Source organism: Xyrauchen texanus, chromosome 35, assembly GCF_025860055.1.
Source record: "Xyrauchen texanus isolate HMW12.3.18 chromosome 35, RBS_HiC_50CHRs, whole genome shotgun sequence".
NCBI classification, from domain to species: domain Eukaryota; kingdom Metazoa; phylum Chordata; class Actinopteri; order Cypriniformes; family Catostomidae; genus Xyrauchen; species Xyrauchen texanus.
The window spans coordinates 11,531,956-11,637,796 of NC_068310.1; the positions used below are offsets into that span (position 1 = coordinate 11,531,956).

The window sequence follows — 105,841 nt, forward strand, 5'->3', positions numbered from 1 at the left end:
GGACAGTGCTAGTATAATTTAATGACAGTGAACCAATGCCCCCCTTGTACATCCACCAGTTTTCCGAGACAGGCTGTCAGTAGGCACAGTTCCTGACAATGCCCAGCCTCAGACAGGAAAACAGGATCGGTTAGGGTTCTGGTGGTCAGACAGATGCACCACAGAGCTCCTTGTCTATTTAACGGAAAAACAGAGTGTGGTCAGAATAACTGCCAGTCTTGGCTCCAATAACAGGCTGTGAACTGCATCCCATATCAGTTGACTAATTAATGATGTATTCTATAACGTTTCCTCACATAGCATTGGCTAGTGTCGGGGCCAGGCTTTGCCTGGGCAACAGGGATTCACAAAAGAGTAAAGTTTGTTGGGGCAGTGGATTTAATACCCTGCTGTACTGGTGTCATGTCGTTGGCATTTTGAATGGCTGGCATGAAACTCTCCAGGGATTCTTCAAATCCGGAAACTGTAGACGTGCTCCAAAAGTGCTCCTGGAGTGGTGGTGGTGTAGTGGCTAAAGCACAGGCCTGTTAATCAGAAGATTGTTGGTTCGAACCCCACGGCCACCACCATTGTGCCCTTGAGCAAGGCACTTAACTCCAGGTTGTTCTGAGGGGATTGTCCCTGTAATAATTGCACTGTAAGTCGCTTTGGATAAAAGCGTCTGCAAAATGCATAAATGTAAATGTAAAGTGTAGAACCTAAAAGCAGAGCGTCTTTGAGAACAATAATTCAAACACATACTGTCATTAGACTCCTACATTATATGTTAAATACGTACTATACAATGGGGCAACGCACTTGTGATGCATTGGCAAAGAATTTGTGTTTGAGTTTGTGTGGATGTGTTTTAGGGGGCACAAATGTGGAAGTCATGTTTATCACTGTGTGATTGGGCTTCAAAGGTCTTTGCCATTCCACTCACACCAAGAACCTGGACTGTCTCATGCAAATCAGACACTACATAAGCAGACAGCAGACTTGTGCATTTAGACAAGAATCTTCTCTGTGTTTATCTGGCACAACCATTTTAGAGAACACAGCATGGGTTCTCTCCACCCTCCCCTTTTCCTACTCATCCCCAGTATTGAGGAGTAACTAAATGCAATGATGGTATAAACTTAAAGGGATAGTTCACCCAAAAAATGTTATTCTGAAATGCCACCCTAAATTATTTTCATCCCAAAAATGAAAGTGCCAACCCAGATGTGTATGACATTCATTCTTCTGTAGAACATAAATGTTTTTTGAAGAATATCTCTGCTCTATTGGTCCTTACAATGCAAGTGAATGTTGAACAGAACTCAGAAGGTACATAAAGGCAGCACAAAAGTAGTCCATACAAGTCCAGTGTTTTAATCCATGTAATGAGAAGCAATATGATACTGTATTTCTGGGTGAGAAACAAATCAATATTTATGTCCCTTTTTACTGTAAATCTACACTTTCCCTTTCACTCCTACATTCATTCTGATGAGGAACTAATGTTTGCATTCTCATACAGCCACCTACTGGTTGAGGCTGGTCAAACATTTACGGTATATTCAAAATTAACTCAAAAATGCATCTGTTTCTCACCCACACTTTTCATATCGCTTCCGAAGATATGGATTAAACCACTGGAATCATATATTTAACTTTTATGCTGCCTTTATGTCAATTTTTTTGATGACACAATATCTGCATGGAAACTACTTATTGTTATTCTGTTTATAATACCTTGTGAAAATTAACCATGGTGTTACTATAGTGAAACTCTAGTAACAATTTTGGGAAGAATGTCTATTGTCTTTATTACCATTGTTTAGTGATGCTTGTATTATTACAATGGTTTGACAACAAATATCATAATATGGCTACTGTAATAAAGCCATGATACATTTTCTTACTATGGTTTTTACTACAAATACCATAGTGGAACCATGTTTACTGTAGTAACTGACAGACAGTTTTGAAGTTACTATGGTTTTACTACAAATACCATAGTTGAACTATGTTTACTATAATAAATGGCACTAAAAATATTATAGTTGAACAATGTTTACGGTAGTAAAATTTAAAAGTTTCTATGGTTTTTCTACAAATACCATCATGTAGTTTATTCAGTAACTATTGAACTTCTCAGAAAAATTAGCATTTAGTATATTTCCTACAAATACCATAGTTGAACAATGCTTACTATAATAAATGACAGTACATTTTGTAGTTACTATGGTTTAACTATAAATACCATAGTTGAACATTGGGTACTGTAGTAAAAATAAAAAAAAATGTAGTTACTATGGTTAGACTACAAATTCCATAGTTGAACAGTGATTACTATAGTAAATGACAGTACATTTTGTAGACAAATTGTCACGTCTAGATGTGTTTTTGTTCATGTTTTGTGTTTATATCTTTTATTTTGTAAACTTTAGTTCCTGTTCCATGTCATGTGGTAGCCATGCTCAGACTCTGCTCATGTTCACGTCTACTGAGGTCTTTTCCCAATCATCTAGAACACTTAGTTTCAAGCCTCCCACAGCTCCGCCTTCCACGACTTGGCCCCACGTCATGGCCCGAGCCAGAGTTCCACATCATGGCTGCCAAGCCCGAGTTCCACGCCTCTGCTCCACGGTCCAGGCCCGCCTCTGCTCCAGCTCCAGGCCATGTCACAGCCACGCCAGAGTCAGCTCCAGGCCGTGTCACAGCCACGCCAGAGTCAGCTCCAGGCCGTGTCACAGCCACACCTCAGCCTGCTCCATGCCCTGTCACAGCCACGCCTCAGCCTGCTCCATGTCACAGCCATGCCTCAGCCTGCTCCATGCCATGTCAAAGCCATGCCCCAGACTGCTCCATGCTATGTCATAAGCCTGCCTCTGCTCCAAGGTCCAGGCCCGCCTCTGCCCAACGGCCCAGGCCCACCTCTGCTCCACGGTCCAGGCCCGCCTCTGCCCAACGGTTCATGGTCCAGCACTCACGTCTGCTACATCAAGTCACCACAGCCCACATTTTGTAGTTACTATGGTTTGACTACAAATACCATAGTTGAACTATGCTTACTGTAGTAAATGACAGTACATTTTGTAGTTACTATGGTTTGACTACAAATGCCATAGTTGAACAATTGTTTCTTTAATAAATTACATTACATTTAGTAGTTACTATGGTTTACAAATACATAGTTGAACTATGTTACGTAGTAATGACGTACATTTGTAGTTACTATGGTTTGACTACAAATGCCATAGTTGAACAATTGTTTCTTTAATAAATTACATTACATTTAGTAGTTACTATGGTCTGACTACAAATACCATAGTTGAACAATTGTTTCTTTAATAAATTACATTACATTTTGTAGTTACTATGGTTTGACTACAAATATCAGTGTTGAACAATGTTTACTGTAGTAAATGAGAGTCAGTTTTGAAGTTTATATGGTTTTAAACAACTACCATATTTGAACAGTGGTTACTGTAGTAAATGACAGTACATTTTGTAGTTACTGTTTTTTTCTTTCTACAAATACCATAGTTGGACAATGGTTACAGTAGTAAAATGACAGAAAATGTTGGAGTTACTATGGTTTTACTACAAATACCTTATTTGAAAAAGAGTTACTGTAGTAAGTGACAGTAAATTTGTAGTTACTATGGTTTGAATACAAATATCAGTGTTGAACAGTGATTATTATAATAAATGACAGTACATTTTGTAGACAAATACCATAGTTAGCAATGTTACTGTAGTAAAATTACAGTATATTTTGTAGTTTCTATGGTTTTACTACAAATACCACAATTGAACAATGGTTATTGTAGTAAATGACTACATTTTGTGACAAATACCATAGTTGGACAATGGTTACTGTAGTTAATGACAATGAAGTATGGGGTTACTATAGTTTTACTACAAATACTAAAGTTGAACAATGGTTACTATCATAAATCACAGTACATTTTGTAGTTACTATGGTTTATTATATATGCCACAGCTGAACAATGGTTACTGTTGTAAATGACTAAATTTTGTGACAAATACCATAGTTGGACAATGGTTACTGTAGTTAATGACAATGAAGTATGGCATTACTATGGTTTTACTACAAATACCAAAGTTGAACAATGGTTACTATAGTAAATGACCATATATTTTGGAGTTACTATGGTTTTATTACAAATACCATAGTTGAAAAATGGTTATTATAGTAAATGACACTACATTTTGTAGACAAATACAATAGTTGAGGTTGTCAACTACAATATCTAGTTGACTGGGAGGGCTATGGCCCAGATGAGCTTTCTTGGGTACCAGCTGCTGAAATACTTGACCCATCACTGATTATAGAGTTTCACAGAAATCACCCCACTCGTCTTGCCCCACAAACTCCTGGCAGACCACGCCGAAGAGGATTCATTCGCATCAGGAGCTGCTCACAGGAGGGGGATTCTGTTACATTCTCTGTCGCAGTACCTGAGGTTAACCACCAGAGATCACATCACCCAAATTTTGACACAGACTCTGACTCTCACCACCTGTTGATCATTCTACTAATTAGTTAACTGTGTGTATAAAAGTTCTCTGTTCATGGCAAAGTCTTGTTATTCTTAGGAGTGCATTACTGAGTGTTGGTACTTCTGTGTGATTTACTTTCCACTGTGTCTTGGTCAGGTATTGTCTTTGTAACTTTGTTGTTTTGTGCCAAGCCAAGCCAAGCCAAGTCATGTCAAGCCAAGTCAAGTCAAGTCAAGTCATGTTTACATTTATGTTTTGTTTCATAATCTTACCTTGGATTTATTGCAAGGTAAGTTGTTGGATTCATTGCCTTTTTTTGGAATACTGTCTCTGCCTGCTGTTTTGGATTAGTCTGCCTGTTCTGTTGGATATCTGAGATTTATCAACCTTTCTCCTGTCCTTTTTGTTTATAGCTTCAGTCTGACCTCTTTGTGTGTTTACTAATAAACTCTGCACATGGATCCTAACTCTTCTTGTTCAGCCCAAATATTACAGGAAATTTATTGTATGAGCTATTTTATTTTCAGTTCATTTATGAGGTTTCCATATAATTGCAACCAAAATTTTCATCATTTCTAAATGCAGTTTGGATGCAGTAGGTTTTGTGATTTTTGTTATTTGTGAGCAATACACATTAAATAATTTTTCAAAACTAAATAGACAAATATTAAAAATGTAAAAAAAAAAAAAAAATTTCTTGTGGCCCTGGGGTGTCCTGAGGGGAGGGATGCGTGGCCTCAATGCAACATGTCCGACCACACAAGGTTCAAAGATGCACCCCAGAGGGGCTTTACCTGGTCTGGTTGCTAACTCGATTCCCCACTGGACTGAGGCCACCCCTTTAGTGGTGGATCGGATTGACTAATGTCTGCATTTCTCTTCTGGTAGAAAAAATAGGAGTCCATAGGGTGTCAGGCTTTGAATCTTTGGAAACTGGACGGTATGAGAGGGTAAAATTAAAACGGTTCAAGAAGAGGGCCCATTGGGCCTGGTGTGAATTTACCCTCTTGGCATCCCAGATTTAAGTGAGGTTCCTGTGGTCCGTCCAGACGAGGAATGGAGGTCTGGCTCCCTCCAGCCAGTCCCCACTCCTCAATTGCTTACTTTACCACCAACAGCTCCAGGTTTACCAGTGTCATAGTTCTTATCTGCTGGGGTGAGTCAACATGAGAAGTAAGCACAAGGGTGAAGTTTGTTGTCGCTCCTTGCCCTCTGAGACAAGACTGCCCCTACTCAGACATCTGATGCATGGTGATGTGTTCAAGATGGCACAGAGTATGGATGCTGCGTTGCAAGCTCCGACCTTGTTTTACAATTTTTTTTTTTTTGTTTTGTCTACAATTCGCATGTTTTTTTTGTCTTTGATGTTGTAAATGGTCTGCACTTATATAGCTCGTTTTTAACCTTAGTGGTTTTCAAAGTTCTTTACACTGTGACTCATTCACCCATTCACACATTCACACATACACTCACACACTCACACACCAATGACGACAGAGCTGCCAAGCAAGGTGCTAGCCTGACGTTGGGAGCAATTTGGGGTTGAGTGTCTTGCCCAAGGACACTTCAGCATGTGGAGTCATGTGGGCCAGGAATCGAACCACCAACCCTTAGTGGCCAACCCGCTCTACCACCTGAGCCACAGCCGACCTGTGTTGTTGTCTGCCTTATTGTATATGATAGACAAACCCTTTAGGACATTGGTTCTGCAATAGCACACCGAAAACCAGACTTTAAATATCTCAATGCCGAGCTACTGTTTTCAAACACCCCACCGGAGCCTTTTGTTTGGGCAGCCGGAAAAGGGGAAGGAGAGCTGGCATTCTCATCAGACTAAGACATCGCGCAAATTGATTCCCGCAACCCAGTATTCTACTGGCAATTTTCAGTCTCTGGACAACAACCTCTGAGAGTGCAGATCTCTTTCCAATGAGAGATGAGGGACTGCTGCACTATCTGCCTTACAGAAACTTGGATGTCTGCGGAGATTCCAGACTCAGCCATTGAACCTGTGGGGTCCTCCATGCACCAAACAGATGGAGCAAAAGACCTCTCATGTAAAAGCAGAGGTTGTGGTGTATGTTTTATGTTCGACAAATCCTGGTGTGATCCAAGGAACGTACATTCTATCAAGTCTTTCTGCCCTCCTGATCTGGAATTTCTCATGCTTCTGTGTCGTCCATTCTAGCTACCAAGGGAATTCACAGTGGTCACTATCACAGCTGTGTACATCACCCCACAATCTGACACAGACCAGGTACTCCAGGAACTGTATTGGAGTATAGCTAGAGCAGGAAACCGCGCACCTGAGGCCACTTTCATTGTGACCAGGGACTTTAACAAAGCTAACCTCAAATCAATAATACAGAAATACTACCAACACATCAGTTTCAACACACGAGGGGACCAGGTTTTGGACCATTGCTACTCTCCCTTCTGGGATGCTACAAATCCCTCCCCCGCCCACCATTTGGCAAATCGGACCACTCTTCCGTTCTCCTTCTGCCCGCTTACAGGCAGAAACTGAAACAGGAAGCACCCGCCCTCAAAACAATCCAGTGCTGGTCGGACCAATCAAATTCTATACTACAAGACTGTTTTGATCACGTGGACAGGGAGATGTTCCTGATAGCATAACGTGTTTCATCAGGAGGTGCATAGATGGTGTGTTACCGAACAAAACTATACGGGTCTACCCTAACCAAAAACTAAATTCCAGGAAAGCGGAGGAGCATAAACAAGCCAGTTATGCCCTCTGCAAAACTATAAGAGCAGCCAAACGTCAGTACAGGGACAAAATTGAAGGACAGTTCAACACCACAGACTCTAGAAGCATGTGGCAGGGAATTAATATCATAGACTTCAAAGGAAATAAAACCGCTGCAGTGAATACTGCTGCCTCTCTCCCGGATGAGCTTGATCATTTTTATGCTCATTTCGAGGGAAATGGCACTGCCCTCGTGGAGAGAGCTCTCACAGCCGAAGCTATAGAGGTTAGTTCACTCTCCGTCTTTGTAGCGGATGTAACCCGATCCTTCCGACAGGTGAATATCCAGACTGCATTCCAGGCCGCATCATCAGAGCGTGCGCAAACCAACTGTGGTGTTTTTATGGACATTTTCAACCTTTCCCTCTCCTTGTCTGTGGCCCCCACATGCTTTAAAACGTCCACCAGCAATCCCAAATTACTTGCTTAAATGACTGGCATCATGTTGCTCTGAACCCCATCATCAGCAAATGCTTTGAGAGACAATCAGAGATTATATCTGCTCTGTGCTACCTGCCTCACTGGACTCACTGCAGTTTGCATACCACAACAACCGCTCTACTGATGATGCCATTGCATCTACACTACACTCTGCTCTCTCCCACCTTCAGGAGAAAAGACAGAGAACACAGCCCGATCACCATCAGTGGAGCACTGGTGGAGAGTGTCAGCAGCTTCAAGTTCCACGGTGTCCACATCTCAGAGGAACTCACATGGTCCGTCCACACTAAGGCCATTATGAAGAAGGCTCATCAGCACCTCTTCTTCCTGTGACAGCTGAGGAATTTGGAATGAACCACCACATCCTCACAGGGTTCTTCACCAGCACTTTAGAGCGCATCCTGACTGGCTGCATCACTGCCTGATACGGCAACAGCACCACCCTCGACCGCAAAGCCCTGCAGGGGTTGGTGCGACCTGCCAGACACATCATCGTAGGTGATCTTCCCTCCCTCCAGGCGGGTTTGTGAAAAAAGCTTGGAGTATCATAAGAGACTCCAACCACCCGAGCCATGGGCTGCTCTCACTGCTACCATCAGGCAGGGAGTATTGCAGCATCAGGACACGCACCAGCCGACTTCATGACAGCTTCTTCCCCCAAGTATTCAGACTTTTGAACTCTTGATCTCTAACGATCCATATACATCAACACTGCACTTTATTAATCTTACACTGGACTGTCATAAATTATATTCTCTCTTAACGAAACACTGGCAACTGACTATAAACCGACAGCCTGAATGTCAATACAGCACAATACAACCTATTGTATAATTTATATACACTATTTTTATTTCATACGGTGTATACTATATTGTATGTGTATTCTATATTTTTGGCATTGTATACTGTACATTGTACATTATTATTTGCATATTGTTTTGTGTGTAATTATGTGTATATTAGATATGTAAATTGATGTTTTTATAAATTGGTATGTCTCATCACTGTCATGACTACTATGTTGCTCGAAACTGCACCCAGTAGCAAATTCTGCCACACTCCATGTGCCTTGAGAGAGCTGCAGCAGGTGATCAATGTCTCCTCTACTGGCCAGGTGGTGGAAGACCCTCTTGATGATGTAGGCCACTCTACTGCCCTCCGTGGGGAAGCTACTGGGCTGCAGTTGGAATGCCAGGGTACACTGAGTGACAGAACCTTGACACCTCTCAGGTCTACCATCATGCCTCTCTGGTGCAGGCAGTCTCAGCTCCAGCAGAGGACCTGCTGATGGACTCAACCATGGGCTGATCAGCTGGCCTGGGTTTAGAACTTTGCGCTGGGGGGGGCTTGAGACATGAGTTGGGTACTTAATCACTGGAGGATCTCAGAAAGGATCTGCTCATGCAGATTCCTGCCTCAGACAACCCATTATAGGACCCAGCAGAAGAGTCTGCGCCTTCCTCTAACGTGGACCGTATCCTTGCTGCCCTCTCTGGTCAAGCTACCACTATTCACATGCATGATTCTCACATGTTTCAAATGCCAATGCAATTATGTCACACTCACGTATCACTAACCACTGGAGTCATATTGATGATGTTTATATTGACTGTCTGTGATTTTTGGAGCCTCAAAAATAAATCTCTGTTCACTTGCATTTTAAGGACCTGCTGAGCTAAGATATTTTTCAAATTTTCTTCATATGTGTTCTGGTGAAGAAAGAAAGTCATACACACTTGGGATATCATGAGAGTGAGTAAATAATGAGACATTTATTTATTTATTTTTGGGTGAACTTTTCCTTTAATCTCACCCCTATCCCTGCACCTAACCCAACGATTTCTTAACAAAATATAGGTATATACACAACAGTAGGTTCCGGTCCTCGAATCTGATTGGATGAGAGACATTCCATGAGCACTGATGGTCTGACACCATCAGCACTCCGGCGCTTCACTGTGTGTGTATCACTCCACTTGTGTTTGTGCCATTCTAAACTAAAGTGTAAGAGCAGTGCATACGTGTTCAGAGCTGTTGTTTGTCTTTTTTTGTGACAGTACATATGTTAGCCAGCAGGTAGTGGCAAAAGATTTTTGTGTGTAATATGAGCCAGTTATGTGAAGAGAATTCGTCAGCCACTGTTTACATACAACAGCACTTCGTGATCGCTTGTATTACTACTACATTACTAAAGCTAGGAAATAGCTTTAAATGAACAACTTCAGCATTATGGCTCATCACAGCTGAGAGACACAACAGACTAATTAATTACACAATGGGTGCTGTTTAAAATGGCGGAGGACATTACGGTTTCTATAGAGATCAACACTTGCGCACCGGCTACCTTGAAATAGGGTGAAATACCACAGCTTGGATGCTATTTTTCCACTGATCTGCTTGGGAGTGGCAACATGTGATTGCACACGCTCCAACTCTCTCTCGAGAGAAAGTCAAAACGTCTGGAAAAAGTTCAGTGGAAAGTGCCTCATACTGTTCTGACATACATTTTTTCTCTGTACACAAAAGCTGTTTCAGGATCAGTGCTTTCTATTAGCCTCTTAAATGTCTTCTGAATATTTCATTTTCCCAGGAGTTTGTGCCAGTTATAAAGACCGCTTGTCATTCGGCTGGCACGGTTGTTGACTGCCCAAGGCCTTGTCATTATTAGAACAATGTCACCAGTATTTACAGTTGTCTTTGGAGCTCTTAGCTTGGTCAGACTGACCTCAAAGCTGTCTTTATGAAATAGCAATTGCAAGGGGACGTACATGTGCACATGCTCTGAGTTTCACTGCTCTCCTTACAACCCTTGAAAAGCTAATTTATTTTGCTAGCTTAATTAAGCATGATTGTATGGTTAGTTGCATTTTATTATTTGCATGCATATATACTGTATAATAATGTAAATTAGCATTTTTTTTTTTTTTAATTATACACAACCTTATCAGAACAGACCTGCGACCCATTTTCAGGTCACGATGACCCATCTGTAGAAAGCTGCTATTATAGACCTCTTGATAACCTTAACAAAAAATAGGTTTCGCAAGCACTTTGTGTAAGGATCAGTATCAGATCAGTATCAGTACATCAGAAAAACATACTGTAAGTAGTTGTTAATTTATTGTGTATTGTTTAACTTAAAACATTTATAGCAAATAACTTTTTTTAAACTTTTTTTTATTTTAAAAGACTTTGAATTGATTTTGGATGCCAAAGAGCAATTTGGGTTGCATAACCCAAAAGACATACCTCAACAGATTGTGCCCTAATAACAGTGATGGATAGATTACATCTGAAATGCAATCTGGTACTGATTACAAATTACACATTAATATGACAATACATAATCAGTAATGCAACCTTTCAGATTACACTTTTAGATCATCTAATCTGATTACTTTGGAGTTACTTTTGGATTACTTGTTGCGTATTTTGATGGTGATCGGTGCAAAAGAACAAAGTTGCATGTTTCTGACACCTCTGAGATGTTTACAAAACATTGACATATGTTTTTACATAAGAGTTTTGTAAAACATTTTTTTCAACGAAGGTTACATATGCAAACAGCTCAGCATTCAAGCTCATGTTCAATCTAGCCATGTGTGCGTGTACCAAAAACAATATACAATATGCTTAAAATACAATCCATACATACACATGGGACATATGATTCAATGCTGTTTGTATTTTGCACGTATTTCAGGTTCTGACTCAGACCTCTATTTTAAAATTTAGAAGCATAAACAGTAAATTAATATCTGTTGCCTTTGGCTTTTTTATTTGTGACATAATCAGGACTCTAATACATAAAAAGTAAATGCAATCTGATTACATATATTTTAAAATGTAATGTAGTGAAAATACAGGTCCTTGATTTTTGCAATCTGATTACATAATCCATTTTAAATGTAATCAGTTACTAACCAACATGAAATTTGGAAACATCAAGAGAACAAGTGAATGTGAAGTACATTTAGGTCAAGCCATTTCATTCCTCCCCTACTGTTAGAGGCGCAACACAAACTCATTTTAAAAGCACGTTTATGCCACAATAAGACTATTGTTGTGCCGGGGGTGAACCATGTTGTGGAGCATTGACCGGGCCAATGGGGCCAGTGCCCAGTGGCCCTTGACTACCAGGGCCCTTGACTGCCTGGGGGGGCCCTGGGCTTTAAGGTTGCATGATCCAGTTTGGCAACAGGCTCTGCCGCTTGCATCTTCGCTCATGGGGGGTTTGAATAAGAAGTCGTTTCTGGGCATGCCCGCATTGCTGTCAATTGCTTGATTTCCATCCTGATTTTTTTTATATTTTATTTTGACAGGCGTGTTCTAATGTGTTGAGTTGTTGTGGGTTGTACGTTTAGTTGTGTGCTGTGTTATGTTTTTTCTTTTCAGGGTCCGACATGGATCGAAAATAGAAAACAGAAATTTTAAAATGATTTTTATGTTTTCCAAGCCTGAATCCTTTTTTTTATTATTATTTTAGTTTCTTGTTAATTAACTATTTGGCAATCTAAATTGTTTATACATCAGTCTGAATGATTAATTAGGAAAAACTAATCCCATTAACAAAATTGAAAATCATGGGTCAAAAGGGGTGGTAAATCTGTCTAATGAGTCCTGTGCTATCATGTGTTTTGTGTTGTCTTATCAAGTGTTATGTTGCTTAAGTTGTAATATACTGTCTCCTGCAGTGTCACTGGTTTCACCACGCAATCTGATATCAAATACGCCTGTGATGCCAACGATCCGGTGGATGACCGTCATGCACCCCCCCGGCTAGAGGACAGTGGGTAATCAGATGAAGTAAAACCAGAAAGAGGATGAGGAGGATCTGAATGACACTTGACTACGATGAGGTACACCTGCAGTTTATATTGATCTGTCCTGTAGGGGGTGCCTGAATGCACAATTTCATTTATATTTCATAAACTACTATAGATTAGTGAAACTTCATGCATAGCAAGGAAACATAAGCTCTTCAGCTGGGCATTCCTGTTTGATCTAGTTGACCACTTGATGTAGAAGATAAAAAGCAAAGTTATTATGGTCTAAATCTGTTTCCTGCTGTTCAACGGCTATGCTGGCAGTTTGTTCTCCAGTGGGCCTAATGGGTGTGACTCTTTCTTCTCTGACCTAACCATGTCTGTCATTATGTAACATCTTTTGAATAATTTAATTGTGTATTTGCAGGGAGCTGAGAGAAAAAGAGGAGAAATACTGTATGGAACAGACCAAAATTCAGTAACAGTTCTTGAATCTCAAGGTTTGTTAATTTGTCAGTTGACTTGCATAAGTCAATAACTAATTTGATAATAACTAATAAGTTGTTTATTAAAACTGTCCAATACCTGCATGAATAATACATTTTAGCCAATCGATTATCTTTCAAGGAATGGTTCACCCAAAAAATGAAATTTCTCTCATTTACTCATCCTCATGCCATACCAGATGTGTATGACTTCCTTTCTTCTGCTGAACATAAATTAAGATTTTTAGAAGAAAATTTCAGCTCTGTTGGTCCTCACAATGCAAGTGAATGGTGACCAGAACTTTAAATCTCCAAATAGTACATAAAGGCATCATAAAAGTAACTCCAGCATTTAAACCCATGATGAATGCACAACTTATTATATTTGAGCTTCAAAGTTCTGCTCACCATTCACTTGCACTGTTTGGACTTTCAGAGCTGAAATATGACACATTTAAAAACATTTGTGAACTATTCCTTTAAAGGGACACTCAAAGATTTTATTTGTTTGCAGAGGAAGCTAGTTGAGGTCAAAGAGGGTGATGCCAGGAATAAGTGGAATCCCTGTCACGAGAAGCTCACACCTGTGCCGAACAACTTCTTTGCCAAGCACCTCCAGACCGGAGAGAACCACACCAGCGTGGACATGCTGCAAGGGCTGAGTCACTGTCTGTCACCTCTCACAGACACATCATTGACTTTAATGGCTGAATCTGAAAAATGCATTTCCTAATTGATGTTTCTGTTTTTGTTCACAGCAATTTGGCGGTCTGACCACACCCTACTCAGGGGATTTGAACACACCCTATCCAGGGGGCATGATGATGGGAGCTGGTGATCTGGACATCAGTCAGGCAAGGAACACTCTGATGGACATGAGTGAATGGTCAAAGTGAATGGTCACCAGAATTTCGAAGCGCCAATGAGCACATAAAGGCAGCGTAAGTCTCCTGTGGTTTAATCCATGTCTTCTGAAGCAATCCAATTGGTTTTGGGTGAGAATAAAACCTAAATGTAACTCCTTTTTCACTGTACATCTTGCCATTGCAGCCTCTAGGCATGGTCATGATTTCAAGCTCGATTACACTTCCAAGTTGCAAGATGACGCTAGGAAGTGTAATCATGCATGAAATAAAGATTGCCAAGGAGACTGCTGATGTCAAGCTTAATAGTAAAAAATGAGTGAGATTTTTGGACTGTTGTCACCCCAAATCGATTATTTTGCTTCTGAAGATATGGATTTAAACTGTCGTATGGATTACTTTTATGCTGCCTTTGTGTGCTTTTTGGAACTTCAAAATTTTGATTACCATTCACTTGTATTGTGAGGGACCTACAGAGCTAAAATATTTTTCTAAAAGTCATATGCATCTGGGATGGCATGAGGGTGAGTAAATAATGAGAGAATTTAAAAAAAATGTTTGGTGAACTATTCCTTTAAAGCTGAAGTATGTAATGTCTGCACCACTTGGCTTCACCAATCGGAATTGCAGGAATAATCACTGCTATCAAACAAATACCAGAAAACACACCCCATCTTCCATTGGTTGTAACAAAAAATAGTCCAGTCCCAAACTCATACTAGAGGTCTGCATGGGACTGGTTTTCCATTCTGCACCCGAACGCTCCCACTGAATTTTACTCCATGTTCACCCACTCTCTGCCCACAGTGATTTCTTCCCAACTGCTCCCATTCCCACAAATCCGCAGTTGATTTCCACATAGAGCAAAAGCCAAATAATGTTTTATTTTTCTGTTATTGCTATTATCAGATGACGTGTGAAAATGAGGCCAATTTGTCTTGCCTGAATTGGGTTTCTTAACACTAAATTGACCTAATTTACTATTCCAAGTTTTCCTGATTTTAACTAATCCTACAGTGTGTGCTTTGCTCTGCAATTCTTCAAAATTGCTATTGATACCTGTCTGCTGTGGGATCATTTAAAGCACAAGCTGTGTTAGGCTGCACAGGCCATTCAAACAAACAGAGGAAGGTTTTGATGGCGCCACACTCAGTCACAGTGTTACACTTGTTGGTGAAATTGGACCTACAAATTGCTTACCGACTCTGCATGTTAAGGTAGAATACAAGAAGGAAATGTAACATCAAATAAATTACACACGTCAGCTTTAATTTTAATGGTTTTAGTGTGTGGGAAATGGTCTTTAAAAATTACAGCACATTTTAATACATGAAACCTCGATTACCATTGTACTGTAGATTAATTATAGAAGTTCAGATAATGTCCCATTTTTAAGTGAAATCTGTGTGTCCACTAGGTGTCAGTGTGTGTATGACTTAAAAGGCATTTAATCACAATAAGAATGAGCTTTATTGCCATGTATATGGAATCAATTCCATGCCACATATATTTGCAAAAATATAAAGTATTGCAAAATAAAACAAAGTTTTGCAAAAGAAAGAAGTATTGAGCAAACAAAAAAAAAATGTTTTAAACAAAAATTAAGTATCACAAACGTAAAATAAAGTATGGAGAGAAAAAAAGAAAGTTTTTTGCAAACAAAAATAAAGAATTGAAAAATATAAATAAAATATAGCAAAAACCAAGATATAATTAATTGCAAAAATCAATGACTGTTGTAAAAGAAACTAAAGAACTTTTAGCAGGGTTAAGAATATAGGGGATGTGAACATTTTATATTTCAAAACGTTATTTTTAAAGACAGAACACATGCACGTTTGTTACGATCGTTTTAAACTTTTTATTTGGCATCTATTTATTGTCTCCTTTAACAGTGATAATGTTACATCTAAATATGGAGTTTACATTTTTTTTTTTTTTTAGAAGACAGCATACTATGGTATAGACAATTATAATCTATAAAGTAAACATAAGAATCAATCAATAGTCCAATCAATTGAGAGAGAATAAACTGCGGATGCTGGCTATGTTAGCGAGTATGGCTAATAAATCCACCGCATTAACTGATCTCTAACTTCTTTATCTGAAGCAAACGCTGTTAAAGCACATTTAATGCTAATTAAATAAAAGGAAACAATCAACTTTATATACCTGAGATCCACCTGCATGCCTCTGCTCAGCCATGATGTTTGATCCGTGTCTCAAGCTAATGACGTAACTTCCAGGGAGGCATCACTGAGCCCGTCGTACACGCCCCAATCCCCTGACTCCACCCCCATGTCAAAACAGTGCCATAAAGTGAAACGCACAGAAAAGTGAAGCGCAAAGGCAAAACGGTATCACGAGCTCACACGTGATGGAAATGCAGATTAAAAGGAGCATTGCAAAATAATTTGTAGGCATTGCAAAGAAAATGATGTGTGGCAAAATCATTGCTGCCTAAAAATCTGTTGCAGAGATAAAAAAGGATAAAAGTTATTTGGTTTCTTTTACAACAGTCATTGATTTTTGCAATTAATTATATCTTGGTTTTTGCTATATTTTATTTATATTTTGCAATTCTTTATTTTTGTTTGCAAAACTTTCTTTTTTTCTCTCGATACTTTATTTTACGTTTGTGATACTTAATTTTTGTTTTAAAAAAAAATTTTTTTTGCTCAATACTTTTTTTCTTTTGCAAAACTTTATATTTTTGCAAATATATGTGGCATGGAATTGATCCCATACATGTACGCTTATACATACAAGGAATTTGTCTTGGTGACAGAAGCTTCCTGTTCACAAAAAGTACAACAAGACAGATATAATAATAAAAATAAAAAGTGAATAGAAAATCTAAGTACATATAGAAATGCACAACATGACTATATATATATATATATATATATATATATATATATATATATATATATATATATATATCAAGTCAAGTCAAGTGGTTTTTATTGTCGTTTCAACCATATACAGTTAGTACAGTACACAGCAATACGAGACAACGTTCCTCCAGGACCATGGTGCTACATAAAAACAACAAAGGACCAACACAAGACCACATGAGACAACACAGCGAAATAAAATGCCTATATAAAAAAACCTATATATACCTATATAAAGTGCACGTACAAACATGTGCAAAAAGTACGGGACAGTACAACAAATTTCTGACAATGAACAGGACAATAGACAGTGCAGCGCCGACCAGTACTCAGTAGTGCAAAAAGATGACAGTTTCTAAAAATGTAAACATAACATACTATGAGATAATGTTCTATGCACATAGCAGTTATTGAGGTAGCAGACAGTTATAAAGTGACAGTAATTAAAGTGCAACTCAGGACACGTGTGTGTCAAACCAGTCTCTGAGTATTGAGAAGTCTGATGGCTTGGGGAAGAAGCTGTTACACAGTCTGGCCGTGAGGGCCCGAATGCTTCGGTACCTCTTGCCAGACGGGAGGAGGGTAAAGAGTTTGTGTGAGGGGTGTGTGGGGTCGTCCACAATGCTGGTTGCTTTGCGGATACAGTGTTTTTTGTAAATGTCTTTGATGGAGGGAAGAGAGACCCCAATGATCTTCTCAGCCGTCCTCACTATCCTCTGCAGGGCTTTGCGGTCCGAAACGGTGCAAGTCCCAAACCAGGCAGTGATGCAGCTGCTCAGGATGCTCTCAATAGTCCCTCTATAGAATGTAGTGAGGATGGGGGTTGGGAGATGTGCTTTCCTCAGCCTTCGAAGAAAGTAGAGACGCTGCTGGGCTTTCTTGGCTGGTGTTGAGGGACCAGGTGAGGTTCTCCGCCAAGTGAACACCAAGGAATTTGGTGCTCTTGACGATCTCCACAGAGGAGCCGTCGATGTTCAGCGGAGTGTGTTCCCCTTATGCTCTCCTAAAGTCAACAACCATCTCTTTTGTTTTGTCGACATTCAGGGACAGGTTGTTGGCTCTACACCAGTTCGTCAGCCGCTGCACCTCCTCTCTGTATGCTGACTCGTTGTTCTTGCTGATGAGACCCACCACGGTCGTGTCATCGGCGAACTTGATGATGTGATTCGAGCTGTGCATTGCTGCACAGTCGTGAGTCAGCAGAGTGAACAGCAGTGGACTGAGCACACAGCCCTGGGGGGCCCCAGTGCTCAGTGTGGTGGTGGTGGAGATGCTGTTCCCGATCCGGACTGACTGAAGTCTCCCAGTCAGGAAGTCCAGGATCCAGTTGCAGAGGGAGGTGTCCAGGCCCAGCAGGTTCAGCTTTCCAATCAGGTGCTGGGGAATGATTGTGTTGAATGCTGAGCTGAAATCTATGAACAGCATTCGAACGTATGAGTCCTTATTGTCTAGGTGGGTGAGGGCCAGATGGAGGGTTGTGGTGATGGCATCGTCCGTTGAACGGTTTGAACGATACGCAAACTGCAGTGGGTCTAGTGAGGGGGCAGCTGGGTCTTAATCTGCCTCATGACGAGCCTCTCGAAGCACTTCATGATGATGGGTGTAAGTGCGACGGGACGGTAGTCGTTGAGGCAGGACACTGAAGACTTCTTTGGCATGGGGATGATGGTGGTGGCCTTGAAGCACGTTGGAACGACGGCGCTGCTCAGAGAGATGTTGAAGATGTCGGTAAGAACATCTGCTAGCTGGTCTGCACATCCTCTGAGCACTCTGCCAGGAATGTTGTCTGGTCCAGCAGCCTTCCGTGGGTTGACTCTACGTAGAGTTTTCCTCACATCTACCGTGGTAAGACAGAGCACCTGGTCGTTGGGAGGAGGGGTGGACTTCCTCGCCATCACATCGTTCTGCACTTCAAACCGAGCGTAGAAGTCGTTCAGCGCATCTGGAAGGGAGGCATCTTTGTCACAGGCAACTGATGTTGTCCTGTAGTTGGTGATGGCCTGGATGCCCTGCCACATGCGCCGCGTGTCACCGCTGTCCTGGAAGTGACTGTGGATTCTCTGTGCGTGAGCGCGCTTTGCCTCTCTGATTGCCCGTGACAGTTTGGCCCTAGTTGTTCTTAGGGCTGCCTTATCGCCTGCTCTGAAGGCGGAGTCTCGGGACCTCAGCAGCATGCGCACCTCCGCAGTCATCCACGGCTTCTGGTTGGCGCGTGTGGTGATGGTCTTGGAGAAAGTGACATCATCAATGCACTTGCTGATGTAGCTGGTCACTGATGCTGTGTATTCCTCCAAGTTGGTAGAATCGCCATATGTTGCAGCCTCCCTGAACATGTGCCAGTCAGTACACTCAAAACAGTCCTGAAGAGCAGAGATGGCTCCTGCTGGCCAGGTTTTCACCTGCTTCTGAAGCGGTTTTGTGCGTCTGACGAGTGGTCTGTATGCTGGAATTAACATAACAGATGTGGTCTGAGTAGCCGAGGTGGGGGCGGGGCTCCGTCCGGTACGCGCCTGGGATGTTTGTGTAAACAAGATCAAGCGCGTTCGCCCCTCTCGTTGCAAAGTCCACATACGGATGGAATTTAGGGAGCACTGTCTTGAGATTTGCATGGTTGAAATCTCCGGCGACAATAAACAGTCCGTCGGGGTGAGCGTTCTGCAGTTCGCTCATAGCCCCATACAGTTCACAGAGCGCTTCCTTAGCGTTAGCGCTGGGGGGAATGTAAACTCTGGTTATGCAAACAGTGGTGAATTCCGTATATATATATATATATATATATATATATATATATATATATATATATATATATATATATACGTACGTAAAAATACATATCTGTTATATACAGATGCAAGGGAATGTAATGGCAGAAGAGGTAGGATATGTTGGATGAATTTAAATAGACTAAGCTATGTATTACACATTCATTATTGGTCAATGGGCAGTTTTAACTGATCATGAGATGGATAGCCTGAGGGAAAAAACTGTTCCTGTGCCTGACGGTTCTGGTGCTCAGAGCTCTGAAGCGTCGGCCAGATGGCAACAGTTCAAAAAGGTAGTGGGCTGGGTGAGTGGGGTCCAGAGTCATTTGTTCAGCACTTTTTCTTATTCTGGAAGTGTACAGTTCTTGAAGGCAGGGCAAGGGGCAGCCAATAATCCTTTCAGCAGTCTGAACTGTCCTTTGTAGTCTTCTGATAGTTACTGAAGTGCAGAGGACAGACTCAATGACTGCTGAGTAGAACTGCATTAACAGAACTGTAAATTGATTCTCTAGGTGCTTTGCCAGTGACATGTTGCCATAGTGACAGCTTATGGCCAGCAAAATCCTTCTTCTTTCCAAAATACTAAATCTGGTGTAGCAACAACAACAACTGCATCAAAATGTCAGGATGAGTGAATTAAGCCAGGTTTATGTAAGCTGTAGAATTAAATGTGTCTTCTAGTACTGACTTTGGACATGGAGACAGAATGGGAAATGAAAACACGCTCTCACAGAGCGGAAACAGAGTCATGCCCTTTGCTCTCAGTGTGAGCGCACAAGTTCATTAAGTATTGGAAAATTCCTGTCGGCTCATTATTCACAGTTAATCGTTAGCAGAGCTTCACATCAGCAGCTGATGAGTGGAACAACATTAGGTTGATTACATAATGACCCTTTAAGCTTGATGTCTTATTGCCAATGGTGACTAGGTTTTTAATTGCTGTAAATTTGTATTTATTCTTGAGTTTGTAACCAGTTCAATCACAGTTTGAGGTGGCTGTGGCTCAGGTGGTAGAGCAGGTCGGCCACTAATCGCAGGGTTGGCAGTTCAATTCCCAGCCCACATGATTCCACATGCCGAAGTGTCCTTGGGCAAGATCCTGAAACCCAAGTTGCTCCCAATGGCAGGCAAGCACCTTGCATGGCAGCTCTGCCGTCATTGGTGTATGAGTGTGAGTGTGTGTTTGAATGGGTGAATGGTAACCACTAAGTTAAAAATGGCACTATATAAGTGCAGACCATTTACTATTTATGTGTCTGTTTATTTATATAGAGTGATTATACTGTGTGTGTTATATTTATAAATTGAGGTTATGAATGTATAATCTCTGATGTGTGTTATCTGTTCCGAGTAAGGATGTCTGGCTAGAAGCTGCCCATCTGCAGCCCAGAGACTCAGCAAAGGCAGTGGTTGCACAGGCAGTACAACACCTCCCTCGCTCTGTGCACATCTACATCAGAGCGACATCTGGGCCAAGAAATGAGTGCTCAGGAAAGGTGAGCTTTCTTTTCCTCCATTTTTCTTCAGCTCTCTGTTTCCACTGCCACTTCTTTTTTCTGCCTGCATACCTGAATGACAGAGACAGATGGAGTGTTAGTTATGTTGGAAAGCTCAGCTTAGTCTCAGCTTGTTTAAACTTCCTGAATCTGCCCCTTAAACAAAGCACATCTGAAAACAGGCTGGCGGTTCCACTTGATTAATGTCTCTGCCGTGATTAAATTGTTAATTCTATTATGTTATGTAAGTTAAATTAAGTAATTTGTTGGTCATTAAAAATCCAGTGTGAGCTTGGGTACTATTATGTTGGCAGTTATGTTTTGCATATATACCAGTATTAGAGATTTTGTTTTATTAGTAAAGGGCAATATTTGGGACCTGGACTTGATTTTTTGGGGGCACTTATTAACATTCAAGAGGCATGTGTATCTAACTGTATAAAAACACACAGCATGTCAGCCATTTACATAGAATACTGCAACTGAATCAGTTCATTGAAAACAATTCAGAATATGAACAAAATTACTTATAAAATAAACATTAAATACAACCCCAATTCCTAAAAAGTTGGAAGAGTATGTAAAATGCTATAAAAACAAAATGGAGTGATTTTGTAAATTCTATTTAACCTGTCCTATAAACAGGTTAAATAGAAGCACTAAAACACGTTATTTAATGTTTTACCTTGTGAATCGAATTGTTTTTGGTTTTGTTTTTTGGAAATATACACTCGTTTCAAATCAGAAAACCGAAAACGAACTATATTTTATCAGAACTTAACTGGAACAAAAGTGATTTTCAATTGTTCTGGAGTGCAAACATTAATTTTAAATGCTGGAAACTGGTTATAACCGGTTAATTTTGTTGCAATAATTTTTTCATGAAACTTAAGACCAAAAGGATTTATCATAGTATATTTTTGCAAGTACACCACATAATGTTGCCCAAAAAAGTGAAACATGTGCTTTGATCCTGAAGGAAACTGCTGCATCACACATTTCTTTTCGTTTTTAGTCCCTGCTCTATAATATCGGGCTCCAGAATAAAAAGAATACTTAACTTACCTAAACTGAAACATTAAGGAGCTAAATGGCTGTTTTTAGTAGCCAAATCACAGATTTTCTCAATTTAGATTGCTGTTCAGAAACAAGATATATAGTGTATATATAGTTGAGAAGATATGTTGCATTCACTTTTGTCTCATAAATGTTCACACCCCTTTCATAATTTATACAGATATATATTTATTTAGTACTGCTCTTTAGAATCTACATTGCAGATATTTACAGAAAGTATAGTATATGTATATGCATACTATATGCATATAGCCAGGGGCGAAAATTTCATCAAAATGTTGGGGGGACAATAAACATAACAATTCTCAAGAGCAATTTTTGAAGGGGACACCAAGGGGTTTTTGTTGTTGCCCCGTTTGCATTTGTATTATTTTATTTCTTAAACAATTATTTTAAGAATATATCATTAAATTATTTACAATACACATATTTTAATTATATTTTAGGGGGGGCCCCGCCAGCCATCTACATTGCGAGTAAATTTCGCATTATGCGACCAAAAAATGTCTGTTATTAGCCACTGGCAACAAGTAAATATTAACATTTCCCTCGACGGTGATAGAGTTGTGTAGTTTCAAAGCACCGAGTCCCTTTTACTAAATAAAAGCAGTTGATTAAGAAGCTGGATTCAGCCTTGTCTTTCCCTGCATGATGTCTCATGCGCGCAGGAATAAACACTTGTGTCTCATTCAGTTGAACACCGAGCATCTCAGGGAATCGCACCACAGACATCAATTCCATAACTCTCTGAAACAAAGTTTATGTAAATCATGTCATTACTGTATACCATACTGTACTGTAACCTATTACTGTGTAGGTTACCTACTTGCAAAGTGCAAAGTTCATAGAACTGGACATTGAATTGAATATACACTATACCTGGACATATTGTCGTCGTAGCTCCTTGACTCTCTCACTGTTCCTCTCAAAGGGAACAGTGTAGAGCTGCTTCATCCGCACTCTGTGTTTGGACAATGTCCGCATAATGGTTGTGAGGCTGATGCTATCCATATTGTCAAATATCTCATGGTCCTCCACAATTCTAGTTTGAATTTCATGCAGTTTTATTGCATTTTTTGCAACAACCACTTCTACAATGGCAAGCTCTTGATCATTATTGAGGAGCTTTCCTCTTCCCCCAGAGGGTGGAAGACGTTGCATTCTTTAGAGGGACAAAAAATTCAACATATGCATTACTGTATGACCTTATTGACATGTCAAGTGAGAATAGAAACAATCCATGTAAAATGCAATATTAACCTGTTGGTTTGTTGAAAGATGCATATAATGGAGGCAACCGTTGACCGCCTCAAATTGGGCTGCACTCTTTCACCAGCCTCTCTTAGTGAAAGACCGTGGTTGATTACATGGTCAGTGATAGTGGCATGAATTTCATCACTGACTACTGTTCTTGCAGCCCTTGGAATGCCACCACCACTCATTCTTACACCTCTAACTTGCCCTCTCCTTGGGCCTGCTCTTCTCCCTGGGCCCCTTGCTCTTACTCTTCCTCGTCCAGACATTACAGTGTTTGTCTTTTTCTGTTTCTGTTTCCAAAAACATCACTCCTCAAAGTTCTCCTTTTACTGTATAAGTGTCAATGTAATAGACTGGAATCAGCTGTGGTTGGCCCATTTTACCCAACATAAATCAGCTGTGTGTCCATTATTCAATTGTTTGTTTATTATCAAATATATATTGATATATTTGATTAATATTTGATATATATTGTTTTTGAACTGATATCATTCCAGAAAGAGAGGTTTTTATACACTGTATCTAAGGTTTGGAATATTATTTTTGCTATTGTGGGATGGTGTGTGTTAACATTTGTAAATACTACAAAAACAATCCAGAATTTTGTTGGGAGGTATAGCTTGTCTGTTAAGAAAATGTAAGCATTGTGGAAATGTGTTCACTGACTGCATATTGTGTGAAAACGACATGAAATGTGTGAATGGTATGGCCACAAAAGACCAATGCTGTGCTAATTGTGTTTAGAGTTTTTAAAATGTGACAACTGGTTGGACAAACGCTTGTTAGCGACTGAAAAAAACTGTAATAGTCATTTATTAGATGGATAGTTAGTATATTTCTATCAGTTCTGCAGCAGGGTTTTTCCTGGGTCATACAGGTCTTTGGTGGAGGCAGCTGTATTCAGTCATCCAAATGCTATCCACTTTTTTTTATCCAAAAGTTAGTTTATTACATAATTGCAATTAATTAGAGCTCAGTCGATAGTGGATTTTGCAGATACCAATAACTAAGAAGGTGGAAAAGGCCAATAACTAATCGGCCAATAATTTAAAAAAATGATTTTATAATGTAATAAAAATTCTTAGTCTTTTCATACTTTGATGGGCACAAACAAAGAGTCCAAAATAAATAAAATCCCAGATTCTGTTTATTGTTCAACCAGAATCTCAACAATAACTTTGGTGCATAACGCGGGACTTTTAACTATATGTAGGCCCAAACACGCTCTTATTTTGAAATGACTGAGACTTTGCTCTGTTACAGTGCACTATATTTAGTATTAACCAAATTAATTTTGTCACCTGATGAGGTTCAATGAGGTATATTGTTTATTATTATTCAGAAGAAATTAAGTTTATTGACTTTAATTCAGAACTCTTTTGTAATCTAATTAAATAATTGAATTGGGGGAAAAAATATAGATGAATATTGTCAATGAGAAAGATTTAAATACAACAAATCCCCACGTCATTTTTTTTATTTCACCTGTAGAGACTGCTTTTATTCTGTAGAAGCAAGCTGTTTTAAATGTGAATCCTCCAGTGTTGGACACAGAGGAATACGGAAGAATAAACAAACATTTTTGCAGATAACCGATAGTACCAAAAAGTAACTATTGGCACGATTAATCTGTAAAACCAGTATATCAGTCTACTTCTGTTGAATATGTAACATAGTTACTTAATTGCATTTCATGAATACATTAGATATGAATAATTGTTTTTGGGGTGATGTGTAATTTAAAAAAACATTATTTTGGGTCATGGCATTGTTGTCTGTTTTCCTCGTCAGTGCTGTTTATTATGTCGGGTCTGTCTTGCAGTTTGAGAGGTTTGACTTCCTTCATAGCACTTTAAACTTGAAAATGAAAATGGGTCACATCAGTTTTGTGGTCTGCACTGCGATATGTAGGGAAGCCAGTTGATGCCCTGTGCTCCATAGATACAGTATGATAGAGCAGAGGCAATCACTTCCACAACTAGATCTGTGATGGCTCACACTCACGTGAAAACCAGGCTTCAGTCGCACCATGCAAATGTGCATACAGATGAGAAGCATACTTGACACAAATACAATGAAGAACGGGAGATGAATATTACTAAATTTGCTTCATATTTAATGCAGGAAAAACCCTTGATATTCCCCCACAGTCATAATCGCAATCACAAGCGTGGTAAATGTGAAAAAAGTGTGTAGATTTTATCTGAGCATAGTCGTGCTGCTCTACATCCATTCCAGCCTGGCCTTACGTAAAGAAATCGGTATACGTTGATCGAATTTTAAAACACTGCCTCCAGAGGCTAAAGAGGTAAGTGTTTTAGAGAATATAAACTAAAACTAAAAAATATAAAAGTGTGACATCTATTTATACCCAGGAGAGTTCACCAGAAGGCAGTTGTAAAACGTATCGGTTACCTAACGTAACCTCGGTTCTCTCTAGATGAGGGAACGAGTATTGCGTAAGCTAGCTTACGCTACGGGAAAGATTCATCTTTTCTGAGATATTGAAGCCAAAAAATTATCCTTAATTTTTGTATCCATTGTCAACGCAGTGCGGCAGCTGCAGACCTTGAGCGGGCTAGCTAGCGAGCTCATAGGTTGCTCTGCGGCAACTGCTGCAACCTATAGACGAGCTTGGGCTGAACTCGCGATCCAATGAGAGGCGCCCGCGGCTCACTGCATCAAAGCCCGCCAAAAAGGACGTGACTAGAGTGCATATAAGCGTAGTTCGTAGGCTGGAACCCTGGTTTTCATTGACTGAAGCGAAAAGTCGCCGTGGCGCGAAAGCATCGGCCGGCTACGCAATACTCGTTCTCTCATCTAGAGAGAACCGAGGTTACGTTAGGTAACCGATACGTTCTCTTACGAGAGGTTCTCTCGTGATATGCAAGCTAGCTTACGCCTACGGAACCCATTGTCAACGCCGTGCGCGCCAAGCATCCACTGTATAAGCCCCAGGGAATTAAGGGGGACCCGGGGAGCCCTTATGAGTGGGGAAATAATATTTGGCCGGCAAGAATGCGGGTCATTGATTGTGTAATACATAAGCACATAGTAGGACGGAACGACAGAGCGGCGGTGCCGGTCTGTGTGGAATGTGTCCCATCAGTGCAGCTCACCAGGGGAGCTGTAGCGTATTAAACCGCTAGTAGTTTTGCCTGCAGAGCGGGCACTTCCATATTGTAAAATCTGACAAAGGTGGAGGGGAAGTCCATCCCGCTGCCACACATATGTCGTGAATGGAAATTCCGCTGGACCATGCCCACGAGGATGCCATGCCTCTAGTGGAGTGAGCCCTAATGCCCAACGGGCATGGCAGGTCTTTTGACGCATATGCAGCAGCAATAGCATCCACTATCCATCTAGATAGTGTCTGTTTCGAGGCGCGAGACCTTTGTGCGCCCCGAACTAAACGAAAAGCTGCTCGGAGCGCCTGAAAGCAGCGGAGCGTGCAGTATACAATCTCAGTGCTCTGACCGGGCAAAGGAGATTGGCGCCGCGTCGCTATCCGGTGCTGGCAGCCGATAGGGAAATGACCTGTGCTCTGAAAGGAGTACCGATCACCTTGGGAACATAGCCGTGTCTAGGCTTTAAAATGACCTTGGAGTCACTTGGTCCAAACTCAAGACACGCAGCGCTGACAGACAGCGCGTGAAGGTCTCCCACACGCTTGACTGATGACAGGGCAGTCAGAAAACGGTTTTGAGTGAAAGGTATTTCAAATCCACGGATTGAAGTGGTTCGAAGGGGGGCTTTCATAGTTTCGAGAACTATAGAAAGATCCCAGATAGGAACCGATGGGGGCGCTGGGGTTCATCCTTCTAGCTCCCCTGAGGAAGCCGGATGACCAGCTCGCTTTTACCCCATGACTGGCCGCAGGGGTTCAGCTAACGCCGCAACGGCCGCCACATACACTTTGAGCGTGGATGGGGATCTGCCCTCATCCAGCAGCTCTTGTAGAAATACGAGCAGCTGACTTACACCCCACATGTCCGTGGGTCCAGGTCTCTGTCGGTGCACCATTTTGAGAACACAGACCATTTTGACGCATAGAGTCTTCTCGTGGAAGGGGCTCTAGCGCGTATGATGGTGTTTATTACTCCTTCTGGCAGAGCGACGGTAGTCGCTGATCACCCACGCATGCAGCTCCAGCTCTGGGTGGGGATGCCAGATTGTGCCGCGAGCTTGAGAGAGGAGATCTGCTCTCACTGGGATGGGCCACGGCGCTGTCAGTGACAGCTGCGTAAGCTCTGGGAACCATGTCTGATTCTCCCAACGCTGGGCTATGAGGAGCACCGAGTGACGCTGCTTCCTGATCCTCTGCATTACCTGTGGCAATAGCGCAGACGGGAGGGAAGGCGTAAGCGGGCGCCTGGGCCAGTCCTGGGCCAGCTGGCCCTCGCTGAGAAAAATACTGGGCAGTGAGAGTTCTCTTTGGACGCAAAGAGGTCTATCTCTGCTCTGCCGAATAGGTGCCATAACGCCTGGACTGTTTGAGCGTGCAGGGACCATTCCCCTGGGGGAATATTGTCTCTGGACAGTCTGTCCGGGCCGCCGCTCAGGTGGCCTGGCACGCGCGCCGCCCTCAGCGAGCGCAGGTGGCACTGGGACCAACTCAGTATGCGCTTTGTCAGATGGAAGAGGTTCCTGGATCTGACACCGCCCTGACGGTTTAGGTAGGATACCACAGATCTGTTGTCCGAACGGACCAGGACGCGGTGACCCTGAATGACCGGGAGAAAGCACGCAGCGCGCACTCGACCGCTATCATTTCCAGACAATTTATGTGAAGGAGCTTTTCCTGAACTGACCATAGGCCTAAAACCGAGAGCTCTCGCGAGACCGCGCCCCAACCCGTGTTGGACGCTGCCTGTCGAGATGACTTTTCGGCGAGATACAGCTCCCATTGTCACTCCCCGCTGATACCATTCGGCCACTGTCCAGGGCTGCAGAGCTGATATGCAGGTCTGAGTCACCTTGATGGGCTGGCGCCTGTGGCCCAAGCCCGGCGAGACGCTGGTGTTTAGCCAATGCTGAAGCGGGCGATGTGCAGTAAACCCAGCTGAAGTACTGCTGCGGCTGAGGCCATGTAACCTAGCACTCTCTGGAATTTCTTCAGAGGCGTGAGGCTGTTCATCTGAAAAGATGCGCTAGTCGCTGAACACGGCGCGCGCGCTGTGTAGATAAGCTGAGCCGCCATTGCCACGGAGTCTAGTTCTATTCCCAGGAAGGAAATGGTCTGACTGGGCTGTAGTGAGCTCTTGGTCCAATTGACTGCAAGACCCAAACTGTTCAGATGGCTGAGGAGAACTGCTCTGTGAGACAGAAGCTCCATATGTGACTGAGCCATAATCAGCCAGTCGTCCAAATAGTTCAGAATTCGCAAACCCTGACTCCGCAGGGGTGCGAAGCGCCGCATCCATGCACTTCGTGAAAGTACGGGTGCTAAGGACAGGCCGAACGGAAGGACGGTGTATTGATAAACCTGGCCGTCGAGGCTAATCTCAAGAATGGCCTGTGACGGGATTTATCTGAATCTGAAAGTATGCATCTTTCAGATCGAGAGAAATAAACCAGTCCCCTGGCGCATTACGCGCAGGAGTTTCCTGATTGTAAGCATTTTGAACGGTCTTTTGCAAGCACCTTGTTCAAAACCCTGAGATCTAATATGGGTCTGAGGCCGCCGTCTTTCTTGGGAACAAGAAAATAACGGCTGTAAAGCCCCGACTCGCTCAGAGAGGGTGGCACTTTTTCTATGGCCCTTTGCACAGAAGGCTTGTTATTTCTGAACGAAGCATGCACGCTAGCTTCCGTGTTCACAGTGGTTTCGAGCCAGCTCTGAAGCGTGGGGGCGGCGATCGAACTGTAGCAAATAGCCCTGTTGTATTGTGCTTAACACCCACTTGGATATCCCTGGAATAGCTTCCCACGCTTTGAAGCTGTAACGCTAGAGGGTGAATGGCCAATTCGCTCTGATTGTCGCACACAGAGCGCTGAACAAAATGTGTGAGCTGCTTAGTGTGTTCATGCATGATTGCTCGCAGACAGCATGAACAGGCTGTTTTGTGAGTGACTTCCGATTGGAATGAATGGGGAAAGAGTCACATCTGTTACGTGGATGCGCAAGCATAGTCATGGGCACGGGACTTACACACAGAGGAATGGTTGCTGGTCGCGGTAACAGAGCTGGCAGAGAATGGGCGCCAAGACGCATTTGTGGGCGATTTATTGACTCTAGCGCCGAGCTGTTCGTGAACGCTTTATGTGAGCGTGCTCTGGTGGGGACACGAGACATGCAGTGCTTGTGTGCAGAAGTGAACACTGGATTGTGGGCACATTTTCTACACATAGGGCTGGTCGTGTGACAGAGCCGGCAGAGAATGGGCGCACAGACGCATTTGTGGGCTTTCATTGACTCTGACGCCGAGCTGTTCGTAGAATCGCTTATGAGAGCGCGCTCTGATAGGGGCACGGGATGTGTTATGCTTGTGTGTAGGGGCTAACACTGGGTTGTGGGCACTTTTTCTACACATAAGACATGTTTGCTCTTTACAAGATTTATTTGGGTCGCCGTGAAAACGGCGCTTGAGTGCAGGCAAGCGGGCAGTGTCACCGGCTTGTTGGCTGCTAAATTCACCACTGTAGTAGCCTGAGAGAAGGGGACTGACAGGGGGTAAAGCTTTGACAGTGGTCCGCCGCGGCGGACTGAGCCGCCGCTTGTTCAACACAGTTAGGAAGACTTCGGCTGCTCGGGTTTCAGCGCTACCTTAGATCGAGGCCCGCTGGGGAGGCGGTCTGCGGCGGCTGTCTGAGCTGATCGAGGGCGGCCGCTCTGTCGACGCTGAGAAGTCTGAGATTGTTGAACTGGGCGCTGTGAAGAGGCTCGTGCAGGAGGCTGATCACGTGAGCGGCCTGCAGAGGAGCTAGCGCGACGCCGCAGGAAGAGGTTCATGGCTTGGGTGGCTTTCTGGACTTCTGAGAAGCGGTCAACAATGCCACTCACCGCGGAGCCGAAGAGACCGGTTGAAGAGAGCGGTGCGTTGAGGAACGTGGAGCTCTGCTTCTCCCATGTCGGCTAGTGTTAGCCATAAGTGTCTCTCGGTCACAGTCAGCGAGGCCATGCACTTCCCTAGAGCTTGGGCTGCAGCTTTGGTAGCGCGAAGGGCGCAGGTCTGTCGCGCCAGAGATCAGTAACAGCCTCTGGGTGCCTGCCTTTCTCATCCCACTCCGAAGAAGGTCTGCTTGTAGGATCTGTAAAACGGCCATTGAGTGCAGAGCAGATGCGCTTGGCCGGGCGGCGGAATAGGCGCGCCAACATAGGCGAAGTCGCTCTGCAGGCCTTAGACGGGAGCACAGGCTTGGAACGCCATCTCGCGGAGGGCGGACAAAGGTGTGCTGCTACCGAAGTCCTCGACCGGGGATGGAGGAGTAGCCTCTTCAGTGGCGCCGCCCACCGACGCCAGAGAGGTGGAGACGTGTGAACGGGTCCTGGCTGAAAACGGAGCTGCTCCACGACTTTGCAAGCTCCGTATGTAATTCCGGCAGGAAGGGAGCGCCCGGCCGCTGGTGTAGAGCGGCGATGGCTTTGAAGAAAGCAGCCGCCGAAGTCTGTTGGGTGCCTGCTCAGGGGCGGTGACCACTCGAGCCCGAGGCGGTCGACGGCCTGTGTGAGGAGGCGTGTTAACTCCCCTTCGACTCGGCGCTGGTCCTGCTGGATTCCTGGGCTGAGGAGGAGGCTTGGGAGCCTGTCCACTCCTCGCTGTCCGAGCCATGATGGAACAGCAGCCCTTATCCTCCGCTCGTCATCCGAGATGGCAGCAGTGCGGCCGCCGGGCGGCAACTGCGCTGGCCCCGGGGCGGGAGGGTGAAAACGATGCTCGAGGGAGAGGCTCCGGCGAGGCAGTCGCTTCAACCACAGTTTCCGGCAGCCTTTGTGAGCGGGCGCTTCTTCCTGCGCTGGCTGAGGGTAGGCGGCGCGGCGGTTTCTGCTTTGATCGCTTCGAGTCGAGCCCGCAGGGTCGACATCGGTAGCTCCTCGCAGAATCGCGATCCGCCCTCAGTGAGGGCGGAGCTCTGCGTGCCCCAGTCCCAGGCAGAGAGCGCAGATGATGTGGCGGTCTCCTGTGCTGAGAAGGGCGCGACATGAGGCGCAAGTGGAGCGAGGCATCTTGAAAAGACGCCAGTACTCTTTTGTGAATAGTTCGTGAGAACTAGCTTGCTTAATAAAAGGATACGCCGTCGGATGGCGTAGCTCGCAGGATGGCTGAAGGTGGCTGAGACGGCCGGCTTCTTCTAGCGCTGTCCACGCTTGCTAGATGCCCCTCAAACGGCGACGCGGCTTCCAGGTTAGCGATGCGGAGAGCTTCGCTGAAGAGATGAAAATCAGGGTTCCAGCCTACTGAACCACGCTTATATGCACTCTAGTCACGCCCTTTTGGCGGGCTTTGATGCAGTGAGCGCGCGGACGCTTCTCATTGGATGCGAGTTCGCCCAAGCTCGTCTATAGGCTGCAGCAGTTGCCGCAGAGCAACCTATGAGCTCGCTAGCTAGCCCGCCAAGGTCTGCAGCTGCCGCACTGCGTTGATAATGGATACAAAAATTAAGGATAATTTTTTGGCTTCAATATCTCAGAAAAGATGAATCTTTCCCGTAGCGTAAGCTAGCTTACGCAATACGAGAGAACCTCTCGTAAGAGAAAGAAATGTTTTCAACTGTACAGGTTATAAAACTGTGAAGAGAAATGCTTATTTTATTTAATCTACCCCCCAACCATAACCCAAATCTAACCCTAAACATTAGTAGAGACAAAATAAAATTTTAGGGATAAAAATACAACCTCCTTATCATGCTTGTGATTGTTCATACAAACATGATTACCTCCTCATTTGAATGGGGATTGAACTGTGGTCTCCTGTGCAACTGACAACGCACTACCTGTCACGACATGAGGGAAAGTTGAGGAGCTGTTGCAAATATGTCCAGTGGGAGATAGGGCATGTCAGTGAGTCGGCATACTGTTGCCGATCCTAGGGTTCCGGAACTTTCAGAAACAGCATGCCGACTTGCCGTTTGATCATGTTGTCCATTCACAGAACTAACAAGAATTAAATATCAACTCAAAATGGCAAAAAAGATCCTGAAGCTTGACTGCGTATCATGTAGTGAAAACTGCATACGCAAGCATTATCCGAAAACAAGTAGTTTCACTTTTAAAGTGTATAAACATTAGCTTGGATGATGGCCAGAAAAAAATCACACAACCTTAATCAAACTCTGTCCCCTTTTGTCTTTCTCTCTCTCTATTTAGGCTAATCCCAACAGTGAGGAAATCTGTCTGGCTGCCGTGTAGCTGGAATCGGAGAATGAGAATGAGAATAAGAGGGCACCCAGACTGCTTTCCAAGCAGCGCCCCGACTACCAGGGTGAGTGGCTGAGGGTTCAGACCACCCCCTACTTCCATGCCAGGGTTCCCATGGATCCTTAAAGTCTTAATAAACTACTTGAAATGTTTTCTAAAATTGAAGGTCATAAAAAGTCTTAAATGTCTTATACGGTGTAGCAAAATCTTTATTTAATATGCAGTGGTCTTAAAGTTGGGTGACGTATAGACTGGAATCGCGATTTATACTAATATAATTATTATTCTTAAAAAGACTGTGATTTATAAATTTTTTCTCATGGAAATATAGGCCTTTGCAAAAAAAATTAATCCTACTCCCTTAACGATATTAACGATAAGTGTCCTGAGATATATCACCAGTCTCTAGTGACAGCTGTAGACTTTGTAAACAGCAAACAACATTTTTCTGCGGACCGCGGACGTTGAGGCTTTTCACCTGTCAATCATTTTGCTTGTTCTCTAGTGTTGTATTCCAAGGGGATCATTGAGGCTATGATTCATAATGTTTGTCAGTTGAGGGCAATATTGAGCCACTGTTGAATTTGACAGACACAGGAGCAAACAATGCTGCTCTTTTGCTCGCTTTTAGTCTCAAAATTTTCTTTGGAGGGTGGGATTTGGAATTAGGCAGGGGCGGATTAGTGAGGGCCCTGCATAGGGCCAATTTTCTTTTAGGGCCCTACCAGACCAATTATCTTGAAGATTGAATTATCTTTTAAAGTTGTATCTTTTAAAGATCCACACAATACATTTTCAATGATTTAAGTCTCTTTTTATACTCGCTGTTATTTACAGTCTGATTAATTGTAATTACACATAGAGTAGGTGTGAAAAAAAAAACATAACTGAAACACATTTGTTGAGCAGGCCCTGTTCCTAAAGAGACAGTATACCATTTTAGCGCTTTTTATACATATCGCTGTAAATACTGCAAATTATGAATACAAACACAACTATGTAACAAAATGTGTGATAAATGTGTAAACGTACATCTATTTAAAGGGACAATAATACATTATGAAATATTTTTACTTCATCAAACACTTTAAATATTGAAGAATTAAACAAATAGGTTTGTACAGCATCTATGGATGGTTTGGTGAAACCCATGTAAAGCTCTGCTCCATAAGCCTAACCTAGTATTAGTATTCCCACTGTGGGAAAAATCAAGCAGGTCACAATCGTACAAGTTAAATGTTAGATGTGTAATTCTATTTTCATATTTAGGTTCCAGTCTTGTGAATATTTTTTGTTGAAAATCTGTAGCTGACATGATATTTTATACAGTGGTATCAATATGATACTAAATAAAATTTCCTGACATCATATTATTGCTAGAATGAAGAATGTTAAAATTAAAATGATCTCCGATCATGTATATGTAGAGGGTTGCAATGCAGTGTACACATTGAAGCATTTTGATTGTACATCTATCAGCGCCAACTAATTTAAAAATAACTGTCATAACCACTATAATCTGATTCTACCATTTTAAGCTTTATTGCTTATGCTTATGGAACTATATATTACCAACGTTCACTTTAAGCTACATCCAACAAACTCTGCAAAGAATTCAGGCAGTTCTGGCTTGCGCTGCTATATCTCTTCTTACTCATCTGAATTATGGGGTGCTTTCTATTTCTGAGTGATCATCACTATAACCTATTCCCTTCAAAGACTTCACCCTCCACCGTAACAGCTTTGGAGGGCTGAAAGGTATGGGGCTCAAAATAAAGTGGTCATTTATTAGATTGGAAATTCTGTTTGGAACGACCCTACAGCTTGGCTACCATTATTATTACTCCCAACCAAGTGTCCTGCGAAGGCATCATTTTTGCTTTCAAAGTGGCCCCAAATCCCCAAGACTACATTATATTGACAGAATGTTCAAATGAGCTGAGTTTCTTTTGGAATGCTCTTGTTATTTTTCTGACTATTAGTGAGTTTGGCCATGAATCTTCCTCTCCTTGCTGTATAGAATTACAATTCAGCAAGTCAAGTAATTTTTATTTGTATAGCGCTTTTCACAACAAACATCGTTTCAAAGCAGCTTTACATGAAATCATGCATTAACAAAAAATAAATTTACTGTAATATCTATTTGAGATTATTGTGTAGTTTGGTTAAATAAATGATTGTAAATTATTTATAAAAATTTTATAATTAAATAATAACTTTATTTAGAACCCCTGTGAGCAAGCTTAAGGCGACTGTGGCGAGGAACACAAAACTACAAAAGAGGTTGGGTTAATGGAGAAAAATTGTTGAAACCTTGGCAGAAACCAGACTCACAGTGGGGGCCAGTTCCCCTTTTGCTGAACAGCATAAATATAATGCCAATATTAGTTATTTATGTGCAGTGCAAGTAATGGTTTACAATTTTAAACTAATTAAGTGTTAAGGTTCAGTGTTTAAAAAAAGATTTGGTATGAACCGTAAGATTAATGACTAATGTCTTTGAAGTCCATCCTGGATTACCTGCAGAAGTTCAAATAGATGTATTGTCCTTTGTTAGTTGGCTGATGAAGGCTTTTGTTGGTAATTAAATGATAATCTATGTATTCAATTTCAAGCATGTAGTCCATCAATAGACAAAGGTGATGCAGGTATAGATCAATGAGGTGCATCGCAGTTCAACCTGCAGGTCATTTCGGTGAGGTTCGGTGGGGTCCATGGTTCAGGCAGCAGCATATGAAGTATCCAATGTCTTACAATTGGAGTTTGCATCAGTTTATCCTTTGAAGTCAAAAGACTGAAGTGATATCTGGCTAGCACCGGCTGTTGTTTGTCGTAATCACCCAGCAACACATAGCAGTGGAGGCCGACACCAAGCAGGAACGGAGCTGGATCTGGCCAGCTCTGGTATCCTCGGGATATGAATTAATAGGAAGCCAATGTAACAACAATACAATGGGGGTAATATGATCATATTTCTTGGTTCTAGTCAGCCCTCTGGCAGCTGCATTTTTAAACAATTGGTTTATTTATTTAACCTGCTGGACATCCTCCCAGTAATGCATTACAATAATCTAGTCTTGATGTCTTGAACGCATGAATTCATTTTTCGGCACCAGCAACAGAGAGCATGTGATGTAATTTAGCAATATTTCTTAGGTGGAAGAATTCTGTTCTACAAACATTGGAATTTTGATTTTCAAAGGACAGCTTGGTATCAAATATAACACCTAATTCATTTGCTGTAGAAGACGATGTAACAGTACATCCATCGAGAGTCAAATTATATTTTAGCGGCTTATTTTTAGAGGTTTTTGGTCCATAATTAGTACCTTTGTTTTGTCAGAATTGAGTTGAAGGACATTTTTGGACATCCAATCTTTGATTTCAATGGTACACTCTGCTAATTTGGACAATTGAGAATTTTCACTGGGTTTAGAAGAAATATAAAGCTAGGTATCATGGACATAGCAGTGGAAACTTGTTTCATGATTCCTGATAATATCTCGCATGGGAAGCATGTATAAGAAGAAAAGCAGAGGCCCTAAAACTGTTTGCTGTGGCACTCCATACTTAAATTTGGTTTAATTTGAATATTCTTCGTTTACACATCCAAAGTGGTAGCAGTCGATAAATAAGACCTAAACCATGCTAATGCAAGTCCACTAATGCTAACATAATTCTCCAGCCTATTCGAAAGAATGTTGTGATCTATCATGTCGAAGGCAGCACTAAGATCTAAAATCACTAGAAGAGAAATGCTGCCACGATCAGATGATAAGAGGAAATCATTAGTAACTCTGATAAGTGCCATTTTAAAGTTTCTTGGGACATGTCCTAAGGATAGAAAGAATTAATAATATTAAGAAAAGGTTCTGAGATTACAGGGGATACTTCTTTTAAGAGCTTAGTTGGTATTGGATCTAACATGATGTGGCTTTTAATTTTTTTGATAAGATTTGTTAGCTCTTCATGAACTATGGCAGCAAAGGATTGAAGTTGCTCGTGACGAAAATTACGAGACTGTTTTTGAGGTGCTGTGACAATTGATTGCATAGTTAAAATTTTATTTGTGATTATTTCAATTTTATCAGTAAAGAAATTCATGAATTCTGTTGTGGTGCTACGGAATAACTGGCTCAGTCGATGCTTTAATCTTAACCAATTTAGCCACAGTAATAAACACCTAGGATTTTTGTGGTTATTTTGTATGAGTTTGCTAAAGTACAATATTATGTGTTTTAATCAAATCAATTATTATCATGTTTTTTTATACATCAAACCCTATATTGATGTTTTCTGTATATTAGGATATTCAGGATATTATAGTAAAATGGCATCAAAATAGCTTGTAATATAAAACCATGAGATCTTTGTAATGACAGCACAAGCTGCATATGTAAAATTACTAGCTGTTCACACTTTTAATACAGGCAGATATTATAAAATTATTATTATTTTTATTATGGTGGGCATGGATGTAAATAATGATGATTAAAATATATACCCCAAAACCCTGTTGTATCACATTTTAAACACACATTTTCAATATGATTTTTCTTTTAAATAATGTACAAAAACGTTAGCACACATTGATTGTTTCAGTAAATACTCAATTTTAAATATTAGTAGTAATATAAGCATTATTGTTACTTTTACTCTATCAAAATCAGAAAAGATTTCACATAAAATGATAAGTGCATCACAACACGAAGGCAGAAATTTTGTAAATGAAATTGCAAGGTCTTCTACTTCCAGAAGAGCACTGGAACTTTCACCAGTAGGCAGTAGACATCTAGTGCATTGCATACAACAGGTTTTTCAGTCAAGTTTTGATTATGTTGATGATATAGAGGCTTTAGAAATATATGTATCAAATATGATATGAGTGCTGTTAAGTGGTTAAAAATATTTTAATTAGAAACGGGGTGGTAAAGCGGCCCTATAAGACATCTGGGCGCCCTCACAGTCACATGGTTCTATTGAAGGGGCCTTGTCTAAGCTTTGGGGCCTACATATTTAAGCTTATATAAACTTTTTTTTATGTGAATGGTGGCTGAGGCTAACATTCTGCATTACATGTTTAATGGAAGAAATAAAGTAATACAGGTTTAGAATGACATGAGGGTGTGTAAATTATATCAGAATTTTCATCAGTTAAATAAACTCTCTCATTAAGTTTTTTCAAATGAAACACCACAAAAGTGGAAAATCTCTCTTCTTTTTTTTTTTTTTCAAACAAGCAAAATCCGGTTTAAATTGTGAACGTTTCATTGATTTGAGGATCTTGATCTTGCACAATGTTGTTTGTACAAGATGTTTTATTTGACTAAGTGCATGCTATTTGAAAGGGTGGCCAGGGATCATGTTTTGAGGTGGACGGTAGCCATCTGATAACAGCCGTTCATTTTCTTTACCCTCTAAAGGAGCATTACATTTTTGTGTAAATGGAGCAGGAGATGGAAGATGTTAGAATGGCTCCCTGTCTGGGCTTGTTTAAATCTTGGCTCCAGTAAAAGGTGTCAGCATCTTGACAAATACTGAAGGATCAGATGTATCTCAAGCTCTTGGCAGGATTCCTCATAAGCGATAATGTTATAGAAAAAATAACACAATTTATTATGTTTTCTGGCATCTGTGAAAACTGGATATGTGAGGTTCTAACTGGAAAATAATCACGGAAATCTCCCTGGCCGTTGCTGTGCACTATGTGGACACCTCACTTTTAAGGATTTTACATACCATTTTCTTTTTTCCATTAATAGTCAACTTCAGTGCATCACCTGCATAGCTAGTCAAAATTTGGATGTACTTGACCGAAATGTTTCACATAAACTTGAAAACCTTTATAAAAAAAATCTAAAGGCTTATACTTAAATACTGGAAATTAGGATTGTAGACAAATATACACTTAGTGATCAGTTTATTAGGTACACCTGTACAGTGTACACCTACTTATTCATGCAATTATCTAATCAGCCAATATTGAGGCAGCAGTGAAATGCATAAAATCAGGCAGATACATGTCAGGAGATTCAGTTCATGTTCACATCAGAATGGGGGGGGGGATATGATCTTGCTGAGGCTGCAGTGGGCCTACCATCTGTGTACCTCAGCAGAAATTGAGATTCATCAAACCAGGCTATTTTTTCCCAGTCTTTAACTGTCCAGTTTTAGTGAGCCAGTGCCCACTGCAGCCTCAGGTTTCTGTTCTTGGCTAACAGAAGTGGAACCCGATGTGGTCTTCTGCTTTTGTAGCCCATCTGCCTCCAGGTTCGGTGGGTTGTGCATTATGAGATGTTATTCTGCTCATTACAATTGTACTGAGCGGTTATCTGAGTTACCATAGCCTTTCTGTCAGCTCGAACCAGTCTGGCCATTCTCCATTGATCTCTCTCATTAACAATGAGTTTGTTGGGAGAATGATCAGTGTCCAGAGCGGTAATCTAAACAAAGGGTGACTACTTTGAAAAACCTACATTTAAGATAGTTTTGATCTGTCCAATTTTGACAAGTTGGACAAAGACCTGCTTAATGCAATTGTAGCTCAGTTTTGTCTAGCATGAATACACGTTACTCCGACCACAGTTGGCATTGTGCGCATGCTCCGAAGACATGATGTGGTATGTGATGTGTATTTCACACTTCCTGTGCTGGCTTCCTTCAAATATTTTATTAGGCCTACTCATTTTTTTGTGTGGACTGTAGCTCAACTACGCAAAGACCCGCAGTAGCTCTGTTACAAATGCACTGACTGATGCATTAGAGGCTGTTATATGTAACTGTTCATTAACCTGTTTTTCTGTGTGGTATGTGTAGGTGTTTATGAACTCAGTGAAGCTGGAGTGGGTGCTGGGGAATATTGAAGCTGCACATGAGCTGTGTACGGAAGCCCTGAAGCACTATGAGAATTTCCCTAAACTCTGGATAAGGAGAGGACAGATCGAGGAACAGTCGGAGAGCATCGAGAAAGCCTACAACCAGGGTGTAGGTTTTGGAGCTCCTGTAGACATGCCTTATCTTTAATTTATGTGAACATTTGGTTGGTTTGTTTTATTTTTGGGGGGGTTTGGGACATGATTAAATAGTTGAAAGAGCCTTGCCCAGACACAGAAAATCGTATATATCCACGTTGCTTCAGTGCTAGGCTCAAAAAATCCAATCAAATGAAAGAAAAATCTTTTGAATTTAGCCAAAGTCATGTTACAGATAAATGCGTTGACAAAAGCTGCAATGAAATGGAGAAAGTGTCAAAAATGACCATCATACATGTGTTTTTCTAATGGCTTCCCACTACTCTAGCTGAAGAAGAGCCATTATGGCTCCTGTCCCGACTGGAAGAGAAAGTTGGTCAGCTCGCACATGCACGGGCCATTCTGGAGAAAGCTTGTCTCAAGAATCCACAAACCCCTGAACTGTGGTGAGAAACCTCTACAAAGGTCAAACATAAATAAAAGTTGATATTGATGCTAGACACTACTCAACTTTAAAAATCTGTGTAGATTATACTGGTATCACACCCTTACAGTCTGTTAATGACTACAGAAAAAATGGGCATCGCACACCAAATGACTGAGGATCACACACTACCCGACGGTCAAGTTGATATGAACAAAACTAACTCGTGTGGAAACTAAGGATGTGCACGGATATTCATCATTCGGTTAACTGTTAGACACTCTTCTTTTCGAATACCAAAATCACTATTCGGTTATTCTACACATGCAATAGAGGTCTGCATTCTGACCCGAGCCCAGCAGGACCTGACAAACCGACAGGTTTTGTGCCGGGTTTTGTGTCAGTTTTTCAAGCATAGGGCAAGTTAGGAAAAAAGTTAGGGGCTGTTCACATGTGTTTTTGTGTGCATCTGTGCTGTTTTTCTTTTAGTTTTTACTGGATGGACATTTTTTACCATTGCACTGCATCTTAAACATTCTTATATTCCTGAGTCCTGATGGCAGAAAAATCATTTGTGAACCCTTGTGGATATCCAAAATATTACACACGGTTACCAGGCGCATCCCTAGCAAACACATGCACCCTCCCGTTAATAGCAGAAGCATGACACAAATATGTAAACAGACATGATGTTGCTGCTACTCTGTGTTCTTAGTTGCAAACAAAACAGACAAAGCTTTTCCACTGGCTGGTCAACAGTAGGTGGCTTCAGATTTGAGAAATGGACCATCACACACTACAAGATTTCCTCTATAGTCCACTGTAAAATATTTTGATATACTGTTGGCTATATGGATTCATTATCCGACAGTTAGAAATTGGATTCTGTACCCATCATGTGCTTTAATGTTCTGTGAAATCTGACAACCTGAGATTAGGTTTGAAGTCGAGAAATGTGATCCAGCCTTATTGCCTAAATTCAGTTTGCTACCTGAAATTATGAATTCTACTCTTTGTTTTTTGAATATTAATTGGGTAGGGCTGGGACGACGCGTCGACGTAATCGATGACGTCGATGCAAAAAATACGTCGACGCAAAATATGCGCGTCGATTCGTCAGACCAAAACAAAGATGGCGGCGCCGGAGAGTAGAAGCAAAACGAGTGGCTCCTCAGACTACCAGAAGTGCAAGGCGGCACGCACTCGTTCATCTAAAGTATGGGAATTCTTTAATTTAAAAGGAAAAAATTATGTGATATGTCGTCTTTGCAAAATGGAGATGGCTTTCCATTCTAGCACCACGGCAATGCACCAGCACTAGGGCTGGGATGACATCGACGCAAAAAATACGTCGACGCAAAATATGCGCGTCGAATTGTCAGACCCAAAACAAAGATGCCGGCGCCAACACGAGTGGCTCCTCAGACTATCAGAAGTGCAAGGCGGCATGCACTCGTTCCTCTAAAGTATGGGAATTATTTAATTTAAAAGGAAAAAATTCCGTGATATGTCATCTTTGCAAAATGGAGATGGCCTTCCATTCTAGCGCCACCCGGGAGCAGCCGCAGATGACAGAGCACCGTAAGTTTTTTTTCAACTCCCCACTTTGCACTCGCTGTTGGAGTAGGCTATAATACGTTGTCGACACCTAAAGTTTTCGCTTATAGCTATTAATAATGCGCTTATAGCTATGAATGTCGTGAAAAATACATAGAGGACACTGACAACGCGCTGACAGACAGGACCAAGCAGGTAACATTTAATAAAGTCTCAACTTTCAAATTTGGTCATTCAAAGAAAATTAAACCATAAATAGGCCTACTATTTTGTGGCTCTTTAATGTGTCGTGACAGATTGCCTCAGTTAAAGCTGCTCGTGAACCGATCATCTTTTCCTTGGTTAATTTATAGCATCAAATAGGCTAAACATGAATGTTGCCTACATCAGAAGGACTGTTGTTTTAAACGCGGAAAGATGCCAGTACAGTAGTCTACAATCCATTATTCAAATTCAAATCCACCGACGTTAATCTTCTCTCTCCTGACTACTTTGTCGGACAAAAATGGCGTATTATGATTGATTGATCAGATCGCCAGTCAATCAAACTCCCGCAAATGTTTTTTTTTTTACATTTTATACACCCCCACCCCCGATGAAACAGGTATTACCGGTGTTGTCACAAGTCGATTAATCGAATCGAAATCGAATCGGACTGAAAAAATTAATCCTTAGATTAATCAATGCATCGAAAAAGTAATCGCTAGATTAATCGTTTAAAAAATAGTCGTTTATCCCAGCCCTATAATTGGGTCATGGTGACGATTCTTTATAATATTTTGAGAGCATTCAGTCACATAACCTAATTATTATTGAAGACCCAGACTTCCCCATTGTAGGATTCATTAATTTGCCAGCTGTCTAACAATTGCCTGCGTGTGCCATTCTGCAAAGGCTTACAGGCTGAACGTGACATCATTTAATTAATATTATGAGCTAAGCCTTCACCATAGTAGGATTCGTAAATTTGCGCCCTCGTGCTATATAACTGACAACTGGACAATGAGAAATTAACAAAGTTTTTATTACATGCTACCGTTTTAATTTAATATATATTCAGAGTTGGTGGTTAATGTCAATTTTTGTATAAAAATTTGTATCAAGAATTGTCAAATTTCCCTGCTGTTGGTATCGACTATATTCTCCAGGCTAGATTCTGTTTGACTTCAATACACAGCAGCCTTGAAAAATATAGCCATCACACTGATGGCTAAAGCCCTTCAGGAGTGTCCTTATTCTGTAAGCCAAAGCTTTCATCAACACCTCCAACAGATACATCTAGAGCCTCTACACATTTTTACAATTCAACACACTTGCAATCACCTTTTCTGTTATCAGGTATCCTTTGGGCTGAAGCGGTGTTCTTGAAGGCCAGACCCCAGGGCAAGACCAAGAGCGTTAACCCTTTGTGAACATTATCCTCATGTACTTCTGGCAGTGGTCAACTAAGACTCCTTACCAGACTCTTGCCTAAACTCCCCAAAGCTTAATTCCGGCTGACAGTGCAACCCTCCCACTTCCCACATTTTTTTGGCAAGAACAGTCTGATCTTGCCTGCTGCCATATTTTTTATTTTTTTAAGTTGCTCTTATACCATGTCCATGTTCATCTACTCTCTAGATTGTTCTTTAGCGAGAAAAAGTTAACAAAGGTGAAAGAGTGATTCCTATGAATTGTAAAGATTGAGACAGACTTCTTCTACATGTTTGAGGTACAGAATGGGACACAGGTAAACATGTAGCCTGTGGGTGGAGCAATTTATCTTAATTTATTTTAAAATCGGGCAGTTCTGATGTGGAGAAAACAAGCTATGTTGTTTAATTAGTTTGTGCACAAGTTTTAGAACAAGACCTTAGGAAATGTCTTGACAACTGCAGGTTGCACTCCTGTATGTACAGATTTCTTATTGAAACAAAGTTGGGACAGGACATATCAAAGGGCTAGTCCCTTATTTTAAAATAGCCAGTAGCATTTAGTTTATGTAAAAGACATGAACTCTAATTTGCTACTTGCTGTTGCCAGTTAGAAGCAGGTGGTTTTAGGGGGAGGGACATATGTTATTCTAGAGCATTTTATTGTTTGAGTCATAAATATTTTGCTCCGTTTTCATAATTTATTAAAAAAAACCTAAAAGTTTGTTTCGTCGACTTTTAAGAGTATATTAGCATATAGATGGCCTCAAAACTTAACAAATGGCCATATAGATGGTCTCAGCTTAAATATGGCCATATAGGTGGCCTCCAAACTTAAAAGATGACTACATATATCATATTGATGGCCTCAAAACTCAAAAGATGGCCATACTGATCATGTAGATGGCCTCCAAACTTAAAAGATGGCCATATAGATCATATTGATGGCCTCAACTCAAAAGATGGCCAAATCTTAAGCCTTAAGGATGGCCATATAAATCATGGAGATGGCCATATAGATCATGTAGATGGCCTCAAAAGATGGCCATATAGATCATGTACATTGCCTCAAAAGATGGCCATATAGATCATGTACATTGCCTCAAAAGATGGCCATGTAGATGGCCTCAAAAGATGGCCATATAGATCATGTACATTGCCTCAAAAGATGGCCATATAGATGGCCTCAAAACTCAAAAGATGGCCAAATAGATCATAAGTGGGGCCATATAGAACATGTAGATTGACTCCAATCTCAAAAGATGACCACAGAGATCATATAGATGGCATCAAAAGATGGCCATATAGATCATGTAGATAAAATGGTTGCAAATGCAACCAAAAATAATTGATTGGGAAAATAATAATAATCTAGTCGCCATTGGCGACAGTCGGGTTGTATGCGTTCATATGCGGTTGTCAAATATCATCTTGTGAGTTACTGAATACATCTTTAGAACGTGTGCCAGTATGTCTCAAGGCCCTTTTCACCCATTCTGTTGTGATGACGAGCTCGAGCACTGCACGCAACAACAAACCCAGCACGATAGGGTCATGAACAAATTACTCTTTTGAACTGGGTCTTTTTCATGAATCACCCAAACTCAGGAGCTCTAGTTAGCAGTTTGAATCAGAGTCACTTTCTTAGCGACTCATCGGTCAGAGTATTCACAACTGGGAGTGCAGATATTTCAAAATAGCAGTCCCATGTGTATTTCGGGCTTCTTTATAAAAAATATCCCACACCACTTTATTCATTTAGTTTCTGATAGGCTAATTGGAGTCAATTGGATGTGTACCTGTGGATGTATTTTAAGACCTACCTTCAAACCCAGTGCCTCTTTGCTTGACATCATTGGAAAATCTGAACAAATCAGCCAAGACCTCATAAAAAAAACCAACACCTGAAGGTACCACGTTCATTTGTACAAACAATAGTATACAACTGTAAATGCCATGGGACCACGCAGTCATCATACCACTCAGGAAGGAGACTCTTTTGGTCTCCTAGATATGATTCAGTCACAGAACGACAGCAAAGGACCTTGTAAAGGTGCTTAAGGAAACCGGTATATATATTGATATATTGAAGCAACATCTCAAGACATCAGCCAGGAAGTTAAACAGAATGCAAATTGGTCTTCCAAATGGACAATTGTTACAGAAATACTCAAACCAGTCCTTCTGGCACCAACAGTCATGCTACAGTCTAAATCACTGAGATTCCCCAATCTGATGGTTGATGTGAACATTAACTGAAGCTCCTGGCCCATACCTGCATCATTTTATACATTGCACTGCTACCATATGATTGGCTGATAAGATAATTGCATGAATAAGTAGATATACAGGTGTACCTAATAAATGGCCAGTGAGTGTAGATAGCCTGAAACCTCAAAAGATGGCCATAAAGATATAAATGTCTTCAAAACTTGGCCACAAAAAAAATATATATATATTTTGGTTTCATGGGGTTCCAAATTTCCATTTGTGCTTCCAAGTTTGTCTTCAAAAGATGGCCATAAAGATCACATAGATGGCCTGAACTCTCAAAAATGACCATGTATATCATACAGATGGCCTCAAAACTCAAAAGTGGACATGTACAGGTGAAACTCGAAAAATTAGAATATCGTGCAAAAGTTCATTAATTTCAGTAATTCAACTTAAAAGGTGAAACTAATATATTATATAGACTCATTACAAGCAAAGTAAGATATTTCAAGCCTTTATTTGATATAATTTTTATGATTATGGCTTACAGCTTATGAAAACCCCAAATTCAGAATCTCAGAAAATTAGAATATTACATGAAATCAATAAAAAAAAAGGATTTTAAATACAGAAATGTCAGCCCTCTGAAAAGTATAATCATGCATATGTACTCAGTACTTGGTTTGGGCCCCTTTTGCATTAATTACTGCCTCAATGCGGCGTGGCATGGATGCTATCAGCCTGTGGCACTGCTGAGGTGTTATGGAAGACCAAGATGCTTCAATAGCGGCCTTCAGCTCTTCTGCATTGTTTGGTCTCATGTCTCTCATCTTTCTCTTATAATGCCCCATAGATTCTCTATGGGGTTCAGGTCAGGCGAGTTTGCTGGCCAATCAAGCACAGTAATACCATGGTCATTGAACCAGGTTTTGGTACTTTTGGCAGTGTGGGCAGGTGCCAAGTCCTGCTGGAAAATGAAGTCAGCATCTCCATAAAGCTTGTCTGCTGAAGGAAGCATGAAGTGCTCTAAAATGTCCCGGTAGACGGCTGCGTTGACTCTGGACTTAATAAAGCACAGTGGACCAACACCAGCCGATGACATGGCTCCCCAAACCAACACAGACTGTGGAAACTTCACACTGGACTTCAAGCATCTTGGATTGTGTGCCTCTCCATTCTTCCTCCAGACTCTGGGACCTTGGTTTCCAAATGAGATGCAAAATTTGCTCTCATCAGAAAAGAGGACTTTGGACCACTGAGCAACAGACCAGTTCTTTTTTTCTTTAGCCCAGGTAAGACGTTTGACATTTGAAGCCCATGTCCAGGACCCGCCTGTGTGTGGTGGCTCTTGATGCAGTAACTCCAGCCTCAGTCCACTCCTTGTGAAGCTCCCCACACATTTGAATGGCCTTTTCCTGACAATCCTCTCCAGGCTACGGTCATCCCTGCTGCTTGTGCACCTTTTTCTTCCACACTTTTCCCTTCCACTTAACTTTCTATTAATTTGCTTTGATACAGCACTTTGAGAACATCCAACTTCTTTTGCAATTACCTTTTGAGGCTTTCCCTCCTTGTGGAGGGTGTCAATGATGGTTTTCTGCACAACTGTCAGGTCAGCAGTCTTCCCCATGATTGTGAATTCAACTGAACCAGACTGAGAGACCATTTAAAGGCTCAGGAACCCTTTGCAGGTGTTTAGCTGATTAGAGTGTGACACTTTGAGCCTACAATACTGAACCTTTTCACAATATTCTAATTTTCTGAGATTCTGAATTTGGGGTTTTCATAAGCTGTAAGCCATAATCATAAAAATTATATCAAATAAAGGCTTGAAATATCTTACTTTGCTTGTAATGAGTCTATATAATATATTAGTTTCACCTTTTAAGTTGAATTACTGAAATTAATGAACTTTTGCACGATATTCTAATTTTTCGAGTTTCACCTGTATATTAGGGGTGTAAATATCTATGTTAATCGATACAACGCGTAATTATCGATATAGAAATGTTTTTAAGATGTACCTTTATTTTAATACTCTGATGTAAATGAAATGGAAAAAATGACGCACTCTTGTGGCTTGCAAAGAGAATCAAAATTTATTCAGCAACGTTTCAGTCACTCGACCTTCCTCAGGCATTTACAAACAGAATGCAGCAGCACCAAATTTAAAATATGTCATGACCAATCAACACATCTGATAACCATGACAACACAACTAATGACAATCAATAAAATAGAGAACATCTAGAAAACACCTATAAATACAGAAAAGTGAAACAAATACATATAAAGAAGCCCATATACATATAATAAATTACACCTGTAAGATAACACACAACATTACATACAGATCCTTTTCTTTAATTTCTATATCAAATATAAATATATATATATATATATATATATATATATATATATATATATATATATATATATATATATATATATACACACATACACACACACACACACATGTATTAGGGCTGTCAATCAATTACCATTTTTAATCGAATTGAATTACATGGTGTCCCAATTAATGAATCACATATAAAAATATTTGCTGAGAAAGCCCCTCATATAACAATAATTAAAAATATAATGATGAAAAAATTATACATGTTTATCTTTAAATATTAAAAATATTATATACACTCACCTAAAGGATTATTAGGAACACATACTAATACTGTGTTTGAATGACTTGAGTTAAATATAGTTTAATACTTTGAACACAGCTTGAGGTCCCCTAGTTCGGATTGGCACTCCATCAAGTGTTTTGAATGCAAGAACGTAACACATGTTTGTATTGTGTTGTCTGCTGAATGGTTGTTTTCTTCACTGTATAAACTGTGCATTGCCATACAGCTGAAGTTTCACTTAATGCCCTCTGGTGTAAACAGGTGGTACTACAAGATTGCATTTCTCAGGAATCTTTCTTATTACATTCGGGGAATTGCTTTATTTTGTAAAAAAAAATTTTGCATTGTTATGTTTAACAGCAATGTTAATCCTTTCCTTTCATACATCTTAAAATGGTATAGAAACATTGATGTATTTTGTATTTTTGTGGGGATCTTAACAAAGTTCATGAAAAGTCTCATTACTACCTTATATACAAAATACACTGACCAAAAATACTCTTTTCGCTTGCCTCTTTTCACCATACTCCTCTAAAAAATTAAGTTTTATAGATTGAGGAGGATATTTTATTGATAAGACCCAGATAATGAAAAATACATTTCTTCTATGGGGTTACCCACCTCATTGGATTGAAGAAGCATTTAAGACAGCTCTTCATAAAACACGCTCAGATTTACTGAAAACAAATCAAAAGAAAGCAAAAGAATTTTAATTTACTTTTACTACAACATATTCATCTACGTCTTATCTTAGAAGATTTATTATTACTTAGAAGTATTCCAGCACCCTCCTCTAATCATGTTTAAACGGGCTAAAAATGTAAAAGATCGTTTAGTCCATGCCAATTCCACAGTAAGGTTTCCACACCATCTCAGAGACTGTTAGTCTGGTCCCAAATGGGAACTATCGATGTGGTAATTCTGCACAGTGCAATTATACTTCTAAATCATCCTTTTTTTTTTTGTTATCCACAAACTGGTAAAAGGTATTAAATAAACTCTGTTATCACCTGTTCCTCTACCCATGTTGTGTATTTGATTCATTGTCCTTGTGGTCTTGGAATTGGGAAAAACATCACATTAGTTAAAACAAAGAATTAGTGAACATAACTGTTTGATCAGGCGAAAATATCTCATTTATCCTGTCGCAACATTGAATTGATTTTACAGAGATGTGAGATATATTGGATCTACACACTTCAAACCTGAACACCGATGGGACTGGATGAAGCCTTGTTTAATGTGATGCTGTAGGTACACTCTAATGTATAGTTAAAGTTTTTAACATGTGTGTGTATGTATGTGTGTGTATATGCTTATGTATATAAACTCAGCAAAAAGAACATTCTCTCACTTTCAGTTGCTTTTATTTTCAGCAAATATAACATGTGTAAATATTTGTATGAACATAAACATTTTCAACAACCAAGACATAAACTGAACAAATTTCACAGACATGTGACTAACAAAAATAGAATAATGTGTCCCTGAACAAAGGGGGTCAAAATCAAAAGTAACAGTCAGTATCTGGTGTGGCCACCAGCTGCTTTATGTACTGCAGTGCATCTCCTCCTCATCGACTGCACCAGATTTGTCAGTTCTTGTTGTGAGATGTTACCCCATTCTTCCACCAAGGCACTTGCAAGTTCCCCGACATTTCTGGGGGAATGGCCCTAGCCCTCACCCTCCGATCCAACAGGTCTCAGAGATGCTCAATGGGAATGAGATCCGGGCTCTTCGGTGGCCATGGCTGAACACTGACATCAATGTCTTGCAGGAAATAATACACAGAACGAGCAGTATGGCTGGTGGCATTGTCATGCTGGAGGGTCATGTCAGGATGAGCCTGCAGGAAGGGTACCACATGAGGGAGGAGGATGTCTTCCCTGTAACACACAGCATTGAGATTGCCTGCAATGACAACAAGCTCAGTCCGATGATGCTGTGACACACCAGCCAAGACCATGATGGACCCTCCACCTCCGAATCGATCCCACTCCACAGTACAGGCCTCGGTGTAATGCTTATTCCTTCGACGATAAAAGGGAGTCTGACCATCACCCCTGGTAAGACAAAACCACGACTCGTCAGTGAAGAGAACTTTATCCCAGTCCTGTCTGGTCCAGCGAAGGTGGGTTTGTGCCCATAGGCAACGTTGTTGCCGGTGATGTCTGGCAAGGACCTGCCTTACAACAGGCCAACAAGCCCTCAGTCCAGCCTCTCTCAGCCTATTGCGGACAGTCTGAGCACTGATGGAGGGATTGTGTGTACCTGATGTAACTCAGGCAGTTGTTGTTGCCATCCAGTACCTGTGCCGCAGGTGTGATATTCGGATGTACCGATCGTGTGTAGGTGTTGTTACACATGGTCTGCTACTGTGAGGATGATCAGCTGTTCTTCCTGTCTCCCTGTAGTGCCTCACGGTACAGATATTGCAATTTATTGGCCTGGCCACATCTGCAGTCCTCATGCCTCAATGCAGCATGCCTAAGGCACGTTCTCGCAGATGAGCAGAGACCCTGGGCATCTTTCTTTTGGTGTTTTTCAGAGTCAGTAGAAAGGTCTCTTCTTCTTTGGTTTTATGGCACGTGACACCAACATTAAGGTGCATTATCGCCACCTACTGTGTTGGAGTGTGGACCAGAGTTTACCCATTTTGTGAGGAAAAAAAAGACATTATCTTTATTAACTCTGTTTTCTTGAGATAATGAAATACACTCTAATCCATGAATAAGTATATTTTTAAGCTTTATTTCTTCCACTCCCACCTTTCTAAGTTCCCTTTTCATTGTTTCTCGTTCATTAGAATACTTTTGGCAAACACAAATAACATATTCTACTGACTCCTATATTCCACAGTGCTCACACAATCCTGTTGGATGTTTATTTATTAATTTTAAAGTTTTATTCAGCATGGTATGCCCAACTCTTAATCTTGTTAAAATATTTTCCTCTTTGGTGCTTCTTTTAGCTATCCTCAATACTCCTACTTCTCTTTGTATTTCATAAAGGTGACGTCTTGTGTTTCCTGTATCCCATTTTTGTTGCCAATCCTTAGAAGTATATGCTTTAAATATTGCTTTTGCTTCATATTTACTAAGTGAGATATGGATGATCTCCTCATTTTCCAAAGCCTGTTTTGCTAACCCATCAACCACTTAATTGCCCTTAATCCCCCTATGAGCTGGTCTCCACATAAATATTGTCATGATGTTCATATTCTTTAACCTATACAGATTTTCATATATCTTGTTGACTCGATCTATCCTGTCAACTGTGAGATGTGAATGATTGCAGTGACTTTAATGCCGAACAAGAATCTGTACAAAGAACAACCTTTTTGATTTGTGTTTCCTCTATCCACTGTAATGCTGTTGCAATTGCCATCATCTCTACTGTGTATACTGACAAATGATCTGATGTTCTCCTATTAACAGAATTTAAGGATGGAAAACTAAAAGCAAAACCTGTTCTCCCAGTATTAGGATCTTTCGATCCATCCGTACACTTGGACAAATGCTTGATATACAGTTTGTAGCCTATCTTCAACAACATCTACAATATAGAGTCTTTATACACTTTCATTAACTCTAAAATAATATAAATATAAAAATCCATGAATACTGCAGGAAACATCCAAGGTGAATTTATTGACAGTGATACTGTAGGAATGTATCTTTTCTGACTTAAAGTAATTTCTCTAGCTTCTTCATCACTATTCCATGCAAAGCACTTCTGTTTACACCTTTCCTTTTCCCAGCACGGAAGGAGTACCTTTACTGTTGGATGATGGTCTTCTGAATGACCTTGTAGATTTACCCAATAGTTCATTATTAACTGCTTGCGTCTGATTTGTAGTGGCATTTCACCCACTTCAACCTGAAGAGCAGATACAGGAGTCCTTTTAAAAGCACCACAACAAAGTCTCAAAGCTTGTACTTGTATCACATCCAGCTTCTTTAATAACATTTTCGCTGCTGATTCATAAGCAATACTTCCATAGTCTAACACTGATCTAATTAGTGCAATATAAATATTTTTAATTGCAGATCTACTGATCCTCTTGGACATCTCATCACATTTAATATCGTTTTGCATTTAGTGACTATCTTATGAATATGTTCAATTGTTAATTTTGCTTCAAACCACACACCCAGAAACTTAAAAACTTTAACTTGTTCAATATTTTGTCCATACATCTTTATCTGTGTATCAATGCCTTTTTTCCTAGTGAACATTAATGTTTTGGTTTTCTCTACTGAAAACCTGAATCCCCATGCAAATGACAATTTTTCAACCACCTCAGTTGCCTCTTGTATTTTTCCTGTAATATGATTTATATTCCTTCCCCTTTTCCACAATGCTCCATCATCAGCAAACAATGATCGCCCAATGTCTCCTTGGACTTGAGAAAATACATCATTTATCATAATGGAAAAGAGAATTGGACTAATGATGCTGCCCTGAGGGGTACCATTGTGACGTAATGAAGCTAGGAAGCAAGTTGCAAGTTGACAATTAGTTTATTGACAGTCAAATTGAGAAGATAGGGAAAAGTCCGGGTGATGGTCTAGTGGCGTAGAGTCTCCAATGGTCAGATGATCGTGGTGAGAAGAGTGAAGAGAAGTGTTGAACAGACACGGCGTAATCCGGTAACAGCAAACAGGACACCTAAACAGGGACAACGAGAGAACTGGACTGGAACTCTGAAGAGCTTAACAACACCGACATCACAAACAACGATCTGACAAGGAGATGAGAGAGTGGTGAGAATTTAAAGGAATGGGAATGAGTAACAGCTGGTGAGAGGAGTGATTGCGCAGAGCGCTAATCATGGTACAAACAACACGCCCACACATTCACGCACCCACACAACACACACTAAGAACAAGGCACGAGACAAGGAAGAGACATAGGATTAAATACCGTGACAGTACTCCTCCCCTAGGAACGCCTCCTGAGCGCTCCCAGGCTCCCTTACCTGCCGATTGTAGTCATCGATAAGGGAGTGATCCAGAATGTCTCTGGCCGGTACCCAACCTCTCTCCTCCGGACCGTAACCTTCCCAGTCCACCAGGTACTGAAATCCGCGCCCCTCCGCCTTGAGTCCAGAATACGGTTGACCGAATAGTAGGTTCCCGCCTACGAAGTCGCGGCGGGGGAACCGAACCGGCGGGTTAATGCGGAATAAAAGACGGGTTTTATTTTGGATACATGAAATACGGGTGAATTCTCCTGTACGCTGGAGGAAGGTTGAGGCGACTGCCACCGGACTAACGATCTTGGTGACAGCTTAACGGGCCAATAAATTTAGGTGCAAGTTTATTAGATACTGAACGTAGAGGAATGTTCTTAGTAGAAAGCCACACTTTTGACCAACGACGATAACGGGAGGCCTAGACCGGTGGCGATCAGCTTTGGCCTTGGTGCGTGACCCCACTTGGAGTAGAGTCTCCCGGCCCTAGTCCAAGTGCGGTGACACCTCTGGATCTAAGGCGTGAGCGAGGGGACCGCGACTCGGATTCCAGACTAGGAAAAATAGGTGGCTGGTAACCTACACTACACTCAAACGGAGATAGGCCCGTGGATGATACTGGTAACGTGTTGTGGGCGTACTCAACAAAAGACAGTTGCTGACTCCATGAGGAAGGATTCTTGGATACCAAACATCGTAACGCTCTCTCCAGATCCTGGTTGGCTCGCTCAGATTGACCATTGCTCTGGGGATGAAACCCTGAGGACAGACTAACAGTCGCCCCAGTAATTTACAAAATTCTCGCCAAAATTTGGACACAAATTGGGGTCCTCTGTCAGAGACCACATCTGTCGGGAGGCCATGTAGCCGAAAGACGGGTCAATGACAATCACCGCTGTCTCCTTGGCAGAGGGTAATTTGGGCAAGGGAATGAAGTGGGCCGCTCGAGAACCGGGTCCACCACGGTTAAAACTACCGTGTGTCCCTGTGAGGGTGGGAGGGCGGTGATAAAATCTAGAGCGATATGGGACCAGGGTCTCGATGGCACCGCAGCGGTTGAAGTAACCCGCCTGGGGGTCGATTGGAACTCTTACCAGTGGCGCAGACTGAGCAAGCCAAAACAAAACTGTGAACGCCACTTAACCATCAAAGGCCACCAGAATCGTTGCTTGACTAAAAACTTAGTTCGATTAACTCCTGGATGACAAGCCACATTAGAACAATGTCCCCACTGAATAACGCTGGACCGTAACCCTCCGCACAAACAAACGGTTCGGTGGGCACCGAGCCGGGCGCACTCTTCTAAGGCCGTCTTGACCTTCGATTCGATCTCCCATGTGAGTGTAGAGATGAATAGAGTCTCTGGTAAAATGCACTCGGAGTAGACGGGCGCTCGGAGTGATCAAAAATACGTGATAAAGAATCGGGTTTGATGTTCTTGGAACCCGGCGGTACGAGAGAGTAAAATCAAAACGACCAAAAAAAGAGCCCACCGAGCCTGCCTGGAGTTTAATCTTTTAGCTGTGCTGAATATATTCCAAATTCTTGTGATCGGTCCAGACGATAAAAGGTACCCCGAACCCTCCAACCAGTGGCTCTATTCCTCCAAAGCTAACTTGACTGCCAACAACTCTCTGTTACCAATGTCATAATTACGCTCGCCGAGGACAAGCGATGAGAAAAAACGCGCAAGGGTGTATCTTGTCGCCTGAAGGAGAACGCTGGGATAGCACTGCGCCTACCCCCACCTCTGATGCATCGACCTCCACCACGTAACTGACGTGATGGATCAGGGGTTATCAGGATGGGGCTGAAACAAAGCAACCTTTCAGTTTGGCAAACGCAGCCTCAGCTGCGCTCTGACCACCTGAACGCTGTTCTGGGGAGGTCAGGGCGGTCAGAGGTGTGGCTAGTTGACTGAAATTGCGAATGAAACGCCGGTAGAAATTGGCTAACCCCAGGAATCTCAGTAGGGCCTTACGAGACTCTGGACTTGGCCAATCTACCACAGCCTTGATCTTCTCAGGATCCATGCGCATTCCCTCAACCGACACGATGTACCCTAAGAAAGGAACAGACTGTGCATGAAAAGCTTATTTCTCCGCTTTGACAAAAAGCCCATTCTCTAGCAATCTCTGAAGCACTAGCCGGACGCGCTGCACATGTTCCTGGAGAGAAGAAGAAAAATCAATATGTCATCCAGGTAAACATATATGAACTGATCAACCATGTCTCGCAGCACGCCATTGACGAAGTGCCTGGAAGACCGCTGGGGAGTTGGACAGTTCGAACGGCATGACCAAGTATTCAAAGTGACTCCTGGGGTGTTAAAAGCGGTTTTCCATTCATCCCCTCCCTGATGCGGACCAAATGATAAGCATTACGTGAATCCAATTTCGCGGAAGATGGATGCTCCCTGCAACCTCTCAAAAGCTGAAGACATCAACGGTAGAGGATAAGTATTCTTTACCGTGATGTTGTTCAGCCCCCGTAATCAATGCAAGGTCGCAGAGATCCATCCTTCTTCCCCACAAAAAGAATCCCACCCGCTGGAGAAGAGGAAGGGCGGATGAATCCATTAGCTAGAGAATCAGAAATATATTTCTCCATAGCCTCCCTCTCTGGAATCGAGAGTGAATATAACTTGCCCTTAGGCGGAGATGTACCTGGCAATAACTCTATGGCACAGTCATAGGGACGATGTGGAGGGAGAGAAGTCACCGAGACTTACTGAACACCTCCTTCAGGTCCAGGTACTTCATGGGCACGCTAGGATAAATCCACCGCCTCTTCCTGAAAAACAGGGACAAAAACAGACCTAACAGGCAGAAACAAGACAAGACTTATGACATTGAGTGCTCCACGCTGACACAGACTTAGACTGCCAGTCCACTTTAGGGTTGTGATGGGTGAGCCAGGGATGACCAAGGACTATGGGGGCAAGAGGAGTGTCCAGTATGTAGAAGGAGATGGTCTCGTGTGATTGCCTGACGGACGAGAGTGATGTCTTCAGTGGCTAGGGAAATGGTGGGAAGTTTCTGGCCATTGAGGGCGTGAACAGCGATCCGGTGAGTGAGAGACTTGAGGGGACTTGGTGGTTGAGTGCAAAAGTGTAGTCCATGAAATTTCCTTCGGCCCCAGAATCCAGAAGTGCTCGACAGTCGTGGACGGTGATTAGACCATTGAAGACTTACCGGAAGGAGGGTAGATGTGGATGAGGTCTTCGGCGGAGATCCCACCCGATAGTAGCCTCATACTTGCTATCGGGCGGATCCTTTTAAAGGACAGTTGTAGGCAAAATGTCCAGCACCACCACAGTACAAACACAGTCCCTGGGATCTCCGCCTTTCCTTCTCCTCCCGGAAAGCCGGGCTCGACCCACCTGCATGGGCTCGATCACAGACGGGCTGAACGCGCCCTCGCCCAGAACATTGACCGCCTAATCCTCTCAAGGGGCGGTTGGTTTGTACTCGCTGTTCCATTCTGGATAACCTTGCGCCCACTCTAAGCCAAGGCGATCAAATCGCTTAGCTTGGTGGGGAGATCCATGGCGATATCTCCTTTTGGACGCGATCAGCCAGCCCATGCAGGAACATGTCCCACTGCGTCCTCGCTCCATTGGCTCTCCGCCGCTAGCGTCCGAACTCGATAGAAAAGTCTGATACAGATCTCTCCCTGACGCAAGTCGCCAGCACTCTGGCTGCCTCTCTACCGGAGACAGCACGGTCGAAAACTCGCTTCATCTCCGCTGAGAGTGCTTGAAAAGAGGTGCAGCATTCATCTTGATTCTCCCACACCGCCGTTCCCCAAAGGGCCGCTCTCCCAGAAAGTAGCGCCAGGACAAAAGCTTACCTTGGTTCTTTCATCACAGAATGTTCTGGGTTGTAAAGAAAAATGCATTGAGCATCGTGTTAGAAAAGCTCGGCAAAAATTAGGTTCACCTGAATATAGCTCTGGAACCGGTAGGCGGGCTCCGACTGGGAGGGGGCGCTGGTGGTGGTTGAGGAATCAGCGGTGCGGGTGGCGCAGTGGGAGCTCGCGAGAAGTTGAATTTGCTGGGTGAGTCCGACACCTGCGCCACTAGAGCCTGGACAGCTGAGCCGTGTCATTGAGATTCTTCTCCTGGTTCTCCATACGAAGTCTGCTGTTCATCACTTAATTCTTCTAGGCTGTCTGAATTGTTACCGCTGCTTCCATCTTGTGGTCAGATCGTTCTGTGACGTAATGAAGCTAGGAAGCAAGTTGCAAGTTGACAATTAGTTTATTGACAGTCAAATTGAGAAGATAGGGGAAAAGTCCGGGTGATGGTCTAGTGGCGTAGAGTCTCCAATGGTCAGATGATCGTGGTGAGAAGAGTGAAGAGAAGTGTTGAACAGACACGGCTAATCCGGGTAACAGCAAACAGGACACCTAAACAGGGACAACGAGAGAACTGGACTGGAACTCTGAAGAGCTTAACAACACCGACATCACAAACAACGATCTGACAAGGAGATGAGAGAGTGGTGAGAATTTAAAGGGAATGGGAATGAGTAACAGCTGGTGAGAGGAGTGATTGCGGCAGAGCGCTAATCATGGTACAAACAACACGCCCACACATTCACGCACCCACACAACACACACTAAGAACAAGGCACGAGACAAGGAAGAGACATAGGATTAAATACCGTGACAACCATGTTCCACCATATAGCTTCCAGATAAGGCTTTCCCAACTCTGACTTTAATAAATCTATCAAATAAAAAGTATTTAATCCAATTATAAGTTCTACCTGCTATTCCTATCATATCAAGTTTGATCATTAATCCTTCTTTCCAAACCATATCATATGCTTTATTGACATCGAAGAAACTGCCATCATTGATTCTTTATTAGCTTGAGCTTTCTTAATGTCTGTTTCCAGACATATAATAGGGTCCATATTTCCTCTCCCTCTCTTGAAAACCACTCTGATGAGGAGATAGAATTCCTCTACTTTCCTAATAAAATGCTACTCTTTCCATAATCATTCTTTCCATATGTGAAGTCAATGCTAATTGTTCTATAATTCTTTGGATTTGATGGGTCCTTTTCTGGGTTTCTAATAGGAATAATCACTGCTACTTTCCATCCAGTTGGTAACATTTTTCCAAATTTTATTATAAAAGCCTAGCAGCTTTATAGATGCTAAAACACCCAAAAATGTTAACATTATGTAGCAGATTTCATCCTTCCCAGGAGATGTTATTCCAGCTCTTGCTATTGCCCTCTTCATTTCTTCTATAGTAAACGGAGAATCCATTGAGATGTTCATTTCATTCCATCTCTCAAGCCTTCCTAATTAATAATTCCTTTCCACTCTTTCCCTCCTCAGTTAGGTTATTTGAGCTATGGATTTCAATGAGTGCCTTTGCTATCATTTCTGCCTTTTCCTCATCAGATACTGCTGCCTTTTCCCCTACCTTCAGAACAGGATATTTCCATTCTCTTCTGATTCCTCTCATACATTTAATCATGTCCCATACCTCACCCACAGGTGTTGATCTACCAATTTTATTGCAAAACATCTGCCAGCTTTGTCTTTTTACATTACATATATTTTCCTAACCTTTGCTTGCATTTGCTTATATTTAATTAAGTTTTGAAAATTAAGAGTTCTTCTTAATATTCTTAGAGCATTATTTATTTCTTTAACTACTCTACTACATTCATCTGTCCACCAAGTGACCACCTTTCTCTTAATTTTCCATTACTTTTAGGAATTGACTAATTTGCAGCTTCAATCAATACTGTTTTAAATTTGTTATCAATCTCCTCAATATCTTCATTTAAATCTATTTTGTCCATTTGTCTCTCACAAATAAAACTAAACACTTCCCATTTCACGCTGTCAAATATCCATTTCCTCATTGTTTTTCCTTGTTGTTTATTTCCCTGTAGTAATATTCTACAAAACACTGGATAATGATCACTCCCGATTGATGTTTCATATGATACATCCCACTCACATTTCCCAGCTAAATTATTCGACACCAAAGTTAAATCCAATACTGACATATTCCCTGTATGTACATCTAGTCTCGTCCCTCTCCCACCATTTAAACAAACCATGTCCTTTTCCTCTAACAGTTCTTCAGTCACCTCTACATTTACATTTGTTTTTATAATGTGCTGTACATTAAAATCCCCACATATCACTCTTCTATTTCCAACCATTCCTTCGATTTGTATTATACTCAAATCTAATTTCTTACAAGGATTATAGTAATTAATAATTTTTAGCTCTCCTTCCCTTGTCCAGATCTCTATGATTATAAATTCTTGCTCATTTCCCATTCCTATCTCTCTAAATGCAACATCTTCTCTAATAAATGTTACACATCCACCCCTACTCCTTCCCTCCTATAATATCTATCACAATCATATCCAACTATTCTAAAATCTAAATTTAGTCTTAACCATGTCTCCTGTACACAAATAACATCGGGTTGACTAGTTAACTCTTCTATATCCTTTTTAAAATATTGTCCATTAGCCCACAAACCTCTAGCGTTCCATTGTAAAGAGGACCATTATTAGTATTCCATGCTTGTTCCTGGCTTGCCTGAACGCTGAGATCATATCTTACTTCCACCCATGTCAGCCCACTGATATTTAGATGATGCACTGCTGCTTTTACAATTATTTGTATTCTTTCAGTCTTGGATTTAATCTCCATTGTGGCATTAACTACCCCTGCTATGAAAATAACTAGTTCTTAAGGTCAACCAATACTTTTTCCTTATTTGCCTGTTCTGTTTCTTTTGTGATATTTTGTGTTTTCCTACTCCGTTACTTTCATTTCTCCCTTCTCTCTGATTCACCATCTTCACAGCTTCTGCATATGTGATCTTATTCTGAGTTCTTATCTGTTTTATTTCCATTTACATCACTTCACACCCCCCATAAGCCACACTGTGATTCCCTCCACAGTTACAACATTTTGGCTGTTCATGATTGCATTGCCCATATTCATGATCTTCTTCACATCTGGCACATCTCCTTCTGCCTTTTACATACCTTGGCTGTATGTCCGAATCTTTGGCAGTTGTAACACCTCATTGGCTTTGGAATGTATTCTTTAATGTTATAGCTCAAAAACCCTAACATTGCTTTTTTGGGTAGCGATTCTTCTTCAAAATCAAGTACAATATACTCACTATCTTTCCTCACTCCCTCTCGAGTTATCTGAAACCTCTGATCACCCTTTCGAATTCCTCCTTTTAGGTTTGATTTAATTTCCTCCATTGAAACTCCTACTGGAACTCCCCAAATGACTCCTTTACTCCACTTATATTCCCTTTCAACATGACTTGTATTTATTACCTGGAATCGCCAAATTTCTTTTATTCTGCTTGCCCTCTCCCTCTGTTCTTAATTTCTACAAACAATCAGTAGATTTCCATCTCTCAAAACCTTTGCCATATTTATATCCCCAATCTGATTTCATTAAACAGTTGTCAATTTCACTGGACTCATTGTTGAAATTCCCTTCTCCTCACTAAATCTCAATATATATATATATATATATATATATATATATATATATATATATATATATATATATATATATATATATATAGAATATAAATTAAAGAAAAGGATCTATGTTGAGGGTTACCTTACAGGTGTCATTTATTATATGTATATGGGCTTCTGTATATGTATGTGTTTCACTTTTCTGTATTTATAGGTGTTTTTGATGTTCTCTCTTTTATTGATTGTCATTGGTTATTATGTCATGGTCATCAGATGCGTTGATTGGTCATGACATATTTTAAATTTTGTTTTTAAATGCCTGACGAAGTTCGAGGGAACGAAACGTTGCTGAATACATTTTGACACTCTTTGCAAGCCAGGATAATGTGCGGGTTTTTTTCTATTTCATTGACTTTGCTGCAGCTTGTGTCCTACGCACATATCAGTTTCTTTTCAGGTGTGTGAGGTTATTTGTTCATGAACAAATAACTAATAGGGCCTACGCTCATGTCAGCCACTTCCGTAGTACGCATTTCCGTCAGGTGATAAAGCAATCTTATTACATTAATTTGACTTTATGAGCGCTAAACATGTGGGACACGGATGTGCGAGGGGTCTTGGAAGCCAAATTGTGCTCTGCTATCCGTGCGGCGTGCGCACGCGTCAATCCGGCTTCCCGCGAAATGCCAATCCCATTGACAGGCCCAGTGCGAGCACGTCAGCTGGGCGCTGTTTAAAATGCGAGCTCTCGTGACAAACGTTGAGCGGCTCTTATGCGCGATTAATTCGGGCTTCCATCGATATCATTGCGCGTGCGACCCATTTGAAATTTACATGAGAATGTGCTATTTAAATGTACCATGGAGCAGTTCAACCATCATGTGAAACGTCTTGACAACGCCGACATTCTGAACAGCTTTTTTTTCAGAGTTTAAAAAAATAATCTAGTTCAGAAATGCTTTTCTGCATAGCACTGTAACGTGTGTTTTTCTGGGTTAATGTCACCTTCTTGTCAGCTTAGACCAGTCTGGCTACTCTCATCTGACCTCCGTCATTAACAAGCCGTTTTCACCCACAGAACTGCTGCTCGCTGGATGTTTTTAGCAACATTTTCTTTACACTAGAGATTGTTGTGTGTGAAAATCCCATGAGATCAGCAGTTTCAGAAATACTCAAACCAGCCCATCTGGCACCAACAATCATGCCACAGTCTAAATCACTGAGATCACAGTTTTCCCCATTCTGATGGTTGATGTGAAATTTAACCGAAGTTTCTGACCAACATCTGCATGATTTTATACATTACACTGTTGCCACACGATTGGCTGATTAGATAATCACATTAATAAGTAAATATACAGGTGTACCTAATAAAGTGGCTGGTGAATGTAGATCGCCTCAAAACTAAAAATATGGCCATAGATCATAAAGATGTCCTCAACTCAAAAGATGACCATGTAGATTATACAAATGGACTCAAAACTTAAAAGATGGAAATATAAATCATATAGGTGTCTTCAACTCAAAATATGGCCATAAAGATTAGATAAATGGCCTCAAAACTTAGCCACAAAAATCCAATTTTGGTTTCATTGGGTTCCAAATTTCCATTTGTGCTGAGGACATGTTTGTCTGGTTGGTATGGTTTTCTGAACAGATATTCACTATGGAATACACCATGTTCACCTAAAAATGGGTGGATCCTAGCTTCACCTGAAACATTGAACGTTGCCCCTTGAACCTTCTTTCAATCTGTTTTTCTTCCGTTCTTCAGGAACAGAAAGAAGAGGTAAAGAAACGTCACAAGAATTCAGAACCATGCCACGGTGAGCTGTGGTGCGCTGAATCCAAGCACATTCACAACTGGCAGAAGAACATCAGAGACATCCTCGTCCTGGTGGGAATTATATCAGATTTGTAATCCTGTGCTTGTTTGGTTTAGCAAATATGTTGTTTTTAGGGAAACTGTGGGAGAACAGTCAAGATACAGTATTTTTCCTTATTTTATTAATGATTTCCACTTTGCCCTGTGTTTTTGCCCTTCTAGAAGTAAACTTTGACAGCTTCATAACAAATGTGTTTGTTGTTGTAATTTTCACTGTCTTGCAAAGTCAAATGAGTTTAGATGCAAGACTACCCAGAGACATGAGACCCATTTGAATGGCCAGAACCCTTTGACATAACCATGTTCTGCTTCTCATTATGCTTGTGTAAATGTGCTGCTTAGCAGAAAATAAATGAAGTCTGTAATGTGCTTCCGATGTCAGTGCTTTTGTGATAAATAATGCTTGCAGGGCAACAATATTGACATATTAATTTTATTCTCCTCCACGAGGAGATTAATTGCAATTAAGCTTGAACAACTTAACATACACCATATTTATTTATTTATTTTTTAAATATGTACCTTTTTATAAGGGTTGAGATTAAAATTTGAAAATTGCCCATTGATTTACATTTCAGAATGTTCCATATATAAAATCTACCCGACAGCAATGACCTCTTTGTAATACTTGCATACTGGATTAAGATTGGTATTCTTTCTTGTGTTTATTTGCATACAGAATTGTGTTTGCATACAGAATTGTCCTTCTTGCATCAGTTTAACCATAAAGAGTCGCCTTTTACACAAGGGTCACAAAGGTTGCACAAAACCACATTTTGTGTTGATTCTCATGCTTTGCTGAAAGAAAACCAGATGCAAGCTAAGTGTCATGACAAAGCAGCTATAATGCAGCATTAATTGACACCGAACCAAAGCATAAAACTTGAACTCTATTCCTTTTTTCTATCCAGCAAGCACAGGCATTTCCTTCTGGAAATGCAAATCAACTATATGAAATATGACTAGCAGATAAAATCATCAATGTAAACACAAACCACTCAGACTCATTGAACTGCTCTGCACAATGAATACTGGCCAGTCCTAACCCACGCTTTTACAATCTGGTCATAAAACCTTGTAGATCGAGCTCTCTTTGCATATCAGTATAATTAAGGGCTCATTTCCTGATCACAACTGAGTCCAGTAAAGAAAAAAACCCTCATGTGGTCACTGCACACTTGGAGTTACTTAACCAGTGGACCCTTCAATGTAACAGTTTTAATAAGTAATCTTGTGCCGAAACCGAAACAAATCGTAAAGTTGATTGATCGCGGAAGTTTTCTCGACTTGATCAGACTAGAGCTCTGGTGAAATTCAAAGCGCGATGTCAGCAGCCCATGACGATTGAGAGAAATGAGAGCCTCGCCACGCATTTATTTTGGCAATGCTGGAATGGACGCTTCAACGCGCCTCTTGCCAGAGCACTAACTTGTCCAAAAACGCGTATTTAAGGTGGATTTTTTTCGGTCCGTTTTTTAAGTTTTCTGCGAGAAACATGTAAAGAAGCGCAGGACGCCGCTGGTCAATGTCCACCTTTCCGAGCCCTGACTGGTGCGCGCTAGAGTCCTTTATCAGCCCATGGTCAATGGTAAGATCTGCTCCTCGATACAGCTGCATCACTGTTTATATACGACTGCCAGTATTCAATTGCTGCATGATTAGATTAGATTAGATTAGATTAGATTAGATTAGATAAGTAACAATGCAATTCTACTAACTAGCCTACTTATATAAAAAAAATAGCTATTTAAAATAGCGTTTTTAGTTATTGAAGTTCTTTATAACTTGACAAGGCGTCTAAAAAACGCGGCGCATTGGGCAAAGACGTCCGTTTAGCGCAGTTTCACGTAGAAAAACAATGTAAACGGAAGCAGATACGCCTTCTGTGTGAACGGTCCCTACACAAATAAACAAAGAACTTGGAACATGGAAAAACTCTATGGAAATTATTCTAATAACTAATCCTGCATAATTATGAGATACTATGAAATATTAAGTCATACTTATGAGATCAAAGTCATAATTATTAGATTTATAGTCATAATTTGAGTTAAAAGGTCATAATTATGAGACACTAAATCCTGATTACATGAATTAAAGTCATATTATGAGAAAAAGTACAAATTAAAAATAAATGAAAAAATTAAATAACGAGATAATATAATAATGACTAACTAGCTCATAATTCTGACTTTTAAGCTCATATTTATTACTTTTTATCTATATTTTTATCTGACTTACTCACAATTATAACTCACTATCTAATCATTTTAACTTGGATTATAATTGACTCACAATCTCAAATTTTGACTATCTCATAATTATGACAGTTTATAATTGACATACTGTCTAATAATTTTTACTTTTTATCTCATAATTATAACTTATATCATTATTATAACTTTATATCTCATAATTATGGCATACCATCTCATAATTTTGACTAATTTTATAATTTACCTACTATGTAATAATTTAGACTTTTTATCTAATGATTATGACTTACTGTCTAATAATTATGACTTATATATTTATGTTTTCATATCAATCCAAAATATTATGAAATAAAGAAATGATAACTCATATTTTTATTTTGCACATGAACAGTGTGTGAACAGGCCTGCTGTCTGTGTGACTGTAATGCTGCTGCTCGCAGTGGCCCACAGTAAACGTGCATGTGATTATTCCATGATCATCAGCACCTACAGGGCACTCATCCTGGTGGAGCTCCAAAACCTGGTAAGTTCTGACCTTCAATATATAAACATTTACCAAAGTTGCGCTGCATTTCTTGTTTGATCATCATATAAGCAATTGTGGACCATTGGATAGTTTTCTTTAATCAGAACTCTATAATGAGCATGTGATAACTGCAGCCTTCTGTTGGAGATCATTAGATTATGACTGTTGCAATGCCAATGAACTGTTGCAGTGTGTTGTGTAACAAGTAGTGTGAAATTGTTGACAATGCAAGTTCCCATGCCCTCTCTTGACCCAGAATCTGACTGGTCCGTTTGATATATCGAAAGAAAAGGATCACTGTCCTTCTGAGAAGGTACAGCCACCCGTACATGGCTACATGAATGTTTCCTTATTACAAAATGTGTCTCCCTCAGATAGGGTTATATATATTTTTTTAGATACAGTTGCTTTTTGTTTCTAATTGGCATTTTGATGAGCATTATTCTTTTCGGTGGTGTCTTAATAATCTATACAGTATGTTTTTACGGCAGGTTCACCACATTCTACGATATATCTATATTATGACCCAGCACTTCAGCTGTCTCAGTGAAGGCAAGAGACACCAGCATTCAGAAAGCATGTCGGAGGTGGTGGGTAGAATGGCCCAGCTTATCAGACAGAACTGCAACAAAACAGGGGCTCTGGTAAGATTTGATTGATTGATTGATTGATTGATTGATTGATACATAATTATTCATCTACTTATTTGAATACTTTCAAGGCAGTGCTGCAAACATTTCTCAATTATTCTGGTTTTATCTAAAACAGCACAGTCTTATGTGCATTTTTCATAAATGTTATACTTTTGAAAAATTTAAAACGTTGAAAATCTCTCCAGTTGACATAAATTAATAGAATATTCTATATATATATATATATATATACAGTGAGGAAAATAAGTATTTGAACACCCTGCTATTTTGCAAGTTCTCCCACTTGGAAATCATGGAGGGGTCTGAAATTGTCATCGTAGGTGCATGTCCACTGTGAGAGACATAATCTAAAAAAAAATCCAGAAATCACAATGTATGATTTTTTAACTATTTATTTGTATGATACAGCTGCAAATGAGTATTTGAACACCTGTCTATCAGCTAGAATTCTGACCCTCAAAGACCTGTTAGTCTGCCTTTAAAATGTCCACCTCCACTCCATTTATTATCCTAAATTAGATGCACCTGTTTGAGGTCGTTAGCTGCATAAAGACACCTGTCCACCCCATACAATCAGTAAGAATCCAACTACTAACATGGCCAAGACCAAAGAGCTGTCCAAAGACACTAGAGACAAAATTGTACACCTCCACAAGGCTGGAAAGGGCTACGGGAAATTGCCAAGCAGCTTGGTGAAAAAAGGTCCACTGTTGGAGCAATCATTAGAAAATGGAAGAAGCTAAACATGACTGTCAATCTCCCTCGGACTGGGGCTCCATGCAAGATCTCACCTCGTGGGGTCTCAATGATCCTAAGAAAGGTGAGAAATCAGCCCAGAACTACACGGGAGGAGCTGGTCAATGACCTGAAAAGAGCTGGGACCACCGTTTCCAAGGTTACTGTTGGTAATACACTAAGACGTCATGGTTTGAAATCATGCATGGCACGGAAGGTTCCCCTGCTTAAACCAGCACATGTCAAGGCCCGTCTTAAGTTTGCCAATGACCATTTGGATGATCCAGAGGAGTCATGGGAGAAAGTCATGTGGTCAGATGAGACCAAAATAGAACTTTTTGGTCATAATTCCACTAACCGTGTTTGGAGGAAGAAGAATGATGAGTACCATCCCAAGAACACCATCCCTACTGTGAAGCATGGGGGTGGTAGCATCATGCTTTGGGGGTGTTTTTCTGCACATGGGACAGGGCTGACGGCACTGTATTAAGGAGAGGATGACCGGGGCCACGTATTGCGAGATTTTGGGGAACAACCTCCTTCCCTCAGTTAGAGCATTGAAGATGGGTCGAGGCTGGGTCTTCCAACATGACAATGACCGAAGCACACAGCCAGGATAACCAAGGAGTGGCTCTGTAAGAAGCATATCAAGGTTCTGGCGTGGCCTAGCCAGTCTCCAGACCTAAACCCAATAGAGAATATTTGGAGGGAGCTCAAACTCCGTGTTTCTCAGCGACAGCCCAGAAACCTGACTGATCTAGAGAAGATCTGTGTGGAGGAGTGTGCCAAAATCCCTCCTGCAGTGTGTGCAAACCTGGTGAAAAACTACAGGAAACGTTTGACCTCTGTAATTGCAAACAAAGGCTACTGTACCAAATATTAACATTGATTTTCTCAGGTGTTCAAATACTCATTTGCAGCTGTATCATACAAATAAATAGTTAAAAAATCATACATTGTGATTTCTGGATTTTTTTTTAGATTATGTCTCTCACAGTGGACATGCACCTACGATGACAATTTCAGACCCTCCATGATTTCTAAGTGGGAGAACTTGCAAAATAGCAGGGTGTTCAAATACTTATTTTCCTCACTGTATGTATATATATATATATATATATATATATATATTATTTGTTTGATTGTTTGTTTGTGGCTTGAATAATCAAAGTTTAATTCCTTAAATTAAAAGTTTGTGTGTATGTGTAAAAGCTGAACTTTCATGTAAAGATAAGAAATAAACAGAGATTGTAATATATAAAAAGAAAATATAATATATAATGATCTAGAGTTATATTTATTGCTTTACAGGGGAAAAGATGGAGAAAAATATCCTGCAAACCAGTGAAGAAACCTGGAAGGAAAGCAAGAAAACGGCGGAGAATGAAAACGATGGGACTGCTAATAAACTGCTGGCAGAAGTTGCTGAGTGTGTCCACTTAATAAATTACAGAAAACATAAGTCTCTGCTCTGTTCACATTATTTAAAACTGTGTGCACATGATATTTCTCTCATCATTATTTATTCACTTTCACTTTTGAATGAAAAAAAAACAAAGTGTTAAATGGTACGTTGAGGTTGTGTCAAACATAGACACCTTGTGGTTATACTTTTCTACTTCTGGCTGTATATCTGTTATTTGATAGCACTGTACATGGTTTAAGCATATCCGGTTTGAACACTGTTTATTACATAATATACACACATAATCTAGATGAATGTGGACACTTACATCTGGTGCTATTGAGCCAAAAGTACAATTGTAATGTATAGAAGCTAAAATACTCCACATTTATGTTCAGTGATGTATGTCCTTATGGTTAAAACACTACTACTTGCACACTCATAGTATACAATTACACAAGATAAGCTGTTTCAATAAACTGATGGTTGCACTGATTTGTTGCTTTTCAGTTGATTCATATTTTAAAGCATTTGTTGGGTAGGAGAAGGTACTAATTTGTCCAAATTACTGTTTGAAGTTATGACATTACATTAAGGTTCCATTAGTTAATGCATTAGGTGTCATGAACAAAAAAAATAACAATATATATATTTATATAAAATTGTATTTCAAATTTAAAAGTTAAATATATATATTAGGGCTGTCGATTTAACGCGTTAATTCAGTGCGATTAATTTTATTAAAATTAACGCGTTAAAAAAAATTAAACCAATGAATTGCAATGCAGCCGGACTGTAACAAGAAAGATTCCTGAGAAATGCAAGCATATAGTACCACCTGTTTACACCAGAGGGCAGTAAGTGAAACTTCAGCTGTATGAGCACATGCAGTTTTTACTGAGAAGGAAACAACCCCTCTGCAGACAAAACAAACATGCATTACATTCTTGTGTTCAAAACACTTGATGGAGCACAAATTTGATCTAAGGAATCTCAAGATGTGTTCTAAGTATAAAACTATATTTAACTTGACACAGTGACCTCAACATTTTATGTTTATGACGCAATGCACCCGAGACGCTACACAAGTATGTCTGACCCATGTGTTCATTGATGGGTTCTTAAACAAGCCCTCATAATAAATCTCCAACTGATTGACAAATTCACTTGTGAAATGGATTGCTGTGAACTGTATGCCAATGATTGACTTATGTTCAATAATATGGTAGTAAACAATACATTGTATTCTAAAGATGCTTTTTGTCTTATCAATGATTAACTCTTCTGCCACAAGAATGTAATGCATTATAATTATCTGAATATTTTTTATTTTATATAAAATTATATATATATATATATTAATCTTTGCCAATGTTATTCTTTTTTAAATGTCTTTGCTTGTTCATGTAATTTCATGCATTAGCTAATTTTAACTAATTTTACATTTGAATTACAGTTTTAAAATGATTATTAGTATATGTTGAAATTAACACTAAGATAAATAAATGCTGTAAAAGTATTGTTCATTGTTAGTTCACGTTAACTAGTCTAGTTAATTTATGCTAATGAATGGAACCGTATTGTAAAGAGTTAAGTTACAGCCTATTGGCAGGTCACATGATCCTATCAGTACTAGCAATACTAGTTCGCGCTAATCAGAGGGGAAATTATCAGAAACTCATTACGGAAATCAGTTACTGTCCCTTTATAATGTATTTTCTGCTTTCTTTACTGATCATTTATGTCTGTCTTGTTTTTGGTGATTTCTTCTGTAATTGCATTTTGTCTGTAAGTTAGATGTAGTTTACCTTTTTGTAGAATAGGCAGTCTACTTTATTGTTTATTACATCATATTGCATTGTAGTCCACTTGTTGTATGAGTTAGCGTTAGGCCTTGATTATTAAATAAAATATTTTAAATCAAAGCACAATACTAAATCTAGTCTCATGTGTCATGCATTCTATTCTATTCTACTGTATTCTATACTATTCTAATCTATTCTATTTTACCCACACCTTGTGTGGAGGTAATGTACTTTCTCCCAATCGCTTTACAACTCTTGTGACTTTTATTTTGAAATATGCAGCGCGTTCAACCTGCACGTCAGCATTCGCTCAAACACATGCGCAGTGCGCGCGCTTCCTCTTCTCATTATTTGTAGTATCCTGCATATCAATGTAGCTAGTTATTTTTGTATTATTTGTCTCTGCTCACATCTCGTTACTTCATGCTTACTTTCCTGTTCTCCGCCGTTTTTTGCGCCACATACCTGTCTCCGATCATCAGTCATGTTAAAGGCAGAGACTTCACTGAGCAGGAAATGTCTCATTACAGGTGAGATTTATGTACACTACATTAAATATTGACATGTAATAACTGTTTAAGATGGCCATGGTGTAGTTTGTACTATGTCACGACTGGATCTATTCCCTCTTTGTTAAAGAAGGACTATTTACTGTCAGTCTATCAGCTTTGCCATATGGTCCATATATAAATACACAACAATCAGCAGGATATTCAATGTCTACTACACTAGTGACTTAAAGGACAAGCTTGCTTGTCACTTGTATAAGTGTAATGCTTTGTAACTAGTGGCTTATATATACTGCTCTGGAGAACATTGAAAGTTAGCCCTTGTTAAAGCTGTTTAACATTTTTTGTTTGTATTTGTCTCAATAGGGACAGAATAAAGTCAATGTTTTATCATGCCTACAACAGCTACTTGGAAAATGCCTATCCTTATGATGAGTTGAGACCACTGACATGTGATGGACAGGATACATGGGGCAGGTACAAACTTTTAGTAGAAATAAATTCCTTACATTTATCCCTGTTTCTTTTATACAATATAATGTATTTTTGGCCCAGAACTGAACATACAGTTGGAAAGGATCAGCAAAGTTTATTTTCTCATGAGTATCTATCCAAAAACTTCTCTCATATCTTTCTTTCAATTAAATAGACCAAAACTCTGTTTGTGATTGTGATTGAGTTTGAACATCTGTAGGTGAATCTCACAAAACCAATCAAGAACATTTCTGTATTTATTTCTCCCCAAAAATAATAATAAAAAAGAAACATGAAACTGCATTTGGCAGACTATTGTGCATTGTGACATTATTTTCACAACAATTAGGTATATATAAAATTCTCTCATCTTTTACTCACCTACATGCGACCCCAGATGTGTAAGGCTTTTTTTTTTCTTCAGCAGAACATAAATTACGTTTTTTTTTATATATATATATATTTCTGCTCTGTAGGTCCATATAATGCAAGTGAATGGTGAAAAGGAATTCGAAGCTCCAAAAAGCACATAAAGGCAGAGTAAATGTAATCCATAGGGCTCCAGTAGTTAAATACTTGTCTTCAGAAGAAACATAATAGGTGTGTGTGAGAAACAGATCAATATTTAAGTACTTTTTTTACAAAAGAAACCTTTGACCAGCCCCAACCAAAAAAAACAAGAAGAAGAAATTGAAAGTGGTGATTGATATTTAAAAGGACTTAAATATCAATCTGTTTCTCACCCACACCTATCATATTTCTTCTGAAGACATGGATTTAACCACTGGAGTGCCTTTTATTTGCTTTTTGGAGCTTCAAATTTCTTTTCACCCTTCACTTGCATTGTATGAACCTACAGAGCTGAAATATTGTTCTAAAAATCATAATTTGTGTTCTGCAGAAGAAAAACGTTCACACATTTTTGATGATGTGAGGGTGAAGAAATGATGAGAGAATTTTAATTTTTGGATGAACTATTCCTTTAAATTGTCATAATAATAAAAACATCCTTTATGTCCTAAAATGTCTTGATGGTCATAAAACAGGCCCTGAGGTAATATAATATGTATAAAGGTTATTTATATTTTATTTCTGGGTGAAATGTTTACATGAGATTCACCTTATGAGCATACAGTTTTCATTTCTCCTATCAAAGAAATGATCATGATATTGAATGTTTAGATGTTATATATTATTAGTGTGTAACCTTTCTATTTCTCTCTCATTTCTTCAGTTTCTCCCTCACACTCATTGATGCTTTGGACACATTACTGGTAAGACAATTTCATTAAATAAAATTCTTAAATTACATTTTGTGGTTTTCCTTGAGTTCACAGGCAGGTGTTTTGTGTACCTTTCTCCTTCCTGTTCACAGATTTTAGGAAACCACACAGAGTTTCAGCGTGTGGCCACTCTGCTTCAGGACACGGTTGACTTTGACACTGATGTGAATGCGTCTGTGTTCGAGACAAACATACGAGGTAACACCTTGAGAGTGTGTAGCCTTTTAGGCATGAAAGATTACAACTCATTAAACCTGCAGTACTGGTTTCTTGTTTGTTTCAAAATAAAAGTCCTAGGCATTGTGGTGTCATTGTGTTTGACATTAAAACAATGCTATCCTAAGTTTCACTCTAGTGTATGCTTTTTTTTTTCTGGTCATTTGATCAAATGTGCTTCCCTGCAGTGGTTGGGGGGCTTCTGTCGGCCCATCTGCTTTCCAAGCGTGCTGGGATGGAGGTTGAGGAGGGCTGGCCCTGCTCTGGACCCCTTCTGCGCATGGCAGAGGATGCTGCCCGCAAACTGCTGCCTGGTGAGTGAGTTGATAACTATGTCAAAACCATATTATTAAGTAATATGGCAATTATATTGCTATCTGAAGTGTGTTGTTATACCACTTAAACTAAGCCAAATGTTTTGTTTACAACATTGAGCGAATATAATGTTTTTGTTTTGTTTATGTGTTTTCTATTGTTACGCCATTTTCTGTGTAATTAGATTTGGGATATACTTATCCTAATCTGGCATGCTCTATAGTGTATATAGGAAAGATATCATGTGTATATAGGCTAATCATGCTGTCAATCTAATATGTTCCGCCCCTTTTCAGCATTCCAGACACCCACAGGGATGCCATATGGTACGGTAAACCTACTGAGGGGCGTTAATCCCACTGAGACACCAGTCACCTGCACTGCAGGAGTGGGCACCTTCATCCTGGAGTTCTCCACCCTCAGCCGACTCACTGGGGATCCTGTATTTGAGGATGTGGCTCGCAAAGCTCTCAGGGCGTTATGGAGAACACGCTCGGACATTGGCCTGGTAAAATCTTTCGGTCAAGAAGTTTGCCGCACATTTTACATTTACACACTTTAAGTAGCACATATCCTAAATTCTTTGGTTTTAGCGCCATCTTTTACTGAAAATATATCTATCTGTCGCTATCTGTCTTTCTTTCTGTCTATCCATCTTTCTAACCATCTGTCTGTATATCTGTCTGTCTGTGTATGTACGTATATCCGTCTGTCTGTCTTTCCGTCTATCCATCTCTCTATTAGTCTGTCTTTCTGTTTATCCGTCTGTCTGTCTATCTGTCTTTTTGTCTGTCTGTTAGAACAATAGATTTCAGTACTACTCTCTGTCTAAAACATATTGTATATGCATTGTATATTATACAGTTAGTTGTACTGAATCCACCCAGAAAGGTCTCTTGGCAGATGTTTATGCTTTGACCCCAACCCTTTAACAAAATTTACATTCAAGTTTTAGCTGGTGCTTTCTTACCAAAGTGTTCATCTGCTTAAAAGCAATTACTAAGACACACTGGTTTAAAAAAATAAAAGGTAAAGTCCACATTTTTACAAATGATACCAATTAGCTGAAAAGTTGTGGAAAACAGATCAATATTATTGGAATCCTTCCATTCTTTACCTGGATTAAATATTCCACAAACAGAGCCATAAAGCTTACAAAGCTCCAGATCTGATTTAAGTTCACACTGCTTGCATTTTGCTATTTAACATAATTCTAGCTTTTTGCTAACTAGATAACACTGGATCACTGGAGTGACCCCTCCTTTGTGACCTGTACCGTCTTTTCAGGTGGGCAACCATATAGATGTCATCACCTCTAAGTGGGTTGCTCAGGACGCAGGGATCGGGGCTGGAGTGGACTCATACTTCGAGTACCTTGTGAAGGGAGCCATCATGCTGCAAGACGAGGAACTGCTAAATATGTTTCACGGTAAAAATGCAGTTGTTGATATACTGTAGCATCCCACTAACTGCGGTTATGTTAGATAAACATTGCATGCAATCGATGCTTGGCTATTTATTTGGATGAAAATCGCAAATTCAAACAAAAGTGGCTAATATTGTTCATGGTTACTGACTGTGTTTTGTCCACTAATTGCTGTTTACATTTTCTTGCTTACATGAAAATATTATCAACTTTCAAATGTGTGTTGCAGAATATGATAAGTCCATAAAGAACTACACTAAGTTTGATGATTGGTATCTATGGGTGCAGATGCATAAGGGAACAGTGTCAATGCCTGTGTTTCAGTCATTGGAGGCATTCTGGCCAGGATTGCAGGTGAGATAGCAGACACTCAACCATACGTAACACCACGATGTCTAATTTTTATATGGTAATACAAAATATAGCTATGTCTGGATTTCTCTTGTTTTATATTGTGTTTATATACATATTTGCACTTGAGAGGAGAATTCCTATGGCATCTTGATAAAATTAACTGTGCATGTTTTTTTGTATTCTTTTTTTTAATGCCAGAGCTTGATAGGTGATATTTCCAGTGCAACGAAGACCTTCCATAACTACTACACTGTGTGGCGTCAGTTTGGAGGTCTCCCAGAATTCTACAGCATTCCTCAAGGGTACACGGTGGACAAGCGAGAGGGCTACCCTCTACGCCCAGGTATCTATAATACACCTGGCATGAATTTGCTACCGGATACACAGTAAAACAAATAAACAAAAATTAAGATACAATAAAATCCATAATTCCTATAACATTCTATTTAATACTACTCCAACACATTACTCCCATAGATGTTCATTAGGAAAACAGCAAACACATGTCAGTTGAAAATGTTGGACAGCAACAGTTGCTAAGATAGGATTGGTCTGTATCACTTAAGGCAGGGCTTCACAAAGGGTCAGTCGAGCTGGTTCATTTGATTCATGACTTAGTATGGTTTTATGAAGAACTTTATGACATAAAAATTCCATTAATTTTCTTCATAGGTGAATTTATCTTTAACGATAAATGACAAACCAGATGTAAGCTCCAAGGTTATTAATCGATGGAATATATTTCTGATAAAGCCATCAATCCATGTTATTTCAACTTTATTTAAAAAAAAGAATAATTTAATAGCGTATTTTCTTGGTGATCTTGAAGAGAAACGCTCCACCAATCAGTGATTTGTTGCTAGCAATCCACTGCAAAAACACTTCAGCGCCCACCCTCTTTCATGAATAACTACTTATATTTGTGAATACATCTCAATATTTTAAATATAGTTAAAAAATATTCTTTATGTAAGGGGTATAAATTATTAAAAAAAAGGATATAAAATCTTATTACAAGACTACTTGCCAAATAAATAAATAGTTGCACATGAAACACTGATTTGAGTTCTTTTATTAGCTTACTTGTAGAGATCGCACAGTGATCCAAGGAGCAGGAAAGATGGTGCAGATACCCGGATGAGCGGTCTGATATGTAATTGTGCGGTTGTTACTTACAGATATCAGACCACTAGATGGCACCATTGACCAGTCAGAATCAAGTATTCCAGAGAGGCATGTAATAACTGAAGTTAACATGCAACTTTTGATTTAAATAAATGTGTTTGTATATGTTGAAATTAACATGCTTTTCATTGTTAGTTCATGTTATTTAGACATGAACAAATGTTAACGACTACAACTTTTTTGTAAAGTTTTATCAAAGAATTTGAAAATCTGACAAAAAAACTATACATACAAAGCATGTGTACATAATGTATTTAATGGGGGGAATTAACTACAATCCCATGAAGCATTGCAAATTATGTAATTGAAGTAAAAATGATGCTTGATTATAAGTATTTAATGCACAATGAACAATTTATTTTTAATAAATTAACATTAACAAAGAATAGTAAAGGCTGTTTAAAAGCAGATTTTGAGTTCATGATAACTGATGCATTTAGTAATGTTAGCAAATACTGTACAATGTTATTGTAACTGTTGCCAATTCGTTTTGCTTCTAATCAAAGTTTGTAATTTACTTTGGAGCTGGTTCGATTGATGACTTGATGGTTTTATGAAGAACTTTATGACATCCATATGGTAAACAAAAAATCAGAAAAATACTTCCTTAACCAAGACAGCTGAAAAAGTGAGCAGGCACTGTTGCACGTTATTGTCTCTAATGGAAAAACTTAGGAATATAGTTTATAGTATAGTAGAAAAGCTTTGTGTCTTCATTTACATAAATGAAATTGAAGTAATCACTATGTGTGTGTTATTTTTACAGAGTTGATAGAGAGTGCCATGTATCTGTATAAGGCCACTGGTGATCCAACATTCATTCAGCTTGGCCGGGATGCCATTGAGTCAATAGACAAAATCAGCCGTGTGAACTGTGGTTTTGCCACTGTGAGTATTTCAGAGTGTCTCAACTTTTCACAGTGTTTTAGGTTTTAATTTATGAAACAAGAGATGTACTGTTCAAAATTAAAATTATTTAGACTCTTTCTGATTGTCAGACATTAGAACATGTCCATAGTTAATGTGAAAACTTACTTTGAGACTCACTTTGAGACCAGTTAGTTGAACATGACTGTAAAAGTGGGTCAGAAAAGCAACGTTAGTCTCAGATCATTTGTTCGTACATTTCTGAGTGTGGCTTAAGTGTCCAAATACTGTCTGGGTCCACTGTATTTGAACTCGAAAATGAATAAATAATGAATATCATTTTGCTTCGGACAAAGGTGAAGGACGTAAGGGACCATAAATTGGACAACCGTATGGAGTCCTTCTTCCTGGCTGAGACCATTAAATACCTCTACCTCCTCTTTGATCCTGAGAACTTCCTTCATAACACAGGCACAGATTTTGAACTCGGTGGTGTGCAGGGAGACTGCATACTAAGTGCGGGGGGATACATCTTTAACACGGAGGCCCACCCGCTGGACCCCGCGGCGCTCCATTGCTGTAGCCGAGACCAAGCTGAACGCAGGGAACTCCAGGACATACTCAGTTTCTCAGAACAACTCAGGCCTCCCATGGACCAGTTAGATGAGACTACAGGGGACAGGGACTCAAGAAATGGTGGCTCCCGAGAGAGCATAGCACTAAAGCCAGGAGAGAGAAGTAAACCTGTGCTCTCCTGTCCCACTCAGCCTTTCAGTGCCAAATTGGCTGTTATGGGTCAAGTGTTTTCAGACAACTCATGAACAGACTTTATTCTCAACAATGTGGAATGATGTAGATTATGTTTGTAATTTAACTTTGGAAAGATTAAATTTTTTCTAAATATGTGTGGATTTTTTCCCACCACCTTTTATAAAAAAAAGTTTTAGAAGACAAAGTTGCATTTAGTACTGTCATTTTAATAATAACACTTTCAGAAAGTTTTCATCAAAACATTTCAGGTTTGGATTAAAAGAATCGCTAAAATATAGCTGCAAGCAGCAATGATAGGGTCAAGCAAGACAGTAGGCAGACTCAGGCAGGGTATGGTCAAAGTGGCACTTTCAATACAACATGGTGTGTGTAATAAATTGCATTTTATGTAAGAATTCTATGGAAAAACTGGTATGATTGTACTATGTATGACCTAAGAAAACTAAAGAGTGATGATTCAAAAGTTATGAGCAAAAAAGCAATTTTTGGCAATTGCCAAGTTTCATTCCAATGTGCCAAAATGTTGTGAAGATTTAGTCTCACATACAGCTTGATGTCTTAATTCATTACTGTTTTAAATGCAAAAAGGTTGGTACATCAAAAGTCTACTAACCCGAGTAACTTTTTCAAGATTATTTGAGAGAAATAAAAAGAAAAATTAATATAATATTTATAGACCACAGACCTCAAAATTTTTAAGTAAAAACATGCAGAAAAGAGCAGGGGAGGGAAGGTTTTTGTTTTGGACCTCTTGAATTCAAGCAACACTCCTAACTAATTAATTGTGAAAGTTGTGCCAAATATTTTACAAATATTGTACATATCCTCATACTCATTCAGTCGTACAATAAGGGAATAAAGGAAGTCAATTATCCACTTAATAGGCCACACAAAACCAAACACTGCTGCTTAACTGAGATTTGAACGCTAATGCTACTGTTTCATGCTAATCAGTTCAATAGCAGTTTGGCATTCAGTCTGAAAAGTGTCGTTAATCTTCACGTGAGAAAGAAAAGCCAGAGAGCACAAGTTTATTATGAACATGCCCTCAACATGTTGCCCATTTTTACTAACCGTATTGCTAGCATAAACTGAGAATGGCACAATGGTAGCTCTTTACAAAGCCTCTATACTTGTGTATGTGATTAGCTGCTTGTACTTAATTTGAGGCCAATAAATTGACCTGGGAGATTGGCAATTTCAGATAGCACACATTATCGTAGCAGCTCCACAACTTCAGGTAAAGGCTATTCCCACTGAATTATTTTATTGTTTGACTGTTAGCGTGTTAGCATAGCATGTTACTTTTGTAACTCCTTAATTCATCTTAGCATTCTGGAACAAAACATCACACATATAGGCCTAATGAGGTACCATGAATGAAATCCACACAAATTGGTTCTTGTGAAAACAGTGGGCAGTAAATAGTACATTTAACAGCATTTGACAATGAAGGGAATTTTTATAATTTCTAATTTTATAATTCAGCTTTCTCTTAACTATCCAAAGATTTTGATGCACATGTTTGCAATTGTTAACCCTGGGTCATCTTGTTTCACATAGGCAGGGTTTTGCATGGCATGCTCTGGGGCAGGGTTTCATTTCCCAGGGTGAAAGAGATGCCAACTCTCCTTCAAATGTGCAAGTATGAAACGTTGCTTAACCCAGGGTTAAGCACAGTGTGAAAAGCCAATTAGATTTAATTCAAATTACAATTATTTCAATATACGTGTATGACTAATGTGTTGAGTGCAGTCATTGACCAACCCAGCAGAAGAACAGCAGATAATCATGCACAAGAGAGATGATCTAGCTATGTCAGGTCAGCTAAATAACAAATCATTAGAAATCTAGGTAAACTGAGCTTTTTTGAGGCACACAAAACCACAAATCTTTACAAAAGCACTTCCTTAGACAAAAAGCTCTTGAACTTCTCTAGGGTTTCCTGCTTAAGAATTTACTACTAGATTCTGAATTCTGTGAAAAATTACAACACATAATTCTTTGTTCAATTAAATTCAGTGCAATTACAGTCAACTTGCTTGATCAAAGTAGCTTGAGCTGCTTCTTAAACTCAAGGGTTTTTCACAAGGAGATCTTTATCTCAAACTCCGTCTCATGCTGATCATATCCATCACACTCTTGGCCAATGCTGGTTTTGCTGTTAAAACCGTGTGGCCATGTAGGAGCTTCTGCAATCAAAGGAACACCAGAGAACTTTCCCGTTCATTTTAGAATACCCTTCCTCTTACTCATTAATTATACCTATTCTTTCCACATCTTCAACAGTCATTGCTTTGCCATTTACAAACTGCTCAGAAAGCTGTGTACTTAACCTGATTAAAGAGTTTCTTCAGAATGGATTTCTTGGCAGTTTCATGTGCTGGGTATGGGATTGAAGAGGTGACAGGGGAACAGAGTTGTTGGTAGAAGAAGGGTTGTTCTTGGTGAATGTTCTTTCATTGTGATTCTTTCTGGACATGGTGAAGACCCACGGTTGAGTGGATCAATTACCCCTGAGAGAGAGTTGAGACAAACTGCAGTGTCATGGGGGTTGGGACCATTGGATTTTTCATCACACATGGTTGTTGGACAGTTTCGGTTTAACCACCAATGGTTTGCCATGTCCTCCACAGTTGCTCTGTTCTCTACTCTCACAGTAAGCATCCATCTGATCAGTGAACTTGCCACTGTAACAAGAATATGGAATATGGTAGCCTAAATAATCACTCACAACATGACTTCAGTGGGCAGATGAACATAGTTGTATGTATATAGTTATACGACACTTAGTTCTGGTTGTCCGATTTGATTGGCCAAGCTACGTTCAAAGAATGCGGATATTTAGTACAGCACTGGAAGCATCATTGTTTGTATCACTCCTCTATTGTGTTTGCTGCATTCCAAATAATGCTGTGGATTTGAGTTTTTGATAAGTTTTTTTTTTAATAAAAAAATTAACACAAAAGGTGTAAATAACATTTCTAAGGGGAGTGTGTTATAACTGAAAGTAAACAAAATGTCCATGCAGTGATCAGGGGACTCACTAAAGGTCGGGCAGTGCAGAGAAGGGTTTTGTTTAGGTGGGGAAAGGGGTGGTCAGCTGCATGTGCCTTTTCTGGTCCCGTGGATACCACTATAATACACTGCTGTGCAAATCGTATCTGCCACAATTTACACCAGGGTACAAATGGAATGTGTAACTATATTTACAAAGTCTTGGAATTTAATTAAAGATATGTACTGATTTGTGGTGGTGTAGTGGTCTAAGCACCTAACTGGTAATCTGATAATCAGAAGGATGCTGGTTCAAGCCCCACAGCCACCACCATTGTGTCCTTGAGCAAGGCACTTAACTCCAGGTTGCTCTGGGGGGATTGTCCCTGTAAGAAGGGCTCTGTAAGTCGCTTTGGATAAAAGCGTCTGCCAAATGTAAATGTAAATGTTGTGCGTGATAGTAATGTTTGGTTAGTTTGACAAATTATATTCTTTAATTTTTTGTACTTCTGATGCAGTTATTCCTGCATATTCTTATAAACTACAGTTGATATTTTTGCATTTTTAAGCTTTGCACTTTTTTATCCCCTTTTTATCCCCAATTTGGAACGCCCAATTCCCACTACTTAGTAGGTCCTCGTGGTAGCGTGGTTACTCACCTCAATCCGGATGGTGTAGGACAAGTCTCAGTTGTCAGTTGAGACAGTCAATCCGTGCATTTTATCACGTGGCTTGTTGTGCATGACACCGTGGAGACTCACAGCATGTGGAGGCTCATGCTACTCTCCGTGATCCACACACAACTTACCTAAGCTTTACACTTTTGTATAAGTTCACTTGTTTATTTGCACAGTTTACGCTTACTTAGTTATTGATGTTGGGTGTGTTTGGTTAAGTGTACCTGTGGTAGAGGGGCCTCATTTTGAAAAACTGCTTAGAGCCCCCAAAATTCTAGGCTAGACCCTGCCATGAAATAACAATTGCTAGTTACCACTTTTTTTAGTATAGTGTTAAAAATTAGCATTCCTTTTTGAAAGTTGTACATCATTAACTAAAAACACAACTCGCTATTGTCGCAACCCTATGGACATTTTACCTCAGTATTATTTCCAGCATCGGCCACTGGGGACAGTGATTTGAATTTCGGTTGAATATTTTACCGATTATTTTAAGTCCAAGATTACATAAATTACAATTAAATTACAATTACAGTGTAATTGGTGTACAATATAAACACACACATCTATGATATGAAACAGTTTGTGTGTTTTTACCCTCATATAGACGGATGATATTTGGGTGCAAAAGAGAGGTAGTGATTTCAATTTCTCTCTGGATATGAGCTCGATCCAGATCGTCCCTTAAAATGTCCTTTCTAATGGATTTAATAGCCACCTGAAAAAGACAGACAAACAGACATTTTATTAAAAAACACATGTTGTATAATACACACCTGTGCTTTCAGCATTAAAGCACCAACAGTTCTAGAAGGAGGAGATTTTTGGGCAAAGTTGACACAAAAATGCAATAAAAAGATTACAGGAATTCCATGAATTCTGTAAGTATATTACAGAAGTTATTTTTTATCCAGAAATGTCATACCTGGAAATTACAGTATGTACAAGTATATAGTTATACTCCTAGTACAGTATATTGTTAAATACTCCAAAGCAGTAAATACTCAAAAATCTGATTAAAATTATTATTTACACCTGGAAATAAACAGAAAGTTGTAGTTTATTATTATTATTATTGTTATTTACTGTAATGGCCTGTGACATAATTCAGACTACAAATCCAATCTTTTATCCAAGTTTTTCTGACCTAAATAACTTTCCAACAGTCAAATTGTCTGTGTAAAAGTGGCTGACATTTTTCCCTTCACTGAGTCATTTCTTAGCTAATCTCAGAGGTATTGTTCCACTTGTGGCACATGCTGAGGTCTTTTAAGTGTTTCACAGCCCACAGTGAGTTTTGGACCAGCTAACACAAAGCTCAATTGTAATCCAATAGATTCTTACATGTCCAAAATTCCTTTAAAATATTTAACTGCAATCATGCTGTAGCTTAATCGCTGCACGATTTGACATATTGTGATGCTGGACAAAAAACCCTAACCCTAATTATGAGCAATAACAACAGTGATGCTTTCTTTAGCAAACACCAAGAATAAACTCTAAGGAAATTCTTCACATCCTGCTCTCTGTATGGTGATACTGGCAGTGCCATCTGGGAAGTTGCCAAGCAACTCGGACCCCAATCTGAAGATCTGGAGAGATGACTTACTCCCCTGTCACACATGTACTCAGCGCCTGACTCTCTCAGAATGCTTATAGTGTTCGTCTGCAGGAATGCCAGATAACCTCAGGCTTGTGGAATCTGGAATACTTCACCTCTGAGTTCAGATGAGTGACAGAGAACAAGAGAGGGTCAGCTGCTGCTCTAATATTATTGGACAGAGAGATTACTTATTTTTTCCATTTATGTGATATGTTTTAGACTGCGAAAGAGGGCGGACAGCAGGATGGGGAAATATCGCTTTTGTTTTTGTTACATGACAGATTGTAGGATGAATGAGAGGCTAAGAATTTAATTAAGTGTGCTAACATTTGCAGACAAGACACACACTCCACACACAAAGAGCACCTATTGAACAGCCCCCAAAAAATGAATCACTAGCTAAAGATGTGTTGAATGATTGACATAGGGATGTTAAAAACACTAAATACACTTGTCAGAGCTGAGGACAGAGAGGAATGCTGATACACTAGCAAAAACAATAAAAAAAAAAAAAAAAAAAAAAACACTTTTAGCTCCTTAAAAGGTAATAATTCCAGTTACCACGTTTTACAGTGTATTTTCTCCAAAATAGAGGTGGGAAAACCTTAATTGTTTAAGAAAATGCATGACATTTTGCCATTAAGAACAGACATTTTTGTTTAAACTGCATAATCTGTTGACAACAGTCTAGAATTTGGAATTTTCCAAAATCATTCTTAACTGAATCTTGTCAATTAAAGATCAATTCATTTATTTTAACTTTAATTAAAATAAATATTTTTCTCAGTGTTCCCATATCTTTTAGCCCACTAATTTACACACTAAGTCAAATGAGTGATTACTGGAAAAGGTATACAAAAAGCACGTGCACTTACAGACTGCACTACTGTTACGCGTGCAGACAGCGAAGGCAGACGAGGAGAGCGGGTCTAAATGCAAGCTTACTTTATTATAAACAGATAAACACAAAGAAAAAAAACCCACAATGGGGAAATAAACACAAGACAGAGGAAACGGGCAGGAAATACATACCAGGCTAACAACACTCAACGAACGACAAGGAGTGAACAAAAAGCAGGGCTTAAATACACAGTGAGTGATGACTGAATAAGACACAGGTGAGAACAATGAACAAAATGGCAGTGATGATGGCAGGTGGATTCTGGGAAGTGTAGTTCTTTAACAATGACAAGTGAACACGAAGACTAACGGGCTACACAAGGGACAAAAGTGAAAACTAAGGAATGCAAAGGTGACAAAAATGGCAGACAGAGGGCAACAGTGAAACAAGACAAGGAATTCCTAACATAGCCCCCCCTCAAGGATCGGATTCCAGACGTAACATAGTAACATAAAACAAAACAAAAAATGTCCATGACTGGGGGGGGAGCTTGAGGTGGGCAGACAGACCAAGGGGGCAACAACGGGCAGACAGGCAGTCCAGGGGGCAACGAGGGGCAGACAGACAGTCCAGGGGGCAACGAGGGGCAGGCAGACAGTCCAGGGGGCACAGAAGGCAGGCAGGAAGTCCAAGGGGGCACAGAAGGCAGGCAGGAAGTCCAAGGGGGCACAGAGGGCAGGCTTGGGGAACCTGGGAGGAGGCCACTGGACAGGGACTGGGTCAGGGGGCCTGGGAAGAGGCCACAGGACAGGGACCGGGTCAGGAGGCCTGGGGGGAGGCCACAGGACGGGAACAGGGTCAGGAGGCCTGGGAGGAGGCCACAGGACAGGGACCGGGTCAGGAGGCCTGGGAGAAGGCCACAGGACAGGGACTAGGTCAGGGGCCCTGGGAGAAGGCCACAGGACAGGGGCCGGGTCAGGAGGCGGAGCTGAGGGAGGCTCTGGGAGCTCAGGAGGCGGAGCTGAGGGAGACTCACGAGATGGAGCTGAGGGCGGTGGTGCCGTAGGCAGCTCTAGAGGCGGAGGCCTGGAAGGCTCTGGAGGCGAAGCTGAGGGAGGCTCTGGAGGCTCAGGAGGCGGAGCTGAGGGAGGCTCTGGAAGCTCAGGAGGCGGAGCTGAGGGAGGCTCTGGAGGCTCAGGAGGCGGAGCTGAGGGAGGCTCAGGAGGCGGAGCCGAGGAAGGTCTAGAGGCGAAGCCCTGGAAGGCTCTGGAGGTGGAGCCGAGGGAGGTGGCGCCATAGGATTCTTTAGAGGCGGAGCCCTGGAATGCTCAGGAGGCGGAGCAGAGGAATTCGGCGCCATAGGAGGCTTTAGAGTCTCTGGGAGTAGAGCCGTAGGAGGCGGAGCCATATGAGGCTCTGGAATCTCTGGGTGAAGAGCCGTAGGAGGCTCGGGAGGCAGAGCCGTAGGAGGCTCGGGAGCCTCTGGGGGCGGAGCCGTAGGAGGCTCTGGAGGCGGAAGCCTGGAAGGTTCTGGAGGTGGAGCCATAGGAGGCTCGGGAGGCGGAGCCCTAGGAGGCTCGGGAGGCGGAGCCCTAGGAGGCTCGGGAGGCGGAGCCCTAGGAGGCTCGGGAGGCTTGAGTGACTTGAGAGGCGGAGCCCAGGGAGGCTCGAGAGGTGGAGCCCTGGAAGGCTCGAGAGGCTTGAGAGCCAGAGCCCTGGGCGGCTCGAGGGGCTCGAAAGGCTGGAGGGGCGGAGTCCTGGAAGGCTCGAGAGGCCCTAGAGGCGGAGCTCTGGGAAGCTCAGAGGGCGGAGCTCTGGAAAGCTTGGGAGGCGGAGCGCTGGAAAGCTCGGGAGGCGGAGCGCTGGAAAGCTCGGGAGGCTCGAGGGGCACAGGCTCTAGGATGGGCATGACCATTGGCGCTGGCTTTTGGTCAGTCCTGGCTATTGGCGTTGGCCCGGGAACGGTCGAGGCGACAGGCGCTGGCTCAGGGACGGTCGAGGCGACAGGCGCTGGCTCAGGGACGGTCGAGGCGACAGGCGCTGGCTCAGGGACGGTCGAGGCGACAGGCGCTGGCTCAGGGACGGTCGAGGCGACAGGCTCTGGCTGGGTGACCGTGGTATGCGCTGGCTGGGGTTCGCTGACCGCGGCTGACGAGGGCTCTGGCTGGCAGACCGGGGCAGGCGAGGGCTCTGGCTCGCAGACCGGGGCAGGCGAGGGCTCTGGCTCGCAGACCGGGGCAGGCGAGGGCTCTGGCTCGCAGACTGGGGCAGGCGAGGGCTCTGGCTCGCTGGCCGGGGCAGGCGGAGACTGGGGAGCAGAAGCCTTTCCTCTTCTCCTCCTCCGCCGGGCGGACAAAGCTAGCAACGCTGGCTCGTTGGCCGTGGCAGGCACGGAAAGCCCAGTGGCGGAAACCGGGATCGAGAGAGGTGGTTCCCCGGCAGCGAGTTCTCCCAAGACTAGATCCACATATTCCCTCCACGTGAGGTCTCTGGAGTTCGGCAATCCCCTCAGCTGGTATGTTGGTAGCCCGAGCTGGTAGATGGTTTTCAGGGATGTGTCGTCGAAGCCAGTGTGGATGGCAACAGCGGAAAAGAAGTGGGAGTACTCGCGGATGGTCAACTCCACCTGGGTCAGTTCCATCAGGTAAGCTGCTAGATCCACATTGGTCGTTCGTTCTGTTACGCTTGCAGACAGCGAAGGCAGACGAGGAGAGCGGGTCTAAATGCAAGCTTACTTTATTATAAACAGATAAACAAATAAACACAAAGAAAAAACCCACAATGGGGAAATAAACACAAGACAGAGGAAACGGGCAGGAAACACATACCAGGCTAACAACACTCAACGAACGACAAGGAGTGAACAAAAAGCAGGGCTTAAATACACAGTGAGTGATGACTGAATAAGACACAGGTGAGAACAATGAACAAAATGGCAGTGATGATGGCAGGTGGATTCTGGGAAGTGTAGTTCTTTAACAATGACAAGTGAACACGAAGACTAACAAAGAGACTAAGGGGCTACACAAGGGACAAAAGTGAAAACTAAGGAATGCAAAGGTGACAAAAATGGTAGACAGAGGGCAACAGTGAAACAAGACAAGGAATTCCTAACAACACCACAATTTAAATTTGAGGGGTTTGTTTAGCATTTATCCAGAAGTTCTCACTAAATAATGTAGTTAACAAATATGGCGTCAAAAGCTCAATAAACTCATATGAATCTTTATACATTAAAAATATTCTCCCAAACCTGTGTAATGATAATAAAGTTTATAACAGGCTATTATCTGTCTGTGTAGTTATTGGTGTTCCAGACGAGCAGTAAAGAGGAAACTGAGAATGTTTGTCTGTTTTGGTATACACAATGACCTAAAATACCTATAAAACCGTGTTTTTCCAAACTGGGGACCTCTAAATGGGTGTTGTGGGGTCCACAAAACATTTCTGAGAAAAAAAAATGGTTAAGAATTATTCTTCTTCTTATTTTTTATTTGATATTATTATTGTTTCATTCTGATTTCTAAAGACTGGTCAGAAATCATGAGATTAATTTCCCTATTAACAGCCTTTAAAATAATTAAATTAAAACAAAATATATAATTTTGTGGAATTTAAATAAAATTGAAAGTGTTTTAATTCATGCTTTATGCATATAACTTAACATAGATACTCAGTTAACAAAACAAAAAATATGTTAAGAATTTCAAGATAGTAGTTTTATATATTGGAGTACAATGACATTATTTAATATAACAAACAACAACATGTTTTTAAAATATCACACTTATACCCACAGTGTAAATATGTCTCCGTAGACTTTTTTATATTGTGTTGCACTGTATACTGTTATTATAAATACACTTTACAGTTATTTGCACTGTAATGTAACATAAACATTTGGAAACATGTTGAAACTATATGCAACTGTGAAATATAAGTGATTTGCCCTTTAATCTGAGCTTTTATGACATATAGACATGTGCACAGGTATAAATAAAGAAGTTTTTGTTATATAAATTACATTAATTGCATCAAAGCATACAGCAAAACTCTTAAAGGGACAGTTCACCCCAACATTTTAATTCTCTCATCATTTACTCACTCTCATGGCATACCAAACATGTATGACTTTCTTTCTTCTGCTGAACACAAATGAAGATTTTTAGAAGAATATCTCAGCTCTTTCAGTTCATACATATGTCCATATGTAAGTGAATGGTGACCAGAAATTTTAAGCTCCAAAAAGGACATAAAGGCAGCATAAAAGTACTGTAACCCATACAAATCCAGTGGTTTAATACATTCTTATGGAGTGATATAAGTGTGGGTGAGAATCCGAACAATATATAAGTCCTTTCTTTAATAAAAATCTCCAGTTTCACATTCTTCTTTTGTTTTTGGCAATTCACATTCTTCACACATATCACCACCTACTGTGCAGGAAGGAGAATTTATAGTACAAAAGGACTTAAACAATAATCTGTTTGTCACACACACACACTTATCAAATCACTTATGAAGACATTAATTTAACCACTGAAGATATGGATTACGTTTATGCTGACTTTATTTGCTTTTTGGAGATTCAAAGTTCTAGTCGCCATTCATTTCATTGTATAGACAAACAGAACTGAAATATTCTTCTAAAAATTTGTGTTCTGCAGAAGAAAGTCATACACATCTGGGATGGCATGAGGGTGAGTAAATGATGAATTTTCATTTTTGGGTTAAGTCAATCAAGCAACAACAGTAATTCCTGTTTCAGTTCACTGTTTCTTTAGAGTTCAAGCTATATATTCGTTGAAGGCCTTTGAACACAGGCTAAAGTTTATTTTTCAATAACAATCTAGTATGTTACAACTAACTAACTAGCCATTTATTAATAATGGTTGAAAGGGAAATAATGCAACATATGGCAATAGACCTCTGCTAGTATACATTTCAACTAGTGTAGCGCCCTCTTGTGCAGAATACGTGCATATGTAGATCGATGAAATCTCTCACTTTACGTAAATATTGAGGTTTAACAATTGCACAATGTTGACCAAGTAACTGAACACACAGTATGTAAACTGTTCTAAAGGAATTCATTTATTTCTCAATATGAATAATTTTACTTACATATTTGACCATTTATATGTTTCAAATAGTGAATAAAAATGGAAAAAAGACAATCTGTGCTTAAACAAACATGAGATAAATAGACACGCATCATGTGACTATATTTATACATGCACCAATTATTTGATGTATATTAATATAGAATTCAACAGACAACATGATGAATATATAATGATTTCCAATAAATATGTCACACTGAATAAATAAGCTCCTCCATAAATAGTAAATAACTTGATAAACTTGTGCGGCACCAACAAATCAAATAAGTGAATGTTTAGCTGTTCTTGAAAGAGCAAATTCCCTGTTCAAGTCATAAATAATACATGATATGTTACATGAGCTGGGGGTGACCTCTATGTAAAGGTAGAGCTTCTGGGAAGTGACCCAGCTTTAGCTTTTTAACTTGTCTAAATCATGTTTGATGTGAGGATTTGCCAAGTGAAACTGATTCTAGATGAGCATACACATTTCACTTTTAAGTTGAGGTCTGTTCAGAGGTCTTGGTGAAGGTCCCCATGCTCTGGTCTTTTGCTTTGCTCCTCTGGATGCCATGAGACCAGACACTGGTAGCGTTTCTGATGTTGCTGGTCAGGGTCAATGTTCACCCACACACTTCCTGTCCATTTGAAGCCCAGAGTGACCAAGCAGTCTCCGTGTAGAGAGAAGTCATCCAGCTACCCAACCCAAACCAACCTCATGGAAATAAACAGAGGACTATGTGTAATTAGTTTATTTATATAAATTATATTAAATTAATATATATTAATTATGTGGAATTAATTAATATTTAATATACTAATTCATTTGTATTCATTACATTACCACTAACAAATGAAGTCTAGAACAAAGGTATACACATTTTTACTGTAAAAAGAATATTCCAAAGAAGGCAAGTGTCATCATGATAACAAAGTAATCAACAAAATCTTTAGAGCATTTTATAAGAGGCTTTATTCTTCCCAATCAAGCCCTTCTTCTGGTGATAATATGAGTAAATTCTTTGCAAACTTAAATATACAGGAATCAACTGAGGAGCAAAGACAGATGTTAAACAAACCAATTGAGCTGAGCGAAATTTTGAATTGTATTAATAGTCTTCCCAAAGGAAAGGCACCAGGGCCTGATGGGTTTACAGTGGAATTTTTTCAGAAATTTAAAATGGAGCTAGGGAGCTTAATGCATGAAATGATACAGTATTCATTTGATTCTGATAAGCTTCCTGACTCCATGACAGAAGCCAACATATGTGTCTTTTTAAAAAAAGGTAAATGCCCTGAGGAGTGCGGCTCATATCGCCCCATTTCTCTGCTAAATGTGGATATTAGCCACTCGGCTGGAATCAGTTCTCCCCAAAATAATTAATCCTGACCAGACAGGCTTTGTCAAAGGCAGATCCTCAGCTTATAATATTAGAAGGCTTCTTAACATAATTCAACATTCAAATCAGCACGCAAACTCTGGACTGGTCATCTCATTAGATGCTGAGAAGGCATTCGATAGGGTCGAATGGCCATACTTATTCTCAGTACTCTCTAAATTTAACTTGGGTGATGCATTTATTAAATGGGTTAGGATTTTGTATTCTTCCCCCACAGCCAGAGTCATTACTAACGGTCTTAAATCCCCCAGATTTACTTTAGCACGTGGTACCAGACAAGGCTGCCCGATGTCGCCGCTGCTGTTCGCGCTGGCTATTGAACCGCTGGCTACGGCCATTAGAGATGACCCAACCATTGAAGGACTTAGACTGGAAGAGAAACGTATAAAATTTCACTGTACGCCGATGACATCTTAATTTACCTCGCCTCTCCACAACAATCAATTCCACATCTTATTGATACAATTTCTAATTTTGGCTCTTTCTCTGGGTATAAAATAAATTTTTCAAAGTCAGAAGCAATGCCGTTAAGTAAATCGCACTCCCACAACCCTACAATTTCTCACCCATTTAAATGGTCTCCGGCAGGCTTTGTGTATTTGGGTATAAAGATTACACAGAGGCTGGAAAGTCTGTATAAAAGCAATTTCGTCCCTATTTTTTCGAACATAAGATCAGACCTAGATAGATGGTGTAATCTTCCCTTATCCCTATTAGGTCGTGTCCATCTTGTCAAAATGAATATTTTACCCCGCCTTCTATACCCATTTCAAATGCTACCAGTTCTCATTCCTAACAAAGCACTTAAACAGTTGCGTGGCTCCATTATTTCCTTTATTTGGCGTAAAAAATGACCTAGACTGAGATATAGCTTTTTAACACTCTTGAGTAGATGTGGAGGTCTAGCGGCCCCAGACATTAACCTATATCAGCTCTCTGCCCAACTTCGATTTACACTGGAATGGCACTTGAACGATCCAAACTCAACTTGGATTAGCGCAGAAGCCACAACTCTTGGGCCAATCCCTCTACGGAATCTACTATATCTGTCGCCCAAAACACAGCGAACTCTAACTAAAGATAATTTCATCCTTAAAAATATGATTAAAATATGGAGATTAGTACGCAAAACAGAAGGGCTTGGCTCCCATCTTTCACTACTCACACCCTTGCATAACAACCCAGATTTCCCCCCGGGGATGAATGATGGCCTAATACATTTGAAAGATAAAGGAATACATGTCATAGGAGATTTGATGGAGACTAAACAGCTAATAACCTTCGAACAATTTACTGCAAAATATGATATCAATAAGAAGCTCTTCTTGGTATACCACCAAATACGCAGTTTCATAACAAAAAATCTTAGAGTCTATTCAAATGGGCTATGCGTGTCCCCAATTGAGGAACAATTAAATAAACTTACATCATCTCGATCTGCATCCAAAATCTTCTATGACATTTTGATAAGGGCAAATACAGACATTTCAGATAAAACTAGGGTGTTATGGGAAAAGGACTTGGGGGAAGAACTTCAGACAACTGATTGGGAAGCCATATGTGAGATGCCCTCCTATCTAGCCAACAACTCTGCCTGGGAAATGCAATTTAAAATTGTTCATCGTTTGCATGTGTCTCCAGCCCAAAGACATAAAGTGAACCCAGAACTCTCCAACCTCTGTAATAAATGTAAAAGACTAGAAGGAACCCTCATCCACTGTTTCTGGAGCTGCTCAACAATACAACTATTCTGGATGGATGTCCTAAGGGAACTTGAGAGTATATTTCGCTGCTCATTACAATTAGGACCAAAGACATGTTTGCTCGGGATGAGCCAGGAACTCCCGTCCAAATTCCAAGGGGCACACCTTCTCCAAATCTTACTACACTGTGCTCGCAAATGCATACTTGTTTGCTGGATAACAGATCGAGCCCCATCAATAGCACAGTGGATTAACTCAGCCAAAGGCCTTATTCCATATGAAGCTTTTTCAACAGCATTAAAAGATAAACCTTTTAAATTCTATAGAGTATGGGACCCCTTCCTCACTTATCTTGGGGTGGGAGAGACGCATCGGCTAGCGCTGGGAATACAGAACCTGGCATGGAAGGACTAAATAACTACCCAATTCTGATGTAATTTGTTGGTATGCTTATTTTACCTTTTTTTTTTTTTTCCCTCTCCCCCTTTTTGTGTGGTAATTATTTGTGATATATATTGTGATAATGTACTTTAGTGGATATTTTGTGGAGTGTAGCCATCTGGGCAATTTGTCTTGGCTCAGATTGGCCAACTATGTTTAAACCCTGTCAATGTCAAAAGCTTGAATAAAAAAAAAAAAAAAAAAAGAATATTCCATCTTCAATACAAGGTAAAGGTACTTACTATAAGTGATTTTTTCATGGAAAATTATGCAAAACATTTTCCTACACCCTTAAAGATATTAATAAAATAAGTGTCCTGAGATGTCTCCCCGGTCTCTGTGACAGCTGTTGACTTTGTAATCAGCAAAAAAAATGCAACATTTTTCAACTGTCAATCATTTTGCTCCTTCTCATTTGAAGCGACCATTGAGGCTATGATTCATAATATTTGTCAGTTGAGGGTGCTATTGTGACACTGTTGAATTTGACAGCCACAGGAACAAACAATGCTGCTCTTTTGCTCTGTTTTGGTTTCAAAATGATCTTTGGAGGGTGGGGTTTTAGAATGAGGGAGTGTGGCTAATTCAACAGCTCAGTCACATGAAAGCTTCAGAACGCTAAAATAGCTTACAGCACCTTTGAGCTCAATTGACAGCATTTGTGGCATAATGTTGACAACTTTGGAGTTGAAAACCACCGTTGCCATCTGAGAGGTGGTTGTACCACAGAAGAGCAGTGCCAGCTGCAGGTTTGACCTTCAGATTGCCTGTATCACAGTACTGCTGAGAGAGATCACCTGAGACCTGACACGCACACACACGCAAGTTTTCATGAAAAGCTGCAAAACACTGGGAAAATTTCAAGAGCTTATGAAAGCCATCACAATTCAAGACCTCCTACATGTTGCTGTCTGGTTGCTATGGAAATAGACCTCACCTCCATATGTTGCCATAGAAACAAGACATGGCTCACCTCCTCTTCATTCGTCCTGTTGTCAGCCACCGGGAAGCTTGTATCTCCACCTCCTTCCACTGAGATCAGATACAGCAACACCGTCAAATACCTGAAGAACCACAGCCACGATGAGAAAACAATAACATTCTTCTAACATGTCTTAGATTTACCATAGCATACAATGTCAAACACAGATCTCTGGTTTGGTGTCCATTGGTACTATCACTTCAACACAAAAATGTACCTGCATGCAACCTGTTTGGAGGCGGAGTTATTTGTTGCCAAGTGTGTATGGGCGCCAAATTTTTTTAATATGTGTTACTTATATGCTAGTTTTAAAACGACTCCTACTTTGAATCCTTTCTCTAGTAAGTCACTCTATTACCACTGACAATAACTTTTTTTTATTTTTTATACTAAGGACAAGATGTTGAGAGTAATCCACTTCCAATGGAAGTCTATTGGGCAAGGCATTCTGGAAGGTTTAAAAACAGAAATGTGAAGCTTTTGTTTTGTTTAAGCGCTTATTAAAGGAATATTCCCGGGTTTAATGTAAGTTAAGCTCAATCAACAGCATTTGTGGCATAATATTGATTACCACAAACATTAATTTCAACTCATCCTTCCTTTTCTTTAAAAACAAAAATCGAGGTTACAATTTTTGGAGGGTTCAAAGTTAGAAATGTGAATATATATGTGATTTTATAAAAGTACTTACATTAATTCTTCTGTTAAAACATGTATAATTTTAGCTGTAAAGTTGTATAAATTGTCATTTTTACAGTAATTTTAGTGTTTGTTTTCGTTACAACGTCATGGCAACAAAGTTGTAAAATTTTACACAGAAAAAGTTAGTTAAGTGATTTAATCACATTAAAATAATTTTTGCAAGCATATTGTTTGAAAAAGTATTTTAATGTTCAAAAATTGGCCCCATTCAGTTCCATTGTAAGTGCTTCAAAATTATGTCGATTGAGCTTAACTTGTATTGAACCTGGAATACTCCTTTAATTCTTCGGTACAAAACTGTTATTTGAGCTGTAAAGTACCAAGCAAATCAACCTCTAGTTATACGTTACCAGCATAATTTCTGTGGATGGATTTTTCTCTATGTAAACAGTCCCTTTCTGGTCACTTTGCATGTATCATGCAATAGCTATCGAGTTTACTGCCTTTAAATGGATGATTCTCACGAAACGGTAATTAAGCGTAATTAAAAATACCGGTACTTAAAGGGATTGTTCACCCAAAAATGAAAATTCTCTCATCATCATTTACTCATCCTCGTGCCATCTCAGATGTGTATGATTTTCTTTCTTCTGCTGAACACAAATGAAGATTTTTACAAGAATATTTCAGCTCTGTAGGTCCTCACATTGGAAGTGCCAAAATTTTCATGCTCCAAAATCCACATATAGGCAGCATAAAAGTAATCCATATGACTCAAGTTTTTAAATCCATGTGTTCAGACACTATATGATAGGTATGGGTGAGAAACAGATCAATATTTAAGTCCTTTTTATCATAAGTTCTCCTCCTTGCACATTAGGGGCGAAATGAATGAAGACTGTGAATGACCAAAAACAGAAGAAGCAGAATGTGAAAATGAAACTTGCATTGTATAGACATACAGATCTGAAATATTTTTCTTAACATCTTTGTTTGTGTTCATTAGAAGAAAGAAAGTCATACACATCTTAGATGGCATAAGGGTGAGTAAACAAATTTTCATTTTTGGGTGAACTATTGCTGTAAGTTTTTTTTGCATTGTGACATTATTTTCAGGACACTTAAGCACATTTTACACCCCAATTTTCATTACCTTAACACGTCCAGACATTTATATTCCCCTTTCCCATTATTTTCTTATTTGCTTTTTGAGATTTGGTACAAAGCATTATTTTTCAAGAAGATACATAATATATATATATATCAATTACATACCTTTTCCAATTTGCAAATTACAAATATTTGTCTTTTTAATATGACAAACAAATAAAGATATATTTTACAAAACAAATTGCATCATAAAAAAATTTGAATAATAAATAAAAAAAGAAAGAAAAGGGTCTTGATTGCTCTATTCCCATTATTTTCAATGATGATTCCCATTACCGTAACACAGTCATTTTTACTGTATTACAGATATTAAGATGCTGCTGTACAATACTTTTTTAAAAATGAAATAAAAAACTGCTTTAAAAAGGCAATATCAAGGGAGTACTACTATGATGTATATAAATTTAAATTACATAATTCAAGCATCTTTTTTCACCTTGCAGTAATAACATTTGGGGGCGGGACAAGGCTAAACAGTGTGTCATGTACAGTGTGTAATTTGGTATGCATTTTTATTGTTAATGCATTACAAATTGAGTGATGAGTCAAATTGTTTGGTAGAGCTTTATTTGAATTGAACCCAGACCATTCTTTTAAGTATCTAAGTAGCAGACACTATTATCCAAACTATCCTTTAGTAGACCTTTTACAGTGAAAGTCCTCCAAGAACTACCTGGATTTAGGTGAACAATAGGTGGTTCATGGTTCACTCTGGGTTGGTACAAGCCCTGAGCTTTAACCAATGCACCACCCATCAGAATGCATTACCTGTTCTTGATCCTCTTGAGCAGGTGGTGTGTGCCCTCTCCGAAGTAAAGCTGTGTATGTGTGCTCCTCTGTCTGACCCTGGCATGGCCATCCATGCCTTTCCCTTCTCTGTCAAACTGCAAAACGCCACCACTGACAAGCTTGAAATCCTGCAGAAACAAAACTCCTGCAATCACACACCAGACAAGAAGGTATGTCAAATCAGCTAAGACCCTGTCTACACCTGGTATTTAATATGTATAAATTGAATCTTGTGATCTGGTTTTGTGAACACATACATCACTATATGCCAGTGTGTTACAGCATGATGTTCAAGTTTACATCACAACACAATTTTTATTTCATGGGTGCTTCAATATTAATAGAATATTAATACTAACTGTTGATGGTAGCATTAGAATGAACAAGGCAAGAAAAACAATAGAATTTCTCTCTTTTTCTCCATTATTCACAGGTCAGTGAGTCTTCACTTTTCCCCTCCGGAATCAAACCACAGTGGGATTCCATCAAGACAATAGGGCCGGGGCACCAAAAGTGGGGGAGCTACCTCTGTGTGGCGGATGTGTGTGTTAAAGTGTGTGTTGGGGTGCCTGAGGTTCCAGGGTAACTCTCATATTAATGAGCATTTAATGAGTGAGGATAGGATCCATCCGGAAGCTTCTGAAGCACTGCATGTTCGGACATTGCATCGGATGCAAACGTACATCACTTACCAGAAAGGTTGGTCTCAAGCCCTGTGTGGATTTTCCATAAACTGTATGAGCTTAGCTAAGATCCATCGGTTTAGTGAGAAAGACTCAAAATCTGTGGCAGAACACAAACGCTTTTATCTCTGGAAATGTTCATTTTATTGTTATTTTTTAAACTCTCTCTCTCTCTCTCTCTCTCTCTCTCTCTCTCTCTCTCTCTCTCTCGTCCAGTTCTCTCAAAACTCATTCTCTCCCTTTTAATTGTCCATTTTCGACATGTCTTAATAAAAAACTATTCTGCAAATAAGTCAATATTTTGAGATAGTATATCAATATTTTGAGTTAGTATCTCATTCTGTTGAGTTAAATAATTAAAATAATTAAACAGTATCACAAAATAATGAGATACTAACTCAAAATAATGACTTGTGTGCTGAATTTTGTATTTATTTTACCTGGCAGAAACAGGCATAAATATCCATACCCTTCAAAGCAATAGTTCACCCAAAAACAAAAATCCTGTAATTTTTTACTCACCCTCATGTTGTTCCAACCCATATAAAATTTATTCTTCCATGGAACATACCGTTGAAGTCAGAAGTTTACATACACATTAGCCAAATACATTTAAACTCAGTTTTTCACAAATCCTGACATTTAACATTTAGGATCACTACTTTTCTAAGAATGTGAAATGTCAGGGGGCCTTGGTAGCTCAGCTAGTCCGTATTTACACTGACTACCACACCTGGAGACACGAGTTCGAATCCAGGGCATGCTGAGTGACTCCAGCCAGGTCTCCTAAGCAATCAAATTGGCCCGGTTGCTAGGGTGGGTAGGGTCACATGGGGTAACCTCCTCGTGGTCACTATAATGTGTGGTTCTCGCTCTAGGTGGGGCGCGTGGCGAGTTCTGCATGGATGCCGCGGAGAATAGCTTGAAGCCTCCACACGTGCTATGTTTCCATGGTAACGTGCTCAACAAGCCACGTGATAAGATGCACGGATTGGTGGTCTCAGATGCGGAGGCAACCCAGCCAGATTGAGGCGAATCACTACGCCACCACGAGGACTTAGAGCACATTGGGGATTGGGCATTTCAAATTGGGGAGAAAATCCACAACAACAAAAAAAATATGTGAAATGTCATAATAATAGTAGAGAGAATGATTAATTTCAGCTTTTATTTCTTTCATCACATTCCCAGTGGGTCAGAAGTTTACATACACATTAAATTGGGTCAAACTTTTTGGGTAGCCTTCCACAAGCTTCTCACAATAAGTTGCTGTAATTTTGGCCCATTCCTGCAGACAGAACAGTGTCAGGCTTTTATGCCTCCTTGCTTGCACACGTTTTTCAGTTCTGCCCACATAATTTCTATCCAATTGAGGTCAGGGCTTTGTGATGGCCCACATTTGGAAGACCCATTTGTAACCGAGCTTTAACTTCCTGGCTGATATCTTGAGATGTTACTTTGATATATCCACATAATTTTTCTTCCTCATGGTGCCATCTATTTTGTAAAGTGTACCAGTCCCACCTGCAGCAAAGCACCCCCACAACATGATGCTGCCATCCCCATGTTTCAAGATTAGAATGGTGTTCATTTACGAACCAAACCCTTTTGCCTCCAAACATAACGATGGTCATTATAGCCAAAAAGTTCATTTTTGTTTCATCAGACCAAATCTGATCTTTGTCCCCATGTGCACTTGCAAACTGTAGTCTGGCTTTTTTATGGTGGTTTTTGAGCAGTGGCTTCTTCCTTGCTGAGATGTCAATATAGGACTTGTTTTACTGTGAATATAGATACTTGTCTACCTGTTTCTTCCAGCATGTTCACAAGGTTCTTTGCTGTTGTTCTGGGATTGATTTGCACTTATCGCACCAAACTACATTCATCTCTAGGAGACAGAATGCATCTCCTTCCTGAGCGGTATGATGGCTGTGTGGTCCCATGGTGTTTATACTTGTGTACTATTGTTTGTACAGATGGTATAAGGTGGTACCTTCAGGCATTTGAATCCAGATTTGTGGAAGTCCACAGTTTTTTTTTTCTTCTGAGGTCTTGGCTGATTTGTTTTGATTTTCCATTATGACAAAGGAAAGTTTGAGTTTGAAGGTTGGCCTTAAAATACATCCACAGGTACACCTCAAATTGACTCCAATTAGTCTATCAGAAGCTAATTACCTAAAGGCTTGACATATTTTTCTGGAATTTTCAAAGCTGCTTAAAGGCACAGTTAACTTAGAGTATGTAAACTTCTGACCAACTGAAATTGTGATATAGTCAATTAAAAGTTAAACAATCTGTCTGTAAACAACTGTTGGGAAAATTACTTTTAATGTTTTAATAGTTTTAATGACTTCAACCTTCTTGCTTCAGCTATAAAATGAGAACTTCTAAAGCTGCATGTATTCACACTTACAAAAAGTACCATTGTATTACCTTGCTTTTTGGACAAGGTGCACTGTTAATGTCATATTTTCTTTTACATGTACCACATACCTGTCTGTCAACATTTGGGTAAAATCTCTGAGCGGGGGTGGTGCTGGATGGCAGAAGCAGGCTATTTATTTATTATTATTTTATATATTAATATATTATTATGTGATTTAATGTGCTGTGTAACATAATTTTTCCCACCGTGTCTGATATTATAATCAGTGCAACACACTTTGCAAAATGCGTGGGCATTGTCGATATGGCTTCGATATAAGAAATTAAATTCTTCCGTCCAGTTGTTGTTAAATTTACATGCATATTTAGTTTTTTAGAGTTTTCTCCTCTCATCTACCAGTGATGCTTGATTCAACTTCCCGCATCTAAAACCTGCGCAGATATCAATAGTGAAACTGGGTTGTAGGTTGCCAGATTGAGGTCACAAATGGGTTAAAAATTTTATGATGTGTCGATTGTGTGAGTAGGATGTGTTTCATACAAGATCTGGCAACTGGACAACCTTAGAATAATATATTGATGTGATTAATCATATAACGAGGTTTGAGCCATACAAATGACAGGAGTTTCCTGGGAGAAATAACAAAATGGGAGTGGGCGGGAGATGGGTGTGAAATTCGGGAGACTCCCGGGAAAAACGGGAGTGTTGAAATTTATGATGCACCATGGTAGTCTTATGGTTTTGTGGACATGTGCCATGATAGTACCATGCTATTCTTTGAAGTACCATGTAAATACCATAGTCTATTAATAAGGTAATCATTCAGCATCATGGTACAGTATATATCAAAGTACCCTGGTGCTAAATTCTGACTACATCGATTCACTGTACCATAGTGCCACATTACTTTTTGGTAAGGGCATACATAAAAACAGCATTAACAAAATAATCAATCTGGAAGTAAAAAAAAAAGAAAAATTATTATAAAGTAGTCCATATGACTTGTCTGCTGTGTGATATACAATATACTCAAAATCTTCTTAAGTCAAACAACAGCTTTGCATGGAGAACAAACCAAAATCAAAAGTTATGATACACTGAAAATCTTGCCCTCCGCCGTACCTCGAAAAACAGCCTAGGCAATCAGCTAAACATCTCCTTTTGTGTTCCATGAAATAAAGAAAGTCATACAGGTTTGGAACAACATAAGATTGAGTAACGATGATAGAATTTACATTTTTGGAAACACACTTTAAGTATTAACATTTCAAGAGCAATGAGGGAATAATGAATGGATCTCTAATCTCTGTGGATCTGACCTCCTCCCTCTGCAATAGACCATCCTGGTTGAGATCAAGCAGACTGAAGAGCTCGTCTTGAGTTAGTTGATCCTCTTGGCTCTCAGGGGCCACGAGCAGAGAGCTGTAGGTCAACATACTGTGTTGAGCATAGTTTAACCATACTAGTAGACTAAGGTGTAATTAAAAGCACACAACAAACTACTACAGATTTTTAAAGGAATATTTCACCCAAAAATGAAACTTCTCTCATACTCACCCTCATGCCATCCCAGATGTGTGACTTACTTTCTTCTGCAGAGCAAAAATGAAGATTTTTAGAAGCATTTTTTTTTAGCTCTGTAGGTTTGTACAATGCCAGAAAATGGTGGTGAGAACTTTGAAGCACCATAAAGCACATAAAGGCAGCAATTAAGTACTCCATACGACTCCAGTGGTTTAATCCATATCTTTTGAAGAAATTTGATAGGTGTGGGTGAGAAACAGATCAATATAAAAAAAAATTCTCTATGAATCTCCACCTTTGACCAGCCCTGACCATGTAGCGATATGCACGAAGAATGCGTATCACCAAAAAACAAAATAGAAAGAATGTAGAAGTGAAAGTGGAGATTTATAGCAAAAAATATACTTAAATATTGATCTGTTTCACACACATCATATCACTTCAGAAGAATGGATTAAACCACTGGAGTCATATGGATTAATTTTATGCTGCCTTTATGTCCTTTTAGAACTTCAAAGTTCTGTCCATCATTCATTTGCAGAGGAACTGCTGATCTGAAATATTCCTTTAAAAATCTTCCTTCGTGTTCTGCATTAGAAATACACATTTGGGATGACCTGATGGTGAGTAAATGAATTTTCATTTTTGTGTGAACTATTCCTTTAACAGGGCATTGTTATTCAGTGTCTAGGGTGTTCTGAATGGTTGCTTACAGGCCAAAGACAAAAGTGCCCACCCTCACGTCTCTATGATATTCTGCTCCATACATGGCTTGGGTTACGCCTTCAATTGAAGTCCATAAGATTTTTTTCAATCATTTTATTGTCTAGCAGCAGAAAATTGCAATTCTGATTGCTCTGAAGAGTGAAAGCAAACTTCTCCTCAACAAGCCACATGATTTGAGGTATCATTCATCTAAGTAGCATAAAAGGTGCACGGCACCTTTGATACTTAGTTTGATCCTTAGGGTTGGGTGTTTGTTCCAATCCCTAACCCTTGGTATGAGCAAGAAATTATAATAATTTTAAACTTATTATTACTATTAACAACAACATTTAAAATAAGGTATACCCCACCACCAATAAACCCTTCTATGCATACTGGTACTGAGATATGTTTAACAGTTCTGGTGTATCAAGAGAGAATCCCAGCACAGCACACTTGTTAAGAGGGTCTTAAAAGCCGACACGATTTTACAGTATTTCTGTTTGATCTATTGTAGCAGTAAGTGTCTGTGTAAGTTACACCATGAGGCAGACATAGAGACCGTCAACAAGTGAGAGGACATTACGAGATTAGACTGAGATTAAAGGATCATAGTCACACTATGCAGGGCTAATCAACAGTTCTTTCCACCGCCCGAGTTTGCTGCAAATGGGTGTTAATGTAATCAATCCTTATTTGGTAAGAACCGTCATTCTCAGGTCAATGTGAAGATGGGGTGAAGTGAGAAGTTGGGAGTAAATATACAGTAGGCTATGGGAATTGTGTAGTGACCAAAAAGTAAAAAACGTATATTATATTTTAGCTTATATTGTAGCTTCTTCAAAGTATTCACCTACATCTTTGCACACTATGGGCATTCTTTAAACCAACTTCACGAGGCGCAACCTGGGATGCTTTTAAAACAAAATTGAAAGAAATTCAATGTATGCTGGACACTTGTTGTCTGCACTTATTTAACCTGCTTCAATTCATACTATATTATATGTCATATTTAGGTAACATATTTAGGTAATATTTAGGTAACTATATAGCATATAGCACAATTTAAATTAGCCCCCCAAAACTAATTTAAAGCAATTTTACATTAAAAGGCCTTAAATATTATAAGAAACAGACATTCAGGCAAATGTGTCCAAACTTTGTATATGTTAAGACTTTATTAATCTGGGTAATGTCCCATTTTTTGGTCAATGATAAATGAAATATCTAAAACAGTGAGCAGGGGCCATTAAGATTGTAAATATAATTAATTCTGTCCCCCCTCCTCCTTTGAGACGATTGGTATTGCCTGGCCCATTGAGAGTGTTAATGAGACTGTGCCATTAATGTGTTCGAGTGGGGGCCATTGTCTCTCTTGGATGGGTGAGAGTGCCGTTATGACTTGAACTGCTTGATATAGGTTTCGGCACTATCAGTATTATTGTTCTGCACCATTCAAATGCAGATAACACATACAAATATATACACACACACTTTATAAAAGGCCTTCCACATTGTTTGTCTTGCCGTTCTGGGAGTGATGTAGTTTCTCTAACTCATTAGATTGGACGTGGGGAAGAAGGGGTCCTGGGAATGAAGCGGAGAGAAAGTGAGGGACATTTTTGGGGTAGACATTGCTTAGGCAGAAGGGGAAGGAAAAACTCCTCAGCATCACACATGCACAGACGCTGCTCCAACGCACTCACACTTACCCACTTCCTTTCACACACCTCTGTCACTGCCAACCCAACCTAGGGGTTTACACTCTTACACTCATGTAAAGTGGTCTATCTAAAACACCTCTTCTGGCTTTGTGCCTAATCAGCTGTATGCTTTTTATAATCAAACTATCCAAAAGATTCAGGAAAAAAAAAGAAAAAAATGAAGTGTCTTATAAAGTTGAGCTCACGCATACACACACTCTAACCAATCATATCTCAAGCCCTGCAAAGACCCGCCCTCACTCTGATGGGCATCTGGCATTGCAGTATAAATACACCTATTAACTGACCTATTCTGACACTACCTTAGACTGACTCACCGATACTCAACAACCATTCAGGACTATGACTCTGACAGTACCCGCTCTACTGCTACTCCTGCTCGGCCCTGGCATGGGTGCTATGCCTACCGGACATTGGGAGCACCAGGGCTCCTCTCGTTGTGTGCCCATTCCAACCAACATGGCCCTGTGCCAGGGTCTGGGCTACAACAGCATGCGGATGCCCAACTTCCTCGAACATGAATCTCCATCTGAAGCGGTCCAGCAAAGCACCAGCTGGCTGCCACTCCTCGCCCGAGAGTGTCACCCACATGCCCGCATCTTTCTCTGCTCGCTCTTTGCTCCTGTGTGCCTTGAGAGGTAAGTGACCCATCTAAATGACTCAATGTCTCTGTGGTTGGTCGGCAAGAACAATGACCATCAACAATTGGTGATGGTACACATACCATCCATTGAAAACAAGCGATGCTCTGATGTAAAGGCCAAACATTGATATCAACTGATAAAAGTGATTATCTACACTTTTGTTTAAATCAGCAATAATGAAGACTGATTATTTCCTGTCAAATGGGGGCAACAACATAATTAGCCTACAACTTTGCTTTGTGTGAATTACACTGAAGTGGACGACAATGACAGCAGAGTTGTAATTTGTAGGTTTTGCACTGCAAGAGTTTCATGAGGTGGAACAACTGTTAAGACTTTTAAGACAACTAATTTGATTATTCACTTTAAAGCTCGACACAGCATGCAATATGTGTTTGTTAAAGTGAAAGCTCCTTCAGCTAAAAATTGACAAACTTAATTAAATTAAGAAATATTTCCAATTTAATATGATCCTGACAAGAGGCTATTCAGAATGTGAGTTAATAATGTTATTTTTGTTTCAGTGTTTTGTTTAAAAATGATACCACTTACTCTGAAACATGGAAAACATGTAGAGACAAAGTTATTATTAAAAGTTTTGTAATGAATTATCAGTGATTTGAAACAAGGTAGCATTAAAAAATCAGAACCAAAGTATCGGTATTGACAGATGTTGTTCTAATCAAGTGGATATCGGTTTCGGCACACACATTTTTCAGTGCATCCTTATTGAAATCAGCTTGTATTCAATATTTTGTTTATTTTCCCTTTCGTTTGTTGAAAACTGTTAAATGGATGCTCTGGTGTGAATGGTGTGAATAAGTGCAAATGTTCAATGGAAGTGAATGGAAGCAAAAATTGTCCACAATTAAATTTGTGCCACAGAAGACTTGACAGAAAGATGATCAAAATGGCAATTGAATAAAAACTAGAGGGATGTGTTGATAGTCAATTACATCAATATCTATTTGAGCAAATCAGTTAGACGGAGCTACGTCATCCTAATTATTGATGGACATTTTCTGTAAAAGTGACTTTGGAGTGATCGCTTGCTTGAAATTTGTTTAAGAGTAAAGGTAAAATGTATAATTTTTGCACCACTAGCATCAATAAACTGAATTTCCAAACAGGTTTCCTGAACACCTCACTCATCCGTCATTGGTCAAAAACAGTTATTTCCCCCACCCCAAACTCACAGCATTGACTCAGCCAATGGTGCTATGTCAAGCTGCACTATCACAGAAAGTATTTTAACACTGAAAAAATTACACACCTCAATAATTTTGTAACTTGACTAGTGTCTGTGCTCCAAATCTTAGCAATGGCACTGTGACAAACTGAAAGAGAATGCTAAGCAGTCTGAGATCCCCAGTTAGTTATTGATAAAGACCTCAAGCTACCTGCACTTTTTATTATGGGAAATTAGTGAATGTATCTTTCATCATCCCTTTGCCACTGGCTTTCCCCATTTTTTTCAGGATAATTTCACCATGTAGAAGTTTGTGTGTGTCCGTACGGGACAGCTGCGCCCCCATCATGAGCTGCTATGGTTACCCCTGGCCCAGAATCCTCCAATGCGACCAGTTTCCAAAGGATCATCTTATGTGCATTTCCTCAGTTGTGCATATGCACAATGGCACAAGCAATGAAGGCAGAGGTAAGCAAATGTATTTATTTATTTCAAATGCTTTATAGTTTTCTTCAGATAACTTTAGACAAACACAATGCTGGATTTCAAGGGTTTTTTTCTGTCCGACTGACGTTTTGGTTTGTTTTAGTGGTGCCACGTGCTAGCTGCACAGATTGTGAGCTTGAGGAAGCTACTTCATCCAAAGAACTGCTGGATTTCTTTTGTAAAAGTGACTTTGGTAAGGTAACGGCTGCTTTCCCCTTGGTAACATCAAATGTAATTTGTTTAATCCTAAAGATGAAGAGTTTAAAAACTGACATATCTATCTGAGTATTACAGTAATCCAGATTTCATCACTTATCCATCTCTTGCTTCTAAAAATGGTCTAACTGTTTCTCTTTATTGTCTGTTTCTCTCTACTAGTGGTTAAAGTGCGTCTATCCAAAATGAACTCCAGCAGATCCATCCTGACCTTGTTCTCTCTGGGTTCTCGATTTGAAGTTCTAAAGCACGGCCCGCTGCTGGGAGGGAAATGAGAAGTCGCCTGACACTCTGGCTAGAGCGAGATGTCACCTGTGTGGGCAACCTGACCCGCCACCATCCTCATGGGGGCACCTTCCTGTTGACAGGCACTGTGACGGGCAAGAGACTACTAGTCACCAAAGCTTTTAGCTGGGGGAAAAGCCAGCGCCACCTCAACCAGGCTGCACGCAAGTGGAAAAGCCACCGGTGTAGAGGATAGTGTTTCAAATGGGAAGAAAAGTGTGCATTGGATTGGGGGGAGGGGGGGAGGGTGAGAGTGTTCATAACTTTGTAAATAATAGATAATCCATGATCTATATTTTTAAAGCTTAAGATATTAAATGTTTTTTTTTAAACTGAGTCCATGTGTCTTTTCCTTGGATATTTCAATATTATTCAGGCATGCACTGTTAATGAGCCAAAACAAAAAATACTTTATAGTTTTTACTTTCCTAAAGCCATTTTACAACAACCTAGTGTTAATACATTATAACAAACCTCTACAACTGCAACAGGAAACTCTGAAACCTAATGAAGCCTGATTGGATTTGGTCAGTTTTGTCAAACTAAAACCAATCCTTGAATCAAGGGCGATTCTAGACCCTTTTTAGGGGTGCTTCAGCACCCCTAAAACTTGGAGTTAGAAATGTTGTTATTCTAAAAAAAAATCATCTTTGACAAGGTTAAATAAT

General features: G+C 40.1%; 2 protein-coding genes and 2 pseudogenes across 2 annotated transcripts; 3 read left to right on the forward strand and 1 right to left on the reverse strand.

The window, feature by feature from the left end:
- Positions 1–8,723: 8,723 nt before the first annotated feature.
- LOC127628533 (pre-mRNA-processing factor 6-like) lies at positions 8,724–62,280 on the forward strand (annotated as a pseudogene).
- A 7,627-nt stretch (positions 62,281–69,907) lies between these two features.
- Positions 69,908–77,578, forward strand: edem2 (ER degradation enhancer, mannosidase alpha-like 2). Its single transcript, XM_052106008.1, has 11 exons — positions 69,908–70,114; positions 70,460–70,570; positions 71,802–71,841; positions 71,943–72,048; positions 72,255–72,380; positions 72,678–72,889; positions 73,669–73,810; positions 74,037–74,161; positions 74,360–74,504; positions 76,113–76,234; positions 76,570–77,578. Exons 1-11 carry the CDS (start codon positions 70,008–70,010, stop codon positions 77,032–77,034), a joined length of 1,701 nt encoding a protein of 566 aa, XP_051961968.1. The 5' UTR covers positions 69,908–70,007; the 3' UTR covers positions 77,035–77,578.
- An 11,139-nt stretch (positions 77,579–88,717) lies between these two features.
- LOC127628534 (transmembrane prolyl 4-hydroxylase-like) lies at positions 88,718–99,836 on the reverse strand (annotated as a pseudogene).
- Positions 99,837–102,695: 2,859 nt separating this feature from the next.
- LOC127628535 (secreted frizzled-related protein 5) lies at positions 102,696–105,369 on the forward strand. The gene is given in 5 exon segments (XM_052105331.1): positions 102,696–102,991; positions 104,476–104,654; positions 104,776–104,865; positions 105,051–105,155; positions 105,158–105,369. Coding segments are annotated over 5 exon segments (882 nt in total).
- The last annotated feature ends 472 nt before the right edge of the window (positions 105,370–105,841 follow it).

Excerpts from the sequence above, each read along its gene's own strand:
- edem2 (XM_052106008.1), top strand. The coding sequence starts at position 70,008 with ATGCTTACTTTCCTGTTCTCCGCCGTTTTTTGCGCCACATACCTGTCT. Across the intron at positions 72,381-72,677 it reads TGCCCGCAAACTGCTGCCTG|CATTCCAGACACCCACAGGG; the intron begins GTGAGTGAGTTG and ends GCCCCTTTTCAG. Across the intron at positions 74,505-76,112 it reads GGGCTACCCTCTACGCCCAG|AGTTGATAGAGAGTGCCATG; the intron begins GTATCTATAATA and ends TTATTTTTACAG.